Raw genomic sequence first — 121,265 nt, 5'->3', positions numbered from 1 at the left:
AAGAGAGAGGTGTCCTGTGGTGGTTTTGAGGTGTGATTTAACGTTTCTCCCACACTTTCTGTTTAATGTTTTTGCCTCGAGGAAATGCAAGGTTCTAAAAAAAAGTCACTTAACAAAAACAAAACAAAACAAAACTTTGCCATTTAAAGTCATGAATGTGGTCTAGAGGAGACAATCCTGAAACTTGCTCTTTCATATTCTTGTTTTCCTTCAAGAGATGCAGTGCAGAGCCTCTTTTCCTCCAGAGATCCATCATCACCCAATTGAACTGAAAGGTCGTCCAGGCACAACAGCTGTACCTGGTTTTTGAGCTCTGTGAGGAGTCAGATCTGCAGGGTTTGGTGTCAGCCCAGGTCACAGGGGCCTTGCTGGTTCTTCTCAGCTCCTCTGGGGCCAGAAGCATCCTGCCAGCGTGGGGACTGGGATGTGGGAAGTGCTGCTGTGCAGCAGAAGAGACCAAAGCGGGGAAGTGCAACCACCCAACTGTCAGGAGTGATCAGTCATTTTTAAACCATCCTGCTCCACCCTTCCTGCAGCACAAAAACACCTGCGGGCAAGTGGATGCCTTGGGCTGTGCTGGGGCCAGGCAGAGGGGGCAGGATGGAGGGTGGGGATGGTTGGGGGGAGATGTGGGGCAGAGATGGGGATGCCTGATGAGATGGGGATGTCCACGAGTCAGCCTGACACGGAGCTCTCCACAGAGCTTCACTCGTGTTTTGGGTTTTTTTAATCATAATGTCTGAAAATGCGAGCTTTAATCAGGGCTGTGCAACAGCACAGAAGGAAAACCTCAACAGGAATCACTGATGTTTTATCTTGTGTTTGTAGCTCGCTGTCTTTCCCCTGCAGCTGCTTGCGGCCCCCCACAATCTGTGGCTGGAAACCCTCTGGGGAGCAGCAGCCCCAGGACAGGAGGGACTGGGCAGGCCATGGGCACAGGGAGCTCCAGGCTGCTCTCCTGTTCCTCTCTGGTGCTCCTTTCACTGCAGACAAGTTCCTCTCTCTGAGGCCAAGGTATTTTGGCCTTCCTGTTGACCTCTGGAGGGTTCCAGGGCTTCTCAGCTGTGGTGCCTCCTCTCAGCATCCACCAATACCCAACGTTGGAACTGGGGCAGGTCCACAGGGCTTCAGCTCTTCCAAGCCCAGGAGCCAGCAGGCAGTTTCAGGCAGATCATGGCTTTGATCTGAAGGGAAGAGATGAGAAACATTGCAGGGGGGGTGTCCCTCCCCTGCCCCACTTCACTTCAAAGAAAGAACATCTGGACTGAGATGGCAGCAGAGGAGAAGTGCCAAGACACAGCTCAGCCTGTGGCTGTGCAGGGAGCAGTGGGGACAGGACAGAACAGGAACCCTCCCTTGTGTGGGGGCTCAGGCAAGAGGAGCCCCCAGTGATGAGCTGGGCACTCCATGCCTTGGAGATGTTTGTGGAAGGGGTGTGAGGAAGATCCTTTGATGTTTTGTGGAGAACCTGCACACCAAAGGTGAGGGCAGTCCCAGCAGCTCATCTGCCTCGAGCCCTCCTGCCATCAGAAGGGTTTTCCTGCCCCCTGTCCCATCCTTGCACAGATCTCTCTCCTGTCAGGAATCTCTGAGGCTCCTCACACATTGCCAACTCTTTGAGAAGCTGCTTAGGGCCCCTGACAAGGAGAGTTCCTCCACCCTCTGATCTTCCAGGAACATTCCACATTCAGGTTCTGTCCTGAGCAGACACATCAGCTGGAGGTTCACCCCGAGGCAAGAGCAGAGCTCACAGGGGTGATGTGGCAGGATCACACTGACCCTTCAGATTCCAGTGATTTTTGGGCATCACCCCGCAGAGTTTGGGAGCTCCCCATGCTGCACGTGCAGCCCTGCTCTGCTCTGAGCCTTCCTGCCGATTTCCGCCCCTGCAATCTCGGGGGCATCTGCTGACCTTATCAGCACCAGCTTCTTTCCACACTGCTGATAGGAAGGGCCAAAACCCCGGCTGGAGGGGTGAAGGTGGAGGATGGAGCCCTCAGTTTTTGATGAGAAGCGCTCTTGCCGGCACGTGGCTTCCTTTGCATTCTGCACGTGTCTGGGCTGGGGTCAATCCCCTCATCCCGGGGTGGGTGGGCTCCCTGGACAGCTCCCTGCTGATGGAAGAGCTCTCTGCTCTTTGCCCTCAGCCTGGGGACATCTTCATGACCTCCTGCACCAGAGCACAGGCACAGCTTTGGTGGGATCCTGAGTTGAAAGGTGCTCTGCCTTTCTTTCATCTCTGCCACTTTGCAGCTGATTTGGGTGGGGTCCACCCTGCACAGAAATGTGGTTGATGTCGTAACTTCCCCCTTTTTTTTCACTTTGGTAGGTAGAAGCCTCAATTGTTTTTGCATGAGGAGCTGTCCCCACTACCTGCTCCATGCTGGGCCTCAGACAAAGAGCTGGAGAGCGCTGCTGAATATCCCTGGGGCAGCAAGAGCCTCCCACAAGCCATGGCAGGTGAGTCCTAAGGCAAATTCCCAGCCACAGTTTGGAATAACATGTTACAAGGCTCTCCCACTGAGTTGTGCACACATAAGGAATCAGGCCAATGATGGAAATTAAAACTGCAGCCACGTTCTCATCCCCTGGTTCTGGTCTCAGCACCTTGTGCTCCTGCAGAGGTGAGAAGCAGCAGCTCTTTGCCTCCTTCTCTGTTTGTGGGACGACAGCCAGAGGGAAGGTCCTGCCCCATCCCGAGCAGATTCTTGCTGAGTTGAAGGTGGAGGTGCAGTGTCAGGGCACGTGCTCAGCTTGGACCAGCTGGTTTCCTTCAAAGTTTCCTTCGAAGTTTCCTTTGAAGTTTCCTTTGGAGCTGCTGCACGGGCAGTGCAGGATGGGGATGGATGTGGAGGGATGGTGGGGATGGATGTGGAGGGATGATGGGGATGGACGTGGAGGGATGGTGGGGATGGATGTGGAGGGATGATGGGGATGGATGTGGAGGGATGATGGGGATGGATGTGGAGGGATGATGGGGATGGACGTGGAGGGATGATGGGGATGGATGTGGAGGGATGATGGGGATGGACGTGGAGGGATGATGGGGATGGACGTGGAGGGATGATGGGGATGGATGTGGAGGGATGATGGGGATGGATGTGGAGGGATGGTGGGGATGGATGTGGAGGGATGATGGGGATGGATGTGGAGGGATGATGGGGATGGATGTGGAGGGATGATGGGGATGGATGTGGAGGGATGGATGTGTTCTGAGGGAGTGGCAGGAGCTGGGCCCATGGAGGAGCCCTGGGGAGGGACAGCACGGACCTTCCTCCTGAGGAGGGAAGGGGGGAAGGGGGATGTATCTGAGCATGGGTAGTGCCCAGGGCAGCTGGGGAGGAGGCAGGGGCTCTCTGCCAGGCTCAGGGGTGAACTGAGCACCACAGCAGGCAAAGCACTTTGTGTCTCAAGCTGCCTGGGTGCTCTCACCAGCACTTGGATGTGTTCAGCACTCTACCCATCAAGGTGTTGTCTCCTGCTCCAACCCAAGGAGGGCCCTGGCACGTTACTTCATTCGTGCCACACCTTCACAACCACAGCAAAGCCAAACAAAACCAGATCCTTACCAAAAATGATGACAGCTGTTAGAAGATGTCAATATTCTCAGTCACAACAGGAAACTTTATTAAACAACAGGAAGCCCACGCTCATGGGGGGACTTACAAAACACCTCACCCTCCTCTCCTCTCCGCTCTTTCAGTGCTGCAGGGCTGGCAGACAGGGCTCTGACTCTCTGCTCCATGCTGAGCAGAGCTGCTGGGATCAGTCTCAGAGCTGCTCCAGCCCTCAAAGAGAGGATCTGCTCTGCCCCAAGCCCCACCTGACCCTTCCTCCATTGAGCATCCCTTGACTGCTGACCCAGGCTCAGAAGATGGATGCTCCAGTGCTGAGCTGGCTGCTGAATCGCTCCCTCCTCCTTCCCCTGGACGCTGCTCAACACCCTGAGCTCAGGCTCGACCTGCTGGGCACCAAAGCCTCCTGCCTGCAGCTGGCCGCCATGAGGAACGTGAACATCATCCTGCAGCACTACAACTTCTCAGGCAAGCTCACCAAGCGGCACTCCGGGGACGAGGGCATGGGGCTGGTGCGCACGGCCTTCGCCGCCATCAGCTTCCTCATCATCCTCGAGAACCTGCTGGTGCTGCTGGCCGTGCTGCGCTGCCTGCGGGCGCGCCGCTGGGTCTACTCCTGCATCGCCAGCATCACCCTCAGCGACCTGCTGGCGGGCGTCGCCTACCTCTGCAACCTCTGCCTGTCGGGCAGCAGGACCTTCCAGCTGTCCCCTCAGCTGTGGTTCCTGCGGGAGGGCATCCTCTTCGTGGCCTTGGCCGCCTCCACCTTCAGCCTGCTGGTGACGGCGGTGGAGCGCTACGGCGCCATGGTGAGGCCCATCGCCGAGAACGAGGCCAGCAAGACGCTGCGGCTGCGCGGCCTCATCGTGTCCTGCTGGCTGCTGGCGCTGGTCATCGGCCTGCTGCCGCTGCTGGGCTGGAACTGCCTCTGTGACTTCCAGGCCTGCTCCGTGCTCCTGCCTCTCTACTCCAAGACCTACATTCTCTTCTCCGTGGTTATGTTCAGCATTATCCTGTTGGGCATCGTGGGTCTCTACATCTCCATCTTCCACCTGGTGCAGGCCAGCTCCAAGCAGAGCAGCTCTCGGCACGGCCGCAGGCGGTCCCTGCGCTTGCTGAAGACGGTGCTGATGATCCTGGGGGCCTTCATTCTCTGCTGGAGTCCTCTCTTTGTCCTGCTGCTCTTTGATGTTTTCTGTGAGACCGGTGCGTGCTCCCACCTGCACAGCCTGGACTGGACGCTGGCGCTGGCCCTGCTGAACTCGGGGGTCAATCCCGTCATTTATTCCCTGCGCAGCGTGGAGGTTCGCCGTGCCGTGGGCAGCCTGCTGTGCTGCTGCTGTGTCCGGGCTGGGCTCTGCCGGCCTGGCAGCTGCCTGGTCATCTCAGACATCAACTCTGGCTCCTCCACCGAGAGCTCCCTGCGCTACCGCGACAGCTTCCGCAGCCCCACGGCACGGAACGCTCGGCCCAGGGCTCCTCTCTCCAGCAACTCCAGCATGATGAGCAATCTCCCCAGCCTGTGAGGGGCCACGGGGGGAGAAAGGGATCCCAGAGAGCCCCCAGGACCTCACGGTGCTGGTCCTGGCCTGGCAGGACTGTAGCAACTCAGGCTGGCCAGTTGTGAACTGGGGCCAGCCCCACCAGACTGGGATGGTGCTGCAGTTTGGGTGCAGCACAGGGACAGGAATTGCTCCTAGGCTGGGAGTGAAAAATACAGGCATATTTTAGGATTGATGCTCTGCTGGGACAGCTGCAGTGCTCACGTTTTGTGTGTGTGTGTGCTTTGGGTGTGCAGAGGTGCTGAACCTGCCCACCTGAGGGTGTTCTGCCCCAGGGGACAGTGGCAAATAGGGCGGATTTCCTCAACCAGGTGGCCCTCCCAAGACTTTAGAATCCTTTTGGAGTTTCTGTGATGGGCACAGCTGCTGGAAAGGAACACAAGCTTGATATCTTGCCCAACCCGAGGATGGCAGAGGGCTGCAGCCACAGCCCAGACCCTCCCCGGGGTGCAGAGGCTGGGCATGGAGCCAGGGCAGATGCTGTGACAGTGCTCAGAGCTGCAGTGACAGGGCTGGCACGGGCAGAAGGAGGTGCCCAGAGACTCTGTGGAACCTGGTGCCATCCCAGGCCTGAAGACACGGCCAGCCTGTGCCTCAGATCCCTGCTCTTCTGTTCTCTCATGTAGGGAATAATCAGAGCAGCACCCAAATGCCTCCTCTCACCGTGCCACAAGGCCACTGAAGCACTGGGGACTCATGTAAAGCCTGCTGACCCAGCCCCTCTGCAGGAGCTGAGTGTGCAGCCCTGCAGTTTTTTATTGCAGTTGCAGTTTTGCAATAAATCAAGGTAATCAGAAAGCCTTGGGTTGATTTGATTCATTTTTGTTTCCTCTGGAGGCCAGGTACCGCCTGCAAGATGTTTCTGTAGTCTGGGGAAAGCTGGAGCTGTCCTGCTCCTGGGACAGGAGGATCACCTGCTCAGGGGGCAGCAGGAACCTCCTGTCTGGATGGGTTCATCCCATCCTGTCCTGTCCTGTCCTGTCCCATCAATCCCATTCCATCCCATTCCATCCTGTTCCATCCTGTTCATCCCATCCCATCCTGTTCATCCCATCCCAGCTCAGCCCAGCCCAGTCCATGGATTCCATCCTGTCCTGTCCCTTTACAATCCCCCATTCCCAATCCCCCAGCCCAGCCCAACCCATGGATCCCATTCCATGGATTCTGTCCCGTCCCATATTGTCCCAATCCCCCATTCCTATTCCCATTCCCAATCCCATTTCCATCCCATCCTGTCCCATTCCATCCCAGCTCAGCCCAGCCCAGTCCATGGATTCCGTCCTGTCCTGTCCCTTTCCAGTCCCCCATTCCCAATGCCCCAGCCCAGCCCAACTCATGGATCTCATCCCATGGACTCTGTCCCGTCCCATACTGTCTCAATCCCCCATTCCCATTCCCATCCCATGGATCCCATGGATCCCATGGATCCCATCCCATCCCATCCCATCCCATTATCCCATCCCATCCCATCCCATCCCATTATCCCATCCCATCCCATTATCCCATCCCATCCCATCCCATCCCATCCCATCCCATCCCATCCCATCCCATCCCATCCCATCCCATCCCATCCCAGTATCCCATCCCATTATCCCATCCCATCCCAGTATCCCATCCCATTATCCCATCCCATCCCATTATCCCATCCCATCCCATTATCCCATCCCATCCCATCCGCTGGGGGGCGGTCGGGAGCGCCAGCCCGCGGGCAGGGCGCCCCCTGCAGGCCAAGGCGCGGCCCGCACGCTCTGCCGCGACTACAATTCCCATCGTCCCTGGCGGCGGCGCGCGAACTACAGCTCCCGGCATGCAGCGCGGGGCGCGCCGTGCGTGCCGAGCAGGCCGCAGTGCGGGCCGGGGCCGCGGCGATGCTGGAGGAGGCGAGCGAGGTGCTGGAGTCGGTGCTCAAGGCCTCGTGCCTCCCGCTCAGCGTCCTGCTCTTCGTGCCCGCCGTGCTCCTGCTCCTGGGGCCGCCGCCCGCCGCCGAGGCGGCGCACGAGTTCACGGTGTACCGCATGCAGCAGTACGAGCTGGGCGGGCAGCCCTACGGTGAGGAACTGCACGGGCCGGCCGGGCTCGGTGCTGCCGGCAGCGGCCCCGTCAGGGGTGGTGGGGCCGTGGGAAGGGAGCCCCGAGCCCGGGGAGGAGCCCAGGGTAGGCCGTGAAGCCTGCCAGGGAGGGCGGCCCGGCCTGGGGGAGCCACGGGAGGGCTCGGGGGGCTCTGGGAGGCGGCAGCAGCCGGGCCGGGGCCAGGCCCAGGCGCAGCGGAGGTCGCTGGAGGGCCCCGTCTGGCTGAGTTTCACTGCCCAGGCTCAGCACGAGCAGGAGAGGGGCTGGGAGCTCCATCGTGGTGACCTAGAGGTAACCAAAGACCCCTGTCCGTGGTCCGAGGGCTCTGTGGTTTGAGGCGTCCAGCTGTATCTCTCCTGCATTCTGGTTGTGAGCTTGGTTTTGTCCTTTTGCCTTTGACTCCTTTATTGACAGGTTGATTCCTCTTTGCTCTTCATCCTCAGCTCTGTGTGCTGCTCCAGTGGCTCCATTTCACAGCCCGTCCTTCCCCTGTGTTACAGTTGACCTTTACTTCCTCTGTTCTCTTACTTGCAGCTTGCTGATTGTGCAACACCTTTCTTTGGGTCAGAGACACGCCCTGTTCTGCGAGTCCTTGAGATGCTGCAACCCTCAGCCTCCTCCCCTGTGTGCCCACAAACCCAGAACCAAGGGTTGTTTCTGGGTCATCTGTAGAGGTTTTATTCCAGGCCAGGGCATGTGCTCTGTCTGTGAGTGACTCTTCCTATAGAGTTAACAATGAACAGCCTCACGTTTAATTTGTGCTGTCCATGAGGCACCATCTCTCATTCTTTCAGATCTCAGTAAGTTCAAATATATAAGTTATGAAATGCAGCTGTGCCTGTGTGCTCCTTAAACACTTCACGCTCCTGGTGGCGTCTAAATAAAATAAATTATTTCTGAGTTCTTCCATCACGATTTCTCAGAACGTGTCCACGTCTTGAGGGCTCTCTTGCTGACAGTCTCAGTAATTCCAAGGCAGGCCCTTGCCTGGGGGTTGGACTCTCTCTTTTCTCAGGTGCTGGCTTAGCAGGGATGTGATCCAGCTGCCTTTGACTTTGCTTGCCTCCCCTCTACCCCAGTGCTCACAATTTCATGACCTCTTGAAAAGCCAGGTGTCATTGTTTTAAGATGCTTCCAATTAACTTTTTATGCTGTTTCTTTTCCTTTTAGCTCAGTGGGCTGTGTGTTTCCTTTGTTCCTTCCTGCTCCCTTTCTGTTCCCTGTGTGTTCTGAGATGTCCTTCAGGATAAAAGCTGCATTTCAGAGCAGTCTGTGTTGGAAGGGACCCACAAGAATGACCCACAGAGGATCAAACCCATAACCTTGGCGTTATTAGCACCATACTCTGACCAGCTGAGCTGATTTGTTGTTCCAGATTTTTGTATTCTTTTCCAAAAATACCAAATACAAGTTGCTGCTCAGCCTCTTCTTGCAGAGGGAAGAGTTTTTTGTCAGCATCACCCATATGGCAATTTAAGAACAAACCTGGACTTCCTCTAATACTGATAGAATGAGAATTCTTTAGTTTGTAAATGAGTGATTATTAACCAGTTCTGTGTAGAGAAACTACAGAAAATCAGCCTGTCAGAAAAACACTGTTGTGTCAGCTCTGCTTAGATGTCAGAGAGAGCAGAACTTGGGGTGCACACGTTGCTGTGTTTACACATCATTCCTTTGGAAGTGGTGGAGGGATTATCCTCATTTTGAATTGTTTTCCTCTGGTTGGAGGGAGGTGCTGTTAATATTTGTTTAGTGTCAGAGGTCTGTGGGGAGAATTTACCTTGTACCTGGGCTCTGTTGCTGGGTGTGTGGCCCTCACTGATACTGTGCAGAGGAAATGTAGATTTTTTTCTTGTTTAGGTGTTTCTGTGACCCTTGACAAGACCAAACTAATGCTGGAGTTAAGCTAAGCCAGGTTTAAATCTAGTTCTTAGCAATGCTCCTGTTTGACAGAGGCTGGAGCAACTTGTCTGTCCCTGTGTGGGGATGCAGAAGGATGAGATCTCCAGTGGAGGTGCCAGAGCCACAGAAGAGGAAATTGAATTATAAATTATAAGGTGGATTTGACCTTCTCTATTTGCACAAGATGTCCTCTTGGCCCTCCCTTGGGGAATGCAGGCGAGCCTGCAGCCTGCTGTGCTCCCAGGGGATGGCATTTCCACGTGGGGATTTGATCTGCTGGCACTGAGAGCAGGAGAGGGAGTGCCCTCAGGAGCAGCCCGCTCCTCTGGAGCTCTGCCAGCTACAGAAGCTCCCTTGGGGCTGAGTGAGAGCAGCCCTGGGGGTGACATCGGGCAGTCTGGTGTCCTTTCATCAGGTCACTCTGCTCAGCTTCCATCCACAGCTTGATCCTACAGCTGGGGGAGGCTCTGGAGAGGCCGGGCTGTGTCCAGGCGTGTTGCTGCCTGCAGGTGTTAGGTGCAGGTGAGCAGACAGGTAGCCTGTGTGTTGTGTTGAGGAGGAGGAGTGGAAGGTGAGGCTGTGTGCTGTGGAACAGGGGTGGTCTGGCAGGATGTGGCTGCACAGGAGAACCCACAGACCTCTGCTCCTTCTCGGACAAAGAGGCAAACTCAGCTTTGTGCAGCTTCTGCCCGCTCTGCAGCCCTTCACACTGCCCCAGGGCTGCCCTGAGCAGGAGGCAGGCTGGAGCAGAGGGCACGGGGTGCAGTGGCTGAGGAGGCCTCTTGCTTTCCCTGCTGGCAGGCACCAGGAGCGCGGTGCTGAACACGGAGGCGCGCACCGTGGAGGCGGACGTGCTGAGCCGCCGCTGCGTCATGATGCGCCTGGTGGACTTCTCCTACGAGCAGTACCAGAAGGCTCTGCGCCAGTCCGCCGGGGCTGTGGTCATCATCCTGCCACGATCCATCTCCTCTGTCCCCCAGGATGTCGTGAGGGTAAACAGAAAAGTTTTCTGTCTCTTCCCATGGGAGGTGTGTTGGAGGAAAGCTTGCTTGCTGCAGGGCTGGAAGCTTCTGTTGTAACGCACAACAAATCGTATTCTAATTTTAAAAACTTCTCTGCTTTGGTTGTTAATTTTTTCTTGACACCTCTCGTGTTTAGCGGATGCTAAGTTTGTGTCTCGCTTCAATCCTCAGCAATTCATGGAGATAGAGCCAGAAATGCTTGCTATGGAAACCATTGTGCCAGTCTACTTTGCAGTGGAAGATGAGGAGCTGCTGTCTATCTATGAACAGACACGGGCTGCTTCTGCCTCACAGGGCTCAGCCTCAGCTGCAGAAGGTGAGTCCTGACAAGGAGGAAAAGGTTTTGAGGAAGACAGAGCTGTCTCCACCTCTGGGAGGAGTCTGCTGTGTCACCTGCACCATGAACCAGTGTTCTGTTGCCTTTGGGTTTATTCTGTCTTTGTTAAAGTGTTTAGAGATTCAATGGAAGAAAGGCACAGTATAAGAAAACATCACTTGACTATATTTGGACATACAGTTGCAGAAAGTTCTCAGCTTCACACTGTTGCAAGTAGGGTAGAAATCAAAACTAGGTTAAAAACACTGAAAATGTTAAGTGACAATGGTGTGTTGGTAGAAACTGAAGCTTATTGTCTGACACAAGTCAGTCTGATGCTTCCATGTAAATAATATGACTTTCTTATTAACCTGCTGCTTATGACTGATTTTAATACTGCTGGGGGAAAGCTTTTGACCAGCCCAGAATACAAGAATGAAAAAGCACAGTCACCAAGATTCTGTGTCATTGCATAAACACCAATGACAAGTGAGAGGGCTTAAATGGTTTAAAGCTGGTCTCTCCAAAGCTCAGTTAGCAGGGGAAAGGAAGAGATGAAGCTTCCCCAGGTGCACATTATGGGGTTTTTTTGGTGTTTTTGTTCCAGTTCTGCTGCACACAGCAACTGCCAATGGCTTCCAGATGGTGACCAGCGGGGCCCAAAGCAAAGCCATCAATGACTGGCTCATCCCCAGTGTGGAGGTGAGTTGTGGATGGCTTCAAACTGGCAGCATTGATGAGGTGACTTCTTTTATTGGGACTCTATCAGACATTTGGTGTGGCAGGGCAAGTCAGGGGAGTCTCAGCCATCTGAAGTCCTCACAACTGAGGCTGCTCAGCAGGACTCAGTAGGAATGTAGAAGTCAGGCTGTCCTTGTACAGGCACGAGAGAGGTGACAGGGAGTGACACTGCTCTCCTTCCTCTGCAGGGAAGGCTGACAGGGCTGGGTGGAGAAGACCTGCCCACTGTTGTGATAGTTGCCCACTACGATTCCTTTGGAGTGGCTCCAGTGAGTATTCTTTCCTCCTGCAGCTCTGTGTTCCTGTCCTTTTTCCTTCTGCTCGTGTCTTCTCTTGGCCTTAGGGCTGTGGGGCAGTTACAAGTGGAGCACAGTGGTTCTGGTACCTGAAATCAGTGTGGGATTGTCACCTTGTGTCACCCTGCAGTGGCTATCCCACGGGGCTGACTCCAATGGCAGTGGAATCTCGGTGCTGCTGGAACTGGCCAGGCTGTTCTCTCGCCTCTACACCTACAGAAGGACCCATGCTGGGTAAGGAACTGCTCTGTTTGGGGTTAAATGTGTAGCTGACAAGGGGAGGGGATGATGAGGGAAACAGATTCCATCCTCAAACACTGGGAGCTCCCCACTTTTAATCTGTTTTGTGGCGTGTGGGAAGTGTTTGGTAATGGCCAGTTTGCCTTGGATGTCAGGTGCAGGGGGTTGTGATTCCACCACTCCTCCAAGGCTGAGTGCAGGAATTCTTGGAGTGCAGCATGCTAACCTTTTTCTGGCTTCTTTGATGGGCAGGTATAACTTGCTGTTCTTTGCATCTGGAGGTGGCAAGTTTAATTATCAAGGAACTAAGCGGTGGCTGGAGGACAATTTGGACCACACTGGTGAGTAAGGGGCTGGCTGTGTTAAATGTCTATAATTAATTGTCAGCTCTCCTGTGACAATCCCCTTGTGTGAACCTTGCTTTTTTGGGGGGTGGAAATCCCAGCACAAGACATAGCAATAAAGGTTTGGATTTTTCTGTTCCAGATTCCAGCCTGCTGCAGGACAATGTAGCATTTGTTCTCTGCCTTGACACTCTGGGTAGAGGCAATAGCCTTCATCTTCATGTCTCAAAGCCTCCCAAGGAGGGCACCTTGCAGCATGCATTTCTCAGAGAACTGGAGACGGTAAGGAAAAGCATTTCAGGTTCATGGGAGCTTGGGAATTACTATACAGCTCTCCATGAGAGGAAGGAAGGCTGTGCTATTGAAATAATTCACGTATTGTTTAGGGTCACTTGATTTGAAGTGCAGACAAATCCTCACACCACAGTCCCAAGTGAAGCAGACTAGATCTGCAAATGCTACCCTGTACAGACATTAAAACAGCTCTTTTTGACCTGAAAATCCAATTTTAAGAATGTCAATAACTGCTCCTTTCGTTCTGGAACACACAGAAGCGGGTGTAGGCAGACAGGTGTCACTCTGCAGTGGTCAACACCCCTGAATGTCTTGCCCTTGCCCTCAGGTCGTTGCCAGCCAGTTCCCAGAGGTGAAGTTTTCCATGGTGCACAAGAAGATCAACCTGGCTGAGGACATGCTGGCGTGGGAGCACGAGCGCTTCGCCATCCGGCGCCTGCCGGCGTTCACCATCTCACACCTGGAGAGCCACCGCGACAGCCTGCGCAACAGCATCATGGACAGGAGGTGAGGCTGCCCCCCAAATCCAGCCCAGAGACCCAAACTGCCCTCACAGTGCTGCTGTTGTTCTGATGGACAGGGCACAGCAAACGTTGGGAGCTGGGCTCTGGATTCAGGCCGGTGCCTGAGGCAGGGTTGTTTCTAGAGGAAGCTGATGCCATTGGCGAGTCCATAATCCCCTCTTTTGCTTTAGGGCACGAATAGACACTAAAGCACTGACCAGAAATACTCAGATCATTGCTGAGGCTTTGACAAGGGTCATCTACAATCTAACAGAAAAGGTAAGAAGTGCCCACCATGCAGTGCTGGCCAGACTTGTCCTGCTCAGCCAAGCTCAACAATAACCTGGATTTTTGTTTTTTTTTATATTTTCCCTCGCAGGGAGCACCTGCAGATATGCAGATCTTCACAGATCAAATGGTAAGTACAGTGCATTATTTTTGTAACCTCTGGAATCCCTAGAGTCTGGGAGATACCTCTGAGATGTGGTTGACTCCCTTTCTCTGGTGGTATTTTTCTGCAGCAAATCCAGCAGGAGCAGCTGGAGTCAGTGATGGACTGGCTGAGCAGTCAGCCCAGGGCTGCCCAGCTGATTGATAAAGACAGCACCTTCCTCAACACTCTAGAATATTACATGGGGCGCTACCTGAAGGATGTCAAGCAGCATCACGTGAAGGCAGACAAACGGTGAGAAAAGACATGAAAGAACCAGCCAGGTCATGCAAACTGGCTTCTCCCTGGACAGAATTTTGTCTCTGAGCTGCAGCTTTCCTGGTTTCTTGACATGCAGCTTTGCTCTTTTCTGCTGTCCTGTCAGTTTGGGTTCATGCTTGGTGTTCTCCCAGAGAAAGTTGCTCGTGATTCCTCACAGCACAGGAACAAGGCCCAGCAGCTCCCTCTGTCTGAAAAGCTTGTTTTTAAACTGTTTTGGTTCTACTGTTCCCACTCTGAGAGTGGGAGAAGACTGAGTTTTGTTTAATTACAAAAAGGCAGCTTCCATCCTGTTGAACCTGCCTGGGCTGAAGCTGTTTCAGTGAACAGAGGGAGGAATCTTTCATGTTCAGCCTCTTTGGAGACAGCTGAGTAACAGCATGAGTTCTGAATTGTGTCCTTAGGCTTCTGATTGTAGGAAAAGAAAGTCCTGATGACTAAAATCAGCTCAAAACCAGTGTGGGAGGTGGTCATGCTTACCTGTCTCTGGTTGGGTGAACTCTTTGGGAACAGCTCTGGGCTTTCCTCACTGCAGGGTCGAGCAGTGCAGTAGAATCTGAAAAATTTCTCCTTTGCACAGGGACCCCGAGTTTGTTTTCTATGACCAGCTGAAGCAGGTGATGAATGCATACAGGTATGGAATCCCCTTGGCCATGCTGGGCTGTTGTCTCACCCCCTGGCAGGAGCTGCTGTAGCAATTTCATGTGCACTTTTCCTCCTTCCAGGGTCAAGCCAGCAATCTTTGACCTGCTCCTGGCAGTCTGCATTGCAGCCTACCTTGGCGTTGCCTATGTTGCAGTGCAGGTAAGAGACACAGATGTATTATTTTCCTCATAAAACAAGTTAAATACAGGAATTCACACAGTGTCAGCACTAAAGCTGGAACAGTAATGTCACTTGGCTGTGCTGAAGGCAGACTCTTGCCATTCTAATGCAAACCTGTTTTTTTAGAGCTGTTTCTGGTAGTCAAGGACATGCATAACTCACTTGCTAACCTATTTTGGCTCCAAACTGAAACTTTACAACAAATTTTAGTTACCTTGGTAATTTAAAGGTTTGTAGCTTGTACTGTTAGGAAATATCTGAACGTGGGATGCAGCTTAGAAATGCATCTTCAGAGTTTTGCTTTCTTTTTTCAGTGAAACCATAAATAACATCCTGTGTCCATAGCTCTGGAAATGAGATACTCCATGCCATGGCCAGCCAAATTAAATGTAATGTTTCTGTGTCAGTGTTAACCAAGACAGTGTGAGCAAGGCTTTGTTCCTGCCTGGGCTCATGAAGGACATGAATGAAAGGGAAGCTTTTTAGGTCACTCTCAATTTTGATAACTTTGTGTTATTTTTGTCTATTATTTGTTTAGGGAAACCACAAGTATTTAAAATCTCAGTGTATGAATATAGGAAAAACATACTTTGATTTCTATTAGCAATCTTCATTACTTCTATTAGTTGAATTTGAAATTCTTTGAAGCCTGGATATTGTTACATCTGTCAAATATCAAATCAAAATACAATGAACCCCAGCAAAATCAAAAGAGGAATTAAGCGAATTTCTAAGTCACTGGGGAAAGAGAGGATCCAGTTAAAGAATTGGGAATTGCTGGGAATCTCTGTGTTTGCCTGGTTTATTTTTACCTTCCTGAAACTGCTGGCAGCAGTGTTTCTATAGAGACCAGGAACCTGCATGTGTTGAATCTGAAGCTTTTTCCCTGCCTTCAGAAGGAACATTAAAAAAAAAATTAAAAAATCTTTAACACATCTTCTCAATGAGGTGATACAGACTTGCACCAACACTTCTGTAAGCCATCATTTTCTTTATAACTTGGCTTTTCTGTCATAATTCCTCCTCATCCATCAAATCCCACTCCACGTTCAGGATGAGTTGGTGATGCAAAAAAGGCACAACATTTGCACACTGCTATTGTTTTAAGCCTCCTGCTAAGCTTTCTGCGTGTGTAGAACTGTCATGGTTACTTCTTTTCTCTTCTGTTTCCAGCACTTTGGTCTCCTTTACAAGATGATACAGAGATTATCCCTTAAAACCAAGCAGCAGTGAAGCCCCAAGTCCCCCCCACCCAGCAGCACTGAGCCATCGGTGAGCCCATTGGGAACCCTCTGCCTTCCACTGAACCCTGCTGTTCCTCTTCCTTTGGCTCCTCTTTGCTACTGTATAGAGGGGAGGAAAGCATAAAGAAAATGAAATTTTAACTCTTGTGCACCTTTGAAGTGCTTTTCTTCATCTTCTTCCCCTGACCTGCATCATGTCTGGTTTTCCTTTGCATTTTGGTGAGGGAGAGGCTGAGAGACTCGAGCAGTTCCTGCAGTCTGGTTGTGAGCAGCTTCTCTGAGTGTGTAACACAAATTCCAGCACCTTCATGGACACTGTCACACAGCCAGCCTGGAAACTGAAACTACAGCCTGGTGTGGTATCTCTGCCCAGCACACAAGGACTTGGAGCAGTTGTTTAAAAGAAAAAAAAACCAAAAAGTGCACATGCAAATTAAAGAGAATGCAATTAGTACATTTCCTTATGGCACCTCTTCCTTGAGTTCACTGCTGGCTTTAGGGAGTTGTGCTGAGCAAGCAGTGTCTGCAGCAAGCACCTTCTTGCATTTTGTTAGAACTCACCCCCTTTTAGGAGGTGCACTGAGTGATTTTGACTGTTGTTAGCAGCATGAGGAAAGATTAAGATGCATTTCTGGCATGAGGGTTCTTGCCAGGGACAGGTTCTCTCCTGTCTCTCTTTACCATCTGCTTGATTTCTCTGGAAGTTTTTGGTCCTTGAACAGTTCACAGCTGCCACCACTCTGTGCTAAAGTCTTGCTTGATTTTTGAGGGGTGTTCCATAGTCCAGCTGCTGCAGGACCATGTTCTGTGCTGTTCCCTGTACTTACACAAACTGGTTCCATTGATAACAGGAGCAAGAGCAGCTCGGACCTGGAAAACAGATTGAGATGCTACAAGCCCTAGGCTCGTTGTAGTTCTAGAAGATAACCCTGAGCCACTGTCCTGCCACCCAGCAAGTTTTCAGTCCTTTTCTGTAATCTCTTCTGTGTACATGAAGTCTCCTCATAAGCCATTGTCTCTTCATAAGCCACAGTGATACTTTTTTTTAATTTAAGCTATTATTTGTAATTAAAACAGCGTATCTTACAGAGGCTGAAAAGCTATTTTTGAATCGAGGTGGACCTTTATTTTGTGTATGCAGGGAAAATCCCAGCTGTGGATTCCTGTTTGCACACAGCTCCTGTGCATGTGCTTGTCAGAAGAGGCCAATTGTTGTGGCCAGTCACTGTCCTTTGGATGGGCACTAAAGCACTGATTTCCATCCTCCTCTGTTTATTTTACTGAAATCTCCTTCTTGGAGTACCTTTACCCCATGATGTGAACTTTCTGCTACTTTAAATATGTAGCAATTTGTTCTTTAAAGGGTCTTGTCTTTTCCAGGAGAGCCTGCTGGTGTCAGCTGCTCACCATGGTGTCAGCATGGTGCCAAGCACTCCAGAGCTGTCAGCCACGCAGGGAATCCTGCTTTTTCCTCAGATTTTGAATGCACATTTGAAATGTGTCTCTCTGCATGCGTGAAGTGCTCATGGCATTCCTCTGCCAAATGAATTTATAATGACTTCAGAAGTTGCTGGAGTGGCTGGAAGGCAAGTCTTGATTGTTTTCCACTGGTTTTTATGCTCTGCCCATAAAGACTGCATCTGCTGTGCCCTGGGAGGCTGCATGCCCTGGGCTGGGTAGGTTTAGAACATGGTACAGTGGCTCTCTGAAGAACTCTGTAGGCTCTGAATATCTGGGAGCAGTTTGAGTCCTCCAGCTGCAGCTTCCATTTCTGGTGTGTTACACTTAAGGAGGTGGTGTTCCCTCCAGTCTAGCAAATTATTTCAGCAGTCTTAATGATTACCTCTGTTACTTTGCTGAGAAAAATAGAAAAATAATATTAGCAATGCTGCTGCAGCTTGAGTTGATGTGTGTAAAATCTGCCAGCAGTGGGCAAGAGCGAACAGAACAGACCTGGAGCTTGTGGAAACTGTCAGCCTTCAGTTCTTCCAGATGAGGAGCTCAAAGTTCAGAGTCAAAAACTTCCACCCAGTCTGTTTGCAGAGGCTGTAGCACAAAGAAAACACCTTAGCTCTGTGTGGTCTCAGCAATGAACTGTTAACACTCCTGATGCAGTGCCAGAAGGCAGTGGAAACAACCTAAAAAAAAAGATGGGTAAGATTAATGAGGGGAGTTTAAAAACCTGAGGGGTATTTGGGATGGTACATTGCTCTCTCCCACACAAGGTTAGTTTGTCCTGTAATCCTTTTGTGTCTCTATCCCTGGCTGCCATAAAAAGTACTTATTACAACAGATAAAAGAGTTTCTGCATTTGATCAAAGTGCATGTGCACTGAAACATATAAGCTCAAATCTGAGACAGTCAAATCCCAACTTCCTCATAGCTGGAGCAGAGTGCCCATCCTGGGATTGAATTTAAATCCAAATTTCCTCATAGGTGGAGCAGAGTTCCCATCCTGGGATTGAATTTAAATCCCAATTTCCTTGTAGCTGGAGCAGAGTTCCCATCCTCGGATTGAATTTAAATCCCAATTTCCTTGTAGCTGGAGCAGAGTGCCCATCCTGGGATTGAATTTAAATCCCAATTTCCTCATAGCTGGAGCAGAGTGCCCATCCTGGGATTGAATTTAAATCCCAATTTCCTCATAGCTGGAGCAGAGTGCCCATCCTGGGATTGAATTTAAATCCCAATTTCCTCATAGCTGGAGCAGAGTGCCCATCCTGGGATTGAATTTAGTTCCCACATTGGTGTTTGCTTGGGTAAATCAACAGAGACGTTTGCAAAGAGCCCCTGGAGCTGATCATAACTGATCAGTTCGGTCACCAACACAGAAGCAGGTGTGATAAAATAAAAGTTCTCCACAACATGGCAGAAGAGCTCTGTGTAGCTGATTCTTGTTGCCCTTATTTTTTACCTATCCTCTTTTTTTTGAGGAGTTTGCCTGGCCTGTAGAGAAGAGCATGGAAAGCATTATATCCACATACACACAAGAAAATCATTTTCTTTGCTTTTTATCTGACTTCACCTGTTGTCCTGGTGCTGTCAAGAGGCTGCAGCTCACAAAAAACTGGTTTTCAAGTAGGGTTTAACTGAAGCTGTTAATTCCTTCTGTCCACTTCCACCTGCATGGGCACTATTGGGAGTTGTATGGGAGTAATTAGGATTATTTTAGTTCATCTCCCAAATGACAGGGGTTAGTTTATTGTTGGGAGAGAAGTAATGCTGTGCAATATGAATTCTGCTCAGTGCAGACAAGATCCTGAAGCCAGAATGGAATTAGGTCTCCCACTGTCTGTGGCTGAAAGTCACCACAATCTATTTAGACATTCAAAACCACAGCTATACCCAAAATTGCTGTGGGGCTTGGTTTTGAGGGTGTTTTGTTTGATTTAACTCTCGTGTCCTTACATTGTTCATGGCCCAAGCCCAAATCCCAGGCTGCTCCTGCACCCCGTGTTTAAGCTTGGTTTTATATTTCAGAGGTTTTACATTTTATTTGGTCTTGATCCAGCAAGCTGAAATGCTGGGGCTGCTCCTGGATGTCTCAGAAAATTGGGTCTCTGGGTACTTGAGTGTGGACTCCTGCTTGCTCACTTTGATCTGTTTAGTTTCCATTTGTAGTTACTGCATAGCGACTTCAAGGTTATAATCTGGAATATTTGCAGCTCAGGAAAAAAGATTTGATTTATCTAGCAATGTTAACTCAATTATTTATCTCTTGTGTGCCCTGAAGAACAAATGTATATCGAGGTGAATATTTAAAAGCTAATAGAAAATTCAATGCAGTTGATTTACATATTTTAGGACTATAAATGTAATAATATTTAAGTATTTAATTTTTTTTAATTTGTTTGTCCCTTTTTCCCTTGGAAAATAAACCAAGTGAATAGGTTTGATGGATAGATTTGTCAGAGAACTATTTGCTCAAAAAAAATGGAATCTCCTTGCATTATTTGGAGGAATAGAAGCCTCTACAAAATAGGAGAAATCCTCTGTATTCAAAAGCTTCATCCTGTCTAGTCAAAAGTAAAATAGTATGACAGAAAACATTTACACACTCCAAGCATGATTCCAGCACCTTGAGGTGAGCAAATTCCTGTTTATTCTAAAGGTTTGTGCTCATGTGAAGCAATTAAAAGTTTCTATGCAAAACAGCTTTGGTACTGTGGAAACCTGGTTACCTCAGCAGCCAGCACTGTGTGCTCATGGAGACTGTTGTGCCTCTGTCCTTACCCAATGCCTGTTTGAACACTAAACTATTTATTCCAATTACAACCCTTGCAAGAGCTCTGTTCCCTGAGTTTGTCCAAGTCGTGGTCAGAGGTGTGGATGGCGAAGTGACCTCGGCGTGGCAGAAGGGGAGAGCTGGACGGGGGCTCCTCCTGATGCTGAGGGGCCGAGGGCTTCTCCTTGTTCAGACCCTCCAGAACCAGCGGCGTGGGGTGGCTGTGCGGTGTCCCCGCGGTGACACGGGGCGGTGACACGGGGCGGTGCCACAGGGGGTGACACAGGGGGTGACACAGGGCGGTGACACAGGGCAGTCCTGCCCGCAGGTCCGAGGTGACGGGAGCATCTCCCGGTGCCAGCCCCGGCCCGGCTCAGCCGCTGTCCTGCCCTGGGGGCTGCCCCCGGCCCGGTGCAGGCGGGGCACGGCCAGAACGGCGGCCCCGGGATGTGGAGCGGGGCTCGGCCCTGCACAGGTACGGGCGGGGCAGGTGTGGCCTCGGCATCCCCCTCCCATCCATTCCTTCTCCGCTTCCCTGCCGGGGACACGGGGCCCTGAGGCTGGTGCTGGGGATGCCAAAATGCCAGGAGGATGCCCGGGTGGCAGGAAGATGCCCAGGTACCCAGAGGATGCCCAGGTACCCAGAGGATGCCCAGGTACCCGGAGGATGCCGAGGTGCCAGAAGGATGCTGAGATGCCTGGAGAGTGCCGAGGTGCCAGGAAGATGCCCAGGTACCCAGAGGATGCCCAGGTACCTGGAGGATGCCGAGGTGCCAGGAGGATGCTGAGGTCCTGGCTCCTTGGACCAGGCTGTTCAAAGTCATGACGTGTCTTTCTAGAAAAACAAATGTGTTCTAAGTCAGAGCAAAGGTTGAAAACAAAGGCCAGCCCTTGGAAGGTGACAGAAGAACCGCTGGGACAAGGCAGTGAAGAGGAGGGTGTATTCCAGTGATGGAGAGCAAAGAGCTGCTCTAGAAATGCATCATCACTGCTCTCTCTGCACAGCTCTCCCCTCTACCTCCTCTGTAACAGAGCATTTTTGGAGCTGGGGTGCCCACTGTCCCACCAGAGCCCTCTGGCACATGGAGCAAAACCCTGCAGGCTGAAGGGCAGCTCACTGCAGGCTGGGTTTAACACAGCCTCTGTCGTGTTATTATCACAGAATCACTGAATTAACTAGGCTGGAAAAGACCTTTGAGATCACCGAGTCCAACCTGTAATTGTGTCAGTGCCCTGCTCTCAAGGGAAGGTCCTGGTGGACATCAGGGAGTTCTCCACTGACAGGGTGGTGTGAAAGCAAAGGGGAAGAAGGTCCAGCTGCATTCCCTAGATGGAGACTGGGCTGTGGCAGCCACCCCACTCTGGCTTAGCCTGGCTCTGGGTGCAGGGGGACCTCTGCATGCCACGCTGAGGGACTGGGAGCTGAGCAAACCTCACTGCAGGGCTCAGTGCTTTCTCAGCCTGGCTGGCAGCAGCTGAAGAAAAGCACAAAGGATGAGTGTAAGCCTCCAGTGAGACCTGGGGCTTGGCAGCACAGCTCAGAGCAGTGCAGGAAGCTGCTGTGCAGGACTGTTTGACCACCAGTCCTTTCTCTGGCCTTTGGCAGGGGCAGAGCTGAATGCTGGAGGAGGGGAGGCTGAAAACACTGGCCCAGATGTTTCCTCGTGTCCCCCTGCTAGCTGACAAACTTGTGGTTTTGTACTGGTCACACCTGTCAAAAAGGTGACGTTTTGAGTGCTTGTCCCTAATCTGTGGAGCTGTGCTTGGCAGGGAGAACATCCCAGAAGTAAATCCATCTCTCCTTCCCTGCAGCTGGCGACAGAAAGGTTAAGAACCTTCTGAATCCTTACCAAGATGCTCCAGTGCTGCTGTTAGGAGTTCCCTTATTCTTTTGGCAAGTGTCTGATGATGTGATATCCTGGCACTTTATAACTTGTGCTCCCATCAGAGCAGCACTACCAATTCTTCTTTATTGTTTAAGCCACACCAGTGGTTTCTTGTTAGCAACAGATTTTTTTTTTAACAGAGCAAGAGCTGGTGTTATTTCCTTTGGGCAGTTCAAAGGATGGTGTCTTAACTGCTGTGAGGAGTAAAGTTCTCCTGGAATTTCTTCCAACTCACATGAGTGGGAATTTGTACTAGAGAATAGCCCATAGGGGACTGTGGGACTCCTGAAAGGCAATTTGAGGTTTTATTTTCAGATGGTTCTTCTGTGGTAGCACTGAGTAGTTCTTCATAGGGATGCTGAAGTTCTGTTGCTGACTTCCATTTGGTTGACCATCTTTGAGTCAGATGGTTTGTACTCCTCAGGCTGGCATCCCCTGTGTTTCCTCCATGTGCCATTTTGGGTTTTTTGAGTGAAGATATTATTCTACTTTAGCAACTGGTTTATCTGTAGAGGTTGAATAGGCACAACACAAGTGTTAAAAGGATTATTAAAAGGAGAGGCAGACAACTCTTAGTTCCAGGCACCCTTCTCTGTAGGTTGCTGTTGGATTTCCCTTTTAGGAGAGTGCTCTGTGCTGGTTTTTCCTCATGGTGTGTTCCCAAATACTCCTGCTCTACAGAAGCAGTCAGGAGCAGCCTACTCCAGGTCATGGAAAGGGCACACTAGAATATGAATCATTCAAAGGAACTGGTAATTAGGAGGCCTGTTAAATAGAGGGGAAGTTAAAGAATATCCCTTTCCCTGTGGCAGAGAAAAATGACAAACTACAGAAAGATTGGGGAGAGGATATTTTATGCTCGAGCTCTAAATGGATCCCACTCTGCAATCAGCTGCAGCAAGCACAGCCTTCCTCAGCAAGGCTTTTCCAGACCTTACAACAGCTTGCGTCTTCCATCTATTTTTGGTTTTTCTCTTGCCCTGGTTTCCATAGTATCTGAATGCTTCATTCTCTTAAATATATCTGACACTTACAGCACCTTGGTGAAGTAGGAGGTACAAAGGGCCTTGCTCTTTGGAGCTGCTGGAGCTGGAACAGCCCGGGGATGTGTGGAAGATGTGGGGTGGAGTCCTGAGTGGAAATTCTGCTTTTCTAGAGGCTGGAATTGCCACTGCTGGGTTAGCCTTTCACCAGGGATAGCAGGAGAAGAGAAATCCTCATAAAACTTCTGAAAAATATTTGAAGGGCTCAGTGGTGTAGCTGGGAGCAGGGATGGAGATGAGTAGATCTGGTGATTGCCACATTCTCCTCTAGTCCTCTCTGCTTTATTCAGGTGCCACATTTCTTTCTCTCAAGTAAGTGAGAACACGAGGACAACTGGTTGTGTTCTCAAGCAAGGTTGTTCATGTTGTGGGCTTATTCCTGTGAAATATTTTTAATGTAATATTTTAATATGGTGTAATGGGGAGTAATAGAAGATAGAGAATTTACCAAAAAGAAAGGAGTGAGAAGCAGAAGAGATGACCCTAAGATGCTGGGAATGCTCAATCCTTTTATTTTTAAGGGGTACCCAGACGAAAGCGTGTGACAGAAACAACAATCTCTGTGCTCCAGGAGGATTTGGGGACCAGAGGGAGAAACCAGATCACATCAGCAGAGCTTAATATCTTTGCTGATTAAAACCAGGTCCAAACTAAACTCAATCAGCTCAATTGAATATTGCATGATTGCAGAGCTGAGGAGCTGCCCCATTATTTGGGAAAGGACGGCCGTGTGCCATTGTTTCCTGGCCAGCTTGCTTTCAAGCATTGGAAGAGACAGTTTGCACACAACCCAAACTTCTCCCACAAGGTGGTGTGTTTTTGTTGGCTTATTTGGGTTTGGTTTTGAAATCAATCCTCAAAGAACAGCTGCTCTTGATCATCTGGAAAATATCTGCAATCTGTGATGGTCATTTCCACTTCACCCATTGTAACAACTTGGGTCAAAAAAATCCACCAGCCTTAAAAATTAGCTAATTTTTGGGTTCCTGCAAAGTTAAAATGTTAAAACTCCCTAACTCTGAATTGGTTGGTAAAACTGATATTCAGGAGAGATAAACAACAAGGTCTTGGTGGAAAAGAGAGGATAAAAGCTGATGGCAAGTTATATCCTTTTACATAGGATATTTTTCTCTTAGGCTGGCAGTCTGGCTGCAGAATCTTTTACACCAGACCAGAAGCAATCACATTACAGGAATAACTTTTATCTCCCTGAGATACTGTCTTATTGCTTGGATATCTTCTGCCAGGACTGTCTTCCCTAGTCCTTTGGCTCTTCTGCCTGGGGAACAAATAGGTAAGGGAAGGCAGGCTGTTTTAAAGAATCCTAAGGATCTTTTTTTTTTTTTTTTTTCTGGGCTGTGATGAGGATTTTCTGCCTTAAATGGTGTCTCCTAGGTGATGTGGAAATTCAGAGCTCCAGCTTGTATTTTCTCCGTTCCTCACTGCCTTTAGGAGCTGGAAGGACTGGGCAGGCAAAATGTATCTGGCTGTTCCTGCACCCTTTGTTTGAGCCCTTCTCAGGTCTGAGCCACTTGATTGGACCTCTTCACCTTTCATCTTAAGCTTCCCCATCTAAACACAAATACTCATATGCCACAAGAAACCAGGCAAGTCTAGATGTGTGTAAGGAAAATATTTTGGGTGGTTTTTGCTAGCAAATATCTCTCTGCAAAGAGAAACTTTTTGGGGATACAATGTAGTTTTCTTCTAGCAGATCTTTTTTTTGAAGCAGCATCTCAGGTCTGGGCAGAATCTGTTCCCTCACCCCTGGGAATTGTGGATCTGAGCTCTGCTGTGCTCCTTCCAGCACTCTTGTGTCTATTCCTCCATGACAGATGCAACACGTTTCTTCTTCCTCTGCACATTGTCATTTCCCTTTTTCTCTGTCTTGGTGCTAAGATTCCCTTTATCTTCCCCTTAATCTTGTTACTCTGGTATATAATTCTCTGTCTTGCTGTGTAAACCCCAGGTGCTGATTGACAGCTGTTCTGTTTTTCATTTACCAGCAGTATTTTCATGTCTGTTGTTCCTTACTGCAGTCGAGGTGGTTTTAGTATGTCCATTCATAGACTCCAAAAGAGACTGGATTTATCTTTCCTTCTAAATAGACATTTTCTACCCGAGGCACTGGGTCCCTTGAGCTGCAACAAAAGCCTAGAGCAGCTTTTGCTGCAGCAGCTGATGTGAAAAAGCAGGATAGGCATGCAAAGGTGCCTGAAAACTTTACTTGTTTAGGTTTGATTAGTCCAGGGTGAGGATTGCTGCTGTTGCCATAAAGCTTTTTTGTTTTAAACACTGCCTTAGCTGCTTGCAGCTGTTAAAAATGAGAACAGCTTGACTTGCCATGGGCTTTCCAGCTGATGCATCTGTGGCTTCCAAATAGATGGCAGAACCCTGGCAGTCTCTGCAAGATATGTCAACAGAAAGTTTGACCAGTGTGGGGAGATCCTGAGGGGGTTTTAGGGTGAATTTTAGGAGTGGTAACACCATCAAGGATAAGAGCTCTCCAGCTTTGAGACATCTTGCAGCGTCCCTGGGTTCAGCCCAGGCTGCAGAAAGCTGCAGGCCTTTGTGAGACAATTTCCATGAAAAGCCTGGATGCAAATTCCAGGCTCTTGCTGGCCCTCAGTGAGTGTTCTGGCAGCTCCACACACAGCTGGGCACAACAGCCAGTGCTGCAGAGAGCAGGGGACAGAGCTGTAGCTCTGCTGAGCACCAGAGTGAAGAGGAATCCCCAAATCCCTCTGGCTCTGCAGGGGTTTCTCTCCTTCTCTGACTTCAGCCTGGGAGCCAGGTGGGTACTCACACACGACCAGTATTCTCAGTTTTTCTCTCTGCTCCGTAGGATTGGGACCCCTCTTCTTCCCCTGGTAACACAGTGCCCCATTTTCCTAGCCTGCCTTTTCCTGAGACCTGCTGCACAAATCTCCTGGTGCAGGGGTCTAGGTAAAATCACGCCTGAGAGATTTGGGTAGGGTTTGAGGTTCTGGCATGTGGGGCACTGTGGCGAGAGGATAGAAGGAAGGATGAGACTTGGGGACCAGGTAAGAGAATGCTGAACTGGGCTGCAGTGGGAGCACAGAGCTGCCCTGGTTGTGTTGTGTAGTAGGGTCACCTCTCCACTCACTGCTGCCCTCCCTGTTCAGGATCCAGGGCAGGAGAAAAGGGGGATGGCAGAAAGCTCTGGGCAGAGACTCCGCAAGGGGAAGCAAGGCCAGGCTGTGCCTGCACCACGGTCCTTTTCACAGGCACAGGGCTGGCATGCTCAGTGCAGCTGAGCACCTGACTGTGCCACAGCTCCCTCCGCAAACAACCCAGCCAACACCCCCTCCCTCCTGCCAGCACGAGGGCGCAGGAGTGTATTCATCTTCAGGGACACTGGGGCAGCATGACAGGCTGAAATGTGTGGTGTGACGACAAAAGCCGTGCACGCTGCAGAGGGAACGCTCCGTAGGAGATGCAGGCAGCGTGTGGCCGTGGGCGGCGGAGCAGGGCTGGGCTGCATCCCTGCAGCACAGCTGCTCCCGGAGGAGCTTCGGCCGTGCCGTGCCTCAGCGTCACCCTGGCGTGACAGAGGTGGGGCACAGAGGTGACACAGCCCGGGGCCACCTGGGCCGCGCTGTTTGGAGCGCTGACATCCCCTCATTGCCTCACGGCATCCGCCGGAGCTGGGGAAGGCAGGGGGAGAGCAGCTCAGAGCCTCACACGGGGAGGGAGAGCTGATCCCTCCAATAATGGCTGCTTCCACACGGATACACAACCGGCTCCTGACCATCTGGCACGGTCTGACACAGGGCCGGGCTGGGGATGCCTCCACCGAGCCCCAGTGAGGAGGGAGCTGAGCTGCTGGGAGGAAAGGGGACTTTCCCCACAAAGGCCGGGGCAGAGAGGCCTGCCCGGGGTTGTAGACCTGGGGCCGTGTTTGGCTTCCCCTTCCAGCTAAGCCCCCTTCAGCCCCGGTGCTCGTGGCTGTGCTCGCCGCTGGGTCACGGCTGCGTAACAAAAATTCCTGCTTTAAATAACCTCCTCGCCTCCAGACCCTGGTGCTGAGGCACCGAGGAAAATGGGGCGACTGCTAATTTCTGACACGGATGTGGAGCGGCTCTGCCTTCGTGGGTGCTCCCCTGCTCCCAGGGCCCTCCTGCGCTCCTGGGCCCTAAAAACACAGCTCTTCCCTCACCCGCGGGGATGGGTCACTGCAGCTTCCACCGCCCTCTTGGCCCAGCCTGCCGGCCCCGAGAGACCCTCTCCGGCCTCTCCCGGGGGTCCCCGGTGCTGTCCCCGGTGCCTTCCCCGGTGCCTTCCCCGCTGCCCCCCGCTCCTGAGGGGCCGCGGCGCGGGGCCCGGCAGGGGGCGCTGTGGCGCGGCTCTTTGTGGCGCCGCGGCGGCGGCGCTGGCGGCGGGGCCGTTCCCGCCGCGCTGCCTCCCCCGCCCGCCCGCCCGCCCGCCCGCAGCCGCGCCGGGCGCGGGGCATGGCCAGACTCACCGAGGGCGAGGCGAGGAGGCAGCCGCCGCCGCTCCCGCCAGCGCCGCAGCCGCCCCCGCCGCCGCCGCCGCCGCGCCGAGCCTCCCCCATGAGCAGCAGCGGCGGCGCGGAGCCCCCGGCGCAGCCCGACAGCATGAAGGACCTGGATGCCATCAAGCTCTTCGTGGGGCAGATCCCGCGCAACCTGGAGGAGAAGGACCTCAAGCCGCTCTTCGAGCAGTTCGGCAAGATCTACGAGCTCACCGTGCTCAAGGACCGCTACACCGGCATGCACAAGGGTGAGCCCGGCGCGGCGCGCACAAAGGGGCGGCGGGCCCCGGCTGGGTCCACGCGTGACCCACCGCGATGTGCCGCTCTCCCGCACCCCCCGCCGCCCTCAGCGGGGCCGGCCGCCCCCGATCCGCTGCCCGGGAACGCGTCCGCATCCCCAGCGCCCACGGGCAGGGTCCGGCATCCCCGCGGCGGAGCCCCGCGGAGCCCCCCGGCCGCGGCCCGCGCCCCACGGGCGGCCCCGGGCCCTTGGCCCCGTGTGGGGAGCGCTGACAAAGGCGGCGATGGCAGCGCGGGCCGGGCCGAGGCCGCTGCGGAGCGCGGGGCCCGCAGCGGGACCCTCGCTGGGCTGCTGGCCGTGCCCTCAGAGGGCTCACACCGACCCCGGGCAAGGGTTCGGCGCTGCGGGTTTAAAATCCGTGCAACAAAGAGTATTGGCCGCGAATGTGCGGCTGTCAGTGGCGTTTGAGGTAGGTGAGGGGCCTTGGTGATGGCGCACGGGGAGATGAGGGGTCTTCCTTCGCTGAAGGACCTTTAGTGGGTGCTGAAAAGTTTGAGGAGGCTCCTTTAGCCTGGCTTATTGTTGTGTTTTTATACTGAAGAGCTGTCGCGTTCGGCGTGGCAGCTCCCTTCGGCCGAGCGGCTCTACCCCACCCCAGCAGGTGTTTGGGATCTTGTGACCAGCACGGCTCCAGCCAGCAAGGGAACTCACGGAGTTGTTTGCTGTAAGATCCGAGGGGCTGATGGCAGCCTCGCTCCCTGGCACGGGTAGAACAACCTGCAGGGAACCGACAGTGAGTACCCTGAAAGCTGTCAGTGCTCAGCCTGGGCTGCTGTGCCCTAAAATGGTCTGTGATGGGGCCATGTGTTGGTGCATGCTGGAGGGAGTGTGCCACGCTCAGTCCTGATGCCTCAGATTTAGGAGGAAGAGTAGGAAAAATCGAGTGCCTTGGCAACGTGAACCATTCTAGACTGAGCACAGAGGGAAGAGGACAAGAGAAAAACAAGTGTATTTTCAAACAAAAGGCCAAATCTAAGTCCAGCACAAAAGAAAAACACTTTCTCATTGAAGCCTGTGGGGGCTGGGCTGGCATGAATTTAGCTGAAGAAGTGTGTCTGGTTGTGAGTGAAAAACGAGGATGCCATGTGCTTGTGTCTCTGTGTGCAAGGAACTGCATCCAAACCTGCTGCCAGGGGATGGTGAGTTGCAAGGTTTCAAACCCAGCAAGGAGGAGAATGGGCCCAAGGCAAGAGGCAATTGCACATTTCATTCCAGTTGACATCTTAAATATAGACTGTGTGGTCTGAGGTCAGCTTCCAGGCAGGAGACAAATTCTAGGGATCTGCTTAGGTATGGAAATTAGAGGGGGCAGCAGTGGTATTAGCCAGGTGTGTGTGACATTAACGTGCTGCTAAAAGCAGGATTTCTGCAGCAAAATAAATGCATCCTTTTGGTTCTAACATTTTTTTTTAAGTGGATGTAGGTGTTGTTGGTCAGAGGTTGCTCTGTCCAGAAGAGACTGTTGAGATGTGAGGTTATTGTGGGGTTGTTTCCACAGCCCTTCAGTTCCCTCTGCCCCTCCCCGTCCTGTTTTGTACCAAGTGAGAGGCTGGGATTCCTTCCCTGGTGCCGTGAGTTTGCATGTAGATCCTCAGCCTGTTTTGGGAACAGCCTCTCCAGAGAAGTCATCCCTTCCCAAGGAAGTGTGTGGGGGTTGAGCGTGCAGCGAGGGGATGAGATCCACACTCCAGCCCACCCTGCTGCCTGATCCCTCTCTTTTCCCAGGCTGGGCTGCAGTGCCTTGTGCTCCATGCAGGAAGGCCATCCTGGTGAGGAGCTGCTGCTGGCACCAGCACGCCTGGAGGGTGCCAGGCCTGACCCAGGAGCTGCAGTGGCCTGGAGCATTGTCACAGCCCCCGAGCAGGGGACACTTTGGCTGCAGGCTCGTTCCTGCGCTGTGCAGCAGCCACCTTTCTGGGGCAGTTCTGACAGTTCTCAGTTTTCTCTCCCCATGTTCCTGATCTGCAGTGAGATCCAATTGACAGCTCACATGCAGCTTCCATCTGCTTTTTTCCCTTTCTCTCCCCAAAGGGGAGGAAGCGGTTGTGTGAGAAGCACACACTGGTGAAGCCCAGTGTGTCCTCTTGTGTTCCTTTGCAGCTTGACATGGAGCTGAGCAGCCACCTCCAGGGAAGAAGAAAGGGTGGAAAAGGCCTGCCAGGGGCTGGAGGATGTGAGTTGGGCTGCAGTGTCCAAGAGCTAGTCCTGTATGGGTGCTGAGAATGGATGAATTCAGTGGAGGCAGAGGAGAATCTTTGGTTTTGTTAGTACCTGACCAGTCGTGTCTCAGCAACCTGGCTACTGGTAGCTGATACTGTTCCAGCCTAATATTATTCATGAGGCAGTTTTTCTATTTATGTTAATCACAGATACATTTGCATGTTAATGGCAGTGTTTGTCTCAAAGCTAATATTTTCATGGGAAGAGTGGGGAGGTGTTTGAACAGGCTTTTGGAATGGGTCAGGGGAGGCTGAGTGGGGAGAATCAAGTGGAAATTTTTGGCCTTGCGTTCCAGGATTAGGCAGAAGGCAGTTCCTTCACAAGTGTCAACTGGATGGGTTTCCTAGAAGTGCTCATGTTAGGGAAAGTGGAGCAATTAAGGAGTGTGAGATGCCAAAATGAACTGCAGGGGAATATTCAGCAGGGGCAAGAGCAGCCCTGTCCAAGGCCTGTGGGCAGATAGGTGGCTTTTCCAGAGGGCAAGGATACAACAACATCCTCAGCCCAATTTGCCTCCCTGGCAGCCCAGTTTTGACTCAGCTTCTGCAGGCTTGTAGATTAGCTCCCCACTGACTCCATGCTTCCCCTGCTGAAGTATTTAATGTGATTTCTGATGCTAAGCAGAATCTAGAGATCCCTCCCTCCTGCAAACCAGCAGCCTTTTCTTGCTCAAGGCTTTAGACTGCTGATGTGTGGAGTAATATTTAGGATCTGAAGGGACTGTAAATTCCAGAGTCGATGTGTAGTTTGTAGGGAGGATCAGGCACAGAATATATTTTATTTTTATGCAGTCTCTTGCAAGTGGAACCAGGCTGGGTTCTGCTTTCAGGGAGCTGGAAACCCTCCTGGAACCCATGGAAGTAGCGTGGTACCACCGATGCTGATGGGATACAGAGGGATTTTTGGCAGAATGATGGTGGTGTGGCTTTGCAGATAGGCCTGGCTTTGCAGATAGGCCTGGCTTTGCAGACAGACCTGGCTTTACAGACAATGCTCTGGGTGCTGTCCTGCATCCCTGTGCTGGGAATGGGTCCTTGGCACTGCCTGGGTGCCTGGGACCTTCAGGCTGACGCTTTTAACACCCTGAGCACTTTCTAACACCACGTCCTGTGTCTCAGCAGGCACAGCTGACTTGGTGTGAGAAGTGCCCAAAGGGGCCTGAGCCTGTCTGTCTGAGCTTGCTGTTAACTAAAGCAGGAAATGTGGAAGTGAGAAAACCTAGTGAGAGTGACAGGCCTCTCTGCACCTCTGTGGACATCTCTTCACTCTTGAGCAGATCCTTGGGTGGCTCGGTCAAGCTCAAAGTTTTAGGGGCCCAAAAAACCAATGAAAGACATGGTGAGCTGAATCCTGTCACAGCATCCCAGGAGCAGCTGAAGAGTTAGCTGCAAGAGATAACAGCTCTTCAGGAAGGAAGTTTATTTTCCCCAAATATTTGTTTACACAATTAGACTTAGAGCAGTGTTTCTGCCAAACCTTTTCCTGTATTTCTGACCAGGACTTTGCAAAGAGAATGGAGTTGACTGCTGCACTCTACCTGGTTGTGAAAGGCAGTAATCATATTTTCCAAAAGACATAGGTGACATCTTTAGCTCCCTCCTTTTCAGAGCCAGGTTCCTGCTGTTGGGGAGGTAAGAATGAGAGAAATGTCCTCAAACCTCAAAGCTTAGAGATATGAAGAGCTGGGGGCAGAGCAGTGGACCAGGCTGTCCTGTACCTGTAGCCCCAGTCCAGGCAGGACATGAGAGGCTGCCTGAGTGCTGCCTCATGCTTGAGTGAAAAGCAGGAGCACAAGTGGCTTCTGCTGAGCAAATCCCCACATCCTTGTACAGCAGAGCAGCAGGGTTTGCCTTTGGGTTGGAGCTGGGGTGAGGCTCCAGAGTTACAGCATGTTTGTGTCTCTGGGAGCTGCTGAAAGATGAACAGTGTTACTGCCTTTGCTGTAGGGAAGAGAAGGACCAGAGGACTCTAGGGAGGGGATTCATGGCACTTTTTTATTTGTGCTGGAGGATGTAGGTGTTGCTGGCCCTTACAAATCCCTCATCTGGCGTGATAGCAGTGCCTCCTTGTGTGAGGGGTGTCTCTCCTTTATCCCCACTAAATGATGTGTCTTTGTCCAGTTCTCATTTTTAGCTTGTTCTCCCATGGACTGGGGTTTTTGAGCCTGGCAGTGTGCTTTGCCTCAGTTTTGACATTCTTGAGCACTGGAATGCTCAAGATGGGATTGAGGATGGGGTTTGGATGCTTCATGTAGACATAACTCCACTCCTAACTTGAGTTTTCTTAGGTTGATGGCTGATACTCCTGAGGCAAGGACGGTGCTTTCACTGCACGTGGGCATAGTACCAATGCATTGAAGCTTTTAGTGGAATAAATTGCTTATTCCCAACTGCTGACTTCAGAGTTTTGTGAGCTAAACCTGGCCCAAATTATCTTAGAATGAGGCTTGTATGACTTGCAAAGTAGCAGACTGGAGCAGCAGGTGGAATTTGGTATCTGTGTTGGAGGTTTTGGTGTCCAGGCCTTCAAATCCATTAGAAATAAATTATAGAGGTTATAGAGTCTGGTCTCTCTGGTTATACAGCTGCTTTTGAGGCTTGATGTCAGAGCAGTCCTTGGGGGAGAGTGAAAACTGAGGGGAGCTTCCCCACTACAACAGAGGCAGCTTTGCCAGGAGCAGGAGCAGTTTACCTGCATTCTTCCTGGCCTCACTGCATTTGTTAAATTACCTGTTGGTCCCACGTTTGACTTTGGAGCAGCATTCTTAGTTCAAAACCTGGGCAATAAGGAGCTTTAATGACCTCCTAGAGATATCTAGTGCTTGTGTGCTGTTTATGGAAGGTTTTTTTCCATAGCAAGAGGTGTGAGGAGAGATGAGATGTGCTTTCCTGCAGTCTTGGAGTTGGGATGGAAAAACAGGATAATTATGTTTGGATTGTCCTGAGGAGCTGGCTTCTGCCTGGCCTAAGGGTGTTGTGTACCATGGGGTGACACTGGGGCAGAGGGAAGAGGTACAGACAGCCCCTGCACCCACCTTTGGATCCATGGAGAGCTGAAGCAGCTTTAGAGTACCCCAAGCCAGGCACAAGAATATGCAGGCAAAAAAAAATGGGCCTGTGTGGCCATAACAATGCATGTGCAGCCCCAGCACAGCAGTGGAGACAGGGATATTCATCAGCGAGCCAGAGGGACTCATCCTGCCTTTGCTTGGGATGGAAATGCCACTGTGGATAGGAGGGGGATGAGTGAGGGGGTCAGATGCATCCTGAGTCTATTCTCCAGTGCTTTGCCTACCCTCATCTGAAGCAACTCAAGTGACGGAGCTCCAGGCACTTCCCTGGGGAGATCACTCCACAGTCTAAATCTCTTTCTGCTAGGAAATGTTTCTTGATAACCAGCCAGACTTTTCCTTTGCTTATTCTTAGCATCAGAGCACCCAAAGATGATCCTTCTTCTTCCTGGAGGGGCTACAACTCCTCCCCTCCTCCCTTGGCTCCAGCATTCAGCTGAGATGTTGAGTCATATCTTGACTAAGAATGTCAGGATCTGGCCTTTTCTCTGTGCTTTTTATCTGGCTTTTTAGCCGGCCCTTGCAGAATGCATGGTGCTCTGCTGGGCTCTGGATTGCCCTTGTCGTGCACAGGTACCTTGGAGTGTGTTTGTGTGCATCATACAGCACACAAGGTCAGGCCTCTCCTGCTATGGCTTTCCCTGATTTGTGAATCTGGATCACGGAGCTTTTGTATAAGCCTAAAGTACCAGATACTTTTCTTCCTTGCTTGCTTCTCTGTTTTTAATCAGTAGTCGTGCTGGTCCTTGCCTCTCCTGATCCTTGTGTTTTGGGAGTGTTTCTGCCACAGACAAGATCAACTTTCCTTTTGCTCTCCATTGTGGCTCACCTTGTTCAACAGCTGTGTCAAGCCCCGTTGATTCATAGGGTTCCTTTTCCAGCTCTTCATAGACTTTAGATGTGGCCTGCAAGTCCTTTAACATCGTTTCTTTGTCTTTTTTTTTCCTGGAGCTTTAGACACCAACTTATGTAACATTTGTGTTGATGTTCATCTGCAAGTGCCTGTCTAACTTGACACTCGCTGTATCTGCTGCAGGTTGTGCATTCCTCACATACTGTGCCAGAGACTCTGCCATCAAAGCCCAGACAGCACTGCATGAGCAGAAGACTTTGCCAGGGGTAAGTCCCAGTGAATTTCTGGAGCTGATTCTGTGGGCAGGATGATGGGGAATTTTCAGGGGAGGGAGTGAGGGTAAGAAGTGGCTTAGCTCAATCTTCCTGCTTGTGGAAGAGAAGGGTGTTTCAGGGGTTAGAACAGGGATCTGTTCTTCAGAGCTGCTGCTTTGTTTTCTGTGGCCAGGCCTGTTTCTGTGCTGCTCTTTGCTCTCTGGTGTGACAGGACACCTTTCTGTCCCTGTCACTAGGGAGCTGAGGGCTCTGGGGTGAAGTGTGTGGGTGCACAGTGGGCATTGCTGAAAAACTCACAGGAGATAAAATACCAGAGCCTTTTTCCAGGTGTGCAGAACCTCCTGGTGCATCCAATTCTACTCTGCCATTGCCCTGCAGGATGCCTGGACCGAGCTCTGATGCAGTGGTTGAATTGGATCAGCCTCTCAAAAATAACAAAATACACTTGCCACATGTCATTATTTTGAAGAGAGATGGGTTATTTAGGTGAGAGAAGGACTGCTGGTCTGTTCCTGGGTCTCGCTGACTCCACACCTGATCTTGAGAGCAGAATTCAGTGGGATTTGAGGGAGGCTGGGCACTGTGGAACAGGTCCCTCCATGCCTGGCAGTCCTCTGCCTCCCTGGGACCTGCTGGAGAGCTGAAAGGAGTTCTGGATTGTTGCCCTTCCCATTTTGGTATGATTAAAGAGCTTTGACTGGGCAGTTCCCTTGCTGTACTGAGGGGGTTGATCAAGCACATTGAAAGGATTCATTTGGAGGTGAGTAGGAGGAGGAGTTGGGTACTTATAGATAGAAGCTCACAGGAGGCCCTGAGTGCTCAAGGCAACAGAATAATTAATGTAAACCAGGGGTCTCTGGAGGGTGGTTAGGAATTCTTAACCATAACATTTCTTCTTTAACCCATACAGGTCCAAAGAGGTTCCCTCACCTCTCCCAGCTGCCCTCAAGACCTCCAAACACACACACACATAATTTTCTGTATTTGTTTACCTGTGCTTTTTTTTGCATGGGCCTGCGCTGGCATCTGAGTGCTGGAGTGCATGTGACTTAATTACCACTTAACAGAGTCCTTATCTCAGGACAGCCAGGGGGAAGAGCACAGATAACCAGCACAAATCTGCCTGGGTTATTTTTGTGTGATGGGAAATGGTTGGATTTTTGAACTGAAGCAGTGTAACCTTGTGTGTTGGTCCAGGGCAGAGCTGACAGTGTCTATAAGAACGAGTCAAAGGATGGAGGAGCAGCTGAGAGGAGTCATGGTACAGTGCTGTTAATGCAGTGGGGAAGTCAGACATGTCTCTGAAAAATTATTCACGTGAGGCTTGGTGGATTCAAGGCAATCTCAGTTTTGCTACAGTTCTACATCGGGGATTTGTTGCATGTTTCACTATGTTCTGTACTGTCTGTGCTCTCAGGGGTTGTAGAGAGCTGCATGGAGCAGTGTTTAAAGCAGCAATTTATCTATGATGTGGTGATCTAAAGGCTTTTTATGTTAAGGGAGGTGTAAGACACTGCCTGGGAACACTAAGAAGTCTGTGGTAGGTGAGTACTTTTGAACATACTTGTCTGGAGACAGTTAATGAGCAGTGTGGTGTAATTATGTTTCAGGATTAGGATGAAGATGAGCTGTGCTGCATTTGGAGCTATTTTCAGGCTGCCAATACACCACTTCATCAAATGCAGTTTCTCTTTTGTTCAGTCCCTCAGTGACCAGGAAGGCAGAATTTTCTCTCTCTCTGGTCATTCAGAGGTGGTTTCTTGGCGTGGACATGGGCTGGGTGAGCTGAGGTAGCTTTCAGCCATGATTTGCTGGTGTCTGTGTGGCATCACCTGGCCTTGATCTCAGGCAGCACTTTGGAAATGAATCACAGCCAGCAGGGCCAGCAGCTGCTTCCCTGTTTTGGGAACGAGGATGTAAAATTTCATCTCTGTACGTTCACATCTGGATCATCTCCTGATGATCTCTGGGGCAAAGCCCCAGGGGTTTAGCCAGGGTCCCAGCATAGGACAGAGCACAGAATGTACTGAACACACCACTGAGATTTCAGTCAGTGGGTCACAGTCTGGTAAATCTGATTTCTTGTGCTTTTCACCCATATCCCTTCTCTGTACTGCACATTGCAGGAGAAGAAGGAAAGCTGAAGGGTTATGAAGTGTAGGTGACACAAACTGTCACCTGAGTGCATGACCAAGCCTCAGCAGGTTTAGAGGCAGCAAGGGATCAAACTGGCAGAGGAAGGATCTTGTGCTGATCCTGTTGTTCCACCAAGCAATTGCAGATGCTACAAGAACCAGAGCACCTTCCTTTGGTGGTCTCAGTGCAGAGAGCTGTGGTTGAACTCATCAGTTCATGAACCTGAATAGACACAAATGACTTTGTCGGTCCAGACTGAGGATTTGGTAAGGACAGAGTTATGGGAGTGCTTTGATATGATTTCTGAGATACTCTCAGGTGTGATCAGGCAGCTGGAGCAGAACTTCTGAGCTCTCTTCCAGGCTGTCACTGGGTATGTCTGGGCCCACAGAGGTGTTGCTGAGGTCCTCCAGGTCTGGTGCCAACAATGTCAGCCCACCTGCAGGGCCATGAGTGCAGTGCAGCTTACCCAAGCTTTTATATATAGTTATATTTTAGGTTTTCCACATAAGTCAGTAGGAATCGCTGTGGTCTGTTTTTATTTTTGTGGCGTCTGGGTTCAAGTTCTCTTTGTGTGAGGTCAAAATTCTCTTTTGTTTCTGAATTGAGTGCTGTTGGATGTATGGTAACTGAATGGAATTTAAACCCTACAAAGCTTATTTTTTGACAGTAAGGCTCAGCATCTTTTTCTGAGGCAGACAAAATTTTGGCTTTTACATTCTTTTATATGGGCCAGTGTGCCCAGGGTGTAAAGCAACAAAACTGTCATAGAATCATAGGTTGGGAAAGACCTCTGAGATCCTTGAATCCAACCATTAACCCAGCACTGCCAAGTGCACAAAACCATGTCCTTAAGTGCCACATCCATACATCTGATGGTGACTCAACCAGTCTCACCTGTACAGCTGTATATTGTATTATCTAACTCACCTGTGCTGCCCTCAGAGCTGCTGAATTGTTGAAATCAGGCCTTTAAGGCTTTTTCCTAAATCCAGTGTCCTCTTCAGCTGCCAGCCAGCCCAGCAGTGCTGTGTTTCACCTTCTCCCCACTCCCTGGCACACTCCTCCCTGCCTCAGTGAAATGATATTATATCTCAATAACCCATGCCTTTGATTCGTGATTGTGCCTTCACTTTGCTGAGTTCTGAAAGGAATTGGAGAGGTTATTAATGACACACAGTGATCACACAGCAAGTTAAAGCCTCTTGCTAAGTGAAATTTGAGGGAAAAGCATCCAGCTTTTCAATATTTCGCAGAAACGCTTTATGTCTCTTTTCATTTGCAGCCAGACAGTTGCAAATTACATAAAATTGCTCCTGAAGAAGAAGAGGAAGAAGAATAGAGGGAGGAAGTGGAGGGGGGGAGGTTTAAAAAAGTAATTCTTTCAGCAAGGTACAGTTACAGTTTTATTTCTATGCAGAACAAAGAAAGGCCTGCTGAAAGGTAGGCAAGTAAGTGGCAGAAATTGGTATTGATCCAAGCTGGGAATACGGGCAGTTTAAGAGCAGTGATGAGGGTACTGAAATGTGGCTACATCACAGGGAGAACTCATGGATGCAGGGACACAGGAATGGAAAATTACAGAGAGCAGCAGCATGAGAGCAGACAGAGACTCTGGGAATGCACCAGGGGTTGAGATGCTGCAGCACTAATTCAGGTGGTTGGGCACCAGCGTTAGTGCAGAGCTGGAGCAGAGGGCAGCCCTGTGGGCAGGCTGTGCCCTGTGCTGCCAGGAGCAAGGGCTCACCCGGGCCATCTGTCAGGATCCACAGCCCGTGGTGCTGGGAGGGAGCACAGGGGACTGGAGGGACTCTGGTGGAGAGGGCAGTGCATCTCACTGTTCCCTCCCCTCTGGTTTGTGCAGTGCTGGTGTGAAGCCAGCCTGGACCAGGATTTCTGAAAGTTTCAGGTGGTCTGAGTGTTTGGTTGAGGTTTGAAGCTGGGCCCCACTTGTTAATCTTTGCAGCTTGGACCCTTGAACAGGGCAGGGTGGAGAAGTTTTACCCTTGTCCATCCTGCAGGTTTGATGGACAATACCAGCAAGTTCCTGAGGGCCATGCAGCATCATCTAAAAATACAGACAGCATGCCAAGGCTGTCTCATGGAAATGGCAGCACCAGGACATGAAGATGCTGGGCTAAAGCAGCCCCTGGGCAAGCAGCAGCAGAAGTGCCTGTTCAGTGCAGAGGGAATTGAAAATACTTGTGCTGTTGAGGGTTTGGCTTGAGGGTCTGAGAACTCTCAGTGAGGCAGAGCAGCTGCCCAGTGAAGTGCCTACACTGAAGAGCGAGCTGCCAAGGCAGACATTGCCTGCTGTTCCCTGTGGAACTGGGAGAACAGTGAAAGGAAAGATCAGCACCCGTTCCCACGTGCTGCCCAAGTGCAGGCTCTGTCCTGTGCACAAGGGGATTTCCTTTCTGCAGAGAAATTGCTGCCCTTGGCACAGCCAGGCCTGGCATCTCCTTGCAGCACAAAGCTTTGACTTTTGCCTCCCAGAGCTGGGTGTTCCCTGGGGATCTCACTTACCTGTGCTTGTGAGCTCACCTGTTACCTGCACACCAGCCCACACAGACCTTCCTCTTTGTAAAGGCAGCACCCTCCTGAGTGAGGCTCCACATTCCCACCTCCGTGGGGTCATCTGGGGGCTGTGCCTGCACACAAGTGCCTGTGAATATGCATATAGATAGATGGGATCATAGGATAATTTATGGTAGAAGAGACCTCTGGGGTCTCTGCTCAAATCCCACTCAAAGCAGGGCTGACTACACCAGATCAATGAGGGCCTTCTCCAAATGAGATTTGACTGTCCCCAGGGGCATCCTGCAGTCACCTGGGGCCTCTTTTCTAGTCTGCCAGCACCCCTAAAGGGAAGCAGCTTATCTCCTATCAGCCCACAAGTGGCTCAGGGGATTCATTTGGTGGTGCTGGGGCTCGGGCCCGTTCCGGGTGGATTTTCCCGTGGGTGTGTCAGTGTTGGAGGCTTTGCTCCGCTCGGATTGTCAGTGTTAGTGGTTGCCAAGGGAACTGGCACAGCCACTCTGTCTGCAGGCAGAGGGTCCCTGTGCCTGGTCCCCTCTGTTCCATCAGCAGAGATGTCTTTTCCTGGCCACTGTCACTGCCCTGCCCGGTGGCAGCCTGTGAAGCTGCCAGGAGAGCCCTGCAGAGCTGCTGTGTCCACAGCTCAGACACTGCTGCCCCAGTTCTGCCCTACCCTGGATTTTTGGGGACCCTTGGAGGCTGCAGCCTGTACAGAGGGGAGCACCTGAATGTGCTCACTGGCCCAGTGGTGCACCAGTGGGCTCAGGGGAAGGCACAGGGTGCTGGGTGTCCTTTCCAGTGGAAAGATCAAAGGCAGCTGAGTGTGTACTCCCAGCTTTTCTCTGTGCAGCTTCCTTGCACTTGCTCAGGGTGACTTGGTGACCCATCTCACAGAATCTTACTCCTGCTCTTTGCAGGTCTTAAGCCCTAAGCATTCCTTAGGCCTGCTAAGCACTTTTTACTTCAGTGGGAGTGACAAATGTGACAATCTTGGGCAAGTCTCTGAAGCAGGATGCTGAAGAAAGATGCTGCAGCTGATACAGGACTGTGGGTCTGAGCACCCAGCTGTGCCTGGGTCCTCAGCCCATGGCTTTCTAGAGGCCAGAACAATCTTTTGTGGTCTTGATGAACTTTCTAGACGAGTTTTTGGGTTTTCAGTTTAATCAGCCCTCCAACAATCTTCCTTGCTTATGCAAAAAGATGTAGCTGAGCCGTGCAGGCAGAAGCTGTGTGGTTTGTACTCTGGGATTCACATCCTGCTTCTGCCACAGACTTTCTGCATGATCTTCATCACCACATGCCTCAGTTCCTCCACCTGGAACACACTGCTCATAATTATCCTTGTCTCCTCCATAGTGGGATTGAATGAGGTGAATTCATAAGCAGCCTGTAGAGCTGTGCCAGAACTTGGTACTGATGTTGCTCATGTTTCTGTATGAGACAAGCTCTTTTCTCAGGGAGGGATGGTTCTCCTGGACAGGACTACGACACACTGAGATGTCAGAGGGAAGGTGCAAGGAGGATACTTGAGCACTGAGACTGGCACCAATCCATCCGTGCTTGCATTCCCAATCAGAAACAGAATCCAAATGAACAAATTAGCATTTAGATTTATGTGCTCTGCCCAGTTAGAAGTGATTATGGTCATTCAGGCAGGGCGTTTTTAACTGGCCAGAGGGAGGACAAGCCCACAATTTGTAAAGTGAGGAGCCCAGGACCTAATTCTGCCAATGGCCTTGGATGCCTTTTGGTTCCTGACATCCCAGAGGAGCCAGCCTGCGTTGTGTGTTTTGTACACTGTGCTTCTGACCCTCTTAACACTGTGAGGTTCCCCTGCATTGCACCTAAGGGGCTATTTTACATCACTTACTCGTAATTAATAGAGAGGCTTGCCCTGCTGTCCCAGGGGGCTTTTTCCTTCCATGCAGCTTTTGCAGTTTGAAAGCTGAAGAAGGGGGATCTGGGAGTCTTCTCCTTGAAGAACAGGGCTACCAGATTGCTGAGCTGTCTGGCAGCTCGTGCTGGGCACTGATCAAACACGGGGAGCCAGTTCAGCTCCAGAAATCTTTATTTTGGGTGTGGTGAGAGAAGTGGTGCATTTTGGCCTTGGTGAAACCAACAGCAAAGCTTCCTCTGACTTTAGGAGGGCCAGGATGTTTCCTTAGACCCTTGATCTCAAGAGTGCTGCAAAGGTGGGGAGCTTTTCCTCAAAAGCAGGGGGGAAGCCCAAGCAGAGTGGGGTTCCCTGCTTCTCTGTGCTGCCCAGATCCTGGGGTTGGGGTGGGATGTCCAGATCCTTTCAGATGCTTTCAGCAAGGCCTCTCAGCTTTGTCTCTTCCCTGGAAGTCCCTGGGCTGCTCTGGGCTGCAGTGACCCTCCCTGTGGGTGTCTCCTCCCTGCTCTCAGAAGGCTGCACAGGCTGTGGCTGCTGTGCTTTGTGTAACCCTCCCGAGGTCAGATGGCCTCAGCCCCCTCTGGCTGCCCACCAGGAACCCCCAAAAGCCAACAAAGGCAGCAGGCCCGTGAGAGGGAGAGTGGTGCAGGCAGAGAAATGTCTGGGAGGGCTGTGAGCAGGGAAAGGACAGCTGTGTTCAGGAAGTTGTGTATCCAGCCAGGAGGGAAATGTGAGCAAGAAGCTGGAGCAGGACAAGAGGAGCTTTGCTGCCCATCTGGTGCCCACTGCTGCTCCAGAGGATTTCCTGAGTGCAGTGGGTCACGGAGCTGACAGCCCTTACAGCGGGTAAGGAGGACCCTGAGTGTGAGGGTGAGGACTGGGGCAGGGGCCCACGGTGTCCTGACAGCATGTGCTAAATGTTAATGTGATATTCTTAAGAAACAAAGACTAATAATGCTCAGCTGAATAATTTAACAGGGAAGATGAAGCTCAGCTTGTGAGGCACGTGCAGGCTCATGAATCATTTGCTCGAATTCTCCATCCTACACGTGTGCTCACCTGTGTGTTCCTGTGTGGTAAAAGGCATCCATGTCTGTGCATTCCCACTGGGAATTTAAGGGAGGGCACATCCCGACTGCTGGATTCTGGTCCCAGCTGGGTGTATACAAATACAGTTTTCTTGTTCAGGTGTGCTCTCTGATTACTGTGCAGCCTCAGGTGATGACTGGAGGCCAGGAGAATTTGTACCTGCAGAGTTGGCTGTGTAAGCCAGAAGTGGGTCCTCGCTGCTGCCCTGTTCCTCTCTTTCTCCCTCACATGGGAGAGGTAAAACTTGACCATCCCTGCTGAGGGGACACAGCTCTCTGTCTGAGACCTGTATACTGAATTTAGGATCCCCCAGGGACAATTCTCAGGCCCTTGAGTCCTATGTGGTTGAGTTAAAACTGCTTTGAACTCCCTCTGCTTGAGAGCCCTTTGATAATTTCTTCATCTTTGGTGACAACATGAAATTTAGGATTAAAGTGGTGGTGTCCTTCCTTAGAAGCCTCTGGGTGTCCACTTCTGTGCAAAGAGGACCATGGTTGCCTCAGCTGGGAGACCTCCTGTTTCAGGAAGAAGCTGGCAGAAAATCCTGCTGCTCTTCTCCAAGCCTCAGCATCTGGATGAATTTCTTGTATCTCATTTTCTTCTCTTTACCCATATCATCCAGAGCAGACAAAGACCAGCCCAGAGACCCCACCTCGGGTTGGTGGGTGTCTCTCAAAGTCACTGGAGCTGGCAAGGCCTCTGGAAATGGGCAGCCCTTGACCCAGGGCTTGGTCTGACATGGGCACAGGGAAAGTCTTCCTGTGCCCACCCCAGGTGCTGTTTCAGGTGGGCAAGGAGGAGCTGTGGGCATAGCTGGAGGGTGCAGGGCAGCCCTGCTTCCTCCTGTATCCCCAGCCAGGAGCTGCCTCTGGGTCTGCACTGGTTCTAACCCACACTGCTGTAGTGGCACTGCCACCTCTCCTGCCAGGGCATCGTGCTGTCACCTCGCTGGGTCGGTGTCCCTGTGGGGATGCACTCGCCCAGGGTGGCAGGTTTGGTGGGGTCACCACCCCTGGGGTCACATCCCTGGGATGGGGGAAAGGATAGGGATGGACAGCTGGGTAGAGGGGGCCCCTTCCCCAGAGATGATATCAAAATGTCTCTTTTGTGCAAAGCACAGGGAATGCCCCCAAGAGCTGGTTTCCATGGCAACTGCAAATGTCAGGTTCCATGTGGTGAATAACCGTTTCCATGACAACACCTCCTTTATCCTAGGTGCTGGGAGCTGGAGTGACAGCCCTGTTGGGGGAGGGGACAGGGAGATGGCCTCAGGTACTTAACCTCCCCCTTGTCTCCCCCCATCCTTCCCGGCTCGTCGCCCTCAGCCCCTGCATCCCTGCGAGGGTGGTGCTGGATGTGTGTGCACTGCGTTTCCACAGCATCCCCTCCTACCCCCAAATGGCTCTGGGGCTTTGGCTTCCTCACAGAAGCTGAGATCTGCGTCTGTCCCTCCATCTCCCTCCCCATCAGTTCAGTTAGTTTAGCCCTGGTTTTGCATCCTGGGTAGAATCAGAACAGTTCCTCGGTGCTGGGGGAGCAGTGGGATGTGACGTGGCCAGCTGCCTCTCCTGGCTCTGCACGGAGCCCTCTCCTCTGAGCACACATCTGGGCTGCCTGCCCTCTCCCACTCAGCCTGCTCCCACAGCTCTGCCAGCCTCAGCTCACACAGGCAGCGTGCCAGGGACCGTGAGCAGCGACAGCAGCCTCTCAGCAGGGAAACTGGAGGCTTTGTGGAACAATCTCCGACCGCAGACTCCTGAATCCCTGCCCCACATCCCACTCAGCTCAGGAAAGAGGTGCCGGGCCCTTGGCTGCTCCTGGGGGGAGCAGCAGCCCTGAGGCTGGCAAGTTCCAGTGCTGCAAGTGCTGGGGCCACATGGCAGCACCAGCAGGATAGCAGGAGCTCTGCAAGTCCCTGCAGCTGATCAAGAGTGGGAAGAGGACCTGCAGCCTCTCCTCTTCCCTAAATGATTCAGCAGGTCTTGGGGTTGTGTCTGTGAAGGTGCAGCATGGCAGCAGCTTGGCCTTCCTTTGGGGAGCTGCCAGCCCATCCCTGGGGCCTCTACCAGCAGCCCCACGATCAATCCTTGAGGCAGGAATTGCGTGGGGCTGCTCCCAGCCTCTGCTCGTGCTGCCTGAGCAGCGTCAGTCAGGGGAAGCCAGCCCCACAGCCCCCAGTGCCAGGCTGTGTGCCATGCCACGCCAGCCTGTCACCTCCTGGCTGGCACCTCTGTCCTGTGAACTGCAAAGCCACCTCACGGATTTCCTCCAGCTGTTGGGAGTGTGGGCTCTGCCTCTGGTTTCTGGCCAGTCTGGCTCAGCCACCACTTGGAGACTGACAGCCCTCCACATATTGCATGCTGGCTTCTAAACACATTTCAGTTGGTGGCTTCTATGGCTTGATTTCATTTTCTGTTTTCTTGCTGTTTTTCCTCAGGGGTTTCCTAAGAGAGGGGGCAGACTGTGCCTGGACCTGCAGCTCGTGTGCAGGCCTTCCCTGCGATATTCTGATTGTTTTTTATTATGAATGTCACTGATTCAGGTCACTGTCAGCCTCTGTGAATGATGCTGAGAGACACGGAGTGAGATGTGCTGTGAATGTGGAAATCTGCCCTGTGCACCATTCCTTGGAGGATATTCTGGTGCACTTGGATCTTGCTAGCTGGGAAAGGAGGCTACAGCTTGTCAGCTGCCTCTCTGGGCAGCACAGGGCACACAGACCTGCCAGCAGATGAGTTTTGCCCTGCTTTTCAGACCAGACATTTAAAGCTGTGGGTTCCTTAATGCAGCCACTTCTGTCTTACCTGGAGAGTCCCCATACTGTGTGAGCTAAGCTACCCTTCAGGCTTGTTTGTGGTTGGATTATTGCTGATGACACTAATGGCTGCAAGAGGAGGAAAAACCTCTTCTCCACACCCAAGCAAGAGTTTTGCCACTTTGAACTTGAGCATTGCCCCTGAGGGCCAGAGATGAGAGATGCTGCTGGAGAGCAGCACTGCCCTTCTCAAGAGCTACTCTGGAGCACAGAGCTGTCTGCATGAGGGCTGGGGAAGGGGAAACATGACAGGCCTGCTTGCTGTGCTGCTTCTGGCCAAGTTCAGAGGCAGTGTCTCTTCCCTGCTGCAAGGACAGCGAGAGGCTCAATTAGGTGACGTGGCCATGCCTGCACTGAGTCAGGGCAGACACAGGAAGAGCTTCCAGGCACAGTCTCACCTCAGGCCACCCTGACCACTCCTCAGGCTCCAGTCACATGAGCTGCTTCCTCAGAGTCCTTTCTGTGCCACTTGCAGCAGCTGAGGAGGCAGAGGTTTATGCATGGTGGGCATTTCCAGCAGTGCTGCTCTCTGGGGCGAGCAGCTGAGCGGGGAAAAGCGCCAGGCTTCTTTGGGAAAAAAACTCATCCCTTCTTCAAGGGTACTGGTTGCCACCACAATGTCTTGGTTTCCCTTCTGCCTGTCTCTGCTGCCCTGTTGACAGAGCCTTCAGCAGCGGGTGCTGGGCAGTGGGCCAAGCAATAACCTCTGCATTTCTCTTCCCTTGCAGATGGCGCGCCCGATCCAGGTGAAACCTGCCGACAGCGAGAGCCGTGGAGGTAGTTGTCATCTCTCCTTGTTTCTCCTTTGGTGGCCCTGTGCTTGTGAGGGGGACACGGGGTCCTGACTCTGCCTTGCTCTGTTTGAGGAGGAGTCTGTGTGTGGCAGAGCTCTGGGGGCAGGAGGGCAGTGTAGGGACACAGCAGGCAGCTGACACACCGTGTCCTGAGGGTGGTGATGTGGCTGCCCCCTCCACTCTCTCTCCCAGCTATTTGAGCCTGGCAGTGTCTGCCCCAGGACACCACTGAAGCAGACCTGTGTGGCACCGGGGCTCCTGGAGCCTTTGGGAAGAGGTTCCTCCATTCCTACACCTGATCAGCCCAGTAAGAGCCAGATCCCTGCAGCAGCACTGGCTTTTGAATGTGTTCAGCTCACTGGTCTGCAGCTGATTCCTCTGTCTGCAGCTCCCTCCACTGCCTCCCCCATCACTGCTGAGCTGTCTCAGCCCTGCCACTCTCAGTCCTGCAGCAGCCCCCAGCACATTGTCAAGGCCAAAATGCTGTTACAGAAAAGATCACATGATGGGGAAATAATGTGTGAAGGGAAAGGATCCTGAGATGGAGGTGCTGTCAGCCTGCAGGGGACCAGCTTGCTCAGAGCAGCCTATACTGGGAAGTTCAGAGCTGGAAGGTTGTGAACAAGAGAATCTGGTAATTTAATGGGGAGCTCTCAGCAGCTCAAATGCCTCCTCCAGGTGGAGAAGGTTTGCAACTTCAGCCCTTTCCAAACCCATTAACTCATTTTGCTTCTTTTCCTTGCCTTACTGATCAATTTCTTTTTTTTCTCTCCATTCCTACATCTCGCTCTCCATGCCCTGTGCTGTTGGTGCTGCCCCTGAAAGCAATTTAGTAGAGGCCAGGGGAGGGTTTGTGTGCTGCTGTTTGTGCTGTGGGACAGCATGTCCTGCATGCTTTATTTAGATTTGGAAGGCTTTTGTTTTACATTTCCAAACAGTTTGTAGTGACTGTCAGTTATTACACTGTCAAGAACATGAGATATATTTTATAATATTTTATGTGAATGTGTTTATTTATGGTTGCGTGATAGTCTTTTTTTAAAAAAAAGTCTGTTTAAGTCAGATAGAGTCTGTAACTTTTGCTTATTTATTTGAGGAATAGTACACCTAAGTTTTACTGAAGTCTGGGCATTTTACTTCAACCCCTTGGTTTAGGGTTGAATTTAAGGCCCTTATCTGTGCTACAGAGAATAAAAACAGACCAGAATGTTCGGGGTGTTTCACTCTCCCTGTTGAAAATGATGTTATGAATGGATGAGAGATCCTTTAGAGATGCTGCAGTGGGTGGTGTGGGGATGGCTGGCTTTTCACTTTGCCTCTGGATTCAACCACTGGGTGCTCAATCCCTCCCCTACCACATTGATTAAAAAAAAAAATGTTTGTGTGTTTGGTGAGTACAACTCAAGCCTAATCAGAGCTGGGGCCATCTCTGCATCTCTCTTTTGCTGGTGGGGCACTACTGGGGGCTCCTCTATGCACACCCACCTGATATTGAGTGTTGGGATGTGACATCTCTGATGCTTCTGTCAAATCCAACTGGAACCACTCAGCAGGTTAAAAACCAGCGTGCTGATTTGAGAACAAGCTTGTGGCCAAGGACTCTGAAATCTCTGAGTTTATCAAAAGTGCCACATTCCCTAATGGTTGCAAATGTCAGAACATCAACTCTGCTTCCCACGGACAAGAACAGAAATCTTTGGAGTCTGAACACCTGCAGCCTGTGCACCTCCCTCCAGGCTCCTTGCAGAGCTCAAGAACAAGCAGCTCCCACAGGATCCGTGACAAACTGGATTTTTTCCTGAGGCAGGAGCAGCAACAAGACAGCACCCTGTGTTTGTCTGAGACAGGTTCCTCTTCTGAAATGTTTCTGGCGTGATGCTCCACTTGTCAGAGAAGTGGCTGAACAACTCTGCAGATATGGGAAGAGCAATATCCCTATAGCAGTAGCCCCACAGTGGCAGGAGGTGAAAGAAGGATTTGGGGCAGGGCAGATGTGTATGGATTAGGAATTTATCAAGGGAATAGCTGCATGCACCAGTGAGGCACTGCTCTGCATTATCCTTGAAGGGAGCCTCTTTTATACTCACCAGGGACTGACATTTCTCAAGTGAAGCACCCTGAATTAAGAACATGAAGTTGGAGCACCAGAATTCATCTCTTGGTGTGAGAGATGCTCATTTTTCTGCCAAAGGGGCAGTTTTGGCCAAGCCCTGCAGGGGCTGTGTGGGTGCTCGATGTCACTGCACCCTGCAGAAGAAATTCACTATGAAAAAGTTGCTGCCTGCATCAGTTCAGAGTGGGACTTGTGATTCTGGGCCAGACATTGTCAGCTTTTCCCTGCTCTCTGCTGGGAACCCGGAGTGCCAGGAGGAGAGGAGAGGAGAGGGAGAGGGAGAGGGAGAGGGAGAGGGAGAGGGAGAGGGAGAGGGAGAGGGAGAGGGAGAGGGAGAGGGAGAGGGAGAGGGAGAGGGAGAGGGAGAGGGAGAGGGAGAGGGAGAGGAGGAGTTTATGTGCTTGTTGGAGCTCTGGGCTGCAGTGATGGGCCATGACAGGTAACCCAAGCAGTTCAGCACTGCCCAGGGACAAGGAAACCCCCTCTGCCTCCCAAGGAGATTCACTGCATCCCATCCACAGCCAGGACTGGGCTTCCCTCTCTCCCTGATCCTGCTGTTGACCCGGATTCCCCGGCTTTGTAGGAGCCGTGTGCGGTGTTTGTGTGCTCTCTTGGCCGCCGCGTTCTGCCTGAACCCCAGGCTGGTTCCCTGTCCCTCCATCAGCGGCGGCTGTGCCGGCCCCTCCTGCCGCCTGCGCGGCTCGCAGTGCCCCCAGCACGTTTCCATGGGAACTCGACAGTCGGAGAGGAGAGTGAATCTCCCTGCTTGCCGGACAGCACGGGAAATTGCCAATCTGAGGGTGAAAATCAGGAGAGGAGAGAGTGAGGGGGAAAACAGCAGGGAGAGAGGAGAGGGGAGAAGGGAGAAGGGAGAAGGGAGAAGGGAGAAGGGAGAAGGGAGAAGGGAAGAGAAGGGAAGAGAAGGGAAGAGAAGGGAAGAGAAGGGAAGAGAAGAGAAGAGAAGGGAAGAGAGAAGGGAGAAGGGAGAAGGGAGAAGGGAGAAGGGAGAAGGGAGAAGGGAGAAGGGAGAAGGGAGAAGGGAGAAGGGAGAAGGGAGAAGGGAGAAGGGAGAAGGGAGAAGGGAGAAGGGAGAAGGGAGAAGGGAGAAGGGAGAAGGGAGAAGGGAGAAGGGAGAAGGGAGAAGGGAGAAGGGAGAAGAGAAGAGAAGAGAAGAGAAGAGAAGAGAAGAGAAGAGAAGAGAAGAGAAGAGAAGAGAAGAGAAGAGAAGAGAAGAGAAGAGAAGAGAAGAGAAGAGAAGAGAAGAGAAGAGAAGAGAAGAGAAGAGAAGAGAAGAGAAGAGAGAAGAGGAGCTTCCAGCCTGCGGGAATCCCTGCTGGGCAGCTGAAGGAGCTGGTGACCTGGGAATGCCAGCGGGTTTGGGATCAGCCCTGAGAGTGCCAGAGGGTTTGGGATCGATGGCTTCAGGATCACAGCTCAGGTGAAAGGGTTTGATAGCAGCTCAGGTGAAAGGGTTTGATAGCAGATCAGGTGAGAGGGTTTGCAGCATTCCAGCCCGGCTGGGGAGGGATGAGTCAGCCTGGCTGTTGTGAAGAACAGCCCTGGCTGGAAGCTGACGGAATCGAGAGGATCCCGGATCATGGGTTGGGCTCCAAGATGCAGAGAGGGAGAGGTCAGCAGCAGCAGAACCCTTTCAGAGGTCCCCAGCTGCTGCAGAGGCATCCAGAGGGAACAGGCTGGATCATTTTCCTAAGTGTGATCTTCAGAACCAGGCTGTATGAAACAGGATTCACTGTGAAAAAAATCTTACACTGTCAGTGATTTCATTCCCTTTTACTATTGCTGTTCTGGGCATTCAGAAAAGATTCCAAACCCATAGGTGTGTGTATTTATTTAAGCTGCCTTTGTAGCTTAGGTCCCTAAGGTGTCACAGTTTTAACCTGTGCTGCATAGGGAAGAATGGCTTTTTTTTTTTTCCTCCCAAATTCCAAAAAGGAATGCTGAAATTCCCACATGAAGGCAGGACTTCCAAAAGGTTCTGTTAGTGAGCCCTGTCAGACAACAGAAAACCTGTAAAGCTGCAGGGATGGAGCGTTCACTGTTTCAGTGGACTTTTCCCACAGGGCAGGGTAAAGAAAAATGCTTTTGATTCACCAGAAATGGTGTGAGGAAGAAACCACAGGAATTACCCAGGAAATTTGAGGGCTCTCTGAAGTGGAAAATAATGAGTAACTCGTAATTTGATGTTGATTTGATTGCAAGTTGTAGGATAACTGACTTTCCCAGATGTCTGAACACCCCCTGCCCCTCTGCCCCAGCCAGCCAGGGGTCCCTGAAGAGAAAAGACCACCAGATGCATTTGTGGCTGTCAGATCTTAGCCCACAGTTATTTGCTTGCTCGTTCAAAGAACAGAGGATTGTTTCACAGCACCTAAAAAGTCAGTACAAGTGTTTCCCAAGGTATTTCTCCCCTGTGTTGATGGTTTTTTTGAGGAGCTCCCCATGATTGCCACACAAAGGCTGAGCATGGTGCATGTCTGAATAAAGGCCAGTGAAGATTCAGGGTAGAGGAAAGGGGAGCCCTCCAGAGCTCCAGTGTCCCCTGCCATGGCCAGACTGGGCTCACATCTGGCACCAGCTGATGTCAGTCAGAGCACAGAGCTGCTGCTCCTTTCGTTTTTATTCTCCTTTTCACTGCCCAGTAAATCTGTTCCTATCCAGTCCCTTTTTTTTCACCCCCTCTCTTCTAATCAGATTTTTTCACCTTCTCTATGTGCTGTTTTCTGGTTGGTTTGACCACCAGCACTCCTGAGCTGGCCCTTGTGGGGGCAGGTGCTGTCTGCCTGCACAAAAGGCAGCTGAGCAGCACCTGCTTTATCAACTCCTGTGCCTTGGCTGGGGATTGTTTGGCATCACCAATTTGAATGGACTCAGTCAGCTGAAATAATGTCTCCAAAAGCAGCCACTGCCGTGCAGGTGCAGGGAGAAATGCAGAAAGAATCACAAGGAAAACAGAAGGGGATGAAATTCCCATGGGTGTAGCCACCCAGGAAATCATGAAAATGGGGAAGCTGGGAAATTTGGCCTTTAAAAAAAATAAGCAAAGCCATATATTTCAGCCACTTCTGGTTATATAAATCAGGATTATCTGCTTGGGACTGTGTTAAGAGCCTTGGCTGTAGCACTTCTAACACTTTGTGTGTGTGGTGAACACAAGTGGCAACGTCTGCCTGGGGCTACAGCAGAGCAGTGCCTGGCTGAGGCACAGAGCCCCAGCACCTCCCTGTGCAGAGCTCTGGGGCAGGCTGAGGTGACTCCCTGTGCTGGATGAGTGTGGCTGTCTGCAATTCCTCTTGCTCACTAAGGAATTTCATCGTGGAAGGCATCCCCGGGGGGCTGGGGGTGTCCAAGTGTGTTCCAGGGCGTGTGTGAGCCTTTGTGCTCGCCCGTTAGTGCTGCGTGTGTGCGTCTGCTGCTCTGTGAGGGGCCCACGGCACGCGTGGGTGCACCTGTACCTGCCTGAGCAGCAGGGAGGTGCCTTCCCTCCTCACCTGGGTGGGGAACCACCCCCCGAGCCAGGAGGAGCGGGGCAGGGGCCTTGGTGGCAGTGTGAACGTGTCATGTGCCATCCTTGCCTGGCATCGGTGCACAGCACCCCCCTGGAGCTGCTGTGCTGCTGTAGCTCCAAGACCTGTTGTTTTTCAGGTCACTGCACTCTCAAGCAGAGAGCAGCTCCCTTGCTATTGCCCCTGACGTGCGTCACATTGCATTGGTTTGTTTGGAGCCAGCCCCTCTGATGCTGTCGCTGGCAATAAGGAATCCTGTGGCACTGCTGCTGCAGAGGCACAGCCCCACACGCTCCCTCCCGTGGGTCGTGTCTCCCCACGCGGATCTGGGGCACTGGGGGAGGGTTAGCTCTGTTTCCTGGCAAAAACAGAGCCTGGGCTGGCGTTTCTGCTGGGATTTCAGTGTTGTGCTGTTTTACTGCTGGTCACACCAGTGTGGGGAGGATGCTGCCCAAACACGGCTGTGTTTGTGCTTGGCTGGACAGCATCAGGCGTGGGACGGGCTCCTGTGGGTGCTGAGGGTGGGAGAGAGTGGCAGAAGGCACTCTGCACCTTCCTTGCCTCAAATTTACCCATCCCAACCAAACCATAATCCTCATTTCTCTCTTTGAGGAGGAGCCCAGAAGGGCTCTGAGCTCAAAGTCCTGCATGTGTTGGCAATTCTTCCAGCTCCCTGCCAGTGTGACATGGGCACACAAAGCCACAGCAGAGAGGGGAGCAGGGACCCTGGGGCTGATGGTTGGCCTCCACCCAGCTGTCTGGCATTTGGGTAATCCTACAGTGAGGCAGACCCAGCATGCCAGGGTTTATCCCAGGCCTTGGGAGACAGCTGGTTACACTGGAGTGTGGAAGGGCAAATGGAAATCCAGATGCTTGGTTACATGGCAGCTAAGGAAATGGTGGTCTTGGAGAGAGGGAAGAGGAAACAGAAGTCAAAGGTGCTGGAATATATCACCCTGCCTGGGTTGGTCTGCTGGATTTCCTAAGGCACCTGTTGGACTTCACCTGCTGATCAATAGAAATGGGATTTCCCAGACAGTTCTTCTTACTATCATTTGTTTTGGATTATTCGAGGGAAGAGGCTGATGGATGAAAGGAAATTATTAATCCTTTGTTTTCCGTGGGGGAGGGTAGGACAGGAGAAGCCACAGAAACCCTTGAAGGTGTGAGGAGCTTGGGCAGACCCTGCATTTTCACCCCTGGCAGCATTTCAGCCAACAGCAAATCATTTCCATGCCAGGCATGTTTTTAACACCAGGCTGTTTTGTGCTTAAGTGTTCCTCTCCTCCTGCTCTGGACTGCAAGCCTCATAGCAGGTTGATGTTTCTGTGTTTGCCCCTAGGGGACAGGAAGCTCTTTGTGGGCATGTTAAATAAGCAGCAGTCTGAGGATGACGTGCTCCGGCTCTTTGAACCATTTGGGGTCATTGATGAATGCACGGTGCTCCGTGGACCTGATGGGAACAGCAAAGGTGTGAACCCTCTGTGTGTCCTGCCCTTTGTCCCTGCTGGGGTGGTGCTCACCAGCCTCACCTTCCCCTCCCCGTGTGTGTGGGAACCCAGAGAACAGCCAGGAACAGGGAACAGGGCAGGAGGAGCCCTCTGCTGCCAGGAGGGGCTGGGGAAGGTGGGCAGAGGCTGAGGGAAGCAGAGCAGGATGAGCAGCTGAGCTGTCAGGGTCACTCGTGAGCCTGTTCTGTCAGTCTGGGGCTGCACGTTGAGGTGTTTGCACCCACAATGAGGAGTCCACAGAGAATGTGGGGAAGAGGTGATCAGGGGCAAGGGTGGAGATGGTGCTATCATCTGTAGATTATATCACTGAAGTAATAATCTGAGACCCTTCCTCTTTTTTCCAGGATAGAGGACTTGGGATGAGTCATCCTTTTTGTTCCCTGCTTCCTTGGGGTGGCTTTCCTTTGCCTTACCTGAGATACACACACTGTCTCTTGCGTGATGGCACTTTCACAGCAGTCCTGTCACTGCAATCTCCTGTGCTCTTTCTGTCCCTTTCCAGGCTGTGCTTTTGTAAAGTTCTCATCTCACACAGAGGCTCAGGCAGCAATCCACGCACTCCATGGCAGCCAGACAATGCCCGTGAGTATAAGGCCAAGGGACCTACCCTCTTCCTAATCCTTGTCCCATTTCCCTGTTGCAGGGACCTCCCCACACTCTCCAAAAAACCACGGCAGGTTCAGCAGCAGTGTCCAGCTGGTGTGGTTGGGAGGTGTGTGGGGGTGTGTGCTCCACTCGTAGTGACCGTCCTGTCCCCTGGGCTGCTGTTTGTGGCTGTGTTTGTCCACACTGGGGGTGACAGCACTCACAGCTATAAAAGCTAAATAAAAGAGAGCCAAAAATCAGGCCACGATTTTGTCTTGGAAACAGCTACCTGGAGTGGTTCAAAACTGAGCAGGGTGAAAGCTGACGGTTCAGCCCCATGGGTGGTCAGGCCTTCAGTGTCTGAGCACTCCTTGGCTTCTCTTTTAGGCAGCAGAGGAGGCCCCTGGGACGGGCTGGGTGCGGGTGGGAGCCCTTTGAGCCTTGTGTGGGTTGTGTGGAGGAGCTGGGCCCTCCTGTGCCAGCGGAGCTGCAGCTGTGGCCTCATCTCTGGCAGTGTCCAGCCTGAAATTGGGCACCTCATGGGCAGGACAGGGCACTGCTGCAGCCAGGGAATTCCCAGCTGCCAGGAGCTGCTCTGCCTGTCCAGCTGAGCTCATGGAGGTGGAAAGATGGAGCTTGTGGCCATCGCTGCCCTGGGTGTTCCTGGCTGCACCATCCCCTGGTGAGAGCAGCCAGGGATGTGTGCGTCCACACTGGGAGCTGTGTGAGGCTCAGGTGTGAGGGGGAAGGGTTGGATGGACAGACGGATGGGGAAGGGCACAGCCCAGGTTCCAGGCAGCTCCCCAGCACTTCCACACCAATATTTGCTCTTCTGCTCCTCTTCCCACTCCTGTCTGCTGCCTGTCCTGCCCCGTCCTCCCTTGCCTGACCGCTGACTCTCTGGCTGTCCCACGCCTCTTCTCTCCTGCCTCCTCTCTGTCTCCTCTCTGTGCCTAGGGTGCCTCCTCCAGTCTAGTGGTGAAGTTTGCTGACACAGATAAGGAGAGGACCCTCCGCCGTATGCAGCAAATGGTGGGGCAGCTGGGCATTTTCACTCCATCTCTCTCCCTGCCGTTCAGCCCATACAGCGCCTATGCGCAGGCTGTGAGTATCCCCCGGGGGAGGGTGGGCAGCGCTGCCCTGCTGGCCCGGGGCAGCCCCTGGGACACCACAAACATCTCCTGGCAGCTGTGGGAAAACTTCTCCTCACCCAGGAGAGCTCCTGGCTCCTTTCTCCACTCAGCTGCTTTGTCTTGCACAGGTTTTGTGTGTTTTTCTCCTGGAAATGGGGGGAAGGGGAGAGCTGGGGCCTCCTCAAAGTGAGCCTGGGATTTCTCTGATGTGGAGGTGTTGGGAACAGCTCAGTCGTGACCCACTGCACCTTTCTGTCTTGTTATGAGGAGAGCTCAGAGCACTGGGTCCTGACACACCTATGATACAACTTGTGAACTCTTCCTCTGGCTCTGTGGCACCAATGTGTCTGTCTGGTTTTGGAGCAGCAGGAGAGCTCTGGCATTCAGCTTCACGAGTTTATTTCTCTGCTGAAATTCCCAGGAGGGCCCTGTTTCCCCCAGCGCTGTCCTTGGCTCCCAGGTTTTCTCACTTGGCCCGTGGGACTGTGGAGTTTGTGAGGTGCTGCAGAGGGAGCAGTGGGTAGCAGAGAGCCAGAGGTGTTTCAGAGCCTGGCTGTGCTTTGGGTTTTAGTGAGAGAATCTCCTTTCTTCAGAGCCACAGTGGCAATTGCCATTGGTGTTTGAGGTGGGTCCCAAACTCAACGAGCCCCAGATGAGCTGTGGTGGAGCATTGCTTGAGCCTCCTTGGTGATTGTCATCTTCAGGTCTCTGCTGCCAAGTGTAAAGCCCATGGAAGGAGGCTCAGAAATTGCTCAAGGGAAGAGAGATTCTTGTGTCTACAAAGAACTCAAAAGTAGATGCTGTTACTGAAAGTCATTTTCTAGGGGGGAGTGCAAATAAGCCTGTTCTTCTTGTGTATGTGGACACCTCCACTGGCTTCAGCAGCTCCTTGCTGTGCTTTCCTTTCATTCACGTGACAGAGAAGGAACTGCTTCTCAATTTTGGCTGTTTCCTCAAACATCCCCCAGAAACTGCCAAATGCATTTTAAGTGTGTGGCAAGAGTGTGGATGAGAAAAAAGGAAATACATATGAGACTCCATAACTTGGGGGAAAATTGCAAGCCAAACATAGAATTGATCCAACACAGATTATTTGAAGAACCCTTTGTGACCAGGCACCACCTTTTGCCAGGATCCTTTTCTGTCCAGCCCAGGAGCTGCCCCCGAGGTCAGAAGTTGTAGCTGATCTCAGCTGTGGGTCAGCCATGAGAGGATCATCCTGGTGTGTCCGCTGTCCTAGAGGTGGCCCTGACGTGGGCATGGTGTGGTGGTGAGGAAGGCAGGAATGGACCACACTGCCAGGTCATGGTGGCAGGAGGTGCTTTAGCAGCTTGAGGTCCAGGCTGTGTAGGAGGAAGGGCAGCAAGAGCTTCCAGACTCATTCTTTGAATCTTCAGGAACCCCTGCTGATGACAAGAGGGCAGTCAGGTCTAAGTTGTGCCTCCTTGCTTGTCTGCATCTTCTTTTTCCTCAGTTGTGACTCTTACTGTGTTGCTCTCTCTCTGATTCTTCGCTGGCCTTCCTCCTCTGAGACTTTGTTTTGGCTTTCCCCTTGACTCAAGACTCAGCCTGTCTCCCACATTTTTAGGATTTTTTCTTTCCTTTCCTTTTACTTTGCACTGGGTTTGGTTCTCTTTTTTTTTTCCCCGAGGCACTGACCTCACACCTGACTGTTTCCTCTCTTGTGCCATCCCCGTCTTTGGTCTCCCTTCTGGAGGAGAGATCCCAGCCAGTCCACACAGTGCCACCATCAGAGGAGAGGGAATGAGCCCTTTGGAATTGCCATCCAACACCTCTGAAAGTGGAGGCAAAAGAGAGGGATTTCCATGCTGAATCTCCTTGTGGTTCCTGCCATGGGCAGCCCTTGGCAGCTGGGATCTCTGCTAAACCAGGGCTCAGGGGAAGCCCAAAATCCCTCATCCCTTCCTGATTCTGGAGTAGAAGCTGCACCCAAGGTCCCCCCAGGGCTGGGAGATGCAGCTGCCCCGTGTGGATGTGGCTGAACCAGACTGACAGGAGCGGTGCTGCTGGGGTGAACTGGTGCCTCAGAGGCATCACAGGTTCTTGTAGCCATCATTTATCACACAACAGCTTCTTCTCCCTGTCCCCATGGGGTTTGCTGAGTTACCAAGCCAAAGTGGTCCCCAGGGGTTTAGGAAGAATTTTGGAGCCTGAGTTGTTTTTATTTTGTTTTCAGTTGTCTGTTTTAAATTTATATTAACAACCTTCTTCAAAAACAATCTCAAGTTAAACATAAAATAATCATATACTAAGTTCAGTCTAAAGTTATTCAGATCTATGCAAATATGCAAAATAAGGACTTAAAATAGTCAAACAGTGCATGTTAGCTGAAGCTGTAGGAAAAAGTCTTATCTGGGAAGTACAACTGGATAAGCATTTGAAAGCAGTTTATTTCAGTGCTTAAATCAGGTTTTGATCCCAGGTGCCTCTGCAAATGAGTTCATTTTATTCAACAAGTTAGTTCAGGTGGACTCAGGGAAATGTTTGGGAGCTGGAAATAAATAATCAATACAAGAGAGGCCTGAAGTCTTAAAAAAGCAGCTAGAGCAATTTACTAAGTGCTTATAATGCTCGAATATTTCTTGTATATTGTAAATCAATTAGTTCCAAACACAAAAGATAATTTGTTCACACCTCCCCCCCATTTATTTCTGCTCTTATGGCTCATTATGGTAATTTTATGTAAGTGATGAGAACAATTGCAGAGTGCAAATTTGGTGCTCCTGCAGCCGGAGGGAGGCCTTGGTCCAGCCAGAGCCTGGCACAGAAGAGGCATTAATGAGAAAAGAGAAGATCAATATTCACACAGTGAGGAGGAAACGTGTTGGTTCCTGCACTCTGGGGTGGGGACAGTGTGGGGACAGGAGCAGGAACACCCGGGGCTCCTGCCCAGAGGCTCAGCAGGGCCCTGTGACCCCGGGGAGGTCACACTGCACTGCAGCCCTGGCTCGGGGTGGCTCCCGGTGACACGAGTGAGTGCAGCTCCAGAGGAGCCAGGGATGATGTGGTGGTGAACAGAGAGGTGACACCAGGGCTTGTCCTTTCTGGAATGGCACAGGAGTGACCCCTGTGCTGTCAGTCCCTGGGCTGGGACAGGGCTGGGAGCTCCCACCCATCCCCAAAAAGGGCTTGAGCCAATTTCAGCCCGTGGCTTTGCTTGTACCAGCTGACAGAGGCAGCCCTGCCGTGAAATTCCTCTTCTTTTTATGCAAAAATGATCAGCTTCTGTGTGGAGAAAGTTGTGAGGTTTAGCCAGCCACAAACATTTCAGTTACCAGATCCTTCAGCTGAGCCCTGGGCCAAACTGAGTTCAGCCCTTTGTGAAGAGGGGGTTCCTGGAGAGCTCTGTGTTTGTGTTGCAAACAGACAGGGGCATGTGGCAGCATCAGGAAGATTTTTGTTGTTTCCTTGGGTTTTGCCTTTTGTCACCCCTCAGCCCCTCCTGAGCAACTCTGCTTTCCTAAGAGCCGTGCCTGTGCCTCCCCTGCTCTTCTACCTCAATGTGAAGACAAAGCTGATAAAGGGCTGGATAATTTTGCATCCAGAACTAAGTTCTTTTTGCCACTGCACTCTGAGGGCATCTTATGCTCCCACTGATGGTCAGATAGGACCAGAAGGATTTTCTTCTTCTCTTAACCCTCCTCCCACCCCTCCCACCCTTCCTTTGGCACTGTGCCTTGGCAGGTGTGTCCTGGCACCACGAGGAGCTGATGTCCCCAGGGTGCAGGGCAGTGCCAGAGCACCGAGCTCAGGGAATCACGGGCCAGACCTCTGAGGGCAAAGCAGGCCACGAGACCTGGGCCTGGGCACACCCGAGCCTGGGCACACACCTGGGCCTGGCACACACCTGGGCCTGAGCACACACCTGGGCCAGGCACACACCTGGGCCGGGCACACACCTGGGCTGGGCACACACCTGGATCCTGTCACACACCTGGGCCAGGCACACACACCTGGGCCTGGCACACACACCTGGGCTGGGCACACACACCTGGGCTGGGCACACACACCTGGGCTGGGCACACACCTGGGCCTGGGGACACACCTGGTTGTACAGCAGGGTGGCCGTGGCAGGGCAAGCCCTGCGTGTCTCCCAGCATGATCTGCTCGTGGAGCCTGGGCAAAAGCAGAGGGGTTTGGGCCCCGTTCCTGGAGGCAAAGCTGTTATTCCATATCTGGCACTCTCCCAGGAGAGGTGGGCAGGGAGAGGGGCCTGTGCCTGGCACTGCAAGGGCCTGTGGGGAGATGGTGCTGCTGGGTGCCAGCACAGCCCTGACCCGCTCCCTCCCCACTGCAGGAGCTCTCTGGGCCAGAGGGGCTCTCCTGATGCCCTGTGTCCAGCTGAGAGAGCCACAACCCCTCGAGGCTGCTGGCCCACGGACAGGGAGAGGCCTGGGGGTGCCCTGGCTTTGGGGACTGGGATGGTCCCTGAGCTGAGTCCCTGCCTGCAGGACAGGGAGCTGTGCCCAGCCCTCGGGGGCTCTCACGGGTGGCCAGGCCACTGTCCCATCAGCAGGGGCGGCAGCTGTGTGAGTCTGTGGTTGCAGGGAGGGACACTGGTCCTGGGGAGCACAGCCACCTCTGCCCACCCCAGCACGTCTGGCAGTGCCGGGGGAGGCTCCATGGCAGGAGGCAGGACCTGGGGGAGGTGAGAGCCAGGCTGGTGAGCACAGCCTCCCCCAGCTCTGCAGGGCCCTGGCAGCGGGAGGCCCTGACTGCACGGTCCTGCTTTGCAGCTGATGCAGCAGCAGACCACGGTTCTCTCCACCTCCCACGGCAGCTACCTGAGCCCGGGCGTCGCCTTCTCCCCGTGCCACATCCAGCAGATCGGGGCCGTCAGTCTCAACGGGCTGCCAGCTGCTCCCATCGCACCAGCGTCAGGTGAGGGAGCCTCCTGCCCCAGCTCTCCAGGTAAAACTTCTGCACCTCCAGGCTCAGCACCTGCACGAGCTCGCTGCTTTCCAGCAGTGCAGCCTCTGAGCATGGCAGTCTCTGCACAAATTCCTGCAATGCCCTGACACCCTCACGTGTTCAGCACACATCCCTTTGCCCTATGGCCGTGAATTTCTGCTGCAGTTTCAGTAAGGGCCTGGGTTCCAGGATTGCAGTTGACTCTGAGGTCAGCAGTTCATGATCATCTCCCCACAGCAATAATGCATATTGGGTTCAAACCCCTGTCACAGCAGGCACGTGTCATGCCAGGAGCTCTGCAAACCCACAGCAAAGATGTTCCCCCCAAAGCTCTGACAGCGCTCAGGACTGGCAGTTCTTCTCACACTCTTCCCACTAGTGCTGCCTCCTAATTTTGTGAAGGCTCTAGCGCCAGTCTGTCATCTCCACGTGCCAAATAGAAGAGATCACGGCTTCATACACAGCAGTCTTGCCAGGCAGGTGGGAGAGGGGAGCAGAGGCTTTGTGGGACCTTGACTTTTATGGGATGTCCTCTCTTCTTGTTCTCCAGGGCTACATTCACCACCTCTCCTGGGAACAGCGGCCATGCCAGGACTGGTGGCACCCATTTCCAATGGATTCACTGGAGTGGTACCATTCCCAAATGGGCATCCGACCTTGGAAACAGTTTACACCAACGGCCTTGTGCCGTATTCAGGTATTGAGAGCAGTAAAAAAACCCCACCATGCAGAGACCTGAGGACCTGCAATTAGTTCCTCTTTTCTGGGTTCCCCACACTTTTGTACTTCCCTCCCAGCCAGGCTTTGAGACTCACTTGGGGGCGAGGGTGGGAAACAACACTTCACACACACACAGAATGCATGAGTGATCGCTGTGCTCCTGATTGTGTTTTTCTCTGCAGCCCAGAGCCCTTCAGTAGCAGAGACTTTGCACCCAGCCTTCACAGGAGTTCAGCAGTATGCAGGTACCAGCCTCCCTTGTCTCCCTCAGGCCCTTGTGAGGGTGAGCAGATCCTCAGGTAAATGGTTGTTGTGTCTCCCTGTGCCACAGCTGTGTATCCAACCACCACCATCACCCCCATTGCACAGAGCATCCCCCAGCAGCCGCCCATCCTGCAGCAGCAGCAACGAGAAGGTGAGGATCAGAGTGGGAACAGGGGGTCTGGGGTGTGGGTGGGGTTTGTGGAGCTCATCTTCTGCACAACAGAGCCAGTGGAGAGGAGAATCCGCTAATTTTTGTCCACTGATCTTTAATCTGGAGGTGGGGTGTGGAAACAACCACATGTGTGCAGTGAGTGGACTGGGAAGGATCACAGGGTGTTTCCTGACCTCACATCTGGCCAGATGCTGCCAGGTGCACGGGGCAGTAGGCCTGGAACACCTTTCACACCAAAGGGGTGACAGTCAGCACCTTCCCTATGCAAAGGGGCAAAGAGCACTCATCCCCCTCTTTGCTGGTGCCAGAACCAATCAAACCAGCCTCTCCAGTGTACTCTCATCTCTTTTCAGCTTTCATAGCCTACTGAATTTATTTTCAACTTACTTCAAAACTGGCTTGACTAGAATTTGGAGGCAAAGGCATTCTCTCTCTCTCTGCACCTGATTGGTAGAGCAAGTGTCAGCAAGGGAGCAGCTTCTTGTGCTCCTGAGGAGCAGAGAGGACCAGGCCAGCCCATAAACTGGGTGTGTGGCAATCCAGGAGGTTTCCAGTTAAGGCTGTGGCTTCTGGACTGAAGGCAGCACTGGAGGGAGTGCTACAGCAGCAGCTTCACACAGCAGTGTCTGCAGCTCTCCTGGGACTGGGACAGCTCTGAGCTCTCACCTCAGCTGATTTCCTTCCAGCAGAACAGCACCCAGACACTCCCAGAGCTGGTTGTGTGCAGCACCCTGTGCAGGAGCTAGGCAAGCCTTGAAAGAGAATCTGCTCTCCAGAAACTCTAGTTTTGTATAGAGTCTCCCAGTTGCTCTTGGAGAGCCCTCAGATCCCTTCATGGACCAGTGACAGAGACGAGCAAGGGGAGGTCAGAGCAGAAGGAGGCAGTGCTAGGGCTCTCCTCCAGTGCTGTGCTGTGAGTTGAGCCCATTTCTCTTCCCGTGCCCTTTGGGGCCTTTCTGTTTTGTCCTTCCCCATCGCCCCCGTACCTGCAGGTCCTGAAGGCTGCAATCTCTTCATCTACCATCTCCCCCAGGAGTTTGGAGACAACGAGCTGATGCAGATGTTCCTGCCCTTTGGCAACATCATCTCCTCCAAGGTGTTCATGGATCGTGCCACCAATCAGAGCAAATGTTTTGGTAAGTGCAGGCAAGGGAAGCGTGAGCAGCACCAGTGACAGTCACACTGGGCATGGCACCAACAGTGCCACTGCCGTCCATCCTGTGTCCTTCCTTCAGGCTTTGTGAGCTTTGACAACCCATCCAGTGCACAGACTGCTATCCAGGCCATGAACGGCTTCCAGATTGGCATGAAGCGCTTGAAGGTGCAGTTAAAACGGCCCAAGGATGCCAACCATCCCTACTGACAGCAGGGAGCGAGCAGGAGTCACTGCTGCAGCACAGGTAAACCAGCAGGGCACGGCTCTGCCCAGGGCTCCACCTGCTCCCTGCAGTGGCAGGCCACGAGGGGAGGCACTGACGCAGCTCTGGTGGCCAGAGCAGGCCTGGAGATGATGGCCAGGTTCAGCAATCATCAGGGAAATTTGTGGCAACGGGGCAAGCCCAGAGCCAAGCCAGAGAGTCAAGATCAGGGTCAGGTGAAGGTGAGCAGGGTCAGACATAGTCCCGTGGTTGCCAGCAGGTTATAATGACAATAAACACTGAGGTGGGAAGCCAGTGCAGGGGTTGGAGCCCAGGTGATGACAGGACAGGGCCATGGGCAGGTGGAGCCTGGCACTCCACGCTGTGGATCAGACAAGGGCTGGCAGCACAGAGCTGTGAGGAGACTCCTGGAGCTGTGGGCACAGTGCACAGACAGTGCAGGTGGGGCTGGCCAAGTTCAAGGCCTGTGAGTGCCCTCAGGGCCCTGACACCAGATGGTTCCAGTGGCCTGTTGGTGATCTAAGCAAGGTTTTCCTCTGCTGTCCAACTGCTCCCAAAAACCTTTTGACTGCCTAAAAAGGTATTAAACCCCAGTAGTTTCCAGTTGTTACACGGGCCCTGAAGTTAGCCTGCAAAGAATGAGAATGCTTTCTGGGGTAAGAAGAGACAATCCCATGATTCACAGGGATCACAGAAAAGCAGAGAAAAGGTTGTCTGCTGTCCAAGAGCCAGGTCCTGCCAGCCTACAAATGACGAGCAAGGGAGGGTTGATCTGATTTGGGTCAAAGTCCTCCAGGTTTAAGCAGCAGCAGCAGCTCAAAGCCTGAGGTTTGCATAGATATCCTCCTAATCTCCCAATTCCCTGCCTCCTCCCTTTCTGTTCAGGTGAAGGGAAAGTCCAGAGGAAGAATTTCTGCTTCAGGTTGATTTTTCAGAGAGGCCAGTAAATTTATCGACTCTTTTGACACCACCCCTTTCCTTCCTCGGCTTCCCACCTTACCCACCCCATCTTCCTCCTCCCCTCCTCTCCAAGACATGCAGTTAAAGAGAAGGCTCAATATCTGCCCAGGAGGAAGATTCTTGCCACGCCTGGACTCTCATATTTGCTGCTAACGTGGTGCAAAGCAAAGGGACCAGCAAACCAGCAGCCCCTGGGGCACGGAGCTCTTCCTCTCGGGGTGTGGCTGGACAACATGGACCAAGCAAACCCATGGTGTGTCTCTAGGTTACTGCAGTGATGTGTGGAAATTTACTTCCGTCCCTCCCTCCCTCCTGCTCTGTTTCTGGCCCTTTCATAGATAACTATAAATATATACAGTCTCTATTTTTTTTTTAAACTAGCTCACAGGACCAAACTTTTCCATTCAGAGACTGACTGCTTGCAAAGAGGTATTGGAAATTCGGGGTTTGCCTTTGCAACAGTGTCTTCTCAGCACGCACTGCAGACAGGCCTGAACATTTTGGAGAGAGGGGGCTGGGGGTGGGTTGGGAAGAGAAAAAGAGAGAGAGAGAGAACACATCTCTCTGCTCAACACGAGCAAGAAGAAGGAGAAATACATTCCTCCAGGATTAGGGCACAGTCAGCTGCTCAGCTTGAGTCACTCATCCACCTTAGCACCAGCCTGCTGAAGGATCTGGAGAGCTCTGTCTTACCTTTCCAAGGGCTTGTGCAGACAAAGCTCCTGGGATGTGGTGCCAGCCCCTACCCTGAGCACTCTGATTAGGCTGCAAGCACAGCAACCCAGTCCCTTCACTTAGAGGAACTGCACTGCCTCCCCACACATGGCACAGATCCGTGGTTCACAGCTCTCCATGGCAACAGCGTTTTCTTGATGAAGGCAGGAGGAGATGAGAGAGTGAGCAGATGAATCTCCAGCACAGCTAGAGAAGCCTCCCAGGGGCTGCACACTGCCCCCCTGTGTCGGATACCAGCACTGGGCAGTGGGCACTTCTCCTCCAGGTGACACAGGACCTGTCCCCCCTCTGAATTCAGCAGCACTCTCCTCATCCTCATGTACCCACTGCAAAGCCTTCCCCAGCAGATGCAAGGAAAATAGGATGAAAGAGGGTTCCATTCTGGGATTTTTCCCCCCAGCACCCCCTCCAAGAGACAGATTATACATTATGCAGCATATACATATATATATACACACATATATATATGTAGGGACAGCTCTACACACTATATACACAAACTCTAAAGCACAGAATGTAGTTCAGAACTGGATTTTAAAAAGATCCCCTGGGAGTGGGGGTGTGTGTCATCCTGACAAGGCACATCCCTTGAACAGTTTGGAACAATCTCTTCAAGTTTCTACAAAAAATAAGGAAAGGAAAGCAAGGCAGAACAGACCAACAAACCCCAGAGCGATTAGGAATGAACGATTTCAATATTGCAGCGTTTGACAAGGTACCACAAACACTGGTGTGTGTGTGTGAGGGTGTGTGAGCACATTGAAACAAGGACAGAGAGTTGGTGGGGCAAAGTTGGTGCAATTGATACTGAAGTGAGCTATGGGGATTTTGGAGAATCTCGGCCAACTCTCATTCTCCTCCAGTTTGCCCTTTGTTCAGGTGTTTGTGGCACAGTCCTTTAAGTACCTTCACATCTCCTCAACCACCCTTCTGTGTCTGATGCTGAGAGTTTATGAGAGGTGAATGAAGCTGTGAGAGTCTGTGTGTTTCTATAGTCCATGTTTACTTATTGTAAATACCATTTTTATACTTAACATCTATTATGTATGTGATTTGTATAATGTACTTTATTTCTGCTACAAGTAATTTCATGAAGTTTAAACTTAGTCTAATTTTGAACAAAACAAAAAAAAAAAAAAGAAAAAAGATGAACAAATGCAAAATGGGAAAAAAAAAAAAAGGACTTTGGGAATCCTAGGCCAAGCTGGTTTAAAACAAGCATTTACAGTTTCTTCCATCACAGTTACTGATGTGACTGTACAATGTTACAGGTGCGATACAAGCTTTGTCAATGTCAAATTCCTCACTCTGGTCAAAAAAAAAAAAATCCTAAATTTATTTAATAAAAGTTTTACTTGCTAAGTAACTGGGGCTCTACTTGATGTTGTTAGTTGTACCTGCTTTTAGGCAATGCTTCCACTTGAAGACGTTGCCAAAGCCCTGGGCTGATTTAACAGTTCACACGGGGTCAGCAAACAGGCCTTGGCCCACAGAACCCAGGGGATCAATATTTCTCCACAGAGGAAGCATCAACACGTAATACCAACACATTAAAAACTTATTTAATTAAAATAGAGATTAAAATTCTACTCAGAGGAAGCAGGAGGGTTCATGGAATCCAAAATGAAGTGGTGGTGGAGGAGGATGTCCCAGGAATGTACAGACAGACTGGGGCTGGGAAAAGGCTGGGTGCAGTCAGGTGAGGCTGCAGGAGGAGGGGAGATGGGAGCAGGGCTGAGGCAGAGTGAACAGTGGGAAAGGTCTCTGATGGGCAGCAGCAGCAGAGCCATGGCTGGAGCAGGATGAGGGACCAGGGGTCACCTTAGGAAAAGGGGACACTGCCACCACTGCTGCCACCACTGCCCTGCTCAGCACCAGCGGTTGGGTGGGACGGCAGGGACGTGATTAGAGGGATACAGGAGGAGGTTGAGCATCCCTTAGGGGCTGCTGTAGTTGTAGAAAGTCCGCAGCACGCGGTTCCCGCTGCTGGGGAACAGGGCCCAGAGGCAGCAGAGCTGCTGCAGCCACGCCGGGTAGAAAACCTCGTGCGCGCGCGCGGCGCCGCCGCGGACGATGGCGAGCGCGGCCTCGGGGGCCGGGGAGGCGCTGAGGTGAACTTTGCCCCTGCAAGGGAAGGGCACAGGGCACTCAGAGCCAGGCTTGAGCTGGGTCTGAGCTGGGCACTGACCCCACAGGGTCATGAGCAACCCCTGCGATGAGCCCAGGCTGCTGCACTCTCCCCAGACAGAGTTGCTGTACATTTTTTTTGCATGCTTTCAAGACAAGAGGTGTTCCTGCAGACAGGCCCATACCTGGTGTTCTCCAGCGCTGAAGCAGTGTCAATCAGGCCCAGGATGCACAGAGTGACAGACACATTGCTCCTCTGCATGATGAGCTCATGGCGCAGAGAGCCGAAGAATCCATCCAGGGCAAACTTGGTGGCAGAGTAGGAAGTGGTGAAGGGAGTGGGCATTTTCCCTGGAAAGGGAAAAGAGAGAATGGAAAACACCAGGAAACTGGGGCTAAGGAAGATCTGTGGAGAGGGAATGTGGGAAAAGCTGCAGGCTTTGTCATACTGTGTCAACTCCTCTTCAGGTGAGTCTCCCTTTATATATTACAATACGTATTATTATATTATTATATATTTATTGTAATATTATTATATACTATGAAAAGCAAATTTGAAAATGTGTTTAGGAGTTATACAACAGAGAAATATAAACAAATATATATATATATATACTGGGAACCATTGTTTCCACAAGACCAGCATTTATTCCAGGTAAAGCCACCAACCTGTGAGGGAAGAAACAACCACCAGAGCACCTCTGTTCTTCTCCAGGGTGGGAAGAGCTGCTGTTGCAAGAGCCACATAACTCAAAAAATTCACCTGGAATGATAAATGTAGACATGGAAGAAGCAAGAGGGTTTGAAAGCATGAGCCAAGGAAATAGAGTGGTCAGAAATGGAAAGGAGCATGGTTTGGAATTGTCTTCTCAAACGTCAAGTGAGAAAAATCATCTCTAAAGATGGGGACAAACATTGCACCCTTGAGTCTTTTCAGATTCCAGAGAAAGGAGTGAAGAAGATTCAGAGCTTCAGAGCTTCTTCAGATCAGAAGATTCAAAGGTTATTCCTGGGCTTTAACAAGCAGATTTCCTGACAAGATAACAATTAGCTGTCCCTGCTTTTTCTTTATGCTGTTCTTTACTTTGCAATCTCTGCCAAAGACACCAGAGTCTCCTTTTGCTTCCCTTTTAAGTTTTTCTTGACTGAGCTCAGACTACGAGGCACAAAATTCAGCATCTCTTCAGAACTTGACTGCTCTCTTAAATTACAAGAATTTCTTACCTATATTCCTAAGTTCCCACTCTCCAGCAAAAAAGCCTCCTTCCAGAATGAAATAGAAACTAGTATGACCCACCTGAATGAAGAAGACTGAATCAAGAAAACAGCTCTTCATTTCCTTTCAAACAACTCTGTGTTCTGCAATTGTGCACATGCCATAGAGCAATAGGAAGTGCTGGGTGCTCACTTTTACAGACCTTCCTGAACTAAACACAACTGCCTGGAACTGCCTATTAGTCAATTTAGTCAATCCTAAATTCCTGGGCTAAAGGGAGGTAAGAAGGACAGAAGGAAGGAAAGGAGTCTGAAGTTCTTCCCAAACATTGCTCTTCACAAATGTACAAATGTACAAATGTACAAATGTACAAACGTACAAACGTACAAATTACAAACGTACAAATTACAAATGTACAAATGTACAAATTACAAATGTACAACATCTGAGCAAAACACCTCTCCAGCAACAGAACCTCCAAACTGCTTGGCTTCCAACAGGAATGAAGTGAAAGGATTGGCACAGACTGGGGTTTGCCCTGGAGCTGCCCAGGCTGTCCCAGGCTGTCCCAGGCTGTCCCAGGCTGTCCCAGGCTGTCCCAGGCCCAGCCAGGCCCAGGTGAGGGGCAGCCTCACCTGCAGGAGCCAGCGCGTGTACTCCACGTCTCCTCTCCACTCCTGGAAACGGTTTGTGCCGATGTGGTTCAGCACCAGGAAATCCAGGCCCCCTGGGACAGCAGAAACAGCAATCACACCAGAGGCCATCCCTGACCTTCAACCAGCGAGCTCAGAAAGGCCAGGAGGGCTGAACCACTCCCTCAGAAGGCTGGGAAGGGCTTTACCATGAAGACAGATTAAACATCCCCATCTGGGAGCAGCTTTGATGCTCCTCGGGAGCAGAACTGAAAGGAAAACTGTTTGACTTTGACAACAGCTCCCTGGAATGATGTTTCAGCATGATTCAGGCTCAGAATATAGTTCTGGTGGTACATCTATGTCCTTAACACCTTTCTCAGTTCAGGGAACTGGAGCAGGAACTAGAATGGGAGCTGTGCACACACCTGAAGCCAAAGAGATGCCCAGGATGCTTACCCAGCTTTTGGACAGCAAACTGAACCACCTTCTCAGGCTCTGAGGGGGAGGACATATCTGCAGGGATATAAAATATTTTCTTTGCTCCGAGTGTCTGGCATTTCTCCATCACCTTGAAAAAGAACACACCCCAAAGATTAAATTATTTGGAGAAAGAATAGGGGACAAGGGCACCATAAAGCACATACTACAGCCAGTGAGAGTCAGTTCTGGACAGAGACACACTTTAATTTAAAATCTACCACTGTTTGGGCTATGGAGAGCTCATTCTGCATCCAGACTTTGAATCTGCATCCTGCAAAGAGTTCCCTCTGTTTAACTTAAACAATCTACTTTGGGACAGGATCGAGATTCACTGGGGAAAAACCCAATCTTCTTCAGGAGAAATCTTCTGGAACAAGGGTTAGGCTTTACATTAAGTTCTTCTCTTTTTTTCCATAATAACTGGAAAAGAATTCATCTTTCATAATTCCTTTGCTATGTTGAGTGTGTGAATGTGCCTGGCAATGGTATGTAGTTTTAGCTATTTTCTGAAATAATGCCTTCCAGTCATTAGGAACTGTTATTATCCTCACTGTCCCCAGGTCACCTTGTGCAGCATTTCACAGTGAAGAACTTTCCTTGGAAGTCACACATCCCCACAAGTAAAGAATTATCCTTTCTAAATATTGTCCCGTTTCATAAAGAACAGATGAAGAAGTCTCATCTGTTTGAGTTGGTCAAAAAGCATTTAACCTACAAAAAGTCTTGAGTTTTTAACAAAACAGCTGCAAATAGAACAATTTGGACTCTGAAAAGCTGCACAGTATTGCACAGGAGTATCTCAAATTGAAGAAGACCCATCAAAAATCCCTGCTCCTCACAGGACTCCCTCAAACCAAACCACATCATTAAGGCCTGGATGTTCCTTGAACTCTGACAGGCTTGGTGCCACGACCACTTCTCCCTGGGGAATTTATTCCAGTGCCTGATCACCCTCTCAGTGGGGAACATTCTCCTAATGTTCAACCTGAACTGTCCCTGATGCAGCTTCACACCATCCCCTCATATAAATAAATGTTCAGGCAGGTAAAAGCTCTGCATCTTCTTGTACAACTTTTCTTCTGGGTTTATGCTGAACACTTCCAAAGGAAAATTTATGCTGACAACTAAATGTTTTTGTTAGTTTGGTAAAAGCCTGAATCCCTCATGTCCTCCCCCATGAGAGGATGAGGTTCTTACCTTCTGCAGCACAGCTTCCCTCCTGGCAGTCAGGACAATCTCAGCCCCAAATCTGGCATAGTGATAAGCTATCTGCTCTCCAATCCCAGCACTGGCTCCAGTCACAAGGACACGGGCACCAGACAGGCTCTCTTTGAGATGGGAAAGAGAATAAAAGATACAACAGTGAGTGAAGAAAGCAGCAGAGGAGCTGCCCTTAACTACTGGCAGAGCTTTAAAGAAGAAAGATGCACCTAAGTGCTCAAAACTCTTGGTGCTTCTCCAAAACTGGAAGAGGCAGGACTGATGATGCAATATGATGATGCCAGCATGATGCCAGCTGTGTCACAGGGCCCTAGCCTGGGTTGCTAGACCAAAATCTTTCAAGAACCAAGTTGTTTTTCACCTTCTGAGAAGCTGGACAGCATAAACCAGAAACCAGGCTGTGCACCTTCTGGATATCATTTACTCTTTGCCAGCAGCCCTCCTGTGCCAGGCACTGCACACCCATAGAGATGGTTCTTGACACCACAGAATTTACAACCAAAACACAAAGAGCAAGGCAGCAGTAAAGTGCCATTTTTTCCCCATAGAGACTGCAGGATCCCTGCTCTTAGACCATTTTTTCTTCCTCTTTGTTTCAAGTTTCTCTTTGTTTCTGGGAATGAAACATTGCTTTGGGGCCACCAATTCTACTAAGACTAGACTAGGGCAGGAATGAGACCATCAGTCAAAGTTAGGAAATTCAACCTCTTCCCCTGTGTGACTTATATTTTAGTTTGAAATCATCCCCCTGGCGAGCCTACCTGGGTTAAAGTCGTCCTTCCAGAAGAAAGCTACGAGCCCAGCTACAACCCCTGTAGCACAAAGGACTTTTCCAATTGGCTTCATATCCCTCTGAGTTGTGAGGAACAAAGTGAAGTCTTGAAGCTGAGCACTTCAGCCAAAATAATGCAGTGTTCTCCTTCCTCTGATGCCTGGAGCCAACCTGCGAGAGGCCGTAAAGGCTCAGCTGGGGGGTTTCTCTCCTGGCTGCCACAGCCACCTTGCTCAAGAATAAAAAAGATCTTTCACCGGCAATTCCCACAGCCCTCTGCACTCGGAGCCAGCCTCCACACACCGCGAGCCTAGAGGAGAAAAACCCTGCCTCGTGTCTAATCTTAGACAACTCTTAATTCATTACAGACTGATGACAGCTGGCAGCAGTGACCCCAGAGCAGCCGGATCTCGGGAGGGAGGCGGCGGCAGAGCCCGCAGGACGGAGCCTTGTCTGGATAAGAAGAGCAGCGGGATGAGCTGCTCCGCCACCACGCTGCGACACGGCGCGACAAAACAGAGGGACAGCGCCACAAAGGGGCTGGAGCCGCGCCCGGGCGCTCACGGCCCCAGCTCTGCCCGGCCCCCTCACGGCCCTCATGGCCCTATCCCTACTCGGTCCTGCTCGGCCCTGCCCGGCCCCCTCACGGCCCCAGCTCTGCCCGGTCCCCTCACGCCCCTAGTCCTGCCCAGCCATGCCCAGCTCTGCCCGGTCCCCTCACGCCTCTTGCGCCCCTCACGCCCCTAGCCCTGCCCTGCCCTGCCCTGCCCTGCCCGGTCCCCTCACGCTTCTCACGGCCCTGCCTGGCCCCCTCACGCCCCTCATGGCCCTATCCCTACTCAGCCCTGCTCAGTCCTGTCCGGCCCCCTCAAACCCCCTGCCCTGCCCGGCTCCCTCACGGCCTTAGCCCTGCTCGGCTCGGCTCGGCTCGGCCCGGCCCCCTCATGGCCCTTGCGCCCCTCACGCCCCCAGCCCTGCTCAGCCCTGCCCGGCCCCCTCACGCCCCCGGCCCGGCCCGGCCCCTCACACCCCTGGCCCTGGTCGGCCCTGCCCGGCCCCCTCACGCCCCTCACGCCCCCGGCCCTGCCCGGCCCCCTCACGCCCCCGGCCCTGCCCGGCCCCCTCACGGCCCTCATGGCCCTATCCCTACTCAGCCCCGCCCGGCCCCCTCACGACCCCGGGCCGGGCACGCCCCTTCACGGCCCTATCCCTACTCGGCCCTACTCGGCCCTGCCCGGTCCGGCCCGGCCCCCTCACGCCCCTCACGGCCCTGCCCGGCCCCCTCACGCCCCTCACGCCCCCGGCCCCTCACACCCCCGGCCCGGCCCGGCCCCCTCACGGCGGCGGCGCGGGCGGGGCCCCGCGGTCACGTGATGCTCCCGGCCCCGCCGCCGCCATGGCCGCCCGCCTGCTCCCCGCCGCCAAGTGAGTCCCGCGGGCCCTGCCCGCCCTGCCCGGCCCGGCCCGGCCCGGCCCTCCCGCACCCTCCGCACGGCGTTTCCCCCGCTCTGCTCCCCGCCCGGCCCGCTCCTCACGCCGCGCTCCCCGGCTGTGTCCTCCCCGTACCCCGGCCCTGGCCCTCGGCTGCGCGCCCTTGGCCTCGCCCGCCCCGCTCTCCCCGTGTGTGTCCGCACACGCCGGGCACGGCTCTGCCTGCGGGCGAGCACGGACACGTAACACAAACCCGGGAACAGCTCCATTTACACGCCCAGGGAGGGAGTGCAGAAGGGCGTCCTTGGGGGCGAACAGGGCGTTTTAGCGGAGAAATCCCTTTTCCCTGAAAAGGCTTTAAAAATTCCCTCTCTCTTGTCAGCTCTCTTGTATCTGCCTCATGTCCTGCTGCTGCAGTACTGCTGTCTGCCAAGGTTTGGGTTGTCCCCTTGTACGATAGCTTTTCTGGTTTTTTAAAGAGAAAACCTCTCTGTGCGCTGTGAGTCTGGGCAAGTCAGTCACCTCAGATCTCTTATTTATAATGGAAATGCCAAGAAAGGCCAAATATTTTCTTCCTGTGTTCCCTTTTGTAGGTTGCCATCACAGCTGTGAAACTGCTGGGTTTGGATCCTTTGAGGGGGATCCCTGACTGCAGTGGGGGGCTTTTGGTGGATCCTTTTGGGGCTTCTCAGGGTTGGTTCTGTTTTTGGGGCTCCCAAAGTTGAGCTTGCCCCTATTTGAGACTTTTTTTGTGACTGCACATCAAGCAGGGAAACTTGGAAAGCCTTGGCCATGGAAACACCATGGCCAGGTGTTCACTGGGCTGTAATGAGCTTAACAAGATACTGGTGTCTGTCAGATTTATTAGATAAATGTCAGATTTATCAGGAGGAACCACAGCATTAACGTGGATGGCTTGCCCACTGCCAAATCCTTTAGTTGCTTTTAGCAGGGGCATATGCCAGTGATTGTCAGGTTTTAAAGAGTGGCACTCTTTAAAACTTGACACTTTCTCATTTTTCTATTGAAAACCATCACTGATAAAATGTGAATTAGGTGTAGTTTCAAGGAGCTGACAGGGAATAGTTGTCCTAGGAAGGCAAGGAACACAGGTAGGTATTTTTCTGCTGATTTTTTGCCTGCAGTAAGACATGACATTTCTTTATTGATGCCCTCTTTGCCTCTCACTGATGGTGAGAACACGACCTGAACTGTTGTGCTTTCAATTCTTTCAGGTTTCTGATCAAAGGGGGCCTGGCTGGAGCTGCTGTGTATGTGGCCTATGACCAGGGGCTGCTGGGCAGTGGCACAGAAGGTGCTGAAGCGCTCAAAAAAGCTCAAGAAACGCTGCCCCCGGCTATCCAAGAGTGGACAAATTACCTGGGCTGGGAGGTAAGGGCTGTGCTCAGGTGATCCCTGCAACACAGACACCTCCTGTGAATGGGGAAGAGAAAATCTGGGGGTGATATTCTGACTCCAGGGAGGCTGGCAGGGGTTTTACTGTTGAAACTGGAATTCACGTGGCAAATGTTTTGAAGAGGATTGAAGTGCAAGGTGAATAAAATTCTAAATTTGGGGCAGAGACATTGCTCACAGATGTTATTTCAAAGGAGATATTGCGAATTTATTTATTTATGTTATTTATTTATGTTATTTCAAATTCCCCCCAGCCTGTGCAGGGTCAAGGAGGGGATTGCAAACGTGCTCTGGGAGGTATTTCACTATGTAGAGATATTTCTAAGCTTCTTCTGAAGGATCCCACATGTTTTTAAGAAAAAACAATGAAAATATTGTCCTCCCAATTTCTTACATTGCTCACAGTTCATCAAGTTGAATTTAAATTGCTTGAAGAAGCCCCTCCTCTATGAGGAGTTCTAAGTTTTTTAAAATCCTCAGAAAAGAAGAGGATTTGCTTTTCAAACTTTGCTTCAAGTTTGAAAAGCATTTTTCCTGTTATAGACAACTATAAACTAACAGAGACAGCCATGGAGATTTTTTTTTCAGGAGCACCTAAATAATGTTCTGCCTTTTGCACCTGCTTTGTATTGCAGGAAAGAGCAAAGCCCAGGCTTGAAGCATCATTTCATATCTCTTTTGAGGATTACAAAAGTAGACCCTTAAGTATTTTTGAGATCTGAGGTCAAGAGGCTGTGCCAGGGTGATGTGAATTCCAAGTAAAACCCCTCGAGTGCTGATATTTTGTCTCTCTCTTTCGTTCTAGCTCCCACCCACTCCAAAATTTGACTTTTCCATCTCTGGTTCCTGGAATAAAGGTAAAATAACTGCTCATTATCTGAGTCTGAACTCAGTTTTGGCTTTGCAGAAGGGATGAGCATTCATTCCTATTGTTACTAGAATTTTAGAAATTTCTGTTTGAAGGCCAAAGCGTGTTATAAATACCCAGTAATACACAGTTTTTATGGTACAGCAGAGTCTTCATGTAATTGTGAGGAAACACAATCCATAAATAACTGTGACATGTCCAGCATCACCCAGGGAGTCTGGGCAAAGCCAGAAATAAAACAGGACTTATCAAGAACTGAGCTCAGTCTTATCTAAACTCATGTACAGGCCCTGAAGTTGGAATTTCTGTGTCACAAAAGCCCAGGGCTTATAGAGATGTACAATGGTGGTGTTGGAAATGGGGAAATTTGGGTTGAATTCTGGTGATTTTGGGCTGATTCCTGTCTGCTTTCCTTGCAGGAGTGCACACAGTCATGTCTGCCTTGTCTGTAGCTCCCAGCAGGGCCTGTGAATACACAGCAGAAGGCTGGAAATACCTGAAGGATCTTGTGAAATGAATGAACACTTTCTCCAGGGTTCAGGATTCCCTCAGTCCACCCCTCTGGAGACAATAAAAGACTTTGGAACTTCCCTTTGTAGTTGGGTTGGTTTTAGCCTGCAGAGTGGAGGAATTGCTTTGTCTTAGCCCTGATGCAAAGCTCCAGGAATCCCAGAGCAGTTGGGATGAAGTGATGGCCATGTGCTGAGGAGCAGCTTCTGTTCTGAAGCTTGGAAACTAAATAGATTATTCTGAAGCTGAATTAATCTTGAAGGTGAATGCCATCTAATTCAAGCCAGCAAGAGTTCAAAAAAAATTAAAAATCCAAGGTAACAGTAAAAGATGGCCTAGGATGATTATACAAGCACAGCAGAGAGTAACTGAGCAAAGTTTATCTGCATGAAAACTTTTGTTAGCTTGCACTATGCCCCAGCTGGCAGACTGCATATTTTAGTTTTAACGTGAATGAAAACTTTCACAAGGTTCAATTTTTAATTCACAGCCCAGGCAAATGTAGGCTGGAGGGCACCACTATTGTAAAATAAAGTAACAAATTGATTCTGTGTTTTTAACCCTTTTTGATAGGATTGTTAGAATTCCAGAATGAGCCAAAACACAGCTGCAGAGCAGGGAACAGCAGGAGGGGAGAGCAGGATGGGTCCTTACCCAAGTCAGGAAGGAAATTTAAAACACCAGGATGAAGAAAGATTTGCAGTTTTCTTTTTTAACAAACAGCTACACATGAAGCCAACTGCCCAGAGATTCCAGAGGATTTGGTTAAGATGCAGATGGCTTTGAAAAGTGCTTAAGTTAATTCCTGAAGAATGGGTCCATCAGCAGCTCTTAAACCTGATGGTGCAGATGGAAGCTTCAAGCTCAGTAAACCTTGGAGCTGTGTCCTGCAGGTGTTTCACTGCCCCCAGAACCCAGAGAACCTCTATTAACGCCCCATTTCTTCTTTCTAATGTCCATTGCTCTTAAAACACCACAATTTTGGTCAAAGGTTCTACTCCCTCTTCTCACCTGGCCAAACCTCCCACTAATGAAATCCTGACATTCCTCTGGAGCCTTCCTCTCTCTGGTTTTTGCTGCAAACCAAATGTAACCTCTGAGCAAAGCTCACCGTGTACAAACAGAACACTGCACCTCACAACTTGAGGTCTCCACGCTTTTCAGGATCTTCTGTCCCATTCTCTGATTGCTCTTCAAAGCTTCATCATTGTAATCTGCTTTCTCCATTCATGAATGAAAAAATATCTTCAGGCAACTCATTAAAAACCCTTCTCTAAAGATAGAAAAAAACCCTACAAATGAAAGGAACAGGATTTTTTTTCCCCTTGGCATCATAAAAGCCATTTCAGGGTAAGGCTAAGGTCGTGTTGCTCCAGAGATGTCTGCAGGAAGATGAATTTTAACTTGGATATGACAAACAGATCATTTGCACCAATCTTGATCACGGCAGCTCCTCAACACAAAATTATGCCAAATCACAGCCATGGCTGCTTCTAAGGAAATTATGGATTGCTAGGTAAAATTACCAGGCTATAAAACTGGAGTTTTGGATTACCCTGATCTATCAGAAGCTAAATAAAGTGATCCTGACAGGCCCAAGAGGGTCACAAGCACTTGTGCTGTCTCTTACGGAAGTTGTGCTGTTATCACAGAATGTAACTCCTTTTTGAAACATTATATTGCACATGACACCAGATGAAAAGAATTCTTCACCACTTGCCCTATGAGCTCCTGTGGCAATTCTGCAGTGGCAGGGCACTCAAACTTTGACAGCTGTGATCCACTGACGTTCTCTCATGTGGTTACATGGGTTGGTAGCTGACAGCTCTGAGGTAAAACACATTATTTCACTATTTCTGGGACACTTTAAGGCATTTTGACACTTCATCTTTGAAACAAAGTTCTGGTTTAACACAAAGCTGAAGAAATCTGTTTGACAGGGGCTGCTGAAACAAAGCAAGTAACTGTAAACTGGCGTTTATTTATGGAAAATGGAATGCTTCATTAACAAACAGGTTTAAATGGCATATGAACAACACCTTACAAAACAAATGAGTTCACATTGAGTGACATAATATGGCAGCAGCTTAAAAAAAATTACACTTACAGTAGCCCATAAGTTACAATTAATGGTAACCCTGGGTTTCTCCTGCCACCTTGCATTAAAAACCAACCACAATCAGTAGCGCCGGTTGAAACGAGGATCGTTCGGTCTGTTCGCCCTGTCCTGGCCAGCAAATCCTTCCCCTTGCATTCCTCCTCCGTGCATGATCTGACTCTGATTGCCACCCTGCATGAAACTGCCACGCCTGCAAAGGGATTCACACATTTTAGTTTTCTCTCATGCTGGTACAGTCAGATTGCTGCAACGGGGTTCTTTTTGTTTTCACTCTTACATAAAGTGCACTACATAAAAACCATGGGGTATTTTATTATTCCTTGACATTTAAGTAATAAATTAGGTAACTGATACTCCAATGTTTCTTTGGCCAATTTAAACAGAAAGAAATGTCCCTTAACAGGAAAACAAACCCTCTGCTCCTTTTAAAGTTCTTACCCTGACATGCCTCCACGATGCATCACGTGGCCAGGTCTGCCTCTGCCGCCACCTAAAAAAGTTCAAATGCTTCCTTTATATCCACAGCAAGAGTTTTACTTCAAGGATAATGTATTTTCTTCTTTACACAGCACAGCTCAGGAGCTGTGCAAGAACCACACCTTGCCATCTCTCGTGATCCCGTCCTATCATCCCTCCATCCACGCTGCTCTGCCAGGAACGGTCTTGGTGCCCTTCAAATTTTCGACTGTGATCTCCCCAGTCACGTCCATCCCTATAAAGACACAAATTTCCCATCTTCTCACAAGAGCCAGAGCACATGAAATGGTTTTTTATATTTGAATCTTAGTCATAAAATTACTCAAATGCTTTACCAAGGCTCACGTGATTCTTATGTTTATATTGCTGTTACGTAAAAGCTCAGAAGAATCTTTTTATTCAAACCAATGAAGATGACAAATAAATAAGATACTGGGAGAGAACCACTATCCTGAAAATAGCAAGCTTTGATAGCAATGCTAGTTAAAATGAATGGAAAGCACTATGACTTTAAGATGTGAAGTTATTTTAAAAAATCAGCTGAGTGCACATTTTGATGCACAAGGCATGAAACATTTGCAGTCCATCCAACACGCCTTTGGTGAAGGCTGGAAAAAAAGAACATCTTCCAAAAGCTCTGACATATGGAAACAGCTGTTAGGTACACGAGAAGAGGTGTTGTGAGTACAAACCGTGACTGTGGGGGGATCCCTCTGCTCTCACTCATCCTCCTGTCGGAGCCGTAGCTGCCCCAGCTCTCCCGCGAGTCCCGCGAGTGCCGCTCGGGGCCGCCGTGCCGCTCGTCCGGGTAATGCTGCAAGCACAGAGCTCTCAGCACGCTGCACCCACTGCCCGCAGTGCCCAGCTCTAACTGCTCCTTCTCACAGTCATCTGGGAGGGGTGGGACATCCTGACATCTGCTCGGGGTCAGCCAGGTCCAGGCTTTCCCAGCAGAGTCTCCCAGAGGGTTCTGAGGATCTTCCCACAGGCTCTCCATGCACCCTGTTCCAGTGCTCCCAGTTAGAGGGGATTTGGATCCTCCTCAGATGAACTGTGCTTCAGTTTGTGCTCACTGACTCTTGTCCTGTCAGTGGGCACCACTGAGTGGCCCCTGGCTGTATTTTATCCCCATCCCCCCTGCCAGGAGTTATTAATGCACATTGGTAAGATCAGCCCAGGACTTTGCATGTGCTGCTCTTGACCTTCAGGATATTCCCCTCAGTCCAACTCTGCAGCCTGTGCAGTCCCTCCAAAGCTCACAGCAAAGGTCACTGAGGATTCTATGACCCCATAAAATCCATCTGGGACTGCTTGAATGAGCCCTGAAGGTTTTTCCCCCAATCCTCAAACACAAACATCTCCACAGTTCAGCTGTTATTGCCATGTAACCTCACAGAGTGAATTTCTACTTTGTACCTTTGCTTCTTCTATGCAATCTTTTGGAATACTGTATTTTAACACAACTCACTTGCTTTGATTTCTATCAGAATAACTGTATCTTTTATAATAAGTCTTTGAATTGAATTTCATCTTATTGAAGTAAATAGACAATCTGATTATTCCTACATATTTTGGTAGATATAATGTAATTCTCAACTACTGAAATATAATCTGACACACACACTATAGAAAACCAGGTTATAAGATGTAAAGATATTTCTGTAGCTCTATAAAGCAACTCACCTGTCCATCCCGATCTCCCATTATTGTCCTGGATCCATCTCTCCTACAAACAGACAATTAGAATCAGACTGTGATAGTAAAACACACAGCAGTCTACAAAAATCCATTTATTTAACAACACAGATGAAAAATCCTGCTCCCACACTGTGCCATATTATCCACAAAAGGCATAAACAGCTGGAATATATGGAAAATGTGACACATTTTGGATTCCTGGGAAACCCAGGTAGTCCTAACATATAAACCAAAATATTGTTAAAATTCTAGGTGCCTACAATATTATTTAGAAGTTTTTCAGAATCCTATGAATATGTGAAACAGCATTGAAAACACTCTGACCAAGCCTGACAGAAGCTTTAACTCATGGCACAGTAAAAATCTTTTCAAGGTTTTGGAAGAGAAAAAAAGTCCACAGCCACTAAGTAGGACTTGAAAAATAAAATACAAACTGTGACATTAAGTAAATGTGACATTAAGTCCATATTTTTGTGTTTTGTTTTCAGGCAGCAGTGGAGGAAAGACACCAACCTGTCTATTGAGTGCTCCTGGTAACGCCCACGGTCCCTGTGATCGAAGTCGTGGAAGCGATGGTCCTGGCGGCTGAACTCTGAGTGGTACCTGTCATTCATGGCCATTCGTTTTGCCTCTGGCCAGTAAGGATCATCCCTCCTGAAAGGAAGAACAGGCTCATTTCAGCCCACATCGTGCCTTTTGTTATTGCTCCTCCTTCCAAACCAAAAGCAAAGCAATTCAGTTCAGAAGGGTGGTGAAAAACCTGGGCTGCTAAACACAACCACCTCAACGCAACCAGCAACCGCTGAGAGCGTGTGTGGCTTTTTCCAGTGCAGGTACATCAGACAGATCCTGGCAGTGACATTTTGCCATTTCCCACTGCCATCAGCAGGGTGTGGTGGCTTCACCTGCCATCGATGTCGTAGGGTCTCCTCATGGCGGAGCGCCGCTCCTGCTCGTAGCGCAGCTGCTCGTGCTGCCGCCGCAGCTCCTCCCTCTCGCGCTGGATGCGGTCCTGCTCCCGTCTCCTCTCGTGCTCGATGTGCATCCGTTCCCTCTCCAGCCTCTCCCTCTCCATCCTCTCCCTCTCCAGGCGCTGCCTCTCGATTTCCAGCCTCTCCCGGGCGATCTCCAGCCTCTCCCTCTCCTCCCGCTCGCGGATGGTCTGGAGGTGCTGCTGCCGCTCCCGGCGCTCGCGGGTGCTGCTTCAACAGAGACACAGTTACACGTGTAAGGCTTCAACAGAGAAAGGAAGTGAAAAGAATGTTAAAAACCAAAACACAGCGGCTGCAAACTTGCACCATCCCCTTGGAATTAGATGTGTGTGGAGGGAGGACACTCAAACACAAATTTGTTTAGAGACTGATCAAATGACTCGCACAAAACCCATCCCTGGGGGCAAATACTTTTATATATATATATAAAATATATATATATTTGGGTTCAGGATCTGAACCCAAATATCCACAAATACTTTACTATGGTCAGGAGAATCTGAATCCAAATGTCCACAAATACTTTACTATGGTCAGGAGAATCTGAATCCAAATGTCCACAAATATTTCTACATAATCAGGAGAATGTGTATCCAAATGTCCACAAATATTTCTATATGGTCAGGAGAATCTGAATCTAAATGCCCACATATATTTTAATGTGGTCAGAAGAATCTGAATCCAAATGCCCACAGTTCATTTCTTATATTGAAATAAAATTATCTGTGAAGAGTATTTTATTTCTCTAGAGAAAGGCAGGAAGGTATGGTGGATAATGACTCCACTAAAGTTCAGGAATTTAACTATGAGGGAGAAACTTTTTCCTCTTCAATAAAAGTAACAAAAGCATTTTCCTCCTGCCTATTCTGACTACTTTTAGGTGAGAAATAAATGTGTGCAGAACATGGAATTCAGGTCACAATTCTAGCAAGGAATTTGAAAGACAGCAATTATCACCTTTAAACATTACAAAACCTATTAAAAACATATGAAAACAAAGAAAAAGCCTCACCAAAAAAAATTAAATATCCAAATTAAGTTCAACAGATACCCATAAAAATACAACAAAGTTACAAGTGGGAGAGAAAAAAACATTGAAGGCCTTTTTCTCTCTGTGTCTTATTTCATTAAAAGTGAAAATTACATGGATTTTAGGGAAAAACCCCCAAGGAATGTCAGTGCTGCTCTCACCGGCGCTGCTCTGCCTCCCTCATCTTTCGCTGTGCTTTGATTTTGTCGAAGGGGACGATCCCTTGGCGCTCTCTGCTCTCTGATTTGCGGTCTTGGCTCTTGACACTCTGCATTTAAAAGAGAAACTTTATTTATTTATTTATTATTTTACTTTATTTTATTTATTTATTTAGTATTTAATTTATTGAAGGACAACCAGCACAAACAATACTCAGAGCTCTGTTTTCATCTGTTCATAGCTCAAAGGTTGATCCCTGTTTTTTTCCACAAGCTGTTCTTTTTTACCATTACAGACACCATATATTAATACAGTAATACCTTGGCCCATTTGTTTGGCCAGGATTTGAGTGCTGTATCAGCCAAATGAGAGGTGTTTTATTAATTAAAACCATGTTAAAGAAACTCTAATTGGACAAATTGTCAAGACAAGTGCAGGTTATAAATAGCCTGGCAGGATTCAGGATCTGTTTCTAAGGAAAATGTTTTTATGCAGAAGCATCACTTACTCTGTCCTTTGATGTAGTGGATGTTTTCACACTAATAACAGGTTCTCCTTTGGATTTATCCATGACTACTGTTCTCTCTGTTCCTTTACTTCCTAAATAAATCAGAAGTGGGAAGAAACAATCAAACTACATGAGCTACACCACTCATTGCTATGCCACGAGTTCTGTTCTCTAAAATGTGAAAATGGGCATTTAATCCTCTCTTCAAAATCAATTATTTATTCCACCTAATCCAGGTACTTCTTTTAAGGATTGCACAGTGTCAAACATCTCCCCTTCCTCTTATTCATTCTGGATTTCCATCTAAGAATCTGAAACAACCCTAGAATACATCTTTGGAAAGAACTACCTGCAATTAAATATTCCTACATCAACATATGAAACACCAACAGCCAAATTACCTGATTTAATAGTTTTAGGCTGATCTGATGAACCAGACTTCTGGTCATCTTTATCTTTTTTTTCCTTTTCATCTTTATCTTCTGTCTTTTTAGAATCATCTTTTTGGTCAGATTTCTCATCTCTTTTAGCACCACCAGGTCTGTGGATAGATATTGATAAAGATTAGACTAATACAGACTAAGAGAAAAGAAAATTCAAAGGAAATGCCAGCAACAAAGTAGAACTCTGATGTAGTAACATTCATAATCAGATTTAAAAACATTTCCTTCCACCATAAAACAAAATATTCAGAGCATTCTGTGCAGTAGTCAACAAACTTGCCCAGGATTCAGGATCTCAACTGGAGGCATGAAGACAAATTCACACCAGCACGTGCTTAATGCTGACAAAGTTCCTTACACAACCTGACAATGAACCCTTTTTGTCAGGCAGCTGGGTGAAACAACAGTAAAAAAATCTCAGCAAGCTGCATTTAATACAAGTTATGCCTCAAGAAGATAATTCAAGGAAAAGATCTCAGTGTTTAATTCACTCTCAGTGCCTCTTTCAGCAATGCTAGAGAGGAAGAGCACAGTGCTCAAGGGGAACATGAACTGGGAACAGATTTTGGACAACTCTGTTTTAACTGTTTGGGACCTGGAGGAAAATTCCAGTGAGACACAAGGTAATGAACAAACAGTGACACACAGATCAAAATCCTTCTTATGGATTTAAGACGTGGAACCCCACAATCATTACTAAACCTCAGATACAGCTAAATTAAAAGGTGTGCTTGAAAATGCAACTTTCCAATGCCTACTTTAAAGCACACAATAGAAACATTTTAATTTAGGCACTGAATATCAACTGAATAAATCTTGTAGTAAAAGCTGAAAAAATCCATGTATTCCTCTTTTTGAATGTTTACCACAGAAATTCTTATTTTTTTATTTCCTTTATTTCCTCCTGACATCAACACAGACTGAAGAACAGCAAAACACCTTTGGTAGGAGAATTTTTAACACAGTACCTCTCACTGACTGTTTCTCTCTTTGCTTCACTCTCTTTTTTTTCACTTGTCTTCTTCCCAGCGGGTTCATTTTTCGCCTGAAATTTATTTTGCACATCATCAGCTGAGAATGTGGCCTCGATCATTTGCACAATGTGCTGGGAGCTGGGTCTCTCTGAGGCCCAGTACTCACTTTTTCCACGGAGATGATCTTGCCGTGCAGCTCTGTCTTGTGCAGGTGGGTGATGCACTTGGTGGCCTCCTCGGCTGTGGACATGGTGACAAAGCCGTAGCAGCGAGCGCCGGGGCTGCGGGCGTTGGTCACCACCTTGGCACCCACCACCTTCCCAAAAAAATCAGGAATTATTCTCCCTGTGACAAATCTTCAAGGTTAAACAGCAAGAATTACAAGCTCCACTTCTGCTCTTTTTAATTCCTGGGTATTACCATGCAGGGAAGTTCTGGTTTTGAGAGATTAATAAATACAGAATGAGCATTGCTTCTGTTACCAGAATGCTACAAAAGATGATCACCAAGAGGTGGGGACTGAACACTGAATTCTTTTCCAAAGAAAGACCCCAGGGTAATAAAATTTCTTTAAAAAGCATTTAACTTGACATCAACAACATTTGCTTTAGTTTAAAACAGTGAAAATCAAAACAAATTTTAAAGCATATTTCCATATTAATGCTCAACTGCTAAGTGCCACTTTTCCTCCAAAAAATGTTTATATGTCACTGCTGAGAGAGATCAACAATGTTATCTGCAATCTTTAAGAAACAGGAAGTCTCCTCAAAATCTACAGCTTGAAAAAGTCACTTAAATGGTGTTTCTATATGCTCAGATACTCAATACAGCTCACTTTGTATTCAATCACATTTCAGGAGTGATGTTTCAAAGTACAGCTGAATAAAGAATTTCTGAGCATTTGCTTTACTGCACAAGTACATCTACTTCCAGGAAGCTCTGCCTCTGCTAACAGCCTGAAGAAAATAACAATATTTTATTGAAATCACTAAATGGTACCATGGCATCTATCTAGAGCCAAATACTAGGATGGCTGTTGTTTGGTTTTTAATTAAAGTTTTGTGGCACATCTCTATGATCAACATTTTAGGTTACCAGATGGGAATCTAAGCGAATCAATGGAAGTGTGGCATTACAAGGAGCATTAAAAAGGTTTTACCAGTCCTGTGACTTTGAAACTCCAAGCTGTGCTACAACTAATACAATTTTCTACCTATTTGTAAAGTCATATTTAAGTTCCAGGGTATTTTCATCAGTAAAATATCCAATGGCTGATTGTCAGCACATACAATTTGCTTTTACTGGTAATAATCTGTAAATAGGCTTCAGAGATGTGACAAAAATCCCTACTGATGGTTTTAATATCAGCTTTTATTGAACACTCTCAATTTGCCAGCTCACAGGGAGATTTGACAGTTTGTCTGTCCTTAACAGCAACTGCAGGACCTCCCCTGCCTGCAAAAGCAAACAACTCCTCATACCCCAAACTACCCAAATAAGTGTTTTTCAAAGGAACTGCCAACTCCTGATAAATTAAAATTTGAGTTATTAAGGCAATTCCTAAGATATTCCCCAGTAATGCTGTCTCAACATCTACTGCGTATTTTATTTCCCAAGGAAATCTTTAATAAATTCACAGCTGTGAATTTTTAGCAGGTGAAGATACCACACTGCAGCACAGAAGTGTGTGTAAATAGTTTCTGATCATTCCAAATAAAGGACCACAAAATGAATTTTATATTTATTTTTACATATTCTGAGCAACAGAATAAAAAAAAACCCCAGTCATTCAAGTGTGTACTTCAGTGATTTTTCCTTGATATCCCACAATATTTTTGATAATTAGATTCCTTTCATGGGTACTTCCAGTTTCAAACAAATTGTGCAAACAAACCAAACACCAAAACAAAAATAAACCACCAAAAGTCACCCCTCACCTTCCCATATTTGCTGAACAGATTCTTCAGATCTGTAGCTCTGGTGGTGGAAGCCAATCCACTCACCCAAAAGTTTCTACCAGAACTGCTAGCACTGCGACCTAGTTGGGAAAACAGAAAAAAACCAAAACATACCCCAAATCCTAATTATTGGGATTAATTACTTGAATTGTTACGTGAATTACAACAGAGCAAGATCACAAATCTTTAATTTTTTTAAAATCACAGAGCAAGTGAAATGCAGTGTGTGATATTCCCCTCCCATGATTTGCTTTGCTGAAGGTAAGGAGCATTACAAGTCCAAAAATTTGGGTGGAACTATGAGTTTTGATACAGAAGGATTTTGTATTATTCTGCAAGAAAGCAACAGGATCAGGGCTTTATTAATTAACTCTGAATTAATTGAAGCCCTTCAAAACATGCCAGGATAGATCCCAGTAACTCACAGAATCTCTGCAGGAGTTGTGGGAACTCTGCACCCCATGTGTGCTCATGTCTTGACTTTTTATCTTAAATCCAAGGGAATGCTGATGGGATGCAGAATTCCTCTCAAGAAAAGCCATTTATCATCAAGAAAACAAGGAAATTTCTGTTTCTGCCCACACAGATGCACAGTTGGGATATGGAGTCTGACCTCAGCTGAGTTAGGAAAGACCTGGCCTGATTTAACCATGCAAGAATTACAGCACACGTGGCCAATTCTGCATCTCGGTTACAAAGGTGATTTAATAAATGCTGATGAACTTGCCAAGTCTGAACACCCAACACTGATTAAAGAGTGAGCTGAACTCCAAGGTCCAGTGTCTGCACAAAGCACACACACAAAGATCTTCCTCTCAGTCTCCTGTGAAATGTCTGTCCTGTCCTTCTGTCAGTCTGGGCAGTTCCAGGGACTCAGTGAAGGGGTTTCACTCCAGCTCCCTGTCTCCACACCTCTGGTTTGGGTTTTATTTTGGTGATACATGGAATTTTACAGAATCTCTTTCATTGAAAGAAGTAATTTTTCTCAGAACCTTTCAAAAATGCTGTTTTATTTGGGTGCCTTTCCATCTTCTACTTCCTGATAATTTCAGGAGAAATTCAGTAGAATTTTCACTGGCACAAGTAACTGAGAACACAGTTATTAATATTTACACAGGTTTCCTAGGGAAGGATGCAGTGATTTGTATCAATCTCTTACAAAAACACCCAAACCCGGGTTTTATTGTTTAGAGGTGTTTAAACCTGTCATCATTTATTTTAGAAGACATTCAAGTCCTCAGGTGAAGAACAGCATGCACAAAAAACTCCTTGAAATATTCTGAAATAAGAGAATTCCAGATTACAGACTGGAAGCAAGAGGTGAATTGACCCTAACAAGGGAGGTCCAGCAGCTTGTGCAAGCTGTAACTCAGGATCTTGGAAAAAGCAGCTGACAGGGAGCTGAGTCTGGGCTGTAAAACCCAATTAAAACCAATCCAATTCCTCCTGTCCAGCTGGCTGTCACACCTCATAATGAGTTCTCAATTTTTATAGGAATTGCTGGAACTTCCACATTTAAAAGTGCTGAAGTACCTGCCAGCAGCATGTAAAAAAAATTTTAACAGCCAGATCTAAATTTTCTGCCCTGTGCAGGGAGATAAAAACAGAGGAGTGGGGTGAGCTGCAAAGACTCAGCTGCCTGATGCATTAAAATCAAGAAAAATGAAGGCATCTGACAATGATCAAAATATTTTCTTCTTGCTCATGATGCATATTTGCCCCATAGGATCTGTGTGGACAATGATTTAATCAAATCTCTATAATTTCAAGACAACATTAAGCTGTAATATTTGTGGCATTTGAGTATGTGACTGCTGGATGCCAAATTACTTCAGCAAAACAGAGGATGGGAAGGAGAATTCCAAGTTTATAGCAAAGCAAACAATTGCACAAGGTTCCTGACTCACTAACAGCTGTTAGTGGGCATCTCCAGTGCCAAAAAAGACATAATTGCCATGTATTAACATTGACCTTTAAAAACTGAGATACAAACACAACAGTGCAATGCATATGTTCTAAAAAAATGCGTAAAAAGACGTATTTTGACATTAGTAAGAAAATGAAGAAAGAGGTGAATTTATGCTATTTAACAACTGCATAGATTGCAATCAATTTCTACTGAAATAACTCATCCAAAACAGCTGTCCAAGCAACCACTGAAGCTTTACATCTGAAAACAAACATACCTTTCTCATCTTTTGAGGTTATCTTTGTATCTCTGTCCTCCTCAACAGGGCTAAAGACAAAACACCACATTATTCAAGTCAGAAAGAAAAGTGACCAAATATAAAGTATGAAAAAAGCTAAAATTAAAATACCTACCAGAAAATATGTTGCAAATGAAAACACACCTTTGTATACTGGATTTAAGAAATCTGACAAGAAATAACGAAGTCAGATTCTTAAACAGACTTACATTAAGAAGATGATTACAAATAAGAGTAATTTGGGGAAAACAACCTTTGAAGGTTGATGAAGGAAAGAAATCAAACCCACTGCGTTTAAAAAAAAATAAAAATATCTGCACATGGAGAAATAAAAGAGACCTTTAGGAATAGGCTACAATTTCATCAGTCTCGGAGGCCAATTGAAGGAAACAGCTTATTGGCATCACTTAAGGACCAATGATAAAAGATAGCATCTGGTCTAGAACGGAGAAAAAACAAACCTCTTTTTCTGATCACCGCCCTCACTGGCTGAGGACTCTTTAGTGGCAGGGGAAGATTCCTCAGAATTAGCTTTGTCTTCTGCTCTCTTGCCATCTTCTTTGCTATCTCTGGCTTCGGCGCCTGCGCCTTTCTCCGCTGCCTCCCCACTCGAGGCTTCCAGGCCTTGCGAGCGTTTGCTACTCTGATCGCTTAGGCTCTCTACCACTACACCTGCACAGTCCGGGGCCTCTTCCTCGGGCCTCTGTTCACTTGTGTCCCCTTTTGCTACCACTAAACGCTTCGCTTCCTTCCTTGCCAAAGCTGGGGCCGATTTGCTGTCCAAAGCTAAAGCCTCTTCCTCCGGCTCAGCGGCAGCGAGAGCGTCCTCTTCCTCAGCCAGCCTCTTGCCTGGCCCCGCTTCCTGCGCACGCGCCCGCTCCGCTCCCGGAGGTTCTTCGTTAAGTAGCTCAGATTTACAAGTTTCCCCCAAAATGTCGAGTATTTTCTCATTTTCTACGGATTTAACAGGAATAGAATGGCACAAGGTTTAATCACCAGGGAAATACAGCAAGCACAAATGTGGAACTGGCATGGCTGCCACACTAACACCAAGAGAACTGCTAAGCTACACAGAGATTGGAAAACCCTAGTGTACACAGTGTCACACCTACCACGCTCACTGCTCTCTCACACACTGCCAAATCAGCCCTACCACCTCAACAGGCAACAAAAATGCCCCCACAGATTTAACAAAAAACTTCGGGCTCAGCCTTCATATTCTTCAGCAAATCGTTCAGCTCTGTTTCTTCTCTAGTTAGCTTCCAGAGTCCGAGATGCTTAACTGAACGTATCAAGGCACTGAGAGTTCAATTTTTAAATTTCTGTGAAATTCTTTTAGCAGAGACAGTCCAACATGAGAACTGGGCATCTTCTGATGGTGCATGAGTGTGTTTGCAGTCCAGAAAGGGAAAAGTATCTGTATGAAATTTCCATGAAGAAACTCTCTTCTTTCTTCTTTATCCAGTAACTAATCTTTACATTTTAATGCCCTACAATATCTTTTTACTGCTTTCACTGCTCTCTACTTAGTAACAGAGTTAAGGTGTGTGCAATATCACAAGATCTGTTTACAAGTAGAATATTTAGCTTTTAAAACTGTGATTAAACTTCTCTAAATCCATTTATGTAGTTTAACAGGTTTTTAAACCATTTCATTTCACTGGAAGTATTTCAAGCATCACTTCACAGATCTGGGGATATGATTGGGTTTCCAATCTCTATGACCCTGCATGATCTGGATTGTCCATTATAAAAATAATGCAAATTATGTTTGTTTGCTTGGGGTTTTTAATAGTTAATGGTTTAAAAAGTATTAGTTGAAAAGACAGGAATATGTTTTTCTTTAACAGTACCTGGCTCCAGGTGTAGCTTCTCCATTTTCTGTTTAGGAAAAAAAGACCACAGAATGAGGATTTTATAAAATGCATTTTCTAACAAAGAATAACAACTCCCTGCCCAATCCCAAAATTAAAAACTAAACAAATTCCTCTACTACATTTAGTTCTGTTTTTCACCATCCACTGGAAATGAGTATTTTACATATAAATATTAATAACACAACATACAGCTACATTTTCAATTTACCTTCATTTCAATTAAATCAGAAGAGGAGCCTTCTAAATTGTTTTCAATTTCATCATAATCTTCCTAAAAGAGTAAGAAAGGGATGAAAGCATTTCTTACCAAAGTAGCTAAAGGAGAATACACCTGTATTTCATTTTCCCTTTCAAGAAAAGCAGAAATATTTTTAAGTTTTTGACAGATCTCAATTGCTACTTCAGAGTGTGACCCAAAATTGAGGAGCAATGTGTAAACATACCTGATATTTAAATATCTTTCTCCAATTAGTTTTCATTTTAATTTCAACAGGACATTGTCTATTTCAAAGTTACTCTTAAGAGTCTTATTTCACATTTCTGTGGTTACTGAACATGTTTTTCACTTTGCCACTTTTTAACTTCAGTTTCTAAATGAAGAAAACAAGTTAGAAATGAAGCTGACTTAGGTTTACACTCTTCCAAACTTGAAAATACATCCCCAAATCCTTCTTCTTTAATGAGCTGAGGGTAAGATAGAACCATAACTCATTGGTTATGTGAGATTAATTTACAGAACAGCACAAAATTGCCTTTAGGGTGAAGGGGATGCTGTCCCATGAAAAGGGAGATTCTCTCCAAGCCTTTGTGTGTGTTTGGTCTGGTGCAGACACCACAGGCTGAAATCCCTGCAAGAGGGGGGACTCAGCAGCACCTCCTGTGATAAATCACAGCTGGCAACCAAAGGGAAAGAAAGAAGATTTCTTGCTGTTGAAGCAGCAGAATGCACAGCTCTGTGCCAAGGGCCACCTCAGATGTCACCCTGATGTCACCCACCTCCAAGGCACGACCACCCCCCACTGAACAGGACGTACAACCAGAGTCACTCATGCTCCACCTAAATGTAAAAACAGTATAAAAGTTAAAAAGTGGGGAGAAGTTAGGGAAGGCTCCACTGCAGCAGTCTGAACCTGTCTTTTCCCCTTTAGGGATGTGTGGTGGGTAAGAATTATACTGTAAGTGTGAAGCTCTAGCCAGCTTCTGTTAGGAACTAAAGCTGGTTAACATGGTGGTTTTTGGGGTTTTTTTTTGCAGATACTACCACCAGCAATCCTGGAACCTTAACCTGCTGTCATTTTCTATTATATTAAAGGTGTTATTCCCTAAAGGATTCAGTGTGAGCCCTCCAAGGGCACCACCAGTGCCTGCAGTGAGTAACACACTGGAGTAAGGAGACCTGGGACAGGGTCTCTGTCATACTCTGATTTTGTGACCCTCCCCAGGGCACTGGAACCACTCTCTGGTCCAGGGACTGCCCAGTAAAGGGTCCCCAGAAGAGGGCCAAGGGTCTTGGCTTTCCTGTGGCACTCACAGACCAATCAAACACAAAGGTTTTGAGAAGATCTCCCTTTTCAGGTGATGGAAGTTAAATGGTAAGAAGCTGAAGCAGATACCCACAGCAAAGAAGGAGAATATGTTCTGTTTGGTGAGTGAAAAGCCTAAAAAAATAAAAAGAATCAAACCCACAAGGATCCAAGGATGTTTGGGGAGTGACATATAAATAACCCTGTGCTGTCTGCAAGCTGCTCTCAAAACCAAATCAAAACCCTGACAATGTCAGAACAGGATAACACAGTAAGCTCTTCTTTTATCAATCTCTGTGAGAAAACAGAACAACACAACTTCCTTAAACCAGAGCACTATTTCTGCAGAAAAGATATCCAAACCACCTGAGCTGAAAGTCTATTTTTCTCTCTCCCCTTATATATAAATACCTGGATGGCTGAGTGCATGCAGATATACACTTTAACACGTATAAACAGGAAGAGGGAATACAGAAACTAATACAGCATTTTGAATTCCAGGCTCCTTTCACAGCAAGCCAAGATGATACTTCAAGGTAAGGAAGATGGTGATTCATCTCCTGAGAACATTTCAAACCCCAAGCACATTTACCATATATTACAATAGGACATGAGAGCTGTGAATCAGGAAAAGAATCCAGATCACATTCAGGTCATCCATTCTGCTGGACTGAAATACCTTGTTCATGTGCCCATATCACTAATAAATATCTTCTGAAGAATTACAAGGATCTCTCCTCACTCACCTCATTTTCTGTTAGCTGGTCTGGAAGTTCTTTCATTTCTGCTTCGACATTATCTTTATTATCAGACAGAGAATCCAGAATATTGTCAGGACTATAATCTTCCCCACAGTCCACAGCACTGCTGTTATCTATTTCAGCTTCATCTAACACACTAATATCCATCATGTCAATGTCCTGCAGCGTGTCCAGATTTGCTTCAATATCCTCCTACAGAGAGAAAAAGGGTAAATGTGTATTTATTTCAGGTTACATGATGCATTTTCTTAGTAACTGCAATCATGATTTCACTTACCTGCCCATCTCGGGAGTTTTCTTCCAGGCCATTGTCTTCCACACCTTCCTCTTCTGGCTTTCTTCCTAAAAACAGGGAGATGTAACAACACATTTTGTAGTATGTTGAAGCTTTGGTGAATTATCTGTTGAACACTCAGCTTGTAACAACAAGCAATATTTAAGAGGCTGATACAGAAATCTGGGTCTGTACAGATATAACTGAGGTCACCTTGCCACTCCACAAAAGCCAGCAGGAGGAGTAGGAGCTTCAAGCAGCACTAAAAACTAAAACTAAAACTGTAGTTTTTAGAGCTACTGTATTTTTCTAAAGCTACACTCTCATTCCATAACACTTCAATACCTAAAAAAATGCAACAGCCTCTGGTAATCCATTTAAAAGTAACACCTTAAGATTATTACCAAAACACCTCCCTTAATTAAACGGATTTAAGAATTAGTGTTCACTTTCAAGATCTTGGACACACAAATCACATTTATGCACATCTGTCACCCCCAAACTCCTACTGCTATTGAAAGATAACAGCTCTTTTTCTATTTTTAGTCACTCAGTCTTAAAAGAAGGTGCTTAATAGCCTATTTCTCATCAGAAACTATTTTTAACAACTAGCTATGAGCAACTCAAGTAAGCCACATGTAAAACGACATGAACAATATTTAATATTTTGGAACAACCTAAATTTAAATATAGTTACAGTTTAAGTATAACTGAAATGTAATTATAGAGGCTTTCCCTGGAGCTTATGCTGCAGCTGCTTGCTCTGTACCTGACACAATCCCACTCATGGTCACAAATACACAAACACCTGCAATTTACAGTTTCAAGTTTCAAGATTTGCTAATAAAACAGAGTCAGGTGTCATATCATCTTTTAAAGCTGCTATTGCTCATTAATGCAAGAGAGTTTTACCATTTTTCAGAAGGTAAAAGATATTTTTAATTAAACAAATTCAACAGGGGGAAAAAAGTTTCTATGTCAAATTCTAGCACCATGCAAACAGTGCAAGTGTCCAGACACTGTTACCTTTGCTAGTTCTTTTTGGCATTCTCTTCGTGCTCAGCTCTGAGCCCATGGGAATTTCGTCAGGATCTCCTCCTTCCTCCTCAATGGCCTGTTGGAGACAGCAGGATGATTTCACTGCGTTATTTGCTGGTTATTTGCACTGGCTTTGGAGGGGGCAGGAAATTCTCCTCACAGCAGCTGGCAGGGGCCGTGGTTTGAGTTTGAGCTGAGAACAGAGGGATGTTGTGGGTACTGCTGAGCAGAGCTTACACAGTGTCAAGGCCTTTCCTTTCCTGTTTCTCACTCAGCCCCACAGCAAGAAGGGGGCCACAAGGAGTTGGGAATGGACACAGCAAAGGGATATTCCAGACCATTGAGTATTGTGCTGCAATAAATCTGGTGGGTGCTGGTGGGGCTGCCATTACCTGGGTCTGGCTCAGCATCAGTTGAGTTTAGCATTGCTTGTTTCTCTCGGGTGCTTTATTAATTCTCTTCATCTACGTTGATCTTTTTTTTTTTTTTTTTGCCCTTGCATTTTAAAGATTATAGAACTGTTTTTATCACAACCCCGTAAGTTTACTCTCCCTTTTACCCTTCCACAATTAGCCCCCGTGCTGAGTGAGTGGCTGTGGTGCTTGGCTGCCTGCTAGGATTTAACAGCACAACTGCATTTTTCAGGGTTTTTCAGACAGAAACTCTGGTGTCTCTCCTCAGTTCAGCTCATACAGCCAAGCAGCTGTATCACCTGTCAGAAATGCTAAATAACAGGGTGCAACACATCCCCACAGCCAAATCAAGCTAGAGCTGGGGAGCAAAGCTCCCTGCCCTGCAGATAAGCACGTTAACAGTATAAAACTGGGAGAGACTATTACAGGAGCTCAGGTGCATGAGTTTTTTTCTCAATTAGAACCCATAAAAGGGTTGACCGCGCTGTTCTGGCCTCATGGAAATCTGTGGGAACACATTCCAGAGAGGTCGGAGAGATGGAGGCGGGTCAAGTGTGGTGGTGCCAAACATTAGGGTAGAAAGTGATGCACAGAAAGTTCCACCTAAATAGGAGGATAAAATTCTTTACAGTGCGAGTGAGCGCGCTCTGGATCAGATTGCACAGAGATCGTGTGGGGTCTCTCTCACTGGACATACTCAAGAACTGTCTGGACAAAATCCCGAACCATGGGCTGCTGGAGCAGATGACCCACTGCGATCCCTTCCAACTTTACCCGTTCTGTAGACGGTGTAGAAAGGAAGCACGAAAAGATATAAGGAGAAAGGCCCCGTGTGTGTATATCGGAGGAACGAGCGAGTAAATCGGAGAAGGACGCGCGGACGTCGGGGTCAGGCAGTGAGCGAAAGGCCGGAGCCCTCTCAGATTCCATCCAGTGCAACCCGAGCCGCGCTCCAGAGCAGCGATGGAGCGCGGGCGGCGCAGTGGGCGCCCAAACCACAAAGCGGAGCTGTGAAACAGCGCCAAGGCAACGGCCCTGCAGCGGCAGGAGCGAAGGGAAGGTGCCGGTGCCCAACAACAACCCGCGGGTGCCCGGCAGCAGCAGCAGAGCCCCGCTCCCCTCAGGGCTCCCGGGCCCGGCCCGAGCGCGCAGGCGCCGGGAGCGCCACAGACAAAGCACCCGGATGGCCGCACGCCGCTCCCCCCGCCGCGCTTCGCCTCACCTTCCTCAGCCGCTCCATGAGGACGCTCTTGTTGCCGCCGCTGTCCAGGTTACGCCGCTTGAGCTCAGCCCGCAGGTCGATGACTCGCAGCTCGCTCAGCCGCCGGGTTTCAGGTTCCGAACCAAAAATCGCGGCCACACCAAGGGATGTGAAATCCCCTAGTCCGGCCGCTGATTGACTCTCCGCCATCAAGGCCCCTTCGATATTTCGCCTCGAGCCCGAACGCGCAGGAGAACACGGCACAACCCAGCAGCGAACCTGGCGATCACGGCACAAAATGGTGGGGAGCGAGACGCGCCGAGGGGAGGGGGAACAAAGCGCGCTGTGCGCAGGCGCGGGCGGCACGGAGAGGGCGGAGCCTGGCGGGAGATTCGCCCCGCGCAGGCGCAAACGGCGTCGCCCGCGTCCAAGGACGGCTCGCGAGCTCTCCCGCATGCGCGGGGGTGCCCGGGGGGGCCGGCTGGCCGCGTGACGTCACCGTCGCTCCGGAGTCGGCGGCGCCGCGGCGCGCGCAGCCTGCCCGGGCCCCGGCGCGCATGCGTGCTGCGCCTCCCTGCCTTTCCCGCCCCCCCGGCCGCCCGCTGCGCCCGCGTCTCCTCCATTTTGTGCTGCGGCTGCGGCGCGCCCGCCTCGGTCTCAGCCCGCCCTGCCCCGCCCGCGCGAGTCCAAACCGCGGCCCATGGCGGAGAGTCACTCACCGGCCGGGCTGGGGGACGCTGCGTCCCTGCCTGGGCCCGGCGTCCCCGGTTCGGACTCTGAGAGCCGGCGGCGGCCGCTGAGCGAGCTGCGCGTGATAGACCTGCGGGCCGAGCTCAGGCACCGCAACTTGGACAGCGGCGGCAACAAGAGCGTGCTCATGGAGCGGCTGAGGAAGGTGAGAGCGGGCGGGCGCGCTGGGGCTGCCTCAGGGGTGGCCGCAGCGGGTGCGACCCCGGTTTGGGGAGCACCGCTGAGGAAAATGGCGCTAAAGAGCGGCGGGGCCCGCCGGGATCTCTGCGAGCCTTCGGTGCCCGGCGGGGCCGGGCCTGCTCTGCGCCGTCCCTGTCACGGAGTGTCCCCGAGGCCCGCTCCGATTCCAGCACTCCGTGTCTGCCCTGGCGCTCGGCCCGAGTATTTCCAGCTTCGTGCACCACACTGCTTTCTCTGAGTTCTGCATTTACAGCTCTGCACGCTGTCTGTCGGACTTTTTGCTGCGTATTGATGTTTTTCTGGCAGCCTGGCTGGTGGCGCGTTCGGTGTCTCCACATGACAACATTCCTGTGTTAACAGCGTGCGGATCCCCTTCTCTGAACTGCTGCTTGCTGTGTCCCAGAGCCGAGGTTTCCTACTTTTATCACAACAACTCGTGTGTCTGCACAGTCACAAATGCTGTGGGATTGGATTTTTTTTTGCTGACTGCTTTCCTGAAACCTTACACCATCGTGTTATTGCTGTCTGCGTGCTTTCGTTTGTGTCTCCAAGTTGCTGATTCATGGTTTGGAATTTTGTAGCCTCTGGTGCCCAGCTCTTAACCAAAAAGTACAAACGATTTTTTTTTTATGTCTATTCTTATATCTGTTTTTCTCTTTTGCCCCTGGTAGGCTATTGAGGAGGAAGGAGGGAATCCTGATGAAATTCCAGTGATTTCGGAAAATATCATGAAGAAAACTCCAAAAAGGAGCAGCAGCAAAGGTACAGGGCAGTTAGAGAAAGTTTCTACCTTATCATCCTTGAGTTTTCAAGCAAGTGTGCTACTCAAATGGTGCCTTCATCATTTTTTTTTGTTACTGGTACTTTTCCCCACATTTATACTTAGGTTTCTAGGGATGGGTAATATAATATTCAACTTAACAGTCATTTATTCACAGAATTTTATGTGATTTATTAAGGCAGGAAATGTTGGAGGATCTGTTGGTTTGTTCTGAGTTCCCTGAAATTTGTATTAAGAATTACCCAGTAGCACTGAAGCAGTGTCAGTGTTTTTAATACCTTTTTTTATGTAGAAATTGAGTTTTTAACAAGTGCAAAATAAGCTCTGGAGTGTTATGCTTCACAGCTAATAGCAGTTGCAATTTTCTTCTTAGAAGACAGGTTTTTAATCAATTTCTGAAGTCAGATGTGTTTTCAAGGCCTTATGCTTGGTTTTTGTAGTGGTGAGACACTCTTACATAATCCTTATTTTCAGAAAATAATTAACTGGTTTTCTAAAATCAGTTAATTAGCAGAATTTGATCTTTTTTTGTAAGCAAATAGCACTTAAAAGTTTGTATTGGAGCTGAGCAAAAATAACTGGTTTAGAGAGTATTTTCATTATTAGATTTTGGTTTACACAAATTTGTGAGGTGAAACTCGACTGTTTTGGCAGCCAATTTGTTTGATTTTTGTCATCACATCTGATTTGGAGTGATGGTGTAATTGCTTACAGGCTAAAATGTGAAATCTTGACCAGACAGAGGGCAAATATCACAGCTCTGGGTGAAAGAGATCTTTGTAATCTATTTTCAAGTCTCAGAGAAACACCTGATATATCTATTACAGCACTTTTTTAGTGTTGGGATGGAAATAAATGAAATGTTTCTCTTTGCTCTAAACCCCCTTTCACTTTTCAGTTGTAATGTGCTTGTAGTTTTTTGAGCAAAATAAAATTCAAAATAAAAGATCAAAAAATAAAATATCATAAAATAAAAGATTAAAGAGCTGCTTAGCTCAGAGTTAGAGGAGTTGCTCCTTGCTGCTGGTGTAGTGATTTCAGTAATGCCAATTGAGATAATTCATGTCCAGCTGGTGGACAGAACACTGCAGTAAAACTCACTGGTAGAGGGTTGTTTTTTATTATTTTATGCTGTGTTTTGTTTGATTGGGTTTTTTTTTCTCTTCTGGTAAGCATCTGAAAAGAAATAAAAGGTTGAGGTAATAAATTGCTGCAAACTGAGCTGAGCCAAATGTTCTGGGGAGCTCACAGAGCTTGAGCTCCTGCCAGGTGTTCAAGTGTCACTCACTGGGGTGGTGACAAACAGCTGTGGGAAAAAACTAAATTTAAAAAATTTAAAAACTAAATTCTGGTGAAAAACTAAAGCTCAAAAGGCACAACCATAACTCCTGCTTTCACTCTAATGATGATAATTTTGCTAGGACGGAGGCCGGATGAAGAGGGAGTGGAAGACAACGGCCTGGAGGAGGATTCTGGAGATGGACAGGTACAGGGGCTGGCTTTGGAGGGCACTGATGGCTTCAGGTCACCCCGAGTGTGACATTTTGCTTTTTTTCTTTCCACAGGATGATATTGAAGCGAGTTTGGATACCTTGCAGGACATTGACATGATGGATATTAGTGTGTTAGACGAAGCTGAAATAGATAATGGCAATGCAGTAGATTGTGGAGATGATTACAGTGCCCATAATATTCTTGACTCGCTGTCTGATAGTAAAGAAAATGCTGATGCAGAAGGGAGAGAATTTCCAGATCAGCCTGAGTTTGCTGTAGGTAACTTGGAGGCATCCCCACAGTTTTCAGAAATTAAAGAAGAATCAAGAGAAATACCAATAGTAATGGTATGCATTTCTTATGTAGAATCAGAGTTTTCTTTTTTAAATTTATTTTTTTATGAATTAAATAGCAAAATGGTGGCTAAAGAGTACTGGGTAAAATTTGGGCCTTTACTGGTTATTATGGTTGGTAATTTTCTTTTTATGTATTTGTGGAAATATGAGTCTTAACTTTTAAAATACTTAAATGTTATTTATACACATGTGGTAGTATTAATAGCAGTTTACAGTGCATTTGTTTGTAATCATGCTTTGAACTCTGCTTCAGTTTATTAATTACATATATTACTCGTATTTTCATATCTTTATTGTAGAGAACATGAGGCCTACAAATAGTGTAGCTTACTTCTCAACCGGCCAGCACCATTCAGGAAATTATATTCAAGGTTATTTTTCTGCTAAGATAGGGTCTTGCAGTTATTCAGTTGCTAAAAGTATTTTTATGTTGACTTTCTGTGTTCATCTGGCTGTTGATACTAGGCTAGAGAATAATCCCTTCCCCCAAAATCAAGTGTTTTACCTCTTGAAATGTGCAACAAAGCATTTAAAATAAGTTATAAGTTATCTAATGGGGGAGTAGTGCTCCTTGTTGTGTGTCCACGTTGACTTGAGGTTCTAAAGTTGTGTGGGTCTTTTCTAAAGCTGCAGAAATAATCTTGGCCCCCTATCCCCAGGCATTTTCATGTCCTACACAAAGCAGATGAAAATACTCAGAAAAAGGGGATTTTTTGAGTGAGTAAATGTCTTGAGGCCAGGTCAGCTCCCATGATCTGATTTTATCAGTGAAGGAAATAATTATCAAGTCCTGGAGGTTTTTTGGCTCTGTGTGGCTGGAAGTGACAGGGATAGAAATCAGAGAAATTTTGCTGTTGGGATCCCCATATTTAAAAGATTTTTCTGAGCTGACCATCGTAATTAAGAGCTAATGAGAGAGGTTATTAAATCAGTGGGGATCAGGACAAATCCTGGGGGTTATCACTTAGTTTTTACCATTTTTGGTTGTTTCTGATACTGCATGTGTTTGCTGGATAACAGCTGTCAGTGCAAATACAAATCTTCAATTTCTCATTCAGATTTTGCTCACAATATTCCTTTATAGATAACAAAATGTCTCCCATTTAATTTTTAAAGGTAGAGTTTGAAGATGTTGGGAACAGTTTAGATGCTTCTTCAACAGATTTAACCATAATAAAGGTAAATGGTAGCCAGTTTTTCTTTATAAATCATAAAATATGCTGTATAATTAGTGTATGTTGATACAGTGTGTGTACAGTGGGTGCATTCTTATTCTGCAAAACTAGGAACTTTTTAATTCACTCATAAAGACAAAGATTGATTTCTCTGTTAAGTTACATAGATATATTTATGATTTATGTGTTACACTGAGTTTGGTGGCAGATTGGAATCCCTTCACCTGGTGTAAATACCAGCTCAGTGCCTTACATTGTGTTTAATTTCCTTTAAAAATGTTCATATCTGGTGATGAGAAGGAAGCTGGAACTGTCTATTCCTGAAATGCTGCCCTGCTTTCCAGATCACTCCTGGTAGGTTCAGAGCACCAGCTCCAGGTGAAGCTGCTGTTTCTGTTGATCCTGGTTTCAGAAAACTTCAAAAAACACAGGGTAGAGAAGGGTGACATGAAGAGAAACTTTCCTCTGTGCTACTTACATTTATTTTTTTAATTTATTTTCCCATGTGAATGTGTACCATGTGTTCAGGTGGCTGAATTTGAGAGGTGTTAAAGTTCTCACAGACTTCATAGAAATTTAAGGATGCTAAAAACTCATCTTAAACCTTCTGAGAAATTTATTTAAAGTTCAATGTTTTCAAAGCTGAAATAGCCTAAATTATAGTAATGCTTTCACTAAATACTCTGCTGTGATGGGTGGTTAAGAGATGTCATTCAGAATAGCATCTTGCTTATGAAATAATGATATTTCTCCTTTTTAAAATCTTTCTCACTACAGGAACTTGAAGAGTTACCCTTGGAGCCAGGTACTGTTTGATTTTGTTTGGTTACTTTTATTTTTTTTTTAAATGAAAAACAAAATCCTGGGCATTTAAACAGTTTCATTCTTCATTTAGGCTTTTTGCGTCCCTGTTTGATTTTTTTTTGGTTTTTTTTTTTTTTTAATGCATTACTGTAGTGTACGTTATTATGGTGGAAAATCCAGGTCATGCAGGGTCATAGAGATTGGAAACCCAGTCATATCACCAGATCTGTGAATAACCACCCTTGGAAAATGTGTTTATTGCCACAAAACAGTTCCCTAGAGCTGTTACTGCAGAGTGAAGTTAAGGAACGAGCCTTAAAGACGTGAAGGTTCTGAAAACAGATCTTGTGATATCACACTGTACAGTGGTTCTGTGAATAAATATAAATACAGGAGTGTAGGCAGGGCAAAGCTCTGGTGCAGAACAGAAATTAAAGAGTGACTGGACTTGAGAAGAAGGAACACGCTGCCGTCACAGGAATTTGCCACAGATCCCTCTCGCTTTCTGGACTGCAAACACACTCAGAACCATCAGAAGATGCCCAGTTCTCCTGTTGGACTGTCTCTGCTAAAGGAACTTCACAGAAATTTGGAAAATTGAACTCTCAGTGCCTTGATACGTTCAGTTAAGCATCTCGGACTCTGGAAGCTAACTAGAGAAGAAACAGAGCTGAACGATTTGCTGAAGAATATGAAGGCTGAGCCCGAAGTTTTTTGTTAAATCTGTGGGGGCATTTTTGTTGCCTGTTGAGGTGGTAGGGCTGATTTGGCAGTGTGTGAGAGAGCAGTGAGCGTGGTAGGTGTGACACTGTGTACACTAGGGTTTTCCAATCTCTGTGTAGCTTAGCAGTTCTCTTGGTGTTAGTGTGGCAGCCATGCCAGTTCCACATTTGTGCTTGCTGTATTTCCCTGGTGATTAAACCTTGTGCCATTCTATTCCTGTTAAATCCGTAGAAAATGAGAAAATACTCGACATTTTGGGGGAAACTTGTAAATCTGAGCTACTTAACGAAGAACCTCCGGGAGCGGAGCGGGCGCGTGCGCAGGAAGCGGGGCCAGGCAAGAGGCTGGCTGAGGAAGAGGACGCTCTCGCTGCCGCTGAGCCGGAGGAAGAGGCTTTAGCTTTGGACAGCAAATCGGCCCCAGCTTTGGCAAGGAAGGAAGCGAAGCGTTTAGTGGTAGCAAAAGGGGACACAAGTGAACAGAGGCCCGAGGAAGAGGCCCCGGACTGTGCAGGTGTAGTGGTAGAGAGCCTAAGCGATCAGAGTAGCAAACGCTCGCAAGGCCTGGAAGCCTCGAGTGGGGAGGCAGCGGAGAAAGGCGCAGGCGCCGAAGCCAGAGATAGCAAAGAAGATGGCAAGAGAGCAGAAGACAAAGCTAATTCTGAGGAATCTTCCCCTGCCACTAAAGAGTCCTCAGCCAGTGAGGGCGGTGATCAGAAAAAGAGGTTTGTTTTTTCTCCGTTCTAGACCAGATGCTATCTTTTATCATTGGTCCTTAAGTGATGCCAATAAGCTGTTTCCTTCAATTGGCCTCCGAGACTGATGAAATTGTAGCCTATTCCTAAAGGTCTCTTTTATTTCTCCATGTGTAGATGTATTTTTTTTTCTTAAGAACAGTGGGTTTGATTTCTTTTCCTTCCTCAACCTTCAAAGGTTGTTTTCCCCAAATTACTCTTATTTCTGTCATCTGCAAAACAGAATTGTCCGTTTAGGGGTACAAATCCCTATTTCCTGTCACTCTTCTAGAAATTTGCCAATAATAGTGTTTATTTTGGAACTAATTTACTGGTAGGTATCCGATTTTAGTTGTGCTGTCTAGAATTAATATTCTTTCTGCATATGATCTCTTGAATAATGTGATGTTTTATCTTTAGCCCTGTTGAAGAGAAAGATGCAAAGGCAGTCGCAAAAGATGAGAAAGGTGGGTGCGTGTTTGGGTTGTTTTGGGTATTTTTATGTACAAAAGATCTGGAGTAAAAAGGAGGACTTTTAATTCAGTGAACTCTCAATGCAGTTGTAACACCTCCCTTCAAAATAGGTCATTAAAATATCAGTTCTTTGTGGCTTCTGTAGCATGATTAACAGAGATAGAGTTTGTTTTAAATAAGGATTCTTTTTTGTGAATTTATATTTGATACTTTGCAATTCTCCTAAAAGTGATTGAAGTACAGGAAGAAAATCTGTAGCTACAGACTCATTAAGGCTGTTCAAATGCACATTAACTGGATTTCAGATGTTCATTTTTGCAGGCTACAGTGTGTAGCTTGCAATTTTATTTTGAGAATGAATGAAAGAAGTAGAATTAAAATTGCAGTGGAAGAGTTTTATGGAGGAAAAATATGGGGAGTTTAGGGCTCTTAATTTTGCACTGCTGCATTTGTGTTTTACATTTTCTTTTATGTTTGGCTTTTTTGTACCCCAGGCCGTGTGGGGAGTGGTTCTGGCAGAAATTTGTGGGTTAGTGGACTTTCCTCCTCTACTAGAGCCACAGATTTGAAGAATCTTTTCAGCAAGTATGGAAAGGTACGTAGTGGATTAATAAACCATTCTGTGAGTTTAAAACGCTGACCTTAAATTTAGCTTTTACTTTCCCTAAAGAATAATTGTGCAAGCTGAGTTTTTAACTTTGTGTTCTCTGGAAACTCCGTGTCTGAAAGGAGCACAATTCAATAAAGAAGATTGAAATGGAGGTGTGAGAGCAGAGATGGAGTTTGCAGAAAAAAATCTGTGCAGATACCTGTGAGAATGAGACAGGAGAGACTGGCAGATCATCATGTAGTAGTCTAATTATGTCTTGAGTATCCAGCAATAGTTAAAGCTGTTTTAAACTGTTCCATTTCTAGGGGTGTTTTCTGGAGAAATCCAGTCTTGGAGGGCAGGCTTCCACTTGTTTTTAGGATACAAGTGCAGAAGTTGTGGAAGGGAGCTCTCTGTAACCATCTCCCTTTCTGCCAAATACCTTTCTGAATGTGATATTAAGTGTTTATGTCACTAATAAACTGTCAGAAATCTCATCTGTTGGCACTGATGTCCTGTAAGGAAAGAGGAAGTGGTAGTAGTTTTGTTTGTTCAATTTTATTTTGGTTTTTACAATCCCACTCTCCCTTTTCTGTATATATCAGCCTTGAGCTCCTGCCCTGCTCAGCAGCTTGAAGATGAATTTTCTGAGCTGCATCATTGAAGATGTGACAGGGGATTGATTGAACTAAATGGCTTTTAGAAGTCCTTTCCCATCCAAACTGTTCTAAGGAATTGTGATGAAGTTAGAGTTTATTTATGACCCGCAAACACAGAATATTTTGGTTTTTTTTCCTGAAGGTGGTTGGTGCAAAGGTGGTGACAAATGCTCGCAGTCCTGGCGCTCGCTGCTATGGCTTTGTGACAATGTCCACATCTGAGGAGGCCACCAAGTGCATCAATCACCTGCACAGAACAGAGCTGCATGGTAAAATGATTTCTGTGGAAAAGGTAAGTGGCAGCTCTTTCGTGGCAGTGTAATTCAAATAAAAGCATGCAGTTTTAATCTCTTGTCTCTGACTATGTGATTATTTCTGGCTGAATTCCTAGGCAAAAAATGAACCAGCAGGAAAAAAGCCTTCGGACAAAAAGGAAGGGGAAACAAGGAAGGAAAAAGACAGGCACCATTCTGCAGAGTCCAAATCTGAGAAGTAAAGTGTTGTTTTGTGTTTTTAGATATTTAAAGACCACTCATTTCAAATACAGCCAGCTGACCCAAGTTGAGCAGTAACTGTAATAAATCTTGCTTTAATGTTTCATCCTGCGTTTGAAATAGGAATAATGCTTGGAAAGTTGAGTTTTACAGTAATAAAATAAGGGCATCTTAACTGGTCCTCTGTTCAAATATACAAAACTCTTTAGTGTTAATATGAAAACTTGTTAGCTACATCAGGAGATGCTAAATCAAATTATTTCTAGGTAAACCATTATTTTTACCAGTTGTTTGTCCTGTCATCTGACTCTGTCTTGGACTTTTTTAACTGACAAATATGTCTAGGATTTAGTCTGCCTTTCTGCAGACTGTGTGGTTAGTGAGTGGTACTTCCAGCATTGGTTTTTTGAGTGCTTTGTTGCTTTTGAAAGAGGCATTTTCCTTTCCTGCTTTATGTAGGTCTGTTGGTATTAAGAAGGAGGAGAAGATCGACAAAAAAGATGATGCTAAGAAATCAGAAAAAGATGAAAAAGAAGGAAAAGAAAAGGATGAACAAAAGACTGGATCTTCTGATAGATCCAGGGCAAGCAAATCAGGTGATGCTGGCTTTCAGAAATGTTTTCAAGAATACTTGTGTATTATTAGATGTGATTGATAATTCAGTAAAAAGCAGCTTAGTAAAACTGACACAAAAACATCAGAAAACACCTTGAAAATTCTGACTTCCATTTCTAATAATGTACAACAGAGTTTCCATAATTTTTATGGAACTGTTGCTGCATTTAGACCTGACACTGTCTGTGGTTCTGTGTCCTTTTTTGGGCTTTTTTTAAAAAAACTGTGGCAAAGGATGTATTTTGTGGACAGGAGAAATAAATTAAATTTGTGTTCTTTTAGCTGTCATCCCTGCCAGAAAATACTGCTGTAATTTCATGATAAATTTACTGCCCCCATCCTCAAGTTGGCCAAATCTTGGCAAGCTATTGAAATCATAAATAAGTCCCATACATTATTAAAAAAACTCATTAAAATAACTTTTTCCTATTTAGTATCTTCATAATTTTCAAGTTTTGTGAAGTTTTTTCAAGTTTTCAAAATTCAAGTTTTGAATCTTGCAGGAATTGTTAAATGTCTTTTGTACCATTTTTGGCTGTGTTTTGTTTTCTAGCAAGTCGAGGAACCGAAAGGACAGTGGTAATGGATAAATCTAAAGGAGAGCCAGTTATCAGTGTGAAAACCTCTGCATCAAAAGAGAGGGTAAGGCCAACCTCCAGAGGAGCTTCTGTGTAAAAATGGTGTTAAATAGATTTATATGCTCAGAATTAAGAATTTTTAGCCTGGTACAGTTATCCTTTTATCACTTTCTGAAGGCATCAGGGTGTTAATGATGTGGCAGAGGGGAGGTGCTTCTGTTTCACCTTTTTTATACTTTTTCACTGCTCACCTGGTGGAAGAAGTGGAGTTGCTGTATGAAAATGGTGTTAGGATGATGTGATCCCTGAGCTTGGAATGTTATTGTATTGTTTGAAATCAGTGCAAGTCGGGTTGAATTGTATTTATTTGTAATATTTAGAAGTTCTGGTTAAATTCAAGCTACTTTTCCCTGGAATTCCACTGTTGTTTACCTCTGGGGAAGGTGTAGTGGCCTCTTTTGTTCAGGTTGACCTAGTGTAGTTTTAGCTGGAGATGCTCCGTGTTCAGCTCACGCCTTGTTCTGCTTCATCTCAGAGCACCAAGAGCCAGGACCGCAAATCGGAGAGCAAGGAGAAGCAGGATATTTTATCCTTTGATAAAATCAAGGAGCAGCGGGAACGGGAACGCCAGAGGCAGAGGGAGAGGGAAATCAGGGAAACAGAGAGGCGCCGGTGAGTTCCCATTTCCTCCAAACTTTAAATGACATTTTTCACTGCCTCACCTGTTCTGTGTTTTGAGCAGGTGTCAAAGCAGTGCTGTGCTCACCCTCCAACGGGGATAGCTCAGATTGATTTCATGCTAATTCCTGCTAGAACAGACATAATGCTAAGTGGTAGGGGCTTTTACTGCTGAAATCCATGTTTTCATGAGAATTCTGTAGGTGCTTCCAGGCTTTGTGTTCCACTTTGACAGGATTTGAATTGCCTTGATTTTTTTTTCCCCAGAAGCTTGTAAATATTTTTTGTATGTCAGATTTCTGTCTTAGGATGTGTTTTGCTCTCTGAAAGCTTTTTCAGGCCTGACTTAAGAGTAGACACTGTTACTTCTGCAGAATTCTCACCTTTGCTTCTGTCATTTGTGTGGAGTTTTTTATTTTCCCCTATTTTGTTACTTAATTGGGAAGAATGGGGCGAACATAAAACCTTTTCTTAAAAAAAAGGCAAAACCAAACAAGAACCCCCACCTAACACAAAGAAGCAGTAAAGCTTGGAGTGAAGAGCCTCAATAAAAAACCAAATAATTTGTTTTAAATTAGAGAGAGAGAGAGGCGAGACCGGGAGCAGCGCCTTGCAGCCATTCACGAGCGGGACGAGAGGCAGAGGCTGCAGAGGGAGCGGGAACGCCTGGAATTCCAGAGGCAGCGCCTGGACAGGGAGCGCTTGGAGAGGGAGAGGCTGGAGAGGGAACGGATGCACATCGAGCAGGAGAGGAGACGGGAGCAGGAGCGAATCCAGAGGGAGAGGGAGGAGCTGCGGCGCCAGCAGGAGCAGCTGCGCTACGAGCAGGAGCGGAGATCTGCCATGAGGAGGCCTTATGATCCTGACAGCAGGTGAGGGTGGGCTCCAAATCCTCAGCCACGTCCCCTTGGAAGTGGGGAGCACTCTGGATAAGGCACTCACAGGAGCTCACAGCTGAAAGACTCCTTTTAACACTAACAGCAGTTTGAAGGAGAGCAAACGCTGTGCTTGTACACTCACAAGCACTGCTGTGGTCTACTCTTATTTCCCAAAGAGGGGTGACCAAGAGTAGTAACTGTGTGTATCAGCTCGAGGGGTGAGCAAGAGTAGTAACTGTGTGTATCAGCTCGAGGGGTGACCAAGAGTAGTAACTGTGTGTATCAGCTCGAGGGGTGACCAAGAGTAGTAACTGTGTGTATCAGCTCGAGGGGTGACCAAGAGTAGTAACTGTGTGTATCAGCTCGAGGGGTGACCAAGAGTAGTAACTGTGTGTATCCACTCTAAGTGGCAGTGGGGAAGATCCTCACTCTCCTCTCACATCAGCACATGCTGAAATCGAGCCGCTTTTGGTAAACCAAATTTTCTCTGAAACCAAAACGCGACTTCTGCTTACCACACGTAGATTTTTGATGATTGTGTTGAATGGGGTTTGAGGGAGCAGGGGTGGGGCTGGCTGGCTGCTGACGTGGCCCCTGTGCAGGCGGGATGAGCCCTACTGGCCCGAGGCGAAGCGGCTGGCGCTGGACGAGCGGTACCACTCGGACTTCGGGCGCCAGGAGCGCTTCCACGACTTCGACCACAGGGAGCGCGGCCGCTACCAGGACCACTGCCTGGACAGGTTGGCAAGGCTCTGCCTCCTCTTCTTCCTCTGCCTTTGGGAAATGCTGTCCTCTTGTGGCTTGAGTGGTGTCAGCAGAGTAAAAGAAATCACTGCTGTGCGTTTCACACCTGCTTGCACTCCTTTGTTTCCCTGGTACCAGACAGAGGCTGCATAAAGATCATAATCAAGTCCTAATGTAGTCTGCCATGATGGTGGTGGAGAGACAACAGCTTCTCTCAAGGTGTATTGGGGGTCTGCTTTATGAACCCCTGAGATTTAGCCATTTCCTTTTGCTTTAAAACTTCCCCTGTTTTCATCTTTGCAGCTTGGCTAATGCAGGTTTTTAATGCCACAGAACGGAAAAATATTTTCTGCGTGGTGGCATTGAGACTTCTGTTTGCTCTTAAAGGATCCCTGGTGAAAACTGTAGCAATTGTTTTTGCTTGTAACTCATTTGTGACACTGATAGGTTCACTCAGGATTGTCCCTTGGTGTCACAGAGTTCCTGGCCACCCTCAGTGGTGCCTTTTTTACCCATATTACAGTGATAGGTGTTACTTTGATCTCTTTTTATGCTATGAAACAAGAACTCTCTTGAGTTACCTTGCCACTGAACATTAGCATGAAGATGAACTTTTCATGTGTTATTTCATGCAGACACTGGAATTATAATTATTGTGTTGATTTAACTGAAACTTGCTTTTTTTATTCCAGGAGAGATTGTGCAAGGGGAATTCCAGATCGAGATGGGCAGGTGTGTTACTGCTTTAGTTAAAAACCAAAACGAGCTGACCCCAAAGCAGAAAGGACACAGTGCACACAGCACAAACACAGTCATTTCAGCTGAGATATTTAAGCAGAACTAATTTTGTGTGCTAATGAGCATAAAGTCAATTATTAGGTTACCTGCTTGCTGGGGTGGCAGCCTCAGATACAGACAAGGGGAAGCCTCTGAGTGATGGGAGCATCTTTTCAGGCTGGTGTGTGGCAGTAAAAGCTTTTTGGTTGACCTTTTTGGGTGTTAAGAGAGAGCTGCTGTACTCAACTGGCAAAGGATGCCTTCTCTCACATTTATCTAAATAAAACAACCAGTACCATAATGAAACCAGGCTGTAAAAGGACAGGTGTGAAAATTAGTGCCTTTGTAGGGTTCAAAACCTTTCATTTCTGAACAGAGGTAGGGAGTAGGCACATATTCTAAATTAAAAATCTGAAACCAAGAATGTAAGCCTTAAAAAACCTTACCAAACAAAAAAGAGCTCAGCATGGAATCAATGTCAATAAACAAAATAAATGCCTGGAGTGAACCATGCCCAGCAATGAAACCTGTAAAAAATGAAACAGCTGCAGTTTTTTCTGACAGCTCCTAGAAAGACAACACCTAAAAAGCCAAATCTTTGCAATCCTGGGAGGAAATGTGTGGTTTTTTAGGCTGAGTGTGTGGTGTTTGCCTTTCAGCACTACCCAGACGAGCGGCACGGGGGCCCCGAGCGCCACTCCCGGGACAGCTGGGGCGGCTACGGCTCCGACAGGAGGATGGAGGGCAGAGGGATCCCCCCACAGACCCGGTGAGTGCCTGGGGGCTCTTAACCCTTCCTCAGGGAGCCTTTGAAGGGTGACAGCAGTGAGCAGCTTGACAAGTGTGGATCCTCTGGAGGAGCAGGGAATTGCCTCGGGAGAGTGAAGCTCTCTAGAGAGGAAAGAGCTGCTCAGTTAGCTTAGCTCCTGACTGTGATTCTCCTGTAAATAACTTTCATTTCTACTGATAAAATTCAGTGTGTTTCTACTGATGAGATTTACAGATGCCCCACAGGTCTCATTCATGGCCAGTGGTCAGGTTTTGAAGGAAATTGAGAAATCTCTGCAGTGGTGGGGGTAGAGCACTTGGACTCACCTGGATTCTTAGTGGTTTCTCTTTAAACCAGTTAATCAAGCTGGGCATATTCCAGCTGCATAATTTTCAGACAGAGGAGTGGCAGCCAATGAATTGATCCATCTATTTCAGTCCTTTGCAATATCCATGATGTCTCTGGATCAAAAAAGCCAAGTTCTGTTGTGTGAAGGATGCTGTTCAGCAAGTGTCTCTCATTGTTTCTCTTTGACCAGTTCTGATTGCAGTGCTTGGGTGGCTCCAGCTCCAGCTTGATTAACCATTTAACCCACTTTGGCATGGGGTATGGCGTTTGGCTTTACCCTGTGCTGCTCAGTGGGTAGGGGGACATACCTAGAAGATGTTCTTTTATTTTTTTAAGAGATGGACGTGACTGGGGAGATCATGGTCGAAAGTTAGAGGGGCATCAAGATCGTACATGGCAGGGAAATGTGGCTGGAGGAGTGATGGGACGGGATCATGAGAGATGGCAAGGTACACTTGCTGCTTACCAGTGTGATCGTGGTTTTTTTCTGTCAATTACTGCTGCTGAACCTTCTAGTGGTAGTTAAATTACTGAGAAAGCAAATGAAATTCTGGGAACAAGGTGCCGTTTTTATTAGGGAAACACAAAAGCCTGTATCTTTCTCTTTTTTTTTGTTTTTCCTTTTTTTTCTCTTTTTTAAATTAGGTGGTGATAGAAGCATGCCTGGTCAGTCAGGACCAGGCCACGGGATGACTCGAGGAGGGACATCAGGGTAAGAAACTCTGTCAGAATATTTAATTTTTTATAATAGTTTGATATGACAAATACCTCCAGCTTCTACTTTAATCCTGAATCAACAAGGGGGCAAAAAAGAAACAAAAAAACCACCAAATCAATCCCCTTTCAGAGCATGACCTTCCCTGGGCTGTTCCCAATGTGTGTGGCGTTGTTTGCAGGCGTGGAGGCTTCACCCCAGGCGGGAGCCAGGGCCAGGTGCTGCAGGGCAGTGGCGTCCCAGGCGTGTTTGCAGGCCCCGAGAGGACAAACAGGCTGAGCCAGCCCCGCTTCAGCCGCCGCTACTGACGGCGCTCGCTGTACATAGGTGTTGTTTTTTATCAATGCCACATCCTCGTGGGTTTTATCCATAACCAGGCTCACCTTCAGTTTGTGATTTTAAAAGAGAAAAGAAAAAAAAAAAGGCAAGATTGCTGCTGCACTGTAGCCAAATACTGTGTCAGTTTGGTTTGGGTTTGTTTTGGTTTCGTTTTTGGTTGGTTTTTTTTCTGGTTTGTAATGAACTTGGTGTTGGTCGGACATCACTTTTAAGTTTCTGTAAGTGAAACATTCCATTTTTCAAAAATAATAAAATCGGTTTATGGCTACTATTTTCTTGTTTCTGGAGTCTCTGGCAACATCGTGAGAGGTTTCAAAGTCACTAAAGGAGACAATCAGCTTTTATGAGTGGTTTCAAAGCTGTTATAGAGACAATCTGCTTTTAGCACTGTGAGGTTTGAAGGGCAGTGATAGATCTGTGAATGTGTAGGGGCCTGGCAGACTCTGCCTGTCTTTATTTCCTTTGTGCCATGAAGTTGAAATATTCTTTCTACCTTTCCATTTCAGTTTTCTGTCATTATGGGAGTAGAAGGAGGAGGAAGAAGGAAATCTGGGAGAAAGGGGGAAGGAGAGATAGGAGGAAGAAGAAGGAAGGAGGCCTGACAAGTAGGATCTAGTTCAGTTTAGGGGTCAGTGCTCACAGGTTTGGGGTGATGTCACAGTGATGGAGCCCCTCAGTCACAAATTTTAATTCTTCCTTCTTTTCCCTGTGACCTATCTTTCTTCCATTCACCTCTGGCTTCCTGCCCCTGTGCTTTAATTCCTCCCTTTAAAACTTATTGTTCTTACACATACTGCCAAATAATATTAATTATATAATAACAGGGTTATTTCCAAATAACCCTCTTCATCTGCTGTATTATACACAGGATTTTAGAAAGTAAGGAATTCTGAATACAGATCTATATAGCTCTTGAACATACAAATCTAACTTTGGTGTATATATATAAATTAAACATAAAGGCCTTGAAAATGTAAGAAAATAGGTTCTGTAAGGAGGAAATAGAGGTTTTTATATTTATATTTTTATATATTTATTTTTTCCTGTCTCTAACCAACCTGAGATTTTGGATCGCTTTAAGTCGCAGCTGCCGCCGCCTGCTGGTGAGGGTGAGCAACTGCAAGGGAGCCGCCTGCGGGGGAAGGCGGGACTGCAGGGAGGGACACGGGGACAGCGACAGGGGCAGGGCCGGGTGTCCCCATAACAGTGACAGCGGGAGGGCCGGGTGTCCCCAGCACAGTGACAGCGGGAGGGCCGGGTGTCCCCAGCACAGTGACAGCGGGAGGGCCGGGTGTCCCCAGCACGGTGACAGGGGGAGTGCTGGGTCCCCCCATAACAGTGGCAGGGGGAGTGCCGGGTGTCCCCAGCACGGTGACGGGGAGTGCCGGGTGTCCCCAGCACGGTGACAGGGAGAGCCGGGTGTCCCCAGCACGGTGACATCAGGGAGGGCTGGGTGTCCCCAGCACGGTGACAGTGGGGAGTGCAAGGTGTCCCCATAACAGTGACATCGAGGACTCGCTTCTGTCCCTAGTACAGTGACATCAGGGGGCCCCTAGTGTCCCTGGCAGTGACTTTGGGGGATCGCTGCTGTCCCCAGCACGGTGACATTGGGGATTTGCCAGTGTCCCAGCACAGTGACATCAGGCACTCACTGGTGTCCCCTGCGCAGTGGCACTGGGGATTTGCCAGTGTCCCCAGCACAGTGACATTGGAGAGTCCCTGGTGTCCCTGGCAGTGACACTGAGACCTCACTGCTGTCCCCTCACAAATGAAAACAGAGCTGGAGACAAGAAACCAGCAGAGTTCCTGACCAAAGCTGGTTGCAGTTGCACAGGCAGAGATCCCAAAGCAGGAGTGGTGACAACAAGGGACAGGGCTGTTGTTTTTACAGAAGAGGTGACAGCAGATGGGGGTGGTGGCCCCGGTGACCTGAGGGCAGGTGGGGTGGGACAGTGAGGGCTGGCACGAGAGGTGTGGGGTGTGCAGGTGGGGCTGCCTGGGGGTGTTGGAACTGATGGGGGATCAGGGAAGGGGGTTCAGGCACCAGCTTGAGCCTGTGGGAAGGTCAAGGATGGGGCTTTGTCACCTGGTCTGGAAAAGCAGAAGGAGGAATTCAAGCAGTCCTTGGAGAGGGAAAACAACCTGTGCAGGTGCTGTTTGTCTAACTTGTTGTTTATTTGCAAGAAATGGTCGAGGGGTGTTGTTCTAACTGTCCAATGGTGGCCTTGTGTTGGTTTGCTGACCTGTGAAACTTCACTGTTGGGGCTGTCTATAAAAGAGGATTTTGAAGAGTAAAGATCACTCTCATTCTTGCTAAATTAGTGAGAGTCCTGTCATTATAATCCATGCCATGCTTAAAACAATAACAACAGGGGGAAGATGCCACCATGAGCAGGGTGGCTCTGGATGGCCCTCAGGGTGTCACACCCGAGGTGGGCATGGCCAGAAGTCAATTTTGGTCACTCTTGAGAAGGGGTTGCAGGATGGAAATCCAGGTTGGCCACCTCCAACACAGCAGGGCTGGCCAAAAATCATTGGTGCCACACTCAAGGTGGTGACAGAGCCAAGTGTCACAGTGCCACACTCAAGGTGGTGACGGAGCCAGGTGACACAGAACAATAAAACTGTTTTTGTGCTGTGTCAAGTAGATCTCCCACACAAGATGTGCAAGGGCTGAGGGCCAGTCGTTATTTTCAGGTATTGCCTTCACCTCCTCGGGTTTCCCATCACACACAGGACACTCAGATGTCCTCACAAAAAGGCAGAACTGTTTATCACCATCCAGACCTTCTGTGAAGAACCCACTGTGTCAGCTAGAGATACATAAAAATCTCAGAAAGATGGGATATTCTCATGTATCCAAATAACTAATGGAAAAAACAATCATCAGACAGGCTCTGGCTGGGATTCTGAGCCACTCTGCTGTCCAGGAGATTCACAGATCCCAGAAGAGCAGATGGACTTCAAATTTTGGCCAGCATTGAAGTTTTCCTGCTGCCTCCTTCCACCCCAACACCACCACTCCTGCCTTGCTTTCAGAGCCCACATGGTCAGCAATGCTTTATCCACAAAATGCCCCAAAATCTCCAGAGGAGTCCAACAAAACCCAGTCCTGGTGTAAGGCAGGAAGGAGTCCCAGGGGCTGGGAGCCACCAGTGTGGTTATTCCACAAGGAATCCCAGCAGGATCCAGAACTTCACACAACAGCAGCTGGACAGGAAAACAACACAAAAAAGCTGGGCAGGATTCCACAAAGGAAGAAGTGTGGGGTTGGTTTGGTTTTTTTTGGGAAACTCACCCATATTCCCATCAATTTATAGAGGTCTAACATTAAAAAAGGCAAAAAAAAAAGGCTGGGTGCCCCTTGGATATCCACACACTGTGAGTGGATCACTTGTCACAGGGTTAACAAATTTGTTTCACTGCCCTGGAACATCACTACAAAAAGATTTCAGAATTATTTTTACCAGCTCAGAGCATGACCCAGAAAGTTAAGCCTTGGAAAAACAACATTTTCCCTTTATTTATATTGCACCTGTTTCACAAAGAGCTACATGGCAGAAGTGCCTTCTGCTGCAAAATGCTGCATCAGAAAAAAAAAAGAGTTTGAACACAGATTAGAAAGGAAAACTGAGCTTTGGAAATCATCATGACTTGACCCCAAAATACCAACGCTATTTTTACAAATCACTGTGCACTTACAAAGCCCGAGTCTTGCCTCAATTTTATTTAGCATTCAGTTATTTAAAAACCACAAGCAGTTTACCAGATGATAAAGATACTCTTACCACCACTGGGTACTAAAATGGAACCTGCAGGGGGAATATTTTGAGAATATATATTTCGAATATGTTTTCTCTTGAAAACACCAAATGCTCTTTGGAACTACCAGCAGAGCATCCACATGGAGTGGGGAGAGATTGGATTTCTCATTTCCACAACTACCCTGGACTGCCTGGGGAAGAATTTTTTCAATGTTGTGATGTATTTATGTGTAAAAAATGCATAGTGGAAATTAGAATATCTCAAGGGAGTGCAGTGCCTGTGTCCTACCCTGGGTACAACATTTGTGTGTGAGGCATCACCCACAGCAGAACTCCCACCCAGCTCCTCACCTTTGACATTCCCAAAACTTCCTACAAGGAATAAACCCAAACCAACCCCTTTGGCTTTGATTTAATAACAGGATCGTTGTACACAGTGGTGCAGATTTTGCCCTCTTTATTCCAGTGTTTCTGTACTTTCTACAGACAGAGTCAAACACGCCACTCATTTACAAACCAGCGCAGAACAAACATCTCGCTTGGGCAAACAAAAGCCTTGCAGAGGTCCAGGATTAAAATGTTCATTACAGCAGTGCCAGGGAGTTCCTTTCCCTGCTTGTGGCCGATATTGCTGAAGGACTGAGATTTGGGATCCAAAACCACCCCAACCCACCCAAGAATTCAATTCCACCTTGCACCACAGCCCTGGGCTGGAGCAGCAGCAGCTCTGCAGGGAACAGATTCCCTCCCTGGGCCCTAAATGAACCCTTTATCCTCATGGGATCTCCTCATCCTGGCCAGCCCTGCCAATCAGGAGTTTTATTTCAGAGACAAGAGCAAAGCCACGGGCCCAGCCTGGAATTTGAGACAGCTCTGAACAGGAAATCCTCACCTGCTGCCAAGACTGCAGGAAAAGCTGAGCTTAAAACCTGCCATGGTAAATGTGCAGGGCAAGCTCACCCTGAAAACACTTGCCAGAAAAGGTTTGGTTATGTTCTTTAAAAGGAAACAAATGTGAACGTATCTAATAAAGCCTCTGGTCTGGTTTTTATTTACTGCCCACTGCAGCTGAGGTTGCAGCAGGACGATGCCACAGCAGCAGAAACAGCAGGGGATGGACAGAGGAGCTCAGAGACCTCTCTGGGGCTTGCACTGCCACTTTTTTCTGGTATTTTACCCCCTGGGATGTAGAAAAAAATCATCTCCATTTTCCAAAAGGGAAACTGAGGCACAAAGACCACAATTCAGCATTTGCAGGAATTTACCAGGTCACTGCCAGCTGCAGAACTTCAACCCCTCTGGAAAATCTCAGCCTGGATCTCCCATCCTCAAATCAGTCCCTGGCAGAGTCAGCACCTAATCCAAACCCAGGGTCCACCAAATCCTCGTTACTTGTAGGTAAAAGCATTGAAGTGTTGGGAAGTGAGCCCTAGAAATACACATTTGGCACTTTCCCCGTATTAAAAAGAAATAATTATACATATATTAAATACTGGAACAGGCAAAAGAAATTTCATCTGAAGGAAAGATTTCCCCATGACCTTGTTCACCCAGGTTAGGGACAGATTTATTTAGATTTTCTATCAAAAGTCCAAATTCTCAGACTGAACTCGTCAAGGCAAGTTCTGCTCACACACAGCAGCAGCATTTTTAACCCATCTCTGAAATTTCAGAAGGACCATTTCCTCTTTTGGACTCTCTGGTGGAAGGCTGTTCATGTAACCACCACCCCAGCAGCCAAAAGAATAAGATCAGCTTGATTTTGCACTTAAAAATAAATTCTTTATTATCCAGAAAGGAGCCAAATCATCATCTCACATCATGGAAATGGTCATTTGTAAAGCAATAAATAAGAGGAGTGTTCTGTGCCACACCCTGAATGTTGTCACTGGTACCTCTCTGGTTAAAAGCATAAAATTTATGCTATCAAAGTCTCACTGTACAACAGTCTGGGAAGGAAAGAAGGCCCCTAAAATCTTTTGCTAAAGCATTGACAGAAAAATCTGATTCGGTGAAACCCAAGTTCCAAGGTGGCTTTCACTTCATTCCAAGGAATTTCATTCACAAAAATGAATTCCATGCACAAATGCAGTACCTGACACACACAATCACCTTGTCTAGAATTTATTCGGAATCAGCTCTTAGCCATAAATTATCTATTTACTGCTGATTCAAATGATTTGTCTTTAATTTCCTACTCGAGCCAGGGGAGTTGCAGGAACAGCACAGGATACAAAATTTAACTTCTTCCAGCAGGAAGTCAGGCTAAATCCACACAGCTACTCCAACAGCAGTAATTAAGAAATTTAAAAAACCCAAACAGTTAGGGGCCAAAAAAGATTTAAGAAACAGTTAATAATGATGATTTTTCCAATCAATGTGTTCAAAATATATGAATCATATAAGAGAGCATAACTTATGCATAAAACTGAGAACAAAACACCTTTCACCTTTCAATTTCTAAAGCAAAAAAACAGTTTTGAAAGAACAGGTGTGAAGGAAGTAAAAAAATAAAATCATATTATTCCAAACACTTTTTATTTGGGAAGGAGTTTCCTGCATGGCCAAGGGACAGCAATGTCTGGAGTTACAGGGCTACATGATTCAGGAAACAATGATGATTTTAAGTTGGGCTTGGTTGTTCTCTGCCATGAGCAGTGATTTGGTGATCTGTGTTTTCCTGTGCCTGAAGCAGCTCTGGGAGAGATGAATCCTTCCACTGCCTGCTCCTCCAGAAACACTTCTGGTTTCTCATCCACGACTGAAGGCAGAGGCACAAGAGTTGTGAATATCCACAAGAAGTTCCACAAATGCTGGAGATGAACTCGGCTTTACCTGCCTGCAGCTGATCCTCCTCAGACAAATCCTGATAAGCACAAGTACCCCTTGCTTTCACTTCTTTCTGAAAGCTTCATTAAAAGTATCATTGAACCGTTATTAGAGAACAAGTTAAAGGTGACAATACCAGCATGGAAACAAGATACTGGCCAGAATTCAGCTGCCAAGAGAACAAGGAGCTGGCAGACTCTGAAAGGAGCAGTGACAGATGTTCCACTCAGCAGTGCCACCTGCACCTCACCAGAATGTGCCCTGGGGGTTTGGTTCCAGTGCCAGGTCTGGCTGTTCCAGGTTTAAAGCTCTGCCCAGCAGCAGCTGCAGGTCCTGCACCGCTCCCCTGCACCCGCCCTGCTGCCAAACCTGCACACTCCAATGGCTTTGTGACGTTCACGGATGCACTGAAAGTTTTTCTGATAATGCTGGGGACACTTTGATATCACAGTCTGTACCTGTCTGCCGGGAGCCTAAATATCAAAACGGTTCAGGTTGTAGGGCGTTGGGTAGCTCTGCCTGCTGTACTGGAAGTGGTCTGTGAGGACGTTGCTGCGGCCGTACTGGAAGTCCCCGTGCTGGGCGAAGGCTGCGAGTCCATTCTGGGACTTCTCGGGAGGGCTCCGGTGCCTCTCCAGGTTCACCAGGTCTCCTGTGGTCATTGGGAGCAGCTGCTGCTTCTTTGCCTCTTGGTTTGCGTCGTATTTTGTCTGGGAGAGGAACACAGAAAGGTTTGCACAGAATGGTTTAGGCTGGGGAAGTCTGAGATCATCGAGTCCAGGCTGTGCCCACAGAGCACCCAGTGCCACCTCCAGCCCTTCCTCAGACTCCTCCAGGGATGGGCACCCCAAACCTCCCTGGGCAGCCCCTGCCAAAGCCTGACAGCCCTCCAGAGAAGGCAGATTTTCTAAGATTTATATCTTATAAAATGTATATATCTTATATATATATAAAATATTATATATATATATCTTATAATATATATTATATATAATATATATTATAAAATATATTATAAAGATATATATATCTCCAGAGAAGGCAGATTTTCTAAGATGTATATCTTATAAAATATATATATCTTATATATATATAAGATATATTATATATCTTATATATATATAATATTACATATATATAATAATATATATATTATATATTATCTATATTATCTATATATATCTATATCTATATCTATATATATATAGATATATATATGTATCTCCAGAGAAGGCAGATTTTCTAAAATACCACCTAGACATATTCACACACCCAGGAAACAGCAGACAGTTCTACAGCCACATCTCATTTTTTATCAGAGTCTTAAAATACCAGTGGCTTCTAATAAAAACCTCACTCCTCTCACATGCCAAACAAACAAGCTGATCTTCTGCTCAAGAGGTTTTGAGTTCCTTCCCCATCTTCCCTTTTCAAAAAAAGGCTGAAGATCAGAATTTAATTCTGTGAGAGGCCCAGCAGCTGGTGTGACCCAAGCTCATCCCTCTGCAGTGCAGCCCCGTGCCCTCTGTGTTTATTTTCACTCAAGCATCTCTTAACTCATACAAAAAAGAACTGAAAGCTGCTGGGCTGCTTCAGCTGTGTTTGGTGGGTGAATAAACCAAGAGCTGCCCCACCTTGTTGTACAGGAAGACGCCGAGGATGGCAGTCATCATGCCCAGGACGTTGGTGCTGGTGACGGGGTTGCGCAGCATGATCAGGGACACGGTGATCACCATGATCCTCTTGGTGGCGTTGGCCACGGAGTAGCTCAGGGGGCTGATCAGGTTAAGGATACTGAAGGCAATCACGTTCTGGGCAAAATTACAGAACCCACTGATTATAAGCAGCATCAAGGTCCAGGACCAATGGGACATGGAGCTCTGCGGCAAAGCAAACAGCAGGAGAAAAAATTATCTCGGGTTTCAGGTAACAACACAAACACAGCCTGAGGCACTTCTTACCTGCCATTGGAGGGAGGAATGTCTGCACTGAGCTCTAAAGAGGCCCCCAAGCCTTTGCTTTATGCAACTCCCGACTCAGAGAAGCCAGAGGAGGACATTCCCCACAGCTCTGGAGCGCCTGTCCCTGTCCCCAGCTCCTCAAATTCTGCTGTCCCATAAACTGCCCCTCCTAACCCTGACGGGAATTCTCACAAGAAACACTTTGTCAGCTCCTGTGCAACAATCTGCAGGTGTTTCACAACACCTCCTTCCACGCTGACAAGAACTACACTGCAACACTTCAGTGTGCTTCTCTGGTTGGGGCTGGAATTTGTTATTTATTTTTGATCTTTTCTTTCATAATACCCAACAGTTCTCCAAACAGAGCACTTACCAAATCGTTCTCTACCAAGAAGGAAGAAAGATCCACCAGAACCCACGTTGGGATCATGAAGAACACGGCGTGGCACCCCAGGATGTTCAGCAGGCGCAGATGATGAATTCGGGAATCTCTCAACACCTGACAAGAGCCACGATTGAACAGCAGGAAACACAAACTGCTTTAGGGCACAGCTAAATTAGGAAAACAATTAAATACTCCTATAGTAAAAAACCTGATGTCTCTTTAAAAACTGTGGTTTTCTGAGTGGTGGCTCTTAGTATTAAGAGTTAATTAATATTACTATTAATAGGCATTAATAGTAATATTTATGTAATATGTATTAATATTACTATTAATATTAATAATATTAATGTTCATATGAATTTTAAAATTAATATTAATAGCTCTACGAAACAGAAACCATTTTGTAACTAAATAGAGCCAAACCACACGCTTTAGTTTTGTTTCTGTGGTTTCAAGGAATGCCCAGCGTTGACAGTGACTTGTTCAGCACAGAGGAAGGATTTGATATAACAAAATACATTAAAAGCTTCCAATGAACTGTTGAATTTAAGCACTGTTGAACTGCCATCAGGAAAAAAAAATCCACGCTGAGGAGTAAAGAAAGGGCTCAGGATAAACTCAGTGTAAGAGCTTCAACAGGTAGGAACACCCACACAAAATAACAACCATCCCTCTGGGCTCGTCTGACTGCAAAGCAAACTTTAAAAAACCATTTATGTAATGGAAATTCCACCCTGCCCTGCTGAAGGGTGACACCAGAGCAGAGAGCCTGTACCTTCTTGGAGAAGATGTTCTGAAGAGAAAAGCAGAGAGTAGCAGCAAGGGCACTGATGAGCCCCCACATGTCAAAGGAGAGCTCCGTGACCGTGGCCAGCAGGACACCAGTGATGATGGGGATCAGGGACAGGTACACCTGGAGCAGGGACAGAGGGGTAAATCACAGCTGCTGAGAGTTTTCAGCCAAGTTTATATGTCCTGCTGATTTAGGGATCAACCATTTCACTACTGCAGTTCAAGGAAATTGAAGTCACTGCAGCAGACACTGACAACTCCAGTGCATCAGACAGCATCACCCTGGTCATTGTTTAGGTGTTTTACACTCACAAGAAAAGGAAAAGGGATTTTTTAAATCTGCATAATCCAATTCCAGTCACAAAATCCACCCAAAGCCTGAGCTCTGCCACCCCCCAAGCAAGAAAAGAAACCTCAGCAAACCTGTCCGCACCTTCGTCGTCTGCTTCTCCTTCATGATGATCCGTGACAGCAGAACCACCCAGATGGGCATGGTGGCCTTCACTGGGGACAGGAGGAAAAGATTGCTGGGCACTAAGCCTGGGGACAACCCCAGCAGCAGAGGGACGGAGCAGGGACGGAGCAGGGATGGAGCAGGGATTGAGCAGGGATGGAGCAGGGACGGAGCAGGGACGGAGCAGGGACGGAGCAGGGATGGAGCAGGGATTGAGCAGGGACGGAGCAGGGACAGAGCAGGGACGGAGCAGGGACGGAGCAGGGATTGAGCAGGGCTCAGCCCAGAATGGCTCAGCCCAGGACGGGCCAACCCTCCCTCCCTGGCACCGTCCTGGGACAAAACCAGACCTTGGGGCTCTGGGACAGCCACAGGGCACACGGCGGGCACTGCCCCTGGTCTTGGGCCAGCACACACCGGGGAGGGGACACTGGAGGGGGACACTGCTCTGGGCGCCTGTGTGAGCACACGGCGGGTGCTGGGGCACCTCAGTGACACCTGTACGACCCCAGAGCGGGGACCAGGACATCCACCGGGCACAGCAGGGACAGGGACATGGCACCGGGCACAGTGGGGACAGGGACACTGCACCGGGCACAGTGGGGACCGGGACACTGCACTGGGCACCCACAGGGCACAGCGGGGACCGGGACACCGCACCGGGCACAGCGGGGACCGGGACACCGTACCGGGCACAGCGGGGACCGGGACACCGCAGGAGGCACCCACAGGGCACAGCGGGTACCGGGACACAGCTCCGGGTGCCCGGACGAGCACACACCGGGCTTCAGGTCACCCCTCGGGCACCATCCCAAGCCACCCCCCGGGTCCCCCGCAGCCCCCGGGCCTCACCTGTGTGCGCGTAGGACACGGGCACCCTCCAGAGCGAGACGTGCGCGGACACGGAGGCGAAGTATTTGCCGAAGGCGAGCGGGAGGATGTAGCGGGGGTAGGCGCGGGGCGGGAGCTGCGCGGGCCCGGCGGGCGGGACGCGCCAGGCGCGGAGCAGCGGCGGCAGGAGCCCGCACAGCCCCAGGATGTGGAAGAGCGAGACGGTGACGGGCCGCGGGAAGCCGCCCAGCAGCAGCTTGTTCACCACGTTGCCGCCGGCGCTCAGCCCGTACCAGGCGAGGCACAGCGCCGACACCCGCGCCCCTTCCCGCAGCGCCGGCCCGCGCCCGCCCCGCGCCGCGCCCGCCGCGGCCCCGGCCCCGGGCCCGGCACCGCCCGGAGCCGCCAGCGGCGCCGCCATCGCTCCGCAGCCGCCGCCGAACGTCAGCGCGGCCGCCAGCGCGTCGCTTCCTGGGGCGGGGCGGGCGCGGCGCCCCGGCGGGCCCGGAGCGTCACTTCCTCCGCCCCCGCCCGGCACCGGGCCGGACCCCTGGGTGCCGGTCCCGCACACCCCGGGCCGTGTCCCCGCACCCCTGGGTGCCGGCTCCGCACGGCTCCGGGCCGTGTCCCCGCACCCCTGGGTGCCAGCCCTGCCGTGTCCCCGCACCCCTGGGTGCCAGCCCCGCTGTGTCCCTGCACCCCTGGGTGCCAGCCCTGCACGGCTCCGGACTGTGTCCCCTCACCCCTGCACCGCTCACTGCCAGCCCTGTCATGTCCCCGCACCGCTGGGTGCCAGCCTCGCACAGACCCGGGCCGTGTCCCCGCACCCCCGCACCCCTGGGTGCCGGCTCCGCACGGCTCCGGGCCGTGTCCCCGCACCGCTCGGTGCCAGCCCCGCTGTGTCCCCGCACCCCGCGGCGGAGCCCGGGGGTTCCCGGCAGC

At 48.8% G+C, this 121,265-nt stretch overlaps 8 protein-coding genes and 1 long non-coding RNA gene across 25 annotated transcripts; 5 read left to right on the top strand and 4 right to left on the bottom strand.

Moving 5' to 3' along the window:
• The first annotated feature begins 2,359 nt into the window (after positions 1-2,359).
• S1PR4 (sphingosine-1-phosphate receptor 4) lies at positions 2,360-5,842 on the top strand. Its single transcript, XM_063403340.1, has 2 exons — positions 2,360-2,460; positions 3,704-5,842. The coding sequence occupies exon 2, from the start codon at positions 3,875-3,877 to the stop codon at positions 5,099-5,101; it is 1,227 nt and encodes a 408-aa protein (XP_063259410.1). The 5' UTR covers positions 2,360-2,460; positions 3,704-3,874; the 3' UTR covers positions 5,102-5,842.
• Positions 5,843-6,950: 1,108 nt separating this feature from the next.
• NCLN (nicalin) lies at positions 6,951-19,543 on the top strand. 3 transcript variants are annotated; one of them, XM_063403311.1, is made up of 16 exons: positions 6,951-7,186; positions 9,911-10,101; positions 10,303-10,447; positions 11,055-11,149; positions 11,377-11,457; positions 11,615-11,718; positions 11,977-12,065; positions 12,211-12,350; positions 12,691-12,869; positions 13,057-13,144; positions 13,245-13,283; positions 13,387-13,550; positions 14,155-14,208; positions 14,300-14,378; positions 15,573-15,671; positions 17,024-19,543. In XM_063403311.1, exons 1-15 carry the CDS (start codon positions 7,006-7,008, stop codon positions 15,630-15,632), a joined length of 1,689 nt encoding a protein of 562 aa, XP_063259381.1. In that variant the 5' UTR covers positions 6,951-7,005; the 3' UTR covers positions 15,633-15,671; positions 17,024-19,543. The 3 variants fall into 3 exon arrangements, with proteins under 3 accessions (XP_063259381.1, XP_063259380.1, XP_063259378.1); XM_063403310.1 differs by having other exon boundaries at positions 16,495-19,543; XM_063403308.1 differs by having other exon boundaries at positions 15,573-19,543.
• Positions 18,003-27,402, bottom strand: LOC134554332 (uncharacterized). Its single transcript, XR_010081220.1, has 2 exons — positions 27,284-27,402; positions 18,003-20,703 (listed from the first exon to the last, which is right to left on the bottom strand). It is a non-coding gene; the product is annotated as an uncharacterized LOC134554332 (long non-coding RNA).
• Positions 27,220-64,838, top strand: CELF5 (CUGBP Elav-like family member 5). 8 transcript variants are annotated; one of them, XM_063403315.1, is made up of 13 exons: positions 27,222-27,561; positions 33,941-34,023; positions 45,233-45,284; positions 52,278-52,406; positions 52,949-53,028; positions 53,989-54,135; positions 58,922-59,096; positions 59,647-59,793; positions 59,999-60,061; positions 60,148-60,231; positions 61,245-61,388; positions 61,488-61,652; positions 62,701-64,716. In XM_063403315.1, the coding sequence occupies exons 1-12, from the start codon at positions 27,270-27,272 to the stop codon at positions 61,613-61,615; spliced, it is 1,524 nt and encodes a 507-aa protein (XP_063259385.1). In that variant the 5' UTR covers positions 27,222-27,269; the 3' UTR covers positions 61,616-61,652; positions 62,701-64,716. The 8 variants fall into 8 exon arrangements, with proteins under 8 accessions (XP_063259391.1, XP_063259385.1, XP_063259386.1 ...); XM_063403316.1 differs by having other exon boundaries at positions 27,223-27,561; positions 45,233-45,281; positions 62,517-64,838; XM_063403314.1 differs by having other exon boundaries at positions 27,223-27,561; positions 62,517-64,716.
• Positions 64,839-64,866: 28 nt separating this feature from the next.
• On the bottom strand, positions 64,867-71,423 carry HSD11B1L (hydroxysteroid 11-beta dehydrogenase 1 like). Of its 4 annotated transcripts, none has more exons than XM_063403360.1 (8): positions 71,313-71,423; positions 69,767-69,948; positions 68,982-69,112; positions 67,761-67,872; positions 67,305-67,396; positions 66,123-66,216; positions 65,639-65,804; positions 64,867-65,450 (listed from the first exon to the last, which is right to left on the bottom strand). In XM_063403360.1, the coding sequence occupies exons 2-8, from the start codon at positions 69,849-69,851 to the stop codon at positions 65,264-65,266; spliced, it is 867 nt and encodes a 288-aa protein (XP_063259430.1). In that variant the 5' UTR covers positions 69,852-69,948; positions 71,313-71,423; the 3' UTR covers positions 64,867-65,263. The 4 variants fall into 4 exon arrangements, with proteins under 4 accessions (XP_063259430.1, XP_063259427.1, XP_063259429.1 ...); XM_063403357.1 differs by having other exon boundaries at positions 69,767-70,087; positions 71,313-71,390; XM_063403359.1 differs by lacking the exon at positions 71,313-71,423 and adding an exon at positions 70,035-70,540.
• On the top strand, positions 71,073-74,082 carry MICOS13 (mitochondrial contact site and cristae organizing system subunit 13). Its single transcript, XM_063404879.1, has 4 exons — positions 71,073-71,202; positions 72,444-72,600; positions 73,430-73,481; positions 73,912-74,082. The coding sequence occupies exons 1-4, from the start codon at positions 71,174-71,176 to the stop codon at positions 74,007-74,009; spliced, it is 336 nt and encodes a 111-aa protein (XP_063260949.1). The 5' UTR covers positions 71,073-71,173; the 3' UTR covers positions 74,010-74,082.
• A 1,881-nt stretch (positions 74,083-75,963) lies between these two features.
• LOC134553492 (scaffold attachment factor B1-like) lies at positions 75,964-94,126 on the bottom strand. 3 transcript variants are annotated; one of them, XM_063403231.1, is made up of 21 exons: positions 93,676-94,126; positions 92,029-92,116; positions 91,006-91,070; positions 90,714-90,920; positions 88,653-88,715; positions 88,421-88,448; positions 87,029-87,521; positions 86,547-86,596; positions 84,340-84,440; positions 82,569-82,718; positions 82,397-82,473; positions 81,387-81,526; positions 80,986-81,077; positions 80,480-80,586; positions 79,202-79,498; positions 78,810-78,950; positions 78,282-78,324; positions 77,291-77,412; positions 76,721-76,833; positions 76,560-76,611; positions 75,964-76,311 (listed from the first exon to the last, which is right to left on the bottom strand). In XM_063403231.1, the coding sequence occupies exons 1-21, from the start codon at positions 94,108-94,110 to the stop codon at positions 76,182-76,184; spliced, it is 2,994 nt and encodes a 997-aa protein (XP_063259301.1). In that variant the 5' UTR covers positions 94,111-94,126; the 3' UTR covers positions 75,964-76,181. The 3 variants fall into 3 exon arrangements, with proteins under 3 accessions (XP_063259301.1, XP_063259302.1, XP_063259303.1); XM_063403232.1 differs by having other exon boundaries at positions 79,202-79,495; XM_063403233.1 differs by lacking the exon at positions 88,653-88,715.
• A 228-nt stretch (positions 94,127-94,354) lies between these two features.
• Positions 94,355-109,578, top strand: LOC134553494 (scaffold attachment factor B1-like). Of its 3 annotated transcripts, none has more exons than XM_063403237.1 (21): positions 94,355-94,549; positions 95,256-95,346; positions 96,787-96,851; positions 96,931-97,206; positions 98,332-98,394; positions 99,168-99,195; positions 100,149-100,641; positions 101,071-101,117; positions 101,619-101,719; positions 102,515-102,664; positions 102,764-102,864; positions 103,326-103,462; positions 104,035-104,123; positions 104,595-104,731; positions 105,316-105,609; positions 106,218-106,355; positions 107,052-107,091; positions 107,796-107,905; positions 108,590-108,702; positions 108,899-108,965; positions 109,150-109,578. In XM_063403237.1, the coding sequence occupies exons 1-21, from the start codon at positions 94,355-94,357 to the stop codon at positions 109,274-109,276; spliced, it is 2,862 nt and encodes a 953-aa protein (XP_063259307.1). In that variant the 3' UTR covers positions 109,277-109,578. The 3 variants fall into 3 exon arrangements, 2 of the variants coding, with proteins under 2 accessions (XP_063259307.1, XP_063259308.1); XM_063403238.1 differs by having other exon boundaries at positions 109,101-109,301; XR_010081090.1 differs by lacking the exon at positions 108,590-108,702 and having other exon boundaries at positions 109,150-109,301.
• A 5,253-nt stretch (positions 109,579-114,831) lies between these two features.
• SLC35E1 (solute carrier family 35 member E1) lies at positions 114,832-120,782 on the bottom strand. Its single transcript, XM_063403343.1, has 6 exons — positions 120,345-120,782; positions 119,472-119,542; positions 119,022-119,159; positions 118,235-118,360; positions 117,535-117,780; positions 114,832-116,610 (listed from the first exon to the last, which is right to left on the bottom strand). The coding sequence occupies exons 1-6, from the start codon at positions 120,742-120,744 to the stop codon at positions 116,374-116,376; spliced, it is 1,218 nt and encodes a 405-aa protein (XP_063259413.1). The 5' UTR covers positions 120,745-120,782; the 3' UTR covers positions 114,832-116,373.
• Between the last annotated feature and the right edge of the window lie 483 nt (positions 120,783-121,265).

This window comes from Prinia subflava, chromosome 8, assembly GCF_021018805.1.
Source record: "Prinia subflava isolate CZ2003 ecotype Zambia chromosome 8, Cam_Psub_1.2, whole genome shotgun sequence".
NCBI classification, from domain to species: Eukaryota; Metazoa; Chordata; class Aves; order Passeriformes; family Cisticolidae; genus Prinia; species Prinia subflava.
Note: the sequence above shows the minus strand (reverse complement) of the source record. Positions and strands in the feature narration are given on the sequence as shown.

Bases quoted from the DNA above. Each gene is read 5' to 3' on its own strand.
- S1PR4 (XM_063403340.1), top strand. From the start codon at position 3,875: ATGGATGCTCCAGTGCTGAGCTGGCTGCTGAATCGCTCCCTCCTCCTT.
- NCLN (XM_063403311.1), top strand. From the start codon at position 7,006: ATGCTGGAGGAGGCGAGCGAGGTGCTGGAGTCGGTGCTCAAGGCCTCG. The intron at 10,102-10,302 runs GTAAACAGAAAA...TTCAATCCTCAG, and splicing joins TCCCCCAGGATGTCGTGAGG to CAATTCATGGAGATAGAGCC. The intron at 14,209-14,299 runs GTATGGAATCCC...TCCTCCTTCCAG, and splicing joins CAGGTGATGAATGCATACAG to GGTCAAGCCAGCAATCTTTG.
- CELF5 (XM_063403315.1), top strand. From the start codon at position 27,270: ATGGCCAGACTCACCGAGGGCGAGGCGAGGAGGCAGCCGCCGCCGCTC. The intron at 34,024-45,232 runs GTAAGTCCCAGT...CTTCCCTTGCAG, and splicing joins AGCAGAAGACTTTGCCAGGG to ATGGCGCGCCCGATCCAGGT. The intron at 61,389-61,487 runs GTAAGTGCAGGC...TCCTTCCTTCAG, and splicing joins CAATCAGAGCAAATGTTTTG to GCTTTGTGAGCTTTGACAAC.
- HSD11B1L (XM_063403360.1), bottom strand. From the start codon at position 69,851: ATGAAGCCAATTGGAAAAGTCCTTTGTGCTACAGGGGTTGTAGCTGGG. The intron at 67,873-68,981 runs GTAAGAACCTCA...TTCTTTTTCAAG, and splicing joins GGGAAGCTGTGCTGCAGAAG to GTGATGGAGAAATGCCAGAC. The intron at 65,805-66,122 runs GTTGGTGGCTTT...TTCCCTTTCCAG, and splicing joins GGTTGTTTCTTCCCTCACAG to GGAAAATGCCCACTCCCTTC.
- MICOS13 (XM_063404879.1), top strand. From the start codon at position 71,174: ATGGCCGCCCGCCTGCTCCCCGCCGCCAA. The intron at 71,203-72,443 runs GTGAGTCCCGCG...CAATTCTTTCAG, and splicing joins CGCCTGCTCCCCGCCGCCAA to GTTTCTGATCAAAGGGGGCC. The intron at 73,482-73,911 runs GTAAAATAACTG...CTTTCCTTGCAG, and splicing joins CTCTGGTTCCTGGAATAAAG to GAGTGCACACAGTCATGTCT.
- LOC134553492 (XM_063403231.1), bottom strand. From the start codon at position 94,110: ATGCGGGAGAGCTCGCGAGCCGTCCTTGGACGCGGGCGACGCCGTTTG. The intron at 88,716-90,713 runs GTGAGTGAGGAG...TTACTCTTTTAG, and splicing joins ACCAGCTAACAGAAAATGAG to GAAGATTATGATGAAATTGA. The intron at 76,312-76,559 runs GTAAGAACTTTA...ATCCCTTTGCAG, and splicing joins CATCGTGGAGGCATGTCAGG to GCGTGGCAGTTTCATGCAGG.
- LOC134553494 (XM_063403237.1), top strand. From the start codon at position 94,355: ATGGCGGAGAGTCACTCACCGGCCGGGCTGGGGGACGCTGCGTCCCTG. The intron at 94,550-95,255 runs GTGAGAGCGGGC...TGCCCCTGGTAG, and splicing joins TCATGGAGCGGCTGAGGAAG to GCTATTGAGGAGGAAGGAGG. The intron at 104,732-105,315 runs GTGAGTTCCCAT...GTTTTAAATTAG, and splicing joins AGGGAAACAGAGAGGCGCCG to AGAGAGAGAGAGGCGAGACC.
- SLC35E1 (XM_063403343.1), bottom strand. From the start codon at position 120,744: ATGGCGGCGCCGCTGGCGGCTCCGGGCGGTGCCGGGCCCGGGGCCGGG. The intron at 118,361-119,021 runs GTACAGGCTCTC...GGCTCTTGTCAG, and splicing joins AGAACATCTTCTCCAAGAAG to GTGTTGAGAGATTCCCGAAT. The intron at 117,781-118,234 runs GTAAGTGCTCTG...GCTTTGCCGCAG, and splicing joins TCTTGGTAGAGAACGATTTG to AGCTCCATGTCCCATTGGTC.